The sequence below is a fragment of the Rissa tridactyla genome, chromosome 1 (assembly GCF_028500815.1).
Source record: "Rissa tridactyla isolate bRisTri1 chromosome 1, bRisTri1.patW.cur.20221130, whole genome shotgun sequence".
NCBI lineage: Eukaryota > Metazoa > Chordata > Aves > Charadriiformes > Laridae > Rissa > Rissa tridactyla.
Window position 1 is genome coordinate 26,387,326 of NC_071466.1, and position 144,179 is coordinate 26,531,504.

General features: G+C 46.7%; 1 protein-coding gene and 1 long non-coding RNA gene across 3 annotated transcripts; one reads left to right on the plus strand and one right to left on the minus strand.

The window, feature by feature from the left end:
* Window positions 1-18,650: 18,650 nt before the first annotated feature.
* On the minus strand, window positions 18,651-63,542 carry KATNAL1 (katanin catalytic subunit A1 like 1). The gene is made up of 12 exons (XM_054197701.1): window positions 63,485-63,542; window positions 55,291-55,374; window positions 54,184-54,359; window positions 45,168-45,328; window positions 42,756-42,924; window positions 34,989-35,113; window positions 34,388-34,493; window positions 29,409-29,567; window positions 28,429-28,555; window positions 27,332-27,466; window positions 23,904-24,030; window positions 18,651-22,394 (listed from the first exon to the last, which is right to left on the minus strand). The coding sequence occupies exons 3-12, from the start codon at window positions 54,343-54,345 to the stop codon at window positions 22,196-22,198; spliced, it is 1,470 nt and encodes a 489-aa protein (XP_054053676.1). The 5' UTR covers window positions 54,346-54,359; window positions 55,291-55,374; window positions 63,485-63,542; the 3' UTR covers window positions 18,651-22,195.
* Window positions 63,362-116,435, plus strand: LOC128908118 (uncharacterized). 2 transcript variants are annotated; one of them, XR_008465871.1, is made up of 4 exons: window positions 63,362-63,498; window positions 67,833-67,914; window positions 92,591-92,658; window positions 116,096-116,435. It is a non-coding gene; the product is annotated as an uncharacterized LOC128908118 (long non-coding RNA). The 2 variants fall into 2 exon arrangements; XR_008465870.1 differs by lacking the exon at window positions 116,096-116,435 and adding an exon at window positions 99,325-99,966.
* Window positions 116,436-144,179: the final 27,744 nt, after the last annotated feature.

Sequence of the window (144,179 nt, forward strand, 5' to 3'; positions counted from 1 at the left end):
GACACGATGACCAGGTTGCACATCCCATAACACAGGGGTGGCTGGGCACTGACTGGGCTTGGGGATCCCCATGGCCCTGAGCCACCCCTGCTGATCGCTGCTCCTCAAAGCTTCCAGCGCAAAGACTGGAAGAAGGGGCTGCGATTACCCCTGCCTCACTGGTAGGGAACGGTGGCTTGAGGGTGTGTGGCATGTCCCCAGTAAACCAGGACGCATCCCTGCTTCCTGTTGGTCACCACAGAGCCCAACCCCCAGCAGTGCATTGGCTTTCTCAGTGCTTGCCACCAGCCCACCAGCGCAGGGAGGGAGGTGACATGACTGTGCAAACCAAGTGCTGCCCATGGGAGCACCTTACCTCTGGTTTTGGTAGCAGCGGCCACAGCTATCGATGTCCTTCCTTTGCACCCTGTAGATACACTAAGGTAGGAATAGGCAAGCAGGTAACAAGAGAAAAGACATTGTGCTGGAGCTGCGGCTCCCAAAGCACTATTTTTGATGCCACTTTCTTCTGTGCAGCCCCGAATTTAGGTTGAAGAAGCAGATGTGGAGAGGATTGCAGCCTGGTATGGCCAGCAGTGAGTACAAGATGTTGGATGGGGTCTGCAGTCAAGGTCTTCCTCTGTCGCAGGTATGTGACCATTGCTGACAGACACCTGCAGCTCTGCTCCCTGCTCCACGACTGCCAACTGCAGCAGCCGAAGCTGCTGGGTTGCAGGAGCCACCACCAAGGAACCAACACCATGCCCAGTAAGGCCTGCTCGGGAAGTCATCAATGGCTCTGTGTCTGCGCACAGGATCTTCTCCCTGATAAAACCCAAATGCTTGTGACTTGCCATATGGGGCCAGTTCAATATCCAGCAGGGATGCTCCTCAGTCATGCTCCATGCCCTTGAAGCTACCAAGGCCAACATCAGCAGAGTTTGGCTGGAAAAGTTTTGATGCTAGAAATTTCACCTAAAGTGAAGGAAATGCCATATTTGCCAGGGTGGTTAACAATAAGGGTATCGAAGTGTTGTTCCTTGGAGACTTCACTTCCTCTCCTCTGACCCCTCAGCTCCCCCAGCTTTACAATGGGCAGTCGGATCATGAAACCACCACAACAGCATCTTTACACCATGGCCGTGTGAGCACGGCATGAAGGATCCACAAGTTCACAGGCTTTCAGGACATGTTCATCAATGCCCAAGATGCCAACCCCTAAATGACAGTCATCCCGGGGTACCAGCTGTAGTGGCCTGTGCAGCTGTTTGATGGGAGAAGGAAATGCTTCGGACACAAGATTCATCTGACGCTTGCGACTGGCTTGTGCTGCATGATAAAACTCCGGCGTTGCCATGGTTTTCTAGGTTTCAAGGGGTGTTTTTACTCCGTACTGTTAGTTTTTCACAATCTGCTTGTCTTAACTCTTTACACGGGTTGTTCAAAGCTAGTTAAAATGGGGGACACATTTGTAAAAATGCTCTAAAACTATTACCTGTGACACCCAGAGCGGTGGATGCTCTCAGGGAGACACCAGGAGCAGTAAAAAGCATGTGAATGGCATCCACAGGGTTGTGTCTTAATGTCACACTGAGTTATTCTGCACAATGGTTGTATCTTCAAGAATTAAATTGCAGCTTGGCTGCTCTCCCTGCCCGTGGAGCGAGGAGCCTGCCAGAGCCCGTTCCTGCTGCCTGCGTCTCTGTGAATTTATTAAACTTGCTCCAGTCCCTGGCCAGTCTGAGAGCTCTGCAGCGCCTTCGTAGGTCTCAGAGCTTTAAAAGCAACAGCAGACAGGCTTTCATTGTCTCGGGCGCTTTGCTAATAGGCAAAAAAATCATTGAAAAACAAAATTAGTATGTAGATATTTATTTTTTCCTGAAAGCGCAAGCAGCAGGGGGTTGAGCTGAGTGACAGAGCACATTTCAGCTCACAAAGCTGCCGACTCACTGCAAAAGCCCTCCCTCGCCATGGCTGGCCTGATCCCCTCACAGGTGTTGGGAATGGTGGTGCTGGCTGGAGCGAGGGGGACCGAGAGCCCTCGGTTCCCACAGGCTCTTTGTGAGATGGAACTCCATCAACAACCGCGGCTCCCCAGGGAATGCCGCTTCACACCGGTGTGGCTATCAGAAAGAAATGGAGTGCTGGATGGAAAATGCCATCCAGGAGCAACGTACCCACAAAGCCGGCAGCTCCGCTGGTCCTGCAGCTTGCTGGGTCACAGCAAAGCTCAGAGCCACCCTGCCGCCTTTCTTTCACGTCCATAGTGAACTCCTCTTGGCCAGCAATCTCTTCCCAGCCTCTCTGTTCCCTTGCTTCTCATCCCAGAGAAACACCTCCACTTCTCAGCAGCCTCCCCTTTGCCCAGCGGCTTTCACAAGAGCTTTGGGAGTTTCCCCTTTTTTTTTTTCCTTCAATCCCATTACTCCAGCTATCGGGTGATACTTAATCCAAATATCTTCATAGGTCGAGTCACTTCAGAGGCTGAGCTGCTGGAGATGAGAGAAGTAACAAGTTGTTGTTAAGTCTGTTCAGTTTCTATGGTAGCAAGAGGAGAGGTTTTTCATTAGGCTCCACTTTTGAGACACCGCCTCCAGAGCAGTTCCTGGGCTCTGGCAATCAATTGTCCCCATGTGACCTGTGGCTTCAGGACCTGCCAGACCCACGGACATGCCGCTGATGGAGTTAGCTGGCAGTTTGCTGTCTGGAGCATGATATATGCAGTTCTCCAGCCTCGCATCTCACTTAAGAGATTGGTATGGAGCAGAAGCCCCAGGGTTGAAGTGCTATTGAGTAGCAATTGAAGGGGGGCATGGGGTGGAATAGGAAATCTTGGTGAAGACAGCCTCGTAGCTGAACTAAATGAACTAACATCTGTCCCCCTTCAAGCAGTCTCATGGGTAGAGGACACTGGCTCCATCCCTATGACCTGAAAACAAACGACTGCCTTTTTACAAAGATATGAGAAACTGAACAAGAGATGAAATGCTGTCATTCTTCATGGAATTATGCAGGGCTGAAAGTGCATAATCATAAATTTAAAAACCAGGAAGAGCTTTGCAATGGTGGAACCATTTCTGTGTGTAACATTTCTTTTCACGTGCCCTGTGGACAAGCTCAAGTCTGCTTTTCCATCAATGCCATTTTACAACAAATTAAAGTGTGTTGGGTGTCAGGGTCACCATAGAATCATAGAATCATAGAATTGTTAGGGTTGGAAGGGACCTTAAAGATCATCTAGTTCCAACCCCCTGCCATGCGCAGGGACACCTCCCACTAGATCAGGTTGCTTAAAGCCCCATCCAGCCTAGCCTTAAAAACTTCCAGAGATGGGGCTTCCACCACCTCTCTGGGCAACCTGTTCCAGTGTCTCACCACCCTCATGGTGAAGAACTTCTTCCTCACGTCCAATCTGAATTGTCCCATCTTTAGTTTTAATCCATTCCCTCTAGTCCTACCATTACCCGACATCCTAAAAAGTCCCTCACCAGTTTTCTTGTAGGCCCCCTTAAGATACTGGTACGCTACTATAAGGTCTCCTCGGAGCCTTCTTTTCTCCAGACTGAACAACCCCAACTCTCTCAGTCTGTCCTCATAGGAGAGGTGCTCCAGCCCTCTCATCATCCTCGTGGCCCTTCTCTGGACACGTTCCAGCACGTCCAGCATTGCTGCTTTGCTAGGAGTACTGAGGGAGACAGAGCCTTCCCTGGAAACAGCCTGCTCCTGCACGGTGGTTTGTCTGTACACTTGCAGGTATCCTCCAAAGCTTTGTTTTGAAATTTCCACAGATAAAAAAACATATCTGTCAGGTTTGTGCTGACAGAGCACATCTTTTTTAGATGTAGCCCAATATTCTTGGCTTTTTTTCTCAGTCTTATTGCACTGATAGGCCAGACTAGTTGTTTTCTTGACCAAAACACAGTTTGCCTTCGAGAACGAAGTAGCGATATGCTCTTGTCTCTTCGAATAGTAGGGAGAGCCGTTCTGAAGTCTTGCGAGGCGGTCTCTGGAGTACGCAATGTGGTAGCTGTGCTTGGAGAGGAAGAAGGAACCTCTGCTAGCACAGCAGGTAGGGTCAGCAAACAAAATGATGAATACCATTTTGGAGAGATGTGAGGGCACTGGGGATGTGCCTGGAATCGGGGAATGGAAGAAGGAATGGGGGGAGAATGAGGAACACGGATTCCTTCAGTATCCTGGCCAGTGCAAATCAAGCCAAGGTGTTGCTTTTCCACGAAAGGCAACAGCTTTTTTCAGCAGGGAGCACAGCTCTTCAGCTCCCCAGTATGAAGAAAAGGATTCTGAAAGAGCAGAACTTCAGGATAGCGGCACGATACATCAGGAATGGGACTTCCCTCCTAGCTTTAGCCATCTAAAACTGATTCCCGATCAAATGAAGGCAAGACATTGGCTCAGCACTGAGCCTGGCACTCACAGGGACTTGGTCCCTCCCCAGCAATGTGAAGCCATGTGGCTTCATAAGATACACCTGTAATCAAACACCAAAATGCGTTCTTTCCACTGGCCAAGTCTAAGCTGGTTGCCCTTCTAATCTCACGATTAGAGTCCCAATAAAGACAGACAGTAAACTCCAAATACCATAAAGACAGACAGTAAACTCCAAATACCATAAAGACTATCAACTCTCCAACCTTAGAAACACTCCTTAGGATGAGCTGAATCACCCCAGGGGTGTACACGTCCTTCCAGTGATGACAGGGAGAGCCCAGTCAGCCAGCTGGGCTGGATGTCCTGCCTCCGAGAGCTGAAGTTAGGTGACATGACTCCCACCTCATATACCTTCTCACATCACCCCCATCTGCATCTGGGGCATTTCTGGACAAAGAGCCATCAACAGCACAGCCCCCTCTCCAGCTCCTTTGTGCATTGACCTCGTCCAAGGTGAGCACCTCTCCTATGAGGACAGGCTGAGACAGTTGGGGTTGTTCAGCCTGGAGAAGACAAGGCTCCAGAGAGACCTTATAGCAGCCTTCCAGTACCTGAAGGGGGACCTAAAGATGGGGAGGAACTCTTTATCAGGGAATGTAACGATAGGACAAGGGGTAACGGTTTTAAACTGAAAGAGGGGAGATTTAGATTAGGTGTTAGGAATAAATTCTTTACTGTGAGGGTGGTAAGGCACTGGAACAGGTTGCTCAGAGAAGCTGTGGATGCCCCATCCCTGGAAGTGTTCAAGGCCAGGTTGGATGGGGCTTTGGGCAGCCTGGTCTACTGGGAGGTGTCCCTGCCCATGGCAGGGGGTTGGAACTAGATGATCTTTAAGGTCCCTTCCAACCCGAACCATTATGACTCTATGATTCTATGAAATACTGCTTGCTGGGCTGAGATCACACTGCTTGTTTCAATAAAAGTGGTGCTGCAGGAGAATGGGTTTTTATCCTATTCCCATGCCACTAAGCCTGGATTTCAGCCATGATCTTCATAGCCTGGATTTCAAGTGATCATGGCTGTTGTCACCTTGCTGCCACTGTCCTACAGGTTACTTCAAATGTGTCAGAGAATGACAGAATCACTGAGGTTGGAAGTGACCTCTGGAGGTTATCAGGTCCTCGCCCAGCTCTAAGGAGGTCCAGTTACAGCAAGCTGATCAGGACCATGATGAGTTTGAACATCTCCAAGGACAGAGACACTACGACATCTCTGGGCAACCTGTGCCAGTGTTTGACCACTCTCGTGGTGCCGACCTGATGCCTTATATCTAAACAGAGTTTCCTGCGCTGACTCTCATGCTTTCACCTTGCACCTTCCAGAAAGGTCTGGCTTCAGATTCCCTATTACCTCCCATAGGCCAGTTATAGACAGAAATTAGATCTCTCCATTGCCTTCTCCTCCTGTGACTGAATAACCTCAGCTCTCTCATGATCTCCTGGTACTTCATGTGCTCTAGTCATCTTGGTGACCCTGCAGCAGGCTCTCTCCAGTCCATCAGTCCCCCAACACTTGTGTCTCTGTAGCAGTGCTCCCCTCCCTGGCTTCATTCCTCCCCTGAGGGAAGGGCAACCTTCCACGTGGGTCCCACAAGAAGCACACGCAGTAAGCACAGGACTGAGAGCACCACTGGTGTCCAGGTTCCTGCAGCGCCCAAGCACCAGGGGGTAAAACCCAGTATTTCAGGCTAGCAGGGAAGAAGGAGACACCTTGTCACCCTTGTTGTGAGAGCAGAAGCAGCGCAACAGGGTTTGCAATGCCACAAACTGCCACTTACGCGAGAAAACTTAGCATGGGATCTGAGTATCTAGGCAGTCCCCCAAACTGCTATGCCTATTTTACAGATATAGAAACAAAGAAGGAGGAGACTAAGAGCTGTCTCACAGAAAGCCTTCAAAGATCAGGAGACTTGACTGCTGGGCACGCAGCGTGCTGCCCTTGAGCTGCCTCGGGGAATCACGCGGAGATTTTAGAGCATTCCAGGTCAGGTCACTGTCTCTGATATAGGAAGATGAGGCTTATGCCGAGGACGTGTACTGAAAATGTATCCGCAAATGACACAGTGACTCTGCATTCAGGAAGTGTCACTAGGCACGGGAATTGGGGAATTTAGGAAAAGCCCCCCTGCCTGTGAAAGATTTGGCATGTGGAAGACAGAGAGCACAAAGGGCTGGGGGTGCCTTCGTGTACGCGGAGCCCTGATGGCACCACGCAGTTCGCAGGGCTGATCGAGCGGCACCCAGCTGGGGGCTGACCCCGGGAGAGATCAGGGGTTGCCTCACGCCTCCACAGAGCCTGGTGGCACCATTTAGCAAGGGTGCCCCAAGCGCAGCCGTGTGATACGGGAGTAACTCCTCATCCCCGCCACGCTCCCCCCGGCACACAGACACGCGTCCCCGTGCCCAGCCTGCCCACCACGCAGGAGCCATCGCAGCAGCCTGGGCTTGCAATAGGCTCCGAAGTGGAAGAAACTGTTTTCTCAGCATTTTATTTCAACTAATGTGCTCAGGCTAGTATCACACTGTGCTATTAACGCTGCCCCGGTTTGTAATTCTGCTTTCATGTTGGCTCCATTTTTCTCTTTTTAATACCCCTATCTAGCCTCCTGGTTCCTAAATGTGGGACCTATTTTTCTGTCTGCTGTAGCAGAAAGAGCTAATTTGGTCCTTCTGTGTATAAGCAACAGGACTGGGAAGTGGAATAGAAGGCGATTTTATCTCTGTGTACGTCCTTGGTCAGATTGACACTAGAATACTGCATCCTGCTGAGGTGCCATATTTTAAAGAGGACATCAAAAAATTGGAGCGGGTGAAGAAAAGAGCCATAAAAAATGGTTTGAGAGCTGAAGAAAACCACTTACAAGGAGAGACTTCTAGAGGTCAGCCTCTGTAACTTGTCAGAAAGAAAACCGAGAAGTGATTTGATGATGTGTATAAGTACATGTGTGGAGAGAAAATACGGGATGCTAAGGGGGTACTAAAAATTTAGTCTGAGAAAGGCACACAGATAGACAGTGATGGGCACCAGAGAACACGCTGAGCTGAATTAGAAATCAGGCGTACTTTTTAACCACAAGGATGTTAACCTTCAGAAGGAAATTGCAAAGTGAGTGATGGGTACTGCATTTCTCCAAGTGTTTGAGACACGTTTGGGCGCTAATTCTGCATGTCAGGATAGAAGCGGGGATCACTGGGGGATGGAAATCAAGGGGAGTTTGCCTGCATACAAACTGGGAGGTGACAGAATCCAGCTTCACAGAAACAGAATTCCACATTTCATTTCATATGCCTTTTTTCCTGGTTGCGCATCACGTTCTTGGACAAAATCCTCAGGGAAGCAACCCACTCCCCTAATGTATTTAATAAATTGTTAGTAAGGTAAGTGGTCACTTTTAAGGCCGGGGAGGGAGAACTGGGGCTCTCAGACACAGAGGGGAATGAGGATGGATGCTGTGAGACTGCTCCCATGTGAACACCATCAGGAGCGTGCAGCCAGGGGCAGAACGCCGGTGCCCCGGACAGACCCAGTATCTCCACTCAGCCACACTCCGGCCGGCATGGTCGTACCTAGGGATGCTCATCCCACCTGGTGAGAAAAATGTCATCAGGCTCCTGAAACTGAGCATTTCCCACTGTGTCTGCAGTGGGTTTCCCTCTGCCTTACCCACAGCAGACACCGAGAAAGATATACTGTCCCCCTCTTTACAAATTTTCAGGATACCTTCCTTTTCAGATTTTTATTTTTTTTTTATTTGAAAAATACATTTGAAAAAGTAGATTTTTTTTTTAAAAAATGACAGGTTAACCCCCCTTTAAATATTCTTCATTGAAATGTAGCGACCCTTATTCTGAGCACCCTCCTCCACAGACCATGTTTCTCTGTACCTCTTCTGCTTCTTGCTGCCTTTCTGTGGAGGCCCTGAGGTCCCTCGTGTTCTCTTAACCGCAGTGCCAGGACCGGGGACAGACGGCCAGGGGACGAGGACAAGAGGCCCCTTCTTCCAGCAGGAGAGCAGGACGCCGGTCCCTCACGCCCGGCTGGCGATCCCCTGAGACACCCAGACCCTGCGCTGCTGCTGCTCAAGTCGCTTCCCCATCCTGCACATGTACACTTCATAAATATATCCCCAATTACACAACTCCCCATTAGTAAACACGGACCTTTTAAACGGCTCCTACACGTCTGCATCAGAAAAATAACATGTCAGAAAGCCGCAAAAAGAAACTTCCAATTAAGCTCAGTTTGTAAATCATCTGCGGTTTCTAAACAAGCCTGGCGCGTACACATTCCTCCTGGGTTTTCTCCCGGTGGATATTTGCAGTCAGCGCGTTTGCACACAAACTTTTGCAGTTGCTTTAAAGTTAAAGCTGCTCAGAGCGAGCACCGCATGCCCTGAGCCCAGCCCCGAGGACGGGAACCGCATCCAGCCCCCAGCCAGAGCTGCTAGACGCACAAACCGAAAGCTGCTGGGCATGTAAAGCAACTATTAAGCTACTTCTAGCTCTTAAAACTTCCTCAAGGGCTTATGAATCTCGAAAGCAGTTCGAACCCTTTCTTTGCCCAATGATTTCTTGCTCTCTTAAGGACGTATTTCTGCAGATGGCCGCATTCGGGAGGTTTCTCTTGGCTCAAGGAGTCAAGTGGTCTTCAAGAATTCAGAGCTCAGCAGGACCTGGAATCCCTTCCAGCTGAGCTTTTGTGCTCTGCAGCCTCTGCGCAGCTTAAGAAATTTCAGTATTTACCAATCTGGTGCAAGCACCGCATCCCAAGGAACCCTAAATCGACGGGGTTATAAGCTCCATGTACGTGGTGTATAAAACCCCATTTGAGGGATTTGTGCTGGCTGAGCAAGCGGGTTCTGCGCACTCGATAGCTGCATATTCCTCTCTGTACAGGAAAATTACATGGAAAACTCTGAGGCTTAAATAAAAAACAAGGCTTAAATGTAAATTCATAATGGGTCTTGAGAGACTGGAGGAGATATTGAAACGTTTTGTAGTGTGCTAAACTCATTCTCAAGGAAAAAATGAAGTTCTCTCAAGGTAAAACTGCACGTGAAGAGCAGAGCTTCCCAGAGACACAAGTGGTCCAGCTTTGTGCCATGTAGCAATAGCAGCTGGAAAATCCTGGTGGGAGCAGAAATCCTTCAGGAAGCTTAGCCAGGAGATACATTTCCTGGCTCTTCGAGAGTGAATGGAAATGGTCCCCGCTTCATCTTCACAAAGAGCAGGTAAAGCCCTGCCCAGCTGCCTGCGCCCCACAGTGCCCCAGTTGGCCCCGGGAGCCGCCTGGCCAGGCAACACGCCATCCCATGGCAGTGCTCTGGACAGCTTCCTTCAGCAAAAGCTGTGTTTGATCTCAGCCTCTTGGAGAACACCATCCATAGGTCTGCTAACAGGCACTGGGGACAGCAACAAACCATCAGTACACCCTGTCCACGTCCATGGTGGATCTCCCATCATTGCCCTTGCCTCTTTGCCCATGTTGGCTTGTCTCACTGGTGTCCTGGGTTTCCCATTCAGGCTGGGGTGTCCACTCCCTGTGTGCCTGTCCCACACCACACATAACCAGGTCACTCATCTGCCATAGGTCTCTGAGGAGATGCTGTGAAGATCTTCTTAGCAACACCCCTGTAACAAGACCCTCTTCCCCCTCCTTGATAAGACTGAGGTTGGTGGGTTTGTGCCTTCTCCCACTGTGGGGCAAGACGGGTGGGAGCGGGCAGCCTGGCAAGAAGCATGTATTCCAGGAGGAGAGCCAGAAATATTTTTGATCCCCAGCAAGTGACATCTTTTCATCCTCCTCGATGCCTCCAACTGCCCGTTATCTGGCAGCAGCAGCGTTTCCTTTGTGTTCCCCTTTCTCCTCAAAGCATGTCCCATGTGGCAAGGAGCAGGCAAAACCCCAGTGCTGCACAGCAGGCCATGGACCCTTGGCTTCCTCTTCCATGGCATGGCTTTAAGAGACACAGCAAAGGCACTCCTCGTCAGGGACTCCCGCTGCAGCCCCCCACCATATGCAGCTAATTCCTCCCCCGGCTTCAGTCTTCCCTTGTATCCTGAGCTTTTGGCACAGGGATTGATCTTGTGGGTGACAGCCCTGGTGTTGAAGGTTTCGCAGTGAGTTAGAAGAGAGGGCCTGGGAAAATACAAATAATGAGCCTTAAGAAAAGAATCAGTCCATAGACCAAGCGGCATTATTTCATTCCCAGCAGCTCACTCGGCAGCTCTGATGTCCCTGCTGGTGGCCAGCTTTAATTTCCATCTTGGACTTGCTGAACACGGTTGGGAGGAAGCCAAAAGGCTGAAAGCCTTCATGCCTTGGGGGATCCCAGTAGGTTTGCTGCAGGACATTTTCCTCCAGTGTTAGCTCAGAAGAGATCCTCCAGTGTTACCCCACAGACACCTCGCTCTAGCACAGTACAGGGGCACCCACGCAGCCGGCTGAGCCAGTGGACTTTGGTGGGGGCTGTACGCAGGCTTTATCGGTATTCACTGGGCAGGACCAGAGGATCACTGGCACAGGAAAGGGAAGGGAAGATACCACATCTCCTTCAGAGATGGGTTTGCATTGCCAGGAGAAGATGGGTGGAAGCGGGCAGCCTGGCAATAAACACGTTTCCAGCACTCTTCTGAATCAACTTCAAGCCTCTTCTAAGAGACCAAAGTCCAGTGTGCTGCAAGGAGAGGCAAGGGGGCAACCAATGCTCTGCAGCAGCAAGGGGGTTTCTGGGGTGAATTACCTTGCCCCAGCTGCACAGCACGACCACCTAACCGAGCAGGAGAAGGTGAGGGCATCTGTGTCCTTCTGCAATCCAAATCTAGAGATTGGTTTTACCATGCGTTAGCAAAACTCACCAGCTGTGAGAAACCACAATTTAACCACCAAAGCCATATAAACTGTTGTCTCAGAGCGTAGACCACAATCAGAGCACACTCATCATCTCCCTTTTAGTGCATTTGGTGTAAGTAACAGCATTTCCAATCACCTTCTCTAGGAGCGCCCTCAGCCCTGTGCAGGGTAGATCTCCTTGAAAATGAGCTGGGTGACCTGGGAAGACCTGGCCATTTTCATGCAGCTCCTCAAGCACATCACTTGGCACCTCCTCTCCTGAACCCTCATCCCCTTTGCCAGGCTGAACGAGAAGACATGAGAACCCAAGTGATTTTTATGCTAGTTGGAGCACAAGTGCAGCCTGCCTATATCCTGACAAAATTCCACAGCTTGAGAGGAAGGAGCCAAAAGTTACGTATCAGAGGGAAAAAAGGCTTCCCAGCCTCACAGGCAACCAGAAGGAGCCATGCAGGACAGATTTATAAAATAAAGCAAAGAAACACCTCTTTCCAGCACCCCCTTGTCCCTTGTCCTCCCCTCCTGAGGCTCAGATTTGTTAGTTTTGTTTAAGGAAGGAGCAGACGTGGGCACTGCAGAGTAGTGTCAGGAAGCCGCTTGCTGACCCTGGCTGGACCACACTACCTGTGAAAGCCAGGCTGTCCCCCAGCCTTCCCACTGCCCAGCGTATCTGCACAGGAGATCCACTGGCAACTGTTGGGCAGGAGTGGTCCAAGGGAAGATGACTGTGTTTCGGTGTCTGAGGGATGCAGTGGTCTGAGGGAAAGATGCTGCAGAAATTATGAAAGGAAGCATCTGCACAACAGCCAGAGCTAGGGATGTTCAGCCTTCCTTGGGCCCTTGTTAACTCTCAAGTTTCCCATGCCAACCTCTCCCCTGCTAAAGGAAGTACCCCTCTGCTGCCTCCTGGCAGATCCTGCCTAATTAGTACCAATATCTATGGGTCCCCTGTGAAAAAAGTCTCTGTCACGTCTCATTTTCCCCCACTCATGTCGTTTGCCAGGAGGGGCTAGGATGAAGGTGCACAGCCTTGGTGTTTCCATGCTACCAACTGAGTCTCACTACTATGAGTGTGCTGGTCCCACTTGGCCAGGCTGGGCTAACCTTGGTTCGGGAAAAACTAAAACCTAGTTTTAGTTTGCAGGGAGTGATGAGGGGGTTTAACCATCCACAAAGGAGAACTGCATTGAGACAGGGCTTAGTATCGACTTAGATACCAGGGTGGTCAAGGGTGCGTGTGCTCTGTGTCTGCACCCAAGACACTGAGGGACCACGGGACATGTGAAGGTAGGTGACCACCAGGCTGCAATGCTGGTGGGACAGCAGCACTGTCAAGGGGCGAGGGGCACCGAAGAGATACAGACCAACACAGACAGGTTCTTCCCACCCAAAATCCATCATCTAAACTGCTTCGCCTTGACTCACTCTATGATAAATGGCACTCTGGAGGGCCCACTCATCTGATCCTGAAGAAGGCATCTTAGATGTATCAGATAACTCTCATCCTAAGCTTGCCTGTTTCACTCCACCAACTCTATGGGGAGGTGACCAGCTCAGACACAAATATCTGCAATTGGGCAAGAGGAGATACAAACTCAGCCCCGTAAAGCAGCCATGGATCCTAACTCAGGCAGTTGCACCACCACCCCAAGACTCACTCCAGCAGCAGGAACTCCTACCATCAGTCCTACACCATCCCATCCCACAGTCCTTCCCCAGTTGTGTTCAACGCGGTCTCAAGCAAGCGTGACTCCCCTTTGGGAAGCATGCGGTGGGCTCTGTCAAATGCGTCCAGACACAAGTTTGTTCCTGCCCATTACCAAATCCAGCCAACCATTTTTTTCTTAAGTGTGACACAATTTCTTCTTAAAACTGCTCTGTACTATCAGAGGAAAATTCTGGCCAGGCTGCCTGCACGTAACTCCTAGCAGAAGGTCTGAGAGCTGAAACAAGTTATAAAAGACCCCTAGCTGGAAGAAGTCTTTGAGAAGCAGAGTTGCTGGGTCTCTAATGAGAGGCAAAGCCTTCATGTTAGCATTGGAGTGAAGCTGTGGATGTCTACACGCAGCCGCTGAGGGCTGCTGGCACACCCACACACAGTCCCAGCAGAGCAACACGACTGAAAAACCACGAAACTATCTCTGTCACCAAGGAGCAGAAGCGCAATAGCTTTATTCCCACCTTGGCTGTAACATCCACCACCAGGTATGAAGGGAATCTGCTGAACAGACTCAGTCTAAATGGGTTCATTTTTCACACAATCGGGTTTCTGGTGCCAAAAGCTTAACAGGTCCCTTTGGGAGGCTGCAGTTTGGTTTTGTTTCTGGACACCTCAAGAGGAAGGAGCATGCCCTGAAGAACCATGTACCAGCAGGATCCTGCACAGAGCAGCAGGGTACTCATGGCACTGGGGACCTGAGTGTGAGCGCCAGGATAACTCAGGCCCAGCAGGACTCTGCATACACAGGAGAACGTCTGAGATAGGGAGACTGGCAGAGGGAGATGTGATCCATCCCTGCACTCCGTAGTCACACTCATCCCTAGTTGCTGGTGGCCATGCCAGCCCTGGAGCTTGTTAGCTGGTCCCAAGTCTCTCCTTCCCCTTTGTCTGGGCAGCATCCAAATATCCCGAGAAACGCTGTGGTCTCAAACCGTGTGGGTGCACCTAGCTGCATCCCCTGTGAACAGAATTCACAGATCTTTTCTCGTGCCATTCCCTGGATTGCTCCTGCATCTTCCCCCCTTCCCTGTGTATCCCACTGCCTACCATCGTCTCAGTTATCTAATGAGTCCTCGTTGCTGTGCAACAATACAGCTCAGCCTTCTGCCCTCCCAGAGGTTATACTACGAAATACTTGGTTTATTCGTTTGATTACAGCCACATACCATGATAGCAGTTTCTTTTTTTCCCTGCCTTACCGGGTAATTTGCCATATGCAGCTTACGGATCCATCGTGTACACTTCTGGTGATCTGTGTTAAAAAACCAATCAGGCTCAGGTGGAAAGAAAGGTTGCTGAAGAGGATCTGTCTCATAAAAGAGACCGAAGGAGCTTGTACAGTCTAACAAAGCGCAAGGTGTTGCTTTATATGATGACTCTATAAATACATTCCAGGATGTAGGATAAATGTCAGGGAGTAAGAACTATTCGTTAGAAGATGACATTAGCACAAGATCAGATGGATACAAATCAAGTGGGAACTTATTTAGATTGGAAACTAGCAGAAAGTTTCCAAATCATCTGTGAGAACACAAAACATCTGGATATGCCACAGAGCTGGAAAAGGCCTCCTGGGTCACTGGCTGTGGCAGGCTCCACTCCATCTTATAACGGATTAGTTTTTCATTTGTTCCTTTGTTTTAAAATAAGTTTTTTGCTCTTCTCCCATCCACGTCCGTATTGCATGCCTGGGGGAGTGCTTTTCCCTCTCCTCACCATCCATTTCCCTTGCTGGGACAGGGTGGGCACACCGGGATGCAGCCCGGCATGGTGTCCTACCCCACCGCTGCCTGACCTTCTCCTCAAGCATCTCCCCAGCCGAAGCGGTTTGCTCTCACACGATGGCTTGGGGCTGTGTCTTGCCAAAGCACAGCTGCCTTGGCGGGTGAGGGAGGTGAGTGCGGACGGGGCGCCAAGCATTTGCTTAAGCTGGGCAGGTTCCCAGCTTAAATAAATCTAAATTCCCAGGATCTAGAGCCGAGGGGACAGCTGCCTGCCCCGCTCCCCGCAGGCTGAGGCGTGTGGATCCATCATGCAGGGGAGGAGCACGCGAATCACAGCTCTCAGCTCCTCGCGAGGGGGGAAGGAGCCCGGTCCCCCAGCACCGTGGTAGAAATGTCTAATTAGATACAACAGAGGGATAGATATGCATACTCAGGGACCCTTCTACACAAGCATAAATTAAGGAAAGCCAAATATTTATTTTAAATGGCTGTGCCATATGCTGATGAAATGCTAATCTGCACAGAAAAAAAACACACTGTAAATAAACTCCCCAGAAGCACCTCTCATACACTGAGCTTCATCTTTCTGAGCAAACTAACAAGAAGAAAATAAAATCAACAGCATCCATTATAGACTCTCTTCCTTCAGAAATTCACGCAAGTTCAGGATGACATGGGCCAGTGCTTTTCAAACTATGATCCGCAGCCCCCAGGAGCACCACAGGCTATTTGTTAAGGGCCTGGAGAAAGTATTTAAGAAAAACAAACTTGCTGTGTGCGATTCACAACAGAGGGATCTTTGGCCTCAGTAGAAAACGTGCCAGGGGCTTGCAAATCAAAAGCAACTGAAAAACACTATTGTAGGCTTTAGGATCAGGAACTGGGAGTCAGAGGGACAGTTTTGTCTCCCCTACTGATCCCAGGACCTTGGGTGAGTGACTTTACCTCCACCTCTCTCCTCATCCTCCCACCACCTCAGCTCCCCAGAAGCATTTGCAGCATCTCTCCCTGTACACCCGAACGGTATCCAGCATAACAGAGCCCCAGGACCCCACAGAAACACATCACTATCGACATCCCCTTATTCCTCTAGCCCTCCAAAAACACGCTGGCCCCAGCATATCCCGAAGTTTGAAGACATTTCAAAATGGGAAGCAAATTACTAGGAAAACAAATGTGATTACCTAAAAGGCAGTTTTTGTAGAGGCCGTAACAAACGGGCCCTGGAGATTGGCATGTTTTTAAGCAGAAGGCTGGGTGGCAAAAGCCATCGGCAGCACCTGCCGTTGTCTTCCTTTGTTCACCGAGCCACTAACACCCTCTTGCAGACGTTCTCCTCACTGGCAAAGATGCAAAGACCACCATTTTTATCAACACACATATTGCAGTGTTGTCAGCAGCTCCTTAAGGTTATTCCCTTTTTCTTCTCGGTTATATTTATAAACCTGTGCAGAGTTGCTATGGTTTCTGTTACCGCCAGTCCAATTGCTATTCAGTGCAGTTCCCCTCACCTTCACCATTCCAGTGACCTTTACATCACAAGGAAGATCTCATGCCATCAGCCCGATCAATTAGATGTCACACAACATGCTGTGCAAGAATACCAACCGCTAAGCAAAAGAGGGCTCTGTGGAACCAATTCATCTGCAAAGGCTGTCTGAGAGACGGATAAACAATGGTAATTATTTCAAAACAAATTGGAACCAGAAAGCGCAACCCAGCAGTGTAACTGCTAGACAAAAAGGAAAGCCACAAAAAGAAGCAATTTTAGCTCTCAATGTCTTGGGTACTAGGTGTCTTCCTCTAGGCAAATATTTTGCTACCTTTCTTGCTCTCCAAAGTCAAGTTCAAAAAACTCTTACTTCCAAGACAGTTTCTTATACATAAATTGAACAGCTTACGCAAGGGACCGCTCACAAATGGGAGCAACACAGTTGTAATCCGGTAGTAAGAACTTCTCTCTTTTTTAGAGAATTTCTCTCTAATATTCTAAACGTTATATTTAAGTGACTTTGCACAGCCACAGTAAGCGACTTTACTGTAAAGCCAGGCAGTCAAGCGGGATGCACGACGCTGTCCTCCAAAAGCAAGCATGCCGGGAACGGGCTCAGCAACTTCATGGACCAACCAGATCATGGGATCCCCAAAACCCTCACCCGGACACTGAACAAAAATTGCATGGCTTCCCCCTGACTCAGAGAAAAACATTCCAACTACAACAAAGAAGTCACAAATACAGAAAAGCCATAAAACAGAGCTTGGACATGATATGACCCTAACTCTGGCCGTGTGGTAGGAGTAAGAACATCCCCACACTTTGCCTCTTCCTAACAAAAGCCAGAGCCTGCGGCCCTTCCTCGGCTGTTGAGGTAAGTGTTCTTGTGTTGGGCAACCAGGCTAGCCGAAACATCTCTTCCCAAATGCTTTTAATGCTAATTGGGGCCTTCTGAAGAAGGGGAAAATTGCCTGGATCTTTCCAAGACACCTAGGTGCAGACACATGTAGGAGCATGGCACTCTAGCTGATCAGAAGAGCGCTCTGTATCTCACAAAAGGAGCTCCTCTATTAGAGGTACCGAACAACCGCGTACGCGGTAAGTGGGTCAGAAGAACAGGTCACAACTGGCGTACAAAACCAGGCCGGCTTAGAAAGCAGAGAGGGTCAAAACACCCTGTGCTGTGGGAGGTGGGAACATCACCTGCTGCTGCAGCTCTGTTAGCTCGGGTTCGCGTGGAAGTCAGGCTCTGAAACACGAGTCACTGAGGCATCCGCAGCCACAGCCAAGTTTTCGCGCAGCGCTCTCATGAAACACTTAAGGTGAGCGGGGAAGAAGATCGTGTGCCACCTTCTCTGAATTGAAGCATCTCCCTGCCTTTGCTATGACCAGCTTGGGTGGCTTTATGCAGTCGGCTTTATTCCCTCAGAGGGCTACTGAGACTACTCCTGCCCAGCTCGGCTGCAGCCTGCACCTACAGCGTTGTCCGGCGGGCGGCTGGCACGGAGCGATCCCCGGCTGCCACCATGGTGCTGCCACCCACTTCTCACCAGCGTGCTGCTCCAGCACTCCCAGGCTCCCTGCTTGCTCCCCGGTAGCACTTTCACCTGCACCTTCGTCATGTTCTTGTCTGTCACTACGGATCAGAAAAAATTTCTCAGGCCACGAACCAATTCGGGGTGGTTTATTCCAAAAACAGACAAAAAAAATTTCACTATTTCCTCTGCTGCTTCCACCTCCTCGTGCCGGGATTGTACAGCTAAGTCTTTGCTCGCTTGATGGAGGGCTTCGTCACAGCACACAAGCTCTTTCATCTTTACCATGATCAGAAGAACAAGCCAGTGCACCTTTGCTATTTCACAGCCTCTTTTGAACTGGGGTGAGCCGAACTTCCTATGCAAAGATTTGACCTCTCCTGAAATCCCTTGATCAGCAATTTCTCTTGCTCGCTCTTTCACGTTGGAGGCATTATGAAACACTGGAAACTACACATTCTTTCATAGGGAAGTTAGTGAGAAAATTCAAATAATCAATTCAGTCCTAAGAGACTCGGGGGTCTCTTTCCAAGTTTGAAAGCTCTTTCTTAACTGAAGTTTTGCTCTTCAAAGTCTTCTGGTTAGCAGGCAGCTGATATAGCTTCTCTGGAGCCTGATTATACTTTCAGCCCAGCGGCAAGTAATAAAAAAGCCTGCCCGGCTCTGTGAGGTCTGAATCAGGTGCTAACACTGAACATCTGCTGGGGCCTCTGCTCTCCTCTCCCCCACCCTCCTTCCATGTGCTGGGCATTGGAGCATTCCCCATTTTATAGCTTGTGGCAACGACAGGCCGATTTAAGAGGGAAAGCATTGCTGACAGCGTTATCCAAAAAAAACAGGCTCTGCTTTAAATGCTCTCCGTCCAGGACTTTGGTGAGTCCAACACCAGCGTGACACGCTGAAAAGCTCTGCATTGTATGGCAGCCTTTGGAAACAGCAAAGCCCATCCCCAGTGAGACAAACAGACTCTACACGTACGTTTATTACTTCATACAACCAGATTGCTTATTGTACAAAAATTAACAGTGCCACCCAAGAGGGCCTTCACAGATGTTTATAAAGAGACGCATAAACACAGCTTTAAAACATGTTTTTTATGTAAGTTAGGTACAGACTACTGAAGCACCACACATTGTGTGCGTATATATACACATACACCCATGTGCGCGTGTGTCTCCATACACATACAGACACAGACTGAAGAAATTGTTGCAGCAGGCTGTGGGTTGCTCTCTGAGGAACCCAACATCCCTACACAAGGGTTTCCCCCAGCGGGACACAAATTGGACTTACGCTGAGCCGTAAGCTCATCCTTCCTTAGGGTCTTGAGATGCTGCTGCTGTTGGCCCAGCCTTCCTTCCCTGGTTGCCCCTTGCTGCACCCTGCTTCTGGCTCCCTTCTTGGGTTAATAACCCAGACTCCAAGCCCACCTAGGTGTCTGCACCAGAGTGACCTGGTGAAGATGTGAGGGTCAGCACACAGGGTCTGATCCCTGTCCTGAAAAGTCTCAGAAGGGAAGGGATGGTTTCTGTCTTGCAGGGTGCCTGACCTAGCGGAGCCCAGGTCACGGGTGCAATGCTCGGGCACAACCATTGTACACATAAACATCTACAGCCTGGAAACTGTCCCTTTTCTGTTCTGCAGCAGTAAAGGATGAATGGACCTCTAGGAAAAACATATTTGGGGTAGAAATCATGACCTTTAGAGAAAAAAAACACAGCATCTGAATAATTCCTACTAGGGGGAATGCCCAGTACAGGGAATTTTGCTTAATATCTAAGAGGGAAGTTTAATGCCTGAAGGTAGAAGGTTCATCAAAGAGCTAAGGAAGGACATTTTTGCTAAACGCTGTGCTTTCATCAGCAGGAAGGGCACTGCTGCTGGCAACATGAAACTAAGAAAACTGGTACTTAGACCTTTCTAAGCAGCAACTGCCGAATGCCAGCACTGCTCCTGGGCAGACAAACAGGGTAAGCTACTGGCATTCATGTTCATTCCCCTCTAGATCTTTCTTGTGTAGACTAAGCTCCTCGGGCAGCAACGGCCTCTCTAGTGAGAGACCCTGAAGTGCTAATCTGGCATGGGCCACACAAGATTCTGCAGTACAACAAACAAAACGAGTAATGGCTGCAGCCTACAGCTTTCCTAAGGAAGAAATGACAGACTGGAGCAATGTTTTCAAAGCTTTCTCTCTGTAAAGTCCAGTTATTCCCTGGGAGGAACAGACTAGCCCTAGTAGGAATTTATCTAAAAACTATGAAAAGTCAACACTGCCTCTGCTTGCTCACCTTTCAACGCAGAGAGAACTGTTCCTTTTAGTCTGACAGCCACAGGTACTGTGAATCCCAAGGGCTCTACTGTGCAGTTACTGCAAACTGGCCAGGAAAGAAGCATTTATTCTCCCTGTAGCTGAAGAGGGTAAAGGCTCGTGTTCTTTCTGCACTAACCTTCCCGTCCAGGAGTGTAACGGGGCCTGACAGTAGGCAGCAGAGATGCTCTGTCCTTGGAAAGATATGAACAACAGCTGGGTCTCAACCAGTCTGGAGGCCCCAGAAGGTATTTTTCTGGAGTGCCACACGGAAACATACTTCTAAAGCCCTGACTGAGTTTTATGGCAAATGCGAGACTGATAGAATCTCCCTGGTGTTTCTCCATGCAAATCGGGGCAGCCCTTTAAAATGAAAGGATCAATCCAAGACATGGTCTTCTCATACAAAGAAAGAAAAAGGAATACTGACAGACAAAGTAGCAATAGTAAAACAGCTTCAAAAGTCGCTCAGGTAATCAGATAGATGCTGCAGAGCTGTCATGCATATATTCTGACAGTCCTCGCTACTGAACAGTAGGCAGAGATGAGCAGCGTTTGCCTTAGTGGTTCACATGTCATGGCCCAAGAGACCAGTGTGCTGAATTACTGACATTACTGGGAACTCCCAAGAACTAGCAAAAGGGAGCAAATAAGGATATACTCCCATTCAAGAGGAGGTGTTATCTGTTTCTTACTCCAGTTTGCCACATCTGGCCATGCCACTAGGAGTCTCAGCAGGCAGCTGAAGGGCAGAATACCTAAAAACCGCACAGCAACGCATATCCACCAAGATCCTTTGGCCTAGCTCACGAAATCACCAAAAAATTGAGAGCTTGCATATTCCTCTGTAAATTTGACCTCCTTCCCATTCCTGCCACGGGAAACCTTCACGTGTCAGACTCGCAGCCCGAGTCTGCAAAAAGCTCATATACTCACCATGACAGTTAATAACTCGGGAGAGAGGATTTCTCATGCTAGAGCTTATAACCCAACCCTTCTCATCCCTGCAACTCGTATGTGGGAAGAAACAGGTAACGACATAAATGAGATTGCACAAATTATTTTCCCCTAAATCAATAACATACATACATTTTTAAGAAAACTTCATTAAAAAAATTTAGGAAGCATGAACAGTTCTGCAACATAAACAGGTGCAAATCCCATTGCCTAGTAAAGCTAGGAAAGAGTTCACGTCTGATCAGAAGAAGTGAAAATCCACAGCCGTGTGTTTTAAGGACAGCCTTGTGTTTTAAAGACAGCCTTGATATTAGTGTTTTTACTGTATTAAACTCTTAGCACTTTAATAATAATAACAATATCTAGATGTCACAGAAAAAGTATAGGATGACACATAAGCATAAAAGTGCAAGACGTAACTTAAGTCAAAGTGCCTACTAGTCAAACTTCAAAGTGTCTACTGGTCAAACTGGTACAAACTATGTTTAGAGATCAAGCATAAACCAGACTGAGATCAATCAAGGCCCTTTTCCTCTCATTTCCATCACAAGTTGTCACAGGTAACATCATTCCAGTCTGAAGTGACATCAATTCCAAATGGGTGTACACGAGAGGAGAGCTGAGCCCATGTCTTCACAGAAAACTGATCTTCATTTCCTCTGTGCAACGACAATCAGTCCACAGGCTTTGCTCTGAATATCCGAGCAGAGACAGAACAGTAACTTCAATGCCACGTTCAAGGGAGGCAGAGTCAGCAGCTCAACAGAAACGTAGCACTGAAGAGCAGGGGGTACAGCAAGCCCTTGTCAGCTCCTCTGGAGTCAAATCCCCCAGCTGATTTATTGATTCCAGCCATGAAAGATGACTATGAGGAGGTGAAGTACGACTGCTCTTCACTGGAAAAATAAAAAGATTATCCTCACAAGTATAATTTTTCCCTTCCTGTTTGTCTTATTTTACTATTTCAGAGATAAAATATCTTTTGCAATGTCACCTCATTATTGCGTTCATTCCCTTTAAAGGCAAATGGAGTTTAAAAGATCTTGCCACCAGAAGGAGGTGGGATGGGGCCAGAGGCAGACCTTCTATTAAACCTTTGAAAAGATTTCTAACTCATTTTGCAAGTGAAAACAACAAAAACCATAAAACCGTAGCAAAGGAGAGCTGTCACTGAGATTAAGCAGATCCAAACTCCGCCATCCATTTTTCATACTTCTCCAGGTCTGCAGCAGAAACAGATTTGGAGATTTTCTTTAGAGCCAGCTCAAAGTCCCCCTTGGTAACCGGCATCTGAAGCTCCTCTTTAGAAAGTGCACGAATCTCTTCTGGAGTTAAGCCGTTAATACGTCGTCTCATTGCCATTAAAGAGGCATCCCTGGAAATACAGGACAATGTATGGGAGCTAATTGGTAGCAGCATGTGCTGTAAGCCTATGAATTTTGATTGTATTCTCTTGCTAGAAACCACTGGCAGGAACACTTAAGAGAGCATTTATTTACCATAGAAGATGCAGTTCACGTCTTTGTTAACTTCCATGTTGCCCGATCACTACATTAATTCAACATAAAGAATGCATTGGTATCAAAATCCATTTAAGCATATGGTAAATGTGCAGAGATAATTAAAACTATAAAATTGAAAACCTTTTACAATGATTCATAGAGATGAAATTTTACAACTTCGGTGCACAAAAGGGCAAGATGGGAGAGGAACTGCACTCAAAGACTTTTTTTTTTTAAAAGTAGTCTGGATTTTGCACCTCCACCCCTTGGATTTCAATCTTCTCCCCACCGTGTAGCCCAAAATGACAGTCAGCAAGTGTTCGGAGCGCAGCCCGGCTCTGTTGCCTGCTCGCATGGAGCACTTGAACCTGTAAAGGGCAGAGCAGGAGGCATCAGACCCTTGTGGCCATTGGCCCTGCAGGGCTGAGGCCATCGGTGCCTGTGGCTCCTCATGCTCTACCTGCTCTGACTCCTCCCCAGCTTGGATGCTGCCAGTGTGGCCCACTGGCACGGAGAACACTGCTCATTTCTCACACCACGGCCCACATGCAGTCTGAAATTACATTTTCTCTTTCCCCAGCTTCTTCCCAGCAAGGGATAACACAGGCCTCAGGGAAAACAGGTAATTTAACTATTGCACCATGTGACACACACCAAGTTTTCAAAACCATGAAGTCATTTCACAATTTCACCAAAGCAGCAGGGGAAGAAAAAAAATCCCAAGCCACGTTCTTAAAGGATCTGTTTTTCTTGGCAGGGATCCTAACACTGTAAGGGAGGTAGGCTTCCTACTGGTAAGTTTTTTCAAATACCTGTCCTCCACCGGAAAAGCCTCATTTGTCAAAAAATGAAACAAATTGTGGGAACAGGATGGAAATAAATTCAATACTAATGCTATAAACTACCCGTGTCAGCTTTGCACCAAGAAGATTCAGGCAGAAACCAAGACCGTGCTGCACTGGGGGCTGTCCAAACATACAGCACGTAGAAGCCCCACAGAAGTATTCTGTGAAAGGTTCCTCTGCATCACAAAATGCTCTTAAACTCATGGTATTTAAAAAAATATATATATATAAAATCCAAAACTGTTTTGCGCTACTTTAAAAAATATTCAGTAAATGCAGGCAATGATAACACAGCATTTGCTCAGACATTTTTTTTTCTCTCAGAGCCAAGAAAACTTAACCAGATGTCATACAAAGGCTCCATGGTCTTTAGACTGCTCCACGTGACAGTAACGCATGGTTACAGTAAATAGATATGGCCTCAAGCATAGTCACTGTTAGCATGGCTTCAGCTGCAGTGGGTATTGCATTTTATCCCATAATGTAAATGACGACTTTCTGTGCAGTTTTGCTTGCAAATTAAGGGGGATGAGATACCTGCAAACATTAGTGATGTCGGCACCAGAATAGCCTTCAATCTTCTCTGCAATTTCTTCAAGGCTGATATCAGGATCCAGTTCTACTTCCCGAAGATTAATCTTAAGTAGTTCTGCTCTGCCTTTTGCTACAACATAAAAATACTTGTTTGAAGACTTGCAAGAGTAACATTAAAAAAAAGATATAAACACAACTTAGATTTTTCAGTGAAAAGTACAAACAAAAGGGCTTAATACAAGAAAAGAGACAGAACAAAACATGGAGCTGGGACTGTTTAGTTTGAGGAAGAGGAGGCTGGGGGGAGACCTCGTCACTCTCTACAACTACTTGAAAGGCGATTGTAGAGAGGTTGGTGCTGGTCTCTTCTCACAGGTAATTAGCGATAGAACAAGAGGGAATGGGTTCAAGCTGCAGCAGGGTAGGTTTAGGCTGGACATTAGGAAAAAATTCTTCACAGAAAGAGTGGTCAGACACTGGAATAGGCTGCCCAGGGAGGTGGTGGAGTCACCATCCCTGAATGTGTTTAAGAGTCGTTTAGATGTGCTGTTAAGAGATATGGTGTAAGGGAGAAGTTTGTAGCGTGGGGCTGATGGTTGGACTCGATGATCCCAAGGGTCTTTTCCAACCTAAATAATTCTACGATAGTAAAGCGTGCAATCAAACACAATAAAGTATATGGTTAAAAGTAGGATATTAAAACAGCATACTCTTGAGACTTTTCCAAAGTCATACATCATTAAAAATGTCTGCTGTGTCTCAGGTGACAAAGCATTTGGTCACATACTACCCAAGGGCAGAAAATCCTACAAATGTCTCCTCCTTCCCACATCCCTTTGGATTCACTCGGTGTTCAAGTGTTTGAGTGCACATTATTCACACAGTTTCATTAGAACCACAATGAGGATTCTATTAACAGAGCTTCAGACAGCACAAACCCCTTAACAATAGGCTGAACTTTAAGCATATATTTAAGCACTTCACCCAGTTGGGACCCAAGAAATCTGATGAAGCCTGATAGAAAACAGATACAATAATACAGTAAACATATTAATGTATTTACAATACAAATGTCCTGGTATCCCACTTTCAGACGTAGATGCCGCGTGCACACAGTGATAACCAGCTGTGTAAATGAGCACTTATGCAGACAATTAACCATTCTCTTGTAGAGGGCATGTGCATATGGGTACATACGCAGCCTAGGCTTGTAACTGGGAATTCCCATTTGACAGCTTAGGCTTTGGTGCTGCTCTGCACAAGAGTGGTGAAGAAGAGGACAAATGCTTTCCTGGCTTTTACTGTACAGAAAAAAACATACCAGCTGTCATGGTTTCAGCTGAGATAGAGCTGACTTTCTTACCCGCAGCTGGTATAGTGCTAAGTTTTAGACTTGGCATGAGCATGGTTTTGATTGTTGCTGAGCAGCCAAGGTTTTTTCTGCTCCTCACACTGCCCCACGGGTGAGTGGGCCAAGGTCTTTTCTGCTCCTCACACCGCCCCACTGGTGACTGGGCTGGGGGGGGACACAACAAGTTGGGAGGAGACACAGCCAGGACAGCTGACCCCAACTGACCAAAGGGATATCCCATGCCACAGATGTCCTGCTCAGTGTATAGAGCTGGGGGAAGAAGAAGAAAGGGGGGGACATGTTCGGAGTGATGGCGTTTGTCTTCTCAAGTAACCCTTTCACATGATGGAGCCCTGCTTTCCTGGGGATGGCTGAACACCTGCCTGCCCATGGGAAGTAGTGAATGCCCGTAGTGAGTTTTGCTTTGCTTGTGTGCGCAGCTTCCGCCTTACTTATTAAGCTTTCTTTATGTCAACCCATGAGTTTTCTCACTTTTACTCTTCTCATTCTCTCCCCCGTCTCACCGAGGGGAAGTGAGCGAGTGGCTGGGTGGTTCTTAGTTGCCAGCTGGAGTTAAACCATAACACCAGCTCAGCATCTTTATTTCCACAGTGACCAATTTTTATGACCTAGAAACAAGGACAACCACAACAGAAGTAGCAGCAGTAGGGAAGGCTAAAAATCTTAAGGAAATGACCACACTTAGGTTTTATTTATTGATGTCCCTAATTAAAAAAAGCGGGGAGAGGAAATACAAAATAAATCAGAAAGCTTGTCTAAAGCTGCTGGTTTTGTGTGTTTTGCACAACTGTCAAGAATACCGAGTTATCAATCATACACAACTGGCACTGGCTATAAGACGGCAATCTATTATTTACAGAGCACAATGCACATATGGCATACCTGCAGAGAGTGTCCTGTATCAGAGAACATTCTTCTAATCTTTGCTATGGGGATAAGCAAGTCCTTGCAGTATTTTGAAAATGAAGCACAGTAAAATGTACACGTGCATCAAATTCCACAATATACAGGTGTACATATGACATATATCATATCACTTTTTCAATTAAAATGCATGACCACATCAAATCACACAGCACAGTTATAAATGCATCATTTAGACTTGCCCAGAACAGCTCAACATTCTTATTTACACAAGATGTAACAGAACGTAAGATCGGATATAAAACTGGAGCACATCTTGTATATTGTCCAAGGCGTAATGCACTGTGTCAAAAAACAATCTGGTTTAATTAGAAACAGGAGCAAGAGCTGATAGGATTTTAAACTAATTGGTCATAAAGACAGGCATCCTGTTAGGAGCTGTTACCGCCTGTAAGCTGCAGAGACAAGCTGTAGAACTATTAGGTGTCCTTACACCTGCTAAACTCAATCACAACTGCTGTCACCACGAACACGCATCTTGTTATCTTGAGTGCTCATGCAGGGAGATGAGGCATCCACTGTACCAAGAAGAAACGAAGCTATGCAAACTTCAAGCGATAGGAATCTCAAAATTAATAGGACAGGTGACTGACAGCTAGGAAAGACAATACAAGCCGAGACGTCTTAGGGCAGGAAAGCAATCAGCCTGCTGCATTCTGAGTGACTCGAAGCACAGTCATAAAGGCGAGCAAGCAGTGATTTACAATGAACTAAGCCCGTAAGTGAAAATTCATGGATCCACTTCTTTGCATTTGTCTGCAAGGGCACGGAGTGCATTTGCTATATTTCTGAACATGTCCAAAGGCTGCCTTTGATGATCACTCAAGGACTGACTGTTAAACATTTAAAATAATTCCAGGCTCATTAAAGCTAACTCTCTTTCAAAATGTAAGAACCCATCAATGGGCTTGCAATGAAATGCCGCAGCTCTTTGTTTTGAAGCCCCCAAGCAAGTAGCATTTTTTTTCCCTTTCTCTCACTCTCTTTAAAAATAAAGTGACCCAGCCAAATGATTAACCCCCGAATTTCGCTGCTTATCACAAAAAAGATTCCTCCCAAATCCAACAGTCCTGCAGTAGTCCTAAGTTCATCTTACAAAGGCCATTTTAAAGGAAAATGCTTGTAGCAAACATACCTGTGGGCAAAGGTATATAAATCCTCTTCTCCAGCCTCCGTCGGAGAGCTTCATCGATATCCCAGGGAAAATTTGTAGCTGCTAAGACCATAACCATCTTGGAAGGGTCATCATTTTCCAGAGCACCACCTACCCCTGCAAGCACAGTTTAGCGCAATTTCACTCCACAGCTCTTATTGATTGAGATGCTTGCTAAGAAACGCTACGCAGACAAACATTGCGTAGCTTTGTCCAGGCTTTTGCAACAGCTCTATATAGTCCTACTGCCCTTTTCCAAACTTCCCATAGCTTAGGTGTGACAGGACCATCACTGTCCCAGAGAGAGGGACAGCTCTTTTGCTGAGTAAGGGGAGGGCTTTCTTTGACAGTGCTAATAACACAGTCACACCTGAGTGTGGCCCTGCTAGTCCCACCGAAAGCGCTATCTCTGTCAAATCTGGCCATAGAAGAAATAGAATCACTCCTTGGCCTCACAAATGAGGACTGCAAAAAAATTATCACTTTGGGGCAAAAATTCACCTACCCTGAGTTTACCACGATGAACCTGCACATCTGAGGACATTAGAAATAGTAGTTAAACAATAACTTCAATACAAATGTATTGCATACAGTACCACTATGCCGTACAGTATTCCTCTGATATCATCCTCGTTATGTGCACCTGCACACTAAATTTGACTAAAAGGGTAATACTAGCTGCCACCACAAAATACAGCAAAATCAGATCTCACAATGGGGTCCCTGAACTGGAGACTCTAGCAAAGGGGAGAAATTTGTTTAAATTGCATCAAAATTAAAGACCTGTATTAAACTGCACAAATCCCATTATCTGCTCTCCTAGAGTCTGTATCTCTTAAAATATGAATTTTCAACTTACCACCAAAATGGCAATTTTAGAAAAAATAAAGCAGACCACCCTTTTCAGTCACCCGCCTTCAAACAGTCCAAAAATACACTACTCTTAAGTTCTGCCTTATTAGGAAACCCTATAAAGGGGGACCTATAAAGCCAGGTTTTCCAAATTGCTCAAGTTTTTACGTTCCCACGGGTAAAGAAACAGCACCCCAGCCCCAAACTCAGATCTAAACACTTGTTACCGTCCATTTGCACAAGCAGCTCTGACTTGACTCTGCGACTCGCCTCGTGTTCGTCGGACGTGCCTCTGCGGCTGCAGATGGAATCTATCTCATCAATGAAGATTGTTGTTGGAGCGTAAAACCTTGCCTTTATTCAAAGGAAAACATTAAGGATGCAGCAGCAAGCACAGGCCCTCATCAGACCACGACCCAGTCCCACTAGACATACTACATGCATATCTTCCCTGCCTTTCGCAAGAAAGTACTTCAAGATCTTGATTTACAAACTGTCTGCCATATGCTGAAGTTTATACACTTTTAATTTTACTCCTTGTGTCAGGGGCCTTTCAGTGTCAGTTGGTTTTCCTCAGCAGCTGGTCTTGCAAAGGGGAAAAGGAATACAATCAAAATATAGGCAGTTTTCAGGTTTTTGTGCTGGTGGGGGGTAAGCATAGGGGACAGAAGGGAGCTCAGCCTACCTCAAGAGAGACAGGATTTACCTGAGAGTAAGGTAGAAGCGTAATAAGGATCCCAAAAGGTGAATGACTCTTCAGTAGAGGTCCACATGGGCACGTCCTTCACATAGCCCGTGTGATGGACTGCACCCACAACTTCACTGAGAGGCTTATGTCCATCATTCAAAACAGAATTAGAACTAAAACGTGTATTGCTTCTAGCATAACAGTTCCAAATCCCTTCCAATTTCAAATCTACTTCCACGGGCTTGTTATCCAAACTAAGAACTGTATTTCTGTCAAGGTTACAACTCTACACTTGTCTAGAAAACGCTATCCTAAACATGGGTGTTCAACCATTTTCTTCATCATCCTCAACAACATACCAGAAACAGATGGAAACACAGAGATTGTGCTTTTCTAACTGGTTGAGGGAGTGTCAGTTAAATGAACCCAGTGCTTCCAACATGCTACTGGAGGGGCAGGAAACCGAGAGATGTCCTTTCTCACCTTAATGATCCCCAGATCACGTCATTGAGGACATACCATTTCAAACAAGAGGCGGACCAGCTTCTCAGACTCGCCCCTGTATTTAGACGTCAGGGTAGAGGAAGACACATTGAAGAATGTTGTTCCACATTCCGTAGCAACAGCTTTCGCTAGCATTGTTTTGCCAGTGCCAGGAGGACCAACCATCAGCACGCCCTGAAAGGTGAAAACAAAGGTATTGAACAACAAATAATGAAACTCTGCAATCGGTATTCTGCGCTACAGCTCAATATGATCCAAGATCTGTGTTTTAATTATTGTCATTATTATTGTCATCAGTGGAAAACAAAAGACAAGAGTCCTGCTTTTGAGAACAGCCGGGAAGTGATCTGTGATTTCATCTTAGTACTCCAGTGGAGTCTGAACCACAAAAACCAGTAACTGTTGCTGCATCTACCACCTGGGAAGCGGACAAGAGATTTACAGCCTTGCTCCGACTCAGGCAGAGCCTGAACTTGAACTTAGGCTTTTCCCAACTCATGAGGGGCTGCAGAGGCAGTCGAAGACAGTGAATTCTTCGTTTTGGAACAAAGGCCCTTTCACAAACAAAGCTTCCCAGAAACCAAGATACTTTTGCAGAAAGTTGTACTCCCTCAGTAGAGCATTTTTCTGTAGAAAAATATTTTGCCAAAAAATCCTGACAATACGTATGTATGAATCTGGCTGATTTTTTACATTTAAGTACGCTGAAGAGCATTGACTGAATACTGTTTGTCATACTGTTTAATTTCTCCATCTCAGTACTTCTATGGCTGTGCTACTGCATCTTAGCAATTCCTGGATGAAACGCCATCCTCATCACACTGTAGGATGGCAGAAGAGCACTGCTATTTCCATTTTACAGATCAGCAACTGTGGCTCATGTGGACTACTGCTCAGTCCCATAAAAGCCTAATACAAACCTCAGTGATTATTCAGAAAGCTTCAAACTAGAAAACTGAATGACAATTGTTAAGTCCCAGGCTGGCATCCGCATTATCAGACTGTCTTTCCATCTGTGGTCTATCTGAAAGACAGAGTAAGGAGCACACATCTCTGCAGCTCAGCACATTTACCCATCCTTATGCAAGCGGGTTTTTAGCTAGACACACAGTGCTCTCAGGACCCATATTAAGATTGTAGCACTGAGGCTGGTTAATCACTCTTGATAATATTTCTAAATACAGTTATCTTTATGGATAGTCTTTCCAACCCTTTCAGCAGCAGTGCTGGAGAGGGACAACACACCTTCCATGCCGGCATAGCGCTAGAATTTTAGCACGGTGATTTTAAGCGTGGCACTATGAAAATGTAGTGCTCAAGCAGTTTGGGTTTTTTTTGCCCTCCCAACTGCAAGATCTTATTACATGCTAACAAGAGTTTCCTAAAGTAAAGTTGTTCTGTGTTGCAAGGGTAATCAAATTAGCTAGAATTAGAATTGCACATCACAATGTGCTTTGCAATTAATAACTTACATAAAATGCCACAGCAATAAAATATCTGTTAAATGCAAGCCACATAGAAAATTAGATTTCATCTGTTCCTCACAGAAATTTACTTCAAAAAGCACAAAGAATGACATGGAAGAGATCTATAAAAACAAATCAACCGGGAATGCAATTATTCAAAAATGTACTATTCCAAAGCAATAGCCTCTCTGTACTCCATTTTCCATTAACTCTTAATACCTTTATTGCCATTTAACACTGAGCTAATGCAAGCTCAACATACATTCATCAGTAAATTAAGTTAGAAACACTCACACTCCATCCACAGAGCTAACAGTCCAATGTCAATCCTCAGGCTGCCCCAGGTTTCCTCAGCTCCAGAGCGGCAAGCATAAAAAGTAAATAGACTCTTTTTCTTCCCGTGAACATTCAGTTATATACCGTGATTTGAACTGATGCCTAGCCATACTGATATTATAATAATATTGTGAGTACAACCCTGGAGCAACCGGGTGAAAATTATTCAGCCTGTGATATGCAGGTCAGAGATGACTTGCTGTTCTCTCTGAGTTACAAATGTGTTTATTTAATATTTTAGAACAAGCTTCACCTCAATTCAAATCACACTTGACCCCTGCGTTTGACAAACTGTGTTTACTGCAGGACCTGGTTATCCAAGGTCAGTTTTTGGATATTGCTTTAGTCCTCCATTACAGAAGGCCAAATTCCGGCTTCAGCTACACGTGCCGCTCACTGCCGAAATCAAAGCCCATCGCTTTACAGTTCCTGTGTAGCTAGTACAGTGAGCGCTACCTAGCACACGATGCTAGTGGCATTATATATGCACATAACACAGGTGCAAAGCAGCCACACCAGGTGTAAAGCCAGGGGAAAACCGAGCTCTCCAAGGATAAAGACCATAGAAATATAAAATTTAAAAAAAAAAAGAGAAGAAAAAAAAGAACTTGGGTTCTCAGCAAAACAAGATGTGCATGATTTCAAACAGAAACACATAGGATCTTTCTTTCAAAAAATTGCTCTTTCTCTCTGCAAACTAGGAAGCTGCCACTTACTCACTAGTTAAAATCCTTGACAAACACAAAGACTTCTTTATTCTTCCTCTAAGGCTCTGTTAATCCAAAGTATTCCAATAAGAAGCTGAAATGCACCACAGGGAGTAAGTGTTTTGATGAAATCACTGCAGGGTTACTTCTTGTTGTTGTAACAATCACTAGCACAGCAGTGGGAAGCACAGCGAGCAACCGGGCCTTCTTGGCACAAAACAATTCAGCAAAAAAGAAAGAGCAAGCCTGTGGACACCCAGAAACCCATGGCTGCAACGACACAGCACCTGTGTTGAATCAGGGAAGACATCTGGCTCCGTCATACAAGGCACTGTCCTCTGAACGCAGGCACAAACTGTGAGAGCTGTCTGGGGAATTGTTCTCAGGAGAGTCTGAACATCCAAAAACAGATTTGGCTGCTTTTTCCCTGAATTACTGTCCTGAATGCCTAGGCTCAACAAATGCCTGCTGCTACACTGATTACTGCAAGAAACAGTCTTCCCTTCAAAACTTCTCATCCTCGTAGCACAGTCAGAGGTCAACAGTAGGGAAAATACATGCTGTTCTGCGTGAAAAATAAATTCAGAAGAGTTACAGCTTCACGAGTCACCAGGGAAAAGGCTAACAATGAAGACTCTTCACGGACTCGTCAGAAATCAATTTGCATTTCAGACTGAAGAGAGGAAATAATCTTAGAATTTTTTTCCATGTCTGCAACAACCTAGTTTTCAGAGGCAATGCTGCTCAGTAGGAAAATATAATCTCACACAAAGAGATGGAGGCTGTAACTCTTTAAAAGACCAGGTTGTTGTTTCTTTATCCACTGCCACAAAACTTGGAGAGAGGGCCACTGGCACTCTTCACGGTCCCTGCAGTCTGCTGAGATACCTGCCTTACACACAGATGGCCACTACATTCTCTAGGCATGTTAATAGGTGAAAAAAAGCAGCATAGAAGCTCTTCACTCCCTTATAAGCTTTTAAGACTGGATAGACGGGGCCCCTATAGTCTATAATAAGGGTATGGATCAAATTCCTCTATGCCAAGAGGAAAAGAGAGAGATTCAGCTGGTCAAAATACACTAAAATCTCACCCTATGCTTGTAACGCATGGTACCTAGGCTCTGTCCAAGCTGATAGCTCGGTTAACCTTAAGGTTAACCTTGAGGTTAACCTCAGGCTCACTGGTACTGACTACAACCCCAAAGGCCACACAGCCTGGGGCTAGGTTTGGGCTGACTCTAGGTTTGGGCTGCCCCCCTGCAACTCACTAAAACTTCCATGAACATCCCTCAAGCAGCTCCTGCCATTAGCTCCCACTCTTTCCGACTTCCCCTCCTCACTGTCTGTACGCACAAGCCCCAAGAATGACAAGCCTTCCACCCATCAGTTCCCTTGGTGCTTTGTTTCACAAATAAGCAGAATAACAGGGATCTAGGACTGGCACATGCTGGAGGAGGACAGCTCTGAGGGTCAGACCTAAATAGAAGCCAAAGAAGTACAAGGACCAAGCAGGAAAAGACAGGGCAAGTGTTAGTAACACAACATCTGACGTATGCTGCTAAATCAGTGTGATAAACCACAGAAACTAATCACATACACAGCATTCCCTACACATGCCATTGCCTTGCAGACTCAGAATAACAGACAATTCCCATCAGTCTCTTTTCCCCAGTAATACTTCTCAGTAAGCAGAAAGCACTTGTGTTGTGACTAGTTATTCCCAAAACAAGTGCCAATCCATCCCACAACAAAAGCAACATAATTGTCAGAGATGCTCAGCAGATACACTCAGCAACCTCCTCCTTCCCTTTCCTTTTTTAGCTCTAAGCAAAGACCCAGATTGGGCTCGCCTCTGGTCCATCAGCCAGGCCAGCTCAGTCCTGTATCCTTCCTGTTCCCCCACTTGCAGCTCATTCTCCCACTTTGAATTTCTCCCACTCCAGCAGTAACTATGCCCAGCTGCGAGTGTAACTAGCTAAATCATCACAAAGCTGAATCAACACGCAGATTAGCCCCCTCTCTCCTTGCTTCCTTGCACCATCCAGCCTGCCATTTGCAGTCTGAGTGAAAGACACTTGGCACATACAGAATAAAAGTCCAAGAAGTGCTTTCCTCCGTGAAGTGTTGAAGAGAGGCCACCATAATCCTAAGCAGAGCTGTCTGTTAAGCATTTCTGCTTCTGTCAATATACCCTATGTGCTTGCCCACATGTACAGGCTGACATATAGAAAGTATTATAATGTCAACAAGCTCTGACTGAGTAAATACAAAAGAATTATTATTTACTGTAAAGCGCACTTATATGTCCAGCTGTTTCTTTAAATGCATTTTACGTGAATCATTACGAGAGGATTTCCTGAACAAATTCCTGATCTTTCCCATTTGCCTTTTTAGCCTTCTGCTACAAGCATCCACACACATTACAGCAGCGGACATCTGTAACTACAGTTTGCTGTTTACTGAAACACCAAATAAATTCCCACCTTCCAAGGTCTTCTGATCCCTTTGAAAAAATCAGGCATCCACATTGGAAGAACGACAGCTTCTCTTAATAATTTCTTGGCTTCTTCCAAATCCGCTATGTCATCCCTGTGCAAGATGAAGAAACTTGTTTAAGATTCCCGTACAACAATATTTCTTCTATTTTTATACAAGAAAGATAAAAAAGCTTTTCACTTAGTACCATCACTTTTAGCATGCCAGTATATGCCTCATGAGACCACTTCTATAATCCTGTGACCTAAAATTGAATCCACTTTTGGAAGGTAGGGAAAAAATTATTTTCAACTGAAGCTACACAGAGCTGTTTAATTAAAAATTGTTTTGGACAACGTGAACACCAAAGTGGTATCTTTAAAGTTCTCTGGAGTGTACTTTGATTTCAGCAGTACCTGTAATGGATGTACTGCACGTAATACCAGCGAGCAACAAAAGCTTAACTATAATCAGATTAATAAACTGTTAAAAACCTTGTTTTGCTTATCTGTAGAAGATTATGACGGCTCCCATTTTTAAGAGTTAGAAGGATAATTTCTCTCCTTCTCCACGCAAGCAAAAACAGTCAAACTGAGAAAATCCTCATACCAATGAATGCTTGGATTCCTTGACACAATGTCCCTTTCAAGAGCTTCGACCAAGTCTTTGTCGTAACCTGCTCCATCAAATTTTGGAATTTCCCCCTCACCAACTTCCTGGGGTATTTTCTTTCCCTAGAAGTGAAAGTCATACAGGCTTATAAGGACATTACTCTTTCAATATATCCTTTACTCGCAATATATAACAATATTGTTTGGTTTACCTCTGTAGAAGTCACAAGAAGGTATCAGGCTTTAACACAGCTATCTCGGCACCACAATGGCCAGCAAAACCAACGCGTTCACACCCTGCACTCCACGGAGTCCCCAGACACCCGTGGCTGCTTCCACCACACCAGCACCATGCTTCCTTCAGAGGTGCAGCTCGCAGTGACAAAACCCTATCACAGCTCATTACACAGCACAGTTGGTTCGCTGGTTTTGAAGAAGCAAACCAGACTCTCTTACCAGTGCTAAACCACTCTTTAGACCACTGACACACTTCCTGGCCAGCCGAAGGCATGAATGCAGAAACAGGCTCACAAAGCAGGCTGCCTCACGACTTAATGCCACGTTCACCCCTGGCTGAAGACCAGAGCATCCAAAGCATATTTTGGAGATGCTACACCTGCCACACTACCTGCCAGAGCTAAACAACTGGCACCCCAGCATCACTGAAAAGGAACACAAAAGCTGTTACACTCACTGTCTTTGATGGAGGCAAACCAAGAAGATTCTCTCGCCTTGATTAATTAGAGCCTTCCTGCCCAGCAATTTCTCCTTTCCTCAACTGCAAATGATCTATTTCCCTCCGCTCCTTCACAGGCGAGCTCCATAAATGGTTAAAATGCTTTTAGAAGGCCGTATTTATTTAAGGGCTGCACCAAAAGCCCTAAAGAAGCTCCCAAGGCTTCCTTGAACTACAATAATTTCTGCAGCATGCCAGTGTTCATTCAGTGACCAAGGCACACACCACCTCCGCCCTAAACGACCCAGAGTTTCTGGTTCATACTTCCATGGTGCCGTTAAGCTTATTGGGGGGGTTAAGTAACATTTTTCCCTTTGAAGGATGAGGGCTCATGCTCCTCCTCCTCTCCCGCTTCAGAAAGAAACCTCTTTCCCTCCCAGCTCCATGGCAGCATTCGGCCGTGCCTGAAAAGCAGCTGCGCTGTTTTAACGAAGGAAGCTGAGTCGGGAGCTACTTTAGGACACTTAACTCAGCTTCTAAACACTATCAGCAGCGAGTTAAAGAATCCCAGCTGGCTGGACAAAAGCAGCCCAGGCAAAGGCGGGCTGAGACGCAGCTGGAGACACACAAATAACTTCACAGTGGAAAAAGAAAAAGGTAGCGATTACACCCCTCCCAGTTGCCATTTGCCCACGAGGCCTGTGAGGGAGCAGTTTATCTTCCCACTATTTTTATTTCTTGCTTCCAAGTGAACTCTGTTGTTTAGTACTCCCAGATCAGTTTGTTGGGGGTTTTTTTGCAATGGAAATGAAGGTGAAAGTTGTGCTTAGACAAAATGATGGTGTCAAAAATGTAATGGCCTGGCATAAAAAGGAAACGGAGAAAAAAGCCCTGGAAGGTTTCAGGAGAGAGAAAGTGGAATTGAAACATAACTGTTGAAAGAAGGGGGGAAAAATGACAATGAAATGAAAGGTATTTTCTGTCTGTCTTACACATTTCTACCCCTCTGCAATGGGCTTGTTTTCCTAGTGGAAGAATTTTTCTGCACATCTCAAACTGGATGTTTGGTGGTTTTTTCAGAGTGACACAGAGTTCAGGCCGGCGTTCAGAGGCAGGGGACGTGCGGGAGGCTCAGGGCACGGCGGGGGAGTCTGCGGCTGCCGCCCAAACCCCGGACCCGAGCCCGGCCCGGCCGTGACGCAGCTCAAGGAAGCGGGAGGAAAAAGAAAAAAAGAAAAAAGAAAAAAAAAAAAAAAAGAAAGAGAGGGGGAAATAAAGGCGCAGCCACGGGGCGGCAGCACGGCGGGGCCCGGCCGGGCGGCAGCTCCGGCTCCTCCGCCGGGGGGCGGCGTGTCCCCGCGGCCGCCGGTTGGGACCAAGCCCCGACCCAGCTCCGGGTCCTGCGGTACCTACTTTTCCCGGGACAGTTGTTTTTCCTGCGGCATAGCTCGCCAACAGAGAGGGGAGGGCGGCCAGCTGGGAGGTGTGGGAGTGCTATGTCCAGCTCTGGAGCCCCCAGCACAAGAAGGACATGGACCTGTCGGAGCAGGTCCAGAGGAGGGCCACGGAGATGATCAGAGGGCTGGAGCACCTCTGCTGTGAGGACAGGCTGAGGGAGCTGGGGTTGTTCAGCCTGGAGAAGAGAAGGCTCGGGGGAGACCTTATAGCAGCCTTCCAGTACCTAAAAGGGGCCTACAGGAAAGGTGGGGAGGGACTCTTTATCAGGGAGGGTAGCAATAGGACGTGGGGTAACGGTTTTAAACTGAAAGAGAATAGATTTACGTTAGCTATTAGGAATAAATTCTTTCCTGTGAGGGTGGTGAGGCACTGGAACAGGTTGCCCAGAGAAGCTGTGGATGCCCCATCCCTGGAAGCGTTCAAGGCCAGGCTGGATGGGGCTCTGAGCAGCCTGGTCTAGTGGGAGGTGTCCCTGCCCATGGCAGGGAGGTTGGAACTGGACGATCTTTAAGGTCCCTTCCAACCCAAACTATTCCATGATTCTTTCTGCTTTCAGCATCACCTTGGCTATCATTTTAGTGACAGTTAATGTTCCGGTTTGTTTGTTTGTTTTTTTTTTTTTCCCAGTTCTGGAATTAAACCAAGATGTAAAGTATTTACAGTTTTCACATGTAATAAGATTATTGAAGTTGGTCCTAAATTGGTCCAACATACAATCCTTAGTCAGCAGGTGAGTGGAGACTAGGAAAAATAATGTTAAAATTGTCACCTGAATCCAGGCAGCAGGAGTAAGCATAATTTTTCCAGTCATATCCTCATTTCTTCTTATGGAATTACTTTCCCAAAACAGCTTCAAATAAAGGTGCTGCAATAGCTTGTCTCTAAGAACATACGCCAAGATACAGGACTGCAAGAGACTGCTCCCACCAAGTCGCCTTGGCAGTCCCATCATGTAACCTTCTCCTCAGCCAACCAAGTTCTGACTTAAACACATTTAGAAATTTTTTGGGCTTTCCATCAGGTAAAGCTGTCAGACCTGCATTAACCCACTGGAACAAAAACCTTATTTCCAAAGTGAATGTATTTCTACTCTTCTGCTAAGTCTGTGCACTAGTTTCAGCAGTTGTCTCATGGATGTGTCCACCACCCTGATGTACTGGCAGCATGTGTATGCTCTGCCTCCATTTACCAAACCAAGTAAGTGTCCTTTTGGAACACAAGCCGAACACATTACCTGTTCACTTTGGTGACATGCCCCCCCCCTTTTTTTTTTCTGCCTTCTAATATAAACACAACTTTCTTGAGCATGGTTGTACAAATGCACACAAAATACTCCAGCTGCTGTCTCAACAGGGCCTCTATAATGGCATATAATGGCATGGGTTTCTCTTCTCTCTGCTGGTAACACCTCCACAAACTGGGCCTAGCAGTTTGTTTACATTCATTTCCACGGCTGTATCATACTTCCACCTTACAGTCAACCTCAAACAGATCAATCATGTAGGATAACTCTGGTGGCTACAGTGACCAGAGCTGGGTCCTGAAGACATCTTGCTTTCCTGCAGGCTCTTCCCACTACACGTAAACACCAAACAAGAACTTCTAGAGGCACTCTCCAGCCCTTGCTGCCAAACCAAAGGTGGCACCTGGCTGCACCTCACTCCAACAGCCAGCCCTTCCCATCACCACCAGGAAAAGGTGATGTGACAAATGAAAGTTCAGCCCGATTCAATTTCTGCTGATACATCCAAATCTTTCTTCTCCTCCACTGCTGAGCTCCCAGCTTCTAGCAGAAATTCTTGTTGTAGTCTCCAAGTACACAGCCTGCTGCTCTGCACCGCTCAACATTATCCCATTTCCATGACTCCAGCGCAGGGTCATCCAATTCCTCCTGTACAACATTCTCATTCACCTCTTCTGGTGATGGTGCTTCCCAACTTGATGTCAGCAGCACATTTAATTAGCAAATGCCTCTTTTTCCTTTGTGCCAGGGCCATTAATTTAGATAGAAAACTAAAGTCAATCTCTACGCTTGAGGAAATCCATAAATGATTTGCCAGTTGACTGATACTTTTTCTTTCAGTACCACTTGTTTACATTCCCTTTGCTGCCTGATTCCTCCCCACCTTATAATTTTTCTACACTACACACTTGCTAGATGATTAACTAATTACTTCCCATGTGGTATCCAGGTAGGTTAATTTCTTTCTCTAAGAGTTTAACTAGATCTCTAAAGAAGGTGCTGGCAAAGGCAACACCTTTGCTTAAAAAAACATATTTTCCTTTATTCCTCTTCCCAGTTAGTCCCAAATCTTTCACTTTTCATCCATTCTAAATTTGGTTTAAAACTTTCTACACTGTTTAGGTAAAATTAGCAACTCCAGTTGCCTGGATCACTTTTCTTTCCCCCTTGTAAATACAGACACATCAACACAGCTCACCATTGACATGAGACAACAGCAAAACAAATAAATTTTACTGGAAATCTCTGCTCCCAACCTTGCAATATCATTTACTGGTTCCTTCAGCGTTCTGGGATGGAGATTATGCAGCCTTCCATTCCCGATGTGTGGAGGTCTACGCCTCCACCTAAATACCTCATCTCACATCCATATTCCTGTAATCTACTTTGTCTTTGCTTCTGATGACGCACATCAGAATAATCAAGCAAAAAAAATTAAAAAATTTAAGTCACACCTTTATCAATATTTGTTTCCCTGATACAGCAGCACAGCCCTTGGCCATTTCGTATCATTCATGATATATACCATCCTCGTCCACTGACAATCTAAAATAATGTGAAGAGTACTCCTAAAAAAGCGTTCTGGTGCTTAGATATGGTATTATGCAATTTCTGAAAGACATACAGGTAGCATTCATGCTGCCTCTACAAGCTGAACTATGGAAGAGAAGCTAAAATTCTTGGCAATGATCCAGCAGAAGGTACCTTGAGAACAAGCCTAATAATTTCCAGTGGAACTAAGAAGGAAGAAGCACTTGAAAGCAGTAATTTAGAAACAGGAGCACGTAAATATAAGGGTTTAGTGGATAAACACCATCCGGTGGGTTGCAGTTCAAAATTATCTTATATAGCACTACAAAAGGTCATTTTACAGGCACAGTCAGTTAAAACTTATCCCAAGAAGGTTACGGTCACAATGAAAGGATTATGTGGTCTGGAGAGAAGAAATGGTGTAAAGTGAGACAAAATGTTTGTAAAACATACATACTGTAGCTATATTTATCTTGAAAAATATTACAAATAAATATGCATATTGCACTGTGATATTATAACCAGGACAGTGCACGACCTACTACACTGCAACCAATATATTAGGAAATGGATATGGCCTAAAAATCCATTACGTGTTCTAAGTAGTCATGGCCAGTCACCCAAACCCAAGAACTACAGAGCTGAAACATTTACTATGAGGAAAGAGATACCTGGTTACCTAGTTTGAACCTTCAGTTTTGCTCTGTTATTTTTAACTAAACATGAAGAGTTATGGAACCTGTTTGATTCAACATACTAGGCTACGGAGGTAAGCTCCTTGTAGCTTTAGTTCAGAAACTGAAGAACATAAACACTTACAAACTAAGAAAGGAAAAAATTGAAAGGGAAGTTAAACCCATTTTCATGCCTGCGTGTAAAATATGGAAAGTTGCATTAACATCTCTCACTTCCCACACCTGGCTACTTCCTCTTTCATGCAAAATTTTCTTCAAAAGAAAATCATGGATCCCATACCAAAATCGGCAGACGACACATGAGAAATTGTAACCTGGTGTGATTTTTGCATATATACTCCAGACAAAGAAAGTAAAATAACCACCAAGGAACTACACAAAGGCAAAAACAAGAGCACGTGTGTTGGTATTTTTGAAGAGTAGATATATTTTCCTTCTGCCACCTAGTGACCAATTTATTCCAATAAGAATAGTGTTTAAAACGCACCATATTAAATGGAACACCTTCATGACTTTTCCTCTGCCTGACAGCAGTAGCATTGCTAATCGCATTATTCCCAGAGACCAGTATCGTACAAGCCATGTCGTTGTGGGCTCTTTATAGTAAAGCCCTGTAATGCTCATCACCAGAAATCTTTGAGAGCAGAGTTCACCCTCATTAGAGCTAAGACTTTGAAGGCTGCCTTACACAAGCACATCTGGTGAACCTGTCACACACCACGACGCCAATTCCCCGTATAGCTGGCGGAACTGTAAATAATTTCACAGATCTTCACAAGCTTTTTATAGCTTGCAGGATGCACACTTTTTATTTTAGATCGTCCTGATCCAGGCTAGAGAGATTTCTAAAATGATTAAATTTGATCTGTGCAGATACTCAGTGGCACTCCTGAAAACGTGCCTGGCCCTACCTACTGATGGTAATAAGGGCTGTGATTACTTAATACTTTTCCTGTGTTTCAGCAAAGCAATTCATGATGGAAAAAGCGTATCTTTGAGTCCTTGCTGTGCTGTGAAGAAGCAACCTGTAATAGAAAGGCCACGAAGGGACTAACCAAATTCATTTGGAAGAAAACTGGCATAAATATTTTCTTACTCATCTATCAAGATCTGTACAATACCATGTGCCCCCATAGGAAGGGGCTTCTCATATCTCTGTCTGTCAGGAAAGTAAAGCCCTTTCAGTACACTCTCTATTTATATCATTGATCCCACAGATTCCTTGCCACTGACTCCACAGTTAAAAATGCAAGTGTCTCAGAAACAGCAATTTGCACAGACATTTTTTTCAGCCACAAACCAGTCCCGCTTTTGACATCACTACCTGATAGTGAAGCACCGTTTGTCCTTTTCTTTCATTTCAGCGCTGCTTCTTTTTCATGGGTCTTCAGACAAATCTCCAACTTACTCTAATTTATTTCATTGTTTTTATTTTTCAAATAAAGCCTTTCCAAGAAGCATCTTCCTAAACACTATAATAAATATAAACCCTTTTCCTAAACTCAAGAAAATGAAAGCTGCTAAGAGTTTGCTTTTACTACATCTCCCTCACATCTTTTTCATTATATATAACTTCAAATAATTTGGCACAGATGTACCTAGCATCAATGCATTTACAGAACTGTCCTGGACTTCTAGGCACACCTACATTTTACTCTGGTATGGCAGAGGCAATGGTACTGTGGAATTCCATTCATAATGTGTAAAGGAGGGCACTGGCCTCACTTTTGCAGTTTTTACATGGAAATCTTTACGAAAGATTGGGATTCCTTTTTTTTTTTTTTAAGGAAAAAAAAAAGATAGGGTGGGGGAGAAGGAGGAGAAGGGACTTTACGCCTGATTAGAGTCAAGCCCATGGTCTCACTGAGATGATAAGAAACCCCCAGCAACAGGCCACCGTGCTTCCTCCCTATCAAAAAATCTTCTCAAATCAAGACAGGGCAAACATGACAGAACTTTCCTTAATTTGGTGTCATTATTTTACTAAATATCCCCATGGTACGTGCTTTGTCCATGAGGCGAGAGGAAAGCACCAAGTTTTCTTGCACGGGATTATTGTGGCTTTTTATTTTTATCTGTATTAGACAGGAAAAGCTAAGAATGATACCCTTTGCCACCTGCTGCATCGGAACTCCCCCCGCCACGTTTTTTCCCACTTCTTACCTTGTCATCTCTTCCTCTAGCTCTAGATTCCCTTTCGCGGCTGCCGGCTGACTTCTCGCCCTTGGATACCGCGTGTGCTCTGCCCGCCAGCCCGCGGGGCTGCAGCCCTGGTGATTCCTTCCTCAAAGGTTTTACTTCTCGGTTGGGACGTTTTATCTGAGGTGGAGCCCTAACAATGAGCAAGCACAACAAGAACGTGCTAAGAACAGTGAAAAAAGAGCAACATTAAGAAGGAAGGATTCTAATATGCCATTAATTCCCTTAGTGCATTATTACTAAAGGTGACAAGCCCCTAAGTCAAGGGGACAAGAGGAAATGGCCTCAAGTTGCGCCAGGGGACGTTTAGATTGGATATTAGGAAAAATTTCTTCACTGAAAGCATTATCAAACATTGGAACAGGCTTGCCAGGGAAGTGGTTGAGTCACCACCCCTGGAGATATTATTTAAAAGATGTGTAGATATAGTGCTGAGGGACATGGTTTAGTGGTAACTTGGCAGTGCCAGGTTAACAGTTGGACCTGATGATCTTAAGGGTCTCTTCCAACCACAACGATTCTATGATTCTAAGTCTTATCCCCCTATATCTGCAAATCTAGCAACATATTTCTGGTTCTGTCTGACACTCAAAGTAAGGAAAAAATGCAAAAGGAAAAAAAAGTCTTAACAGTGCAAAAAAAAAAAGAAAATTAACAGTACTATTAGATCAGTACTCCTAACCAGTCTTACAACAAACCAACATGCCTGTAACAGAAGAAGACGCAATTTAGTAAAAGCCATCTAACTGTAGTTTCCTCTGACTCCAAACCAGGAGATTATATTAGGCTACCTTCATATGCACAAGTTCTACACAACCAGATGACATTCCTGGTAAAAATAAAAATAAAAATAAAAATAAATAAAAATAAAAATAAAAATAAAAATAAAAATAAAAATAAAAATAAGCTGGCTAATAGCTTTGACAGGCCCCAAAACAAAGGAGGGAGAATTTTAAAACAATCTTCCTACCTCTGTCTTCATTCCCCTGTGTGAAAATGTCAAAACATAAAAATTGCCTAGAAAGCAAAAGCAAACAGAGCCGAACTGCAAGCTCCTATCCTTGTGTGCGTCACCCACAATGTCAAAGAGAATGCAGCAGTGGCACGAGGAGAAAGAATTTGGTTTTAAGATGAGGCAGCACAGTCATTTTGCTCTAGGGATTCAACTTGAAATACAGAAGTTAAATAAAGGGCCAGGAACGTCACCCAACTTTAATTAGTGTCCCCCATTGAATCTTCTCCTGATTCTTGAGTATCTCAAAATTTGCTAGCTCCAAAAACAGTTTCCTGAAATATGACTTAAAAAGAGTACATACTTAAATGCAGCGCTGGATACAACTGCTACATTTTGCTTTGTATACATTTTCAAACTTAACAGCATAGAAGAGTGGCTAATTTCAGCTTAAAAAAGTGGATGAACTATTGGGCTTTTACTTCTAAGAAAGATACAAGAATAAATACATCTTGCACTTCATGTAACATTACCACAAAAATTCACATAATCATTTTTACCACTCACAAAAGTAATCTGCATTAATATTATTTTACACTTATATTCTTAGGGTTTTTTGAAAAGTGAAGATTCATTTGTTTATCATAAAGCACATAAATCTACAAATAAATGGCATTTCTTTCTGTTAACCAAGATCTCTCATTTTACATTGTTCCTTTCCTTATGGGAGTATACACACATTAAAATTCTTTGCTATTACAGTGTTAGAAAAATGTTGGCACAAATGTTATTCTTGTTTTTTAAATTGGATTTGTTGTTTCCAACAACCTGTGTCAAGCTCTATTAGCATGAAAATAGGGATTTCAGAAAATGCACAAGCTGAGGTAACTGAAGTTACCTTAAAGGTGGTTACAGAAGAGAAACACCACGTATAACAGAACACGTTTAGCAATAAAACTAACCAATGGATTAAACACGCGTCATATGATGTGTAGCTAGGGAGAGATTTCTAACCACCATGTCCTTCAAGATCCTTCAGTTCCAGCTCCTTACTGACTCCTCAGCCATCAATGATTTCAACTGCTTAAATAAACTTAAATGGAAAAGTTTTCTCCCTGCACACGTGAAAGGCAACTGTCACCAACAGCCCACTTACCTCTCCGGGCTCTAGTTCCAGGCACTTTGCTACTCACTCCTACCAGAATAAAGGAGTGACTTTCTTTAGAACTTCAGCAATAAATTTGACTGTAGTTTAATTACTTGTTTTCCCCAATAATTGTATTTATTCTTTGTTACAAATGACTAAGAGGTAAATTAAATGCGATTTTCACGTTACAAGTGCATTCAAAAAAGATAAATTCAAAAAACATAAAATCATGGCACCGCAACTTTATTGCACCCGTTCTGCTTGAGCCTCTCATTACCTGTGTTCAGCTGGAACAGGAGGGGGCCAAACAGTAGGATCTCTAAAAGGCTCATCTTGACAGGATACAGGGATATCTGCAGGTCTGTCCATTTTAAAACTCTCTAAAGTGTTGACAATGCTCTTAACTTGTTCATATTCTTCAACTAATTCTTGTCGGACCTTAAGAAATACATACATTATTTATAAAGTTACAATTAAATTTTATTTTTTTTTAAAACCATAGAAAGTACCTCAAAAGATACGCTACCCTCGAAAGCAGAGACTCCCAAGCCTTTCCATTCGCAAACCCCAGACCTATCAGGCTGACAGCAGATCTTTAACAACAGCATACACATCTGAATCTCTGTTGAGTTCATCTTCCTGCTTGTCAATGTCACGACCAGACGTGATTGCCTAACGCAGGGATCACTCTTCCGTAACATGTGCCGATGCTTAGATTTCTGTGTGCATGTTGACATGCATGCACACATACACATACTTTTATACTAGTAAGGGTGCTGTTGGCAGATCTTTAACATATTTGCTCCTATTTTGGCATAAAAGAACTTCTCTGATGACAGTATCCAAGGTCCTAGTTATAAAACTGGCTAAATCGTTAAAATATAATATTACAAAATTAACATTGTGAGGGGCACAACATCACTATACAGTCAAAGCACAAGCCAATTCTTTGGTGGATTGCAAAGATTAGAACAGAAAATGGGAACTTAAACACCCTATAGCATAAGTTTAAATGATAAGTAAAGTAAGTGAAATAAAAATAAGAGGAAATCGTGTCTCGGGAAGAAATCAGGTTGCAGAACTATGCAGCTGAATTTTATACTCGAAGCTTCTATTGCTACTAGTCAGGGAATTAGAACAACTGCAATAATTTCAAGATTATTTACTCAATATTTGTTCACTTCAATTTTCTTCCACGAAGCCTATGAAAAATAAAATCTGTGTAGAAATTTGCAAAGTTGTAAGTGATATGGCTAGTTACAAGGTCAAGTTTTGTATGCTAAGGTCACTGGTTCTTAGTACACACCAGCAGCCAAAAGCTGCATTGTACATTCTTGCTCAGAAGCAGAAGCTTTCAGTGCATTAGCTTAAGATGTGCCAGGATTCACCTGAGTGCACTTGTACTGCCTCTTGCCAGTCTTCCACCTATCTCTCAATGATGCTTTCCATCCTGTGGGATCAGCCTCCCTGCTTACTTTGGTTTTTACCTGCTCGAGGGTCATAACGCCCAGATGTCACCTCTTCACTGAGGTGTTGGTGCACAGCTAAAACTAATTCATGCGTTGCTGTGCATGCCTGGAAATCAGTGTTGGCACACTACAGCGAGGATTACCTTAGGCCAATGTGGATCTTGCCTGTTCAGGCTCACAGCTGGAGCTACAGAGACACCCTGAACCTTTCCATCCACTGGAGAGGCGCATAGCCTCTAAAAGCTCTTGTGAAGAAACACTACGGCGAGGATATTTGCAGGCTGCCACCAGGCACACAACTGAGTGAGGCTACAATTAGTACACAAGGCAAGGCTGGATCAAAAGCCAGGAATCCGAAGTCAGCTTACAAGAAAGCCAAGGAAAGACACCAGGCACCCAGCTGTGCTCATGTCATGCGTCCACGTGAAAAAGAGCTGGGAAAAATACTGCCGGGGAATGCTGCAACCAGGTTTCACTTTGTGGCAAACAGAGGGAGGCAACCGAGGACAGCATCAACAGACGTCTAACGATGTTGCCTGAAATCCAGACTGTCTTTGCTGTGCATATCCTGAGCAGATTCCGGGATAATCGAGAGGATCAGGAGAATGGAGGTCTGCAAATCCAGCCTGTCTGCTGAGGTTATAAATACAACAGCAGCAAATCAGGGAACTAATATTAAACAGCATCACAGCTTGTGACTGTTCTTCCTAATGGGGCTTACTGGTGAAAAGATGTGGCCACCAGCCTGAGATCTTCCTGTCTCCCTGTGTGCTTAGAAGGGCACCACGTTGGACACATGCAGGGTTCTGTGTCTTGTCAGCTTACTTTTAGAAGCATGCCTCTCCCAGCCTGATTTTTACTTGCTAATCCCATTTCTGTCACATTCTTATTTGCCCTCTCAGAATGGCGTCTTTCCTCACCCGCCCCACTCTACATATTCAAAACAGCAGCAGCAGCCCCCCGCTTTTGGTGGGGCAGCTTCAAGACGGAAAGCACTATCTGACCTAACTGTTTGGTGGGTAAGGTCTATAAAAGAATGAATGATTAAATCAACAGCACTCAGGAACAAATACACATTGCCTCTTTCTGGAAGCTACAGTTTTCCTAAAACACTACCAGGTACATCCCACAGCAATGTATTGTTCCACTCTGTAATATTTTCCAGGAATTTTCCCACTACAAGGACAAATTAAGAGATTTCAGCAGCACAATTAAACTCTTCTCTGGTTTAAACCCCTGCGTAAGAAGAAGAATATATGTGTCTGTCATCGGCAAGATACCAGGAAGAACAGAGGCAAAGTGAATGGTAAATCCCCAAGGCCCTGCACAGTTCTTGCAACACTGCGTTTACTTCACCAGGAGCTCTATGTGCATCTGTACAAAAGAAGCCTTAGGTATGGGAAGACCTTGATCGTTTCACAGAGAAAAGCAGCCTTCTTGCTCATTCCAGATGGGGTAGCTCTCTCTTTCCAAAGACTCAGGACATCCAGCTCAGGCAGGATTGCTCCTGCCCTGCATTGCTCTTCTTTGCTTTCTCATCACACAACCAGCAGACACATTTCCCCAGTGCAAGAACTTCCAGCTGAGTTACAAATGTGATTGATTACTAACTTGGTTCCTCCAAACTGTCATAACACGCATCCCTCCGGTCCAAAAATAAATCCAGCCAAACAGCTGCTGTGAGGTACAAAGGAATGATACAGCATAAATCCTCCAGGGCATCGCTCCACGAGAGACAGCCGCTTCCTACTCCAGTGCTCTGGGAATACACGCAGGATTTCTCCTATCACCCTTCCAACACATGTGGAAAATTTGGTGGAAAACAACTTGCCAGCACCAAGGGCTGGAGTGTTGTCATTTAACTCTCTTGGCACAGCAAGGAGGATATGATCGGAAAATTGAGAGAAAGTGAACCTTTGATGCCTTGGAAGCTGAAAACAGACTAACAACTGCTGGCCATCTCTTATCCAGACCTGAGCTGACCAAAGTCTTAAATACAAACCTTGCTCGGTACCTGGCAAACCAGCCAACACAAAACTTTTGATGTACTCAAACAATAGGACCACGACGGAAAACCAGCTAATAATTCCTAGAGGCCTTAAAGAAACCAAGTCAGATGAAACAGGTGCAGAAAGAGTTTCTTGCAGCTGAGAAACAAATAACCCAGAAGTGAGCCAAGAAGGGCTGTGCAGTAATTACGGAGGTGACTGAGCACCGCTTTTGAATGATCGGTGCTGCTCTGAAGCAACCTCAGAAAGTTGCAGGCAGGAAAATCACCGGTCTGGACTCACCCAGTCTCTTTGCCCCCCGTGACACCCTTTCCTGGGGTGCCAGAGCCCTCAGGGGGCTCCGGCTCTGGTTCTAGTGAACCTGAAGAAAGCTTTTAGGTTATTCATGTTTAAGCAGTTTCAGAAGATAGCGTGGACCAAGGTAACAGCTCATCGCCGCCAGATAGAAAGATCTCACTCCTCCTCGCTCTTTCTCCCCAACCACACTCTGCCACTGCACTTCTGGATTCAATTCTGGCATCTCAATACAGTAACCCAGCTTGGTAAAATGGCAGAAAATTAGCTTAGGAGGATAAAAAGGAAATAAAGGACACTTTTGCTGGGTTAGCAAGCTGCACTGGCTCGCCACCCTGTGACCAGGAGAATCCCAGGACAAAGAATGGCGGGGTACAGAGGAGGGAGAGAAGCTGGTGCAGCTGGAGGGAAGACTACTGGGGAAGAGCTTGGCCCCTCTGGGCATGGCAAGATGTGAACTGGCTTCTGCTACCGTGTGAAACTGCCTGCTCCCCAGAGCCACGTTCTGGTACACCAGCCACCCCTGCCAGCCACATCACCTCCTCCACAGAGCAGCATCGTGAGCACTGGGTGATGTCGGAGAGCCTTACAAACAGCCTTCCAGGCCAGGGGGTGGCCTCACAGCTTTGCTTTGACATTCCAGCCCTAAGGATTTACAGTAATTGAGCAGGAAATGGATCCTAAAATATGGGTATATAACACAGTGACCAAGAGTTGAGTGGACTCATACTGGTAGTTCCAAAAACCATTTCAGGGACTTCCTCTGTATTGCAGAGTCTGGCAACTGTTGTACCTTTGGCATCAACAGCTTTTATTTCCTGTGCTAGAGCTTGTTCTTCTACACAACTTCCCATAGCAATAAGCATGGCTATTTGTACCTTGGTAAACACAAATAATGCGGGGGATGGAGTGGGGGGTGGTGTTTAAATTATCTCATGCTGGAACAAAACCAATCAAGTTTCTATAAAGTGTTTTCCAAACCTGAAATTACTGCTGGCAATTAGCGTTAGTTACTCAACAAGCTCCATTTTTAAAAAAGTGAAAATAACAATTCTCTAAACCATACCCAAAACAGATGCCCTGTAACTTAGTCTGATCCCATGGAGTCAAAGTGTAGCTCCCGTAATCACAGTTGTTCATGAGTTACCTGCAGAATATTCCTTAATTACTCATGAAGTAGCCCACAAAGCGTTAATAAAACAGGCATGAAGCAAAAATGACATACGCAGAGACTGACTGAAACGTGTTTAGAATAATAAAAAAAAAATAAAAAAAAATCGTCCTTTATTCTTTAAGCAAGAAGACAGTGCACCTAATCACCTGCGCCAGTGACCATGGTCAGTAAGGGTGCTTTGCTGGCTGCTCCATGCGCTCGGAGAATCGTTGAACTCCTGCCTCAGCTCCGGCTGAGGCTCCTGTGCTCTCAGATACTGTGCAACACAGAGCACACGGTTATAACATGCAGCGGGTTTTGCTCGACAGCCGCTGGCCTTGTCGTAAGCCAGTACTGTCTCCCGGGGGCACGCTCTGCTGTCATCCTGCAGCTGCTGAACTGTCACAGAAGCAGCTCTTTCCTACAAGCCAGCTGTCTAGTAAAAGGACTGCAACAGCCAAGAAACTCTCTTAGAATAAACAGGGGAAATGTCAACACTGCTAAAGTTCACAGTAGTGGTCATGAGAGTAAACCTACCTTTTATTGTTAAGTAGAAAAAGAGATGAGTTCCTTCTGATTTTGAATGTTTCCAGTCCCAGCCTGCATTTATATGGATGAGTATGCCTACATGTCAGCCAAACCTCAAAGTACAACAAAGAAGTAACTTTTTCTTTTTCAAATGAGCCCAGAGGCCTAGGGGTGAGGATAAGAATGGAGCTACACTCAGCCACCCAAGAGCAAGCTGGGGACTCCTTGGATGCAAAACAAATAAGGGTCTCAAGAGCAGGTCACCCTTGATATGCCCAAGCCAAGCTAGTTATCAGACAATCAATGACAATGAATTTTCCAAAGGGGCAGAGAAATTCTTATGTTGTCACACCGCTGCTTTGATGGACCCTCGAGGATGCATCTTTTGCCCTTTTGAAGTTCTGCAGATCAGGCCAGACTAGTAAGACAACTCCTCTCCCCCATTTTGAAGTCCCAGAAGCAGTATTGCAACAAGTGGAACGGAGCCAGTCAGTTATTCCCAGGGGAGCAGATGATACATGTTCACATTCAATCCTCCTCATAACTATCAGCACCAAGCACACAAGGAACCCTTGAAATCAGGATGCCCAGCTGCAAAGCTGAAGCTGTCTGACTGTGCAACATGAAATACAAGCCACCAAATGCTTGCACAGAATATCACTCTGTCCAGACCAACCTGTAGAAATTTGGAAACAATGACACCTAAGCAAAGAGCAGTAGATGAGGAGTGTTTGGGAGTCTGACCCAAAATCCCAACTACTTCTGGTTCACTTCTGCTCTACACTGCTCAATAAACCACTGGAAAAATCCCGTGTAGTACACAAGCAACAAACCAGATCCACCTAGCATGACGTGCCTATTCAGGATGGAGCATCCCCTGTAAAGAAGTGACCAAATAGGGAGAACAATGGTTCATGTAACAGGTGTGAGTTGATCAGCTGCAGAGCGACTATTCTTTGAGATGATACTCATATGAATGTTTCTATTTTATGAGGGAATATGTAGGCAAACACCTGAAACTGAGTTCACTGCCTCAGAAGTACTAGTAGGACAAATGCCCTGTTTATGCTCTGCGCGCAAACGTACAGAAAGGAAGGGCATGCTTCATACTGCCAGATCCCCTCAGCATCGGTGTGCCAGGAATCCTTCGGGAAGTTCAAGATGGTGAATGTGCATGCAGACAGTACATCTCCAAGAAGAACTGTTTTAAGTAACAATCTTCTCCTTCGAGCACTTATCTACATGGCCATTCACACCGTGGACTGCTCCCAACAGTAAAAGCTCTACTTACCCAGTGTCTGATAGATTGCTAAACTACATCTCCAGAAGGTACCAGTGGTGTTATCCTCCTCAGATTCCTCACAGGATGGAAAAACTGAAGAACCTAAAGAGCAGGCTTGTTCCATATGCCAAAGGAGACAGAATTTCAGGTAAAAATCAATTGCATTCATCCCCTTAACCATGACCTAAGGGTTGCTTTGCTTCTCATGCCACTTGCAAGACGCACACAGGTATGGGAATCTTTTGCTTCTGCACCTTACTGGTATTAAGTGGGTTAGACCTGAATCTTACTAAACTTATATAATGTATATGGAGTAAATTTTTCATGAGACTGATCTAAAAAGAATATCTAAATACTATTTTAATATTGTGAATGAGTGTTTCTTGTGATCCAACTTTTGGGTTAATTTTTTTCAGAACAGGCTGTCAGACAGCTACTGAATGTGACTGACAGTTTGGATGGAGCTGCTGTTGGAGCTGGAAAGCAGTGCTAGCATCCAGATCATCAGACTCCCTCTTAGTCCGTCTCAAGGAGTGAGAAGGCACAACAGTTATTTATCAAGAGTGGGTAAGAAAGCAAGTCTACCTCTACAGGTCTCACCAAACCATTCAGGTGCAGGTATGGAAAAGCGAGGGGTTCCAGGACTGCATCCACCGTTTGCTGTCAGGGCTACATCATTTTGTTCCCAGTGCTACGGGTAGTCCCATAAATGAAAGAGAAAGCAAACAGCCTGGGGATGGAGCACCACTTTTTTTTTTTTTAATCACGCTTCTTACTTTTTGGTGCTTGTCCCTGAGCCAAGACTGGCACCAGTAATGGCAAAGCAATATTCTGACAAAGCTCATCTGCCACCGCTGTGTTGGAAAGTTTCAGAATTAACATGAGCACACAGCGTGGCAGCCGCTACCCCACCTGCTGCTGATCTTTCTGGGGACAGTTCTCTAAAGCATTTATGGGACACTGTCAGGGGCCATTCTGATTTTAGCTAAAAGGGATAATTTTTGAGAAGGTGCCAACTTCAGATCCTCTGTGAAGGATCCAGCTGCCTTCCCCAGGGAATAATCCTGGAAAGTGTGTTAATGGTCCTTTTTTACTTGAGGCTTGTCTCCACTGTACAGCACACGCTCCAGGGTGCACAGGCTTCTCTGAAGCAGTTCAAACAACACACAACATCATGAGACTTGAAGTAATCTTCACAAGGCAAGAGCTGTTAAATGTTTAATGGAAGAATCCATGTTATCAGAGGAAACACTAAATACTAGAAGTGAAGGCAAGGCAGGAATGCAGCTGCAGAACAAGGAAAGCCTCATGATCTACCTTCACGCCAGCTACAAGTTCGGCAGGAATTAAGGACATACATGGGACATGAAGACCTGGTATCAGCACGCCCTGGGATGGGGAAGAGCTTGAATGCAAGTACTTGAACGTGAATATCTCCTGTAGGGTGGGGAAGAGCTTGAATGCAAGTACTTGAACGTGAATATCTCCTGTACAACATTCAGCTTATGACATCACCAGGAAGGCTAGGCACTATCACTGCTGCTTGTACACACGCATGCTTTGCACACAAGCTCTTAATAAGCAGACAGACTTCTATCGTTCTATGATAAACACCTATGAACAGTACCGTCATGACAAAATGATAGCTAACAGTGTTGTAGCTATCAGTACATAAAACTTTACATTAGTGTCAGATGTTTCACGCGCAAAGCTATAACCAAAGCACCTGCTGCAATAAAAAGGAGAAGTCTGCTGCTGTTTTTAAGTGACATCATTTAAACATAAGATATTTAGAAAAACTCTTCTAGAAATCACCTCTTTAGCTACTTACTGGAAAATTATATCTTCTATAGGAGATATGCTCTTCTTTCAAAACATAACATTTATGCAACATGAATTCTTTATTCTGGCATACCCCTTTACATGTTTATCCTCCAGCTTATTTTTTTGGATGGAACACATTTTGTACAATGAAAAATGGGACTGCAAAATATAAGAAAGACTTAAATACTGAAAGTGCTAAATGAGGATTCTTATATTTCACCTGCAGATTACTTCCTTGGCTTCAACAGTACTCTGCTTAGCAGGGAGATGTGTTTGTGCAAGGCTCCAGCTAAGAGTATTACTTGGAGTCAGAAACCTGATCCAAATTTGTACACTGTAGCATTATAGTTAACTGCTACTCAGACAACCGTTCTAGTGATGCTAACCCATCCACTCACATCTTAGTTTACGGGACATTAGATGGTCAAAAGATAAAACAGCAAAAGGAAGTCCTCGGCAAAACAGTTTTTTCCAAAGTATGCAATCACTCACAAAGAGACGAGTGATTAGCCAGATATCCTAAGTGAAAACAACAAAAAATTTTATTCAAATAGAACAAAAGCATTCCTTTTGAACACACCACAAAAATAATTTTCTCATAAACAAAATATTGCAAAAGAAAGGTTGTAAACTTAACTGAAATATACATCCTCTATACCTTTAAAGCTTTGGGAAGTACAGTGTGTTTTTCAAATATCAATTAATAGAATAAAGGCAACCTTATTTCATCCTACCTGTTGCCATTTGCCCTTAATTGCTGGATCTCTGACCGACTGGCAATGTCTCTGGATTTGCTGGATGACACCCTGGTAATATACGATAGAAGAGTCATAATTCCCAAGGAGCGCATATTCTCTTCCTTTTTTGGCATTATCGCAAATCTCTGCTAAATTCATCTTCACTTAGAAATCTAAAAGAGAACATAATAATCAGAAAAATGAATTTTATATGCTGTAGGATAATTCAGACCATGACACTTTAGTTTTTTCTCATAGCTAAATTGTGTCTTTCCACCCACTGTTCCCATCCAGTCCCCCTCTTTTTCAACCATTTAGCTCTGGAGTATCTCATTACTAGCCTAAGGTTTGAGATCGTGAATCATAACTCTTCTGTAGTGATAAGAAACACAACTTCTTTGCTGCCTTTGGCCCCAGTCCTGTTAAATTCATGCAAGAAAATTAAATGCCCTGCCCACACTGAACCTAACAACCCAAACTTTAATTTGTAGATCACCACAATATATTAGCAGCCATCAACCCGTGAATCACAAATCACACGAGGCATTAAATTAATTTTATACTGTGGTATTACATACGTGCCTAAATGTGCCAAGCAGCATCAGGGAAGTCTGCACTTAGCACTTTCAAGAGCCCTCACCCTAATGAGATTATGATACAGTTGAATGACAGCTCTACTATAGACAAAGTTGAGAGCCTCATTCTGTTTAAATATTCTTTCAAAGTACTCCAACATCCACATGCTGACTTGGATTTTTTTCATTAAATTTAACATGTCACTTTGGCATTTATGGCAGAGTTAGCAATCCAAATTTAAGATTTCTTAAAACAGCGATTCCCAAAGTACAACCTTACCCTAGTCCCCAAAACAATTTCAGATTTACAGATTTTACTAACTTTTTTATACAAGTAGTAAATCGCAGCATGACTTTAAGGCAAACCCATAGTCAAACTTTTCACAGAAACCATTCAAGAAAGCAATATTAAACCACACATTCAAAAGTAAGCTATGTTGTAAAGCTAGGTTTATATTTAAGGTTCAGGATTGAAGCCGTGCCTGCCCCCTTATCTGAATCCCACATGACCCAAAGTCTACGTCCTTACCACACAAAAAGAGTATCCGTTCCTTTCCCGTGTTCTCCAGCTCAGGACAGGTGGGGTCCCTGACGTTCACCCAGATGTAAACCTCTGGAAATCAAAAATAAAAAACAAATTAGGATTCATAGCTATGCAATGAAGAGAGTTGCGCTGACCAAGAGAGGGGAGGCCGGCTCGGGAGGGTTGTCCACTAGCTGCATCAAGGGTTTGGCAAGAGCAAGGTGGTGGAGAAGAAACAGGGAAGGAGGGATACAGCCAGACAGGGGGAGCGCAGGGTTACAGGGCCTGGCGCAGCACACGGTTCAGGCTGCACAGCTGAAGACACCCTGTGATCCGAGAGGGCGTGCGGTAGGAGCAGGTGGTGGCAGAGAGAAGCCAGAACAAGGAGAAACAACCTTTTACATCCTAGTGGGTTATAAAAATGTTAGTAGCTTTTATAGAACAGGCGAGACAAGATCAAGATGGCATTAAGGAGAATTTATCATGTCTTTGTATTCCCTTGTGCTTAGCAAAATTCAAAGCTCTGACAATAAGTTAAACATATATCCACATGACCTTCATTCTGCCCTCCCTGACTAGCAAACACACACTCTGCCTTTCCGATGGTCCTTACTGCTGCCTGCAGCTGCACACCAGGTCTCCTCCACCACCTCTTCACTCCTGCTCCCTGCAACCAAGCCGTGGAAACCAGCTACCCCGTGCTGCACATCTCACCTCGCAGATCAGTCCCACAGGCTGTTAGAAACTTCTGGGCAGGAGCAGAACTAAGGTGGAAAGGGCAACACTAATTTCATTTTGTCTTGGTGATGAGGAAGGGCGCAATACATCGTTGGAGAGCTCTATCTCTCTGACAATTAAGACCATTTAATTTCAAAATACAGAAGATGATAACTGATAGGAAAAAGTTATGTCACTTGCATTGCACTGGAAACAGATAAAAAGATAGGAACTGAATATAGGTTACAACCCATTCAGATCTGATGAGTCAACGTATAAATGAACAAACCACAACCTGGGGCAGAATCCATTGCCCCATCTTCAAACACATCCAGGTTAGGATCTGCTACACAACCACCTTGTTCCCCTATGGAAAATGGTCTTCAAATCTCTGGAGGTTTTCCCCACGCGTATCAAAAAAGAGAGAGTAAATAAACAGTACAGGGTCTTAAAACTGCAGGGGGAAACCAAATGAGAGCCTCCCATTTCCCCACCTGGAGTACTGCGTGCAGTTCTGGACCATTCTATGATTTCCTCCAAAAGTTCAAGGGCTTCAGGCCTCATGCTGGTCACACTGAAGTTTAAGCAAGAGATCGATGCCCAGTGTGTCATGCTGGAAAGCTTCTAAACATCAACAGGCACTGAAACCTGGAGCATTCAGGGAGGCTGGCGGATGTACGCATATCATAGAATCATAGAATGGTTTGGGTTGGAAGGGACCTTAACGCTCATCTAGTCCCAACCCCCTGCCATGGGCAGGGACACCTCCCACTAGACCAGGTTGCTCAAAGCCCCATCCAGCCTGGCCTTGAACACTTCCAGGGATGGGGCATCCACAGCTTCCCTGGGCAACCTGTTCCAGTGCCTCACCACCCTCACAGGAAAGAATTTCTTCCTAACAACTAATCTAAATCTCCCTCTTTCAGTTTAAAACCATTAATCCTCATTGTATCACTGCACTCCCTGATAGAGTCCCTCCCCATCCTACTGAACGGTTGATGCCTCTGAGCTAGACTGACAAAAGCCTCTGGATCTTTCTCTTGGATTCAGGCACTTCAATTTTTATTTATCACCTACCCTAGACACCAAAGCAGGTAATATAGCTTGAGAAGGTGAATATAACGTCACCCATATACCTGAGGCATGTTTGAAACAGCAACTGGAAAGCTCAGCCCTAAAGCAGTGCTCCCCCTAACCCCCAGGCAGTTCTTTGAAGTCCTATTGCAAAAAGACTGGCTATTTTAAACTAACAGCTAAAAAACGATTTAAACAAACTACAAACCTTTTGCGCACCTCAGCGTTGGTAACACTAGTTCAGAATAGCCAAAGCAAGTCAAAACAAAGATGGCCAAAATTAAGGAAAAAATATCTTTAGGAAGGAATTCCTTCCTGGATTGTTTTCTGGACAACCCCACTCTTCAGTACCAGGGGTGGGGAGGAAGAGGTAGCTGGAATGAGGTGGGGGCTTATTCACATACGTGCTTATTTTTTATTATCTGTTCTACATTATATTATAGAGTTCATATAACATTGCAAACATCCAAGGAACCAGAAATACAGAAGTCATAAATAGTGCTTTTGTTGTTTGTTTTTTGTTGTTAGGGGTTTTGTTTAAATATTTGTTTTTCCTACCATATCACAGCCACATCTTTTAAGTAAATACACAGCCAGGGACAACTGTTGTCAGATACATTTAGAGCAACTTACACATTACTTGTGACACCGGCTTTTCATCCTATCATTGCGTGGTTCTTTCCTGCACTAGACCATAACAGCTCCACGGCACATCAAGATATCCTTGGAGATTCCTTAGTTCACGGATCATTGACAAGAAGAGACATTACAGACATTCATGCCAGCGTAGCTGCCACATATGGGGTCTCAAACCCACTTGTTAAAAACCCTGCAGCAGCTGGGCTAAAAGGTCACAGGGGATATTAATCTCTACTCTTTGGAGCATAAGCTGAGCTGATCCCTATCTGGGGTGAGAAAAGAATTTTTCTCCCAGAACTAGAGCAACGCACAATTGAGCAAGATCCAAAAGACAGTCTCTATTTTAACATTAAAGCATTCTACATACACAGATATATCTGTAGGCAGATACGGTCACTGTGTGAATGGTGGGCAAAGGGGGACAGCTTGTTTAGCACACTATTCAAAACATGCGCGACACCAGTGGGAATGCAGGAATGCGCTACCAGAGGCAATAAACGCCCTCCCTCGTAGATGGGGTCTGTAGCAGGGGTTTTCCTATTGCTTGATATTGGATGTTCAACCTTGCAAATGCCAAAACAAAAGGCACCTTTGACATATTTACATGTCTCTTTTATGCCTATGTGTGACACAGGTGTCACACATGGGGTGTCCCATTTTCTCCATGGGCACAGAACTCTTGCACAGGATGGATGACACTTATTAAATGAGCAATTATTCTTTTTTGCTTTACTCTCATCATCTCAATAGTCACATCAAGCCTCATTTACTGCCTACTAATCAGACTTTTCTCCAAATCAGTTGTTAATTCCTCACTGATAGGGCTATAATATACCTGTTTTTTTCGGGACACGTGTCTTTCTCTGACCGGAATTTTACCCAGGCAGACCAAAAATTTTCCACAGCTCCCTGAGATCGCTGGACATATGGTCTCACGTCATAGCAGCTGTGCAGTATTGCTGACTGGGCAGCTCAACATCTGGAAAGGCCTGGACATACACAGATGAAGCCTGGTTGCTAACTCTGGTTCTCATTTTCTGTAAATAAGACATGCAGCACAACGTCGGGCAGCCCAAAATGCAATGCAAGAGACCCAACTAACGTCACAAGGTGGAGAGCCCGGCTGTTAGGCACCATCTTCTGAAACACAGTGCCAAGGTATGACTATACATTTTCCTCTTCTACAAAATAGAGCCAGGACGGCCCTCTGCTGCTGCACAACCCCAGAATAGGTCGATTGCCACTCAGAGCAAAGCAATGCAGAGAACTCCAGTGTTAAGAGGCTTTGATTTTTTGATTCATCCATTTTCATGTGCACCCATTTCTATGGCCAGAGTCTAAGCAATGAACCGAAGTTGTTTCTTTCTACAATTCTTCTTACTGCTTGGATGCTTTTCCTTACAATTCATCTAAACCCGCTCTTCTTAGTTTAAGACCATATTGTTTTTGTAAGCCGGCTTTGACCAGTTTCAGACAGCTTCTTCTCTCTCGATTTATGTTTTCACTTAAAATAGTAAAGCGATCCTATTTTCCATTTTCCCTTCAAAGTTAAAACTTGTTAAAATAGTTTTATTTTTTTCTCGATTTATGTTTTCACTTAAAATAGTACAACGATCCTAATTTCCATTTTCCCTTCAAAGTTAAAATTTGTTAAAATAGAGGCATCTAGCACTATGACAATACCTTACCTGGAAAAGCATAAACTGCAACAGTAACTGGAACTTTATCAGAAGAAGAAAAAAGCATTTTTCCCTATATGATATGTGATTCCTGCTAGAAGCCTACAGAAGTCTACTTCTGACTGAAATACAGACTGTATTTCTTCTTCACGTGCTTGATGTATTTTATTTGATTTTTAAGAATAAGCTATTCAAAAATGCAATTATTCAAAAAAATCTAAGTAAGTCTTGCCTGCTTTATTAGAAAGATTATCTCTTTTATTTTGGAGTTGGGTGCTGAACAACTGGTCTTCATTTCTAATAATTAACTGTCCCTGTTCAGAAGCAATCACTGATGCTGCAGACAATTACCAGGCATTACGTTCACATGACAAAAACAACATTTTAACTGATCATTGTCAGATAAAATACAAACAAACAAAAGGCTTGCCAAGTTCCACAGCCAAATCTCTCTTTCCCTGTTAACTTGGCTTTGTTTAAACTTGCAGCTGTGGTCCCATGGACTGGAGTGGAAGCCAATGATCATTACCTCACAGGATCACAACTCCTGTTAAAATATACATATATAAAAATAAGAATGCGGCACAGTTCCAGCAGATTTGGATTTAAATTACATTGAAATGGCTCCTTGAATCAAAGACGAGACGTGTGCTACGCCAGTGCTCTTTTTCTTTTTTTTTTTTTTCCCTTTTGCTGTGCGCATCAGCCGCGACAAGAACCGCTACAACCACTGCAGCAGCACCGGGGGCTGCAGCAGGTAATGTCACTGGAGTGTTCACTCCCCTCGACATGTCACTTCAAAGCAGCACACACACCAGAGAAAGCGCACACACCCCCATCGTGATCCAGGAAACCCAGCACCAAGGGATTTTTCAATTAAGTTAACTGCTTTCTGTTAACTGGGTTTTTGGCTTCTTTGCTCTGAAACTCTGTTTTGAAATAGCAGACGTGGAGTTAATGGGGAAACGCGTATGGAAGTGTGAAGGAGAAGAAGCATGCACACAGCCCTCAAACTATTTCTGTGTGGAATCTTCTGAGAGCTAACTTGGAACAGAGAGTTGAACGTTACTTTACATGCAAGTGAAAAAAAATAATTCTTCAAATGAAGCAGACATTCACCACAAGTTAACAGTAAACACAAATACATAAGAAACCACTAAACAGTTGGTCAGTGTTTTAATTAGAGATACTATACGATTGCACCGAACAGTAGCATCCTGGAGAATGAAACATCCATTTGCAAAGCCTTTGAACTACAATTTTCTGCAGAACAAGACAGGAGAATCGGAGATGGCTCTGCCATTCCTAAAACTGACTGCACAATGTACCCTTCTCCAGAGCACCTGGGGTACCAGCTTCAGGCATATCCATACGGTCACATCACCATTATTCAGGGTAACGAGGTGTTCATCAGCTAGGCTGGGTAAGAGAAAGGAAAACAGCTAACAAACACCATGGGACACTTGAGGGAGTGTAGCTCCATACACACACAGCTTGGGCAGCAAGAGGCTTGCTTGCTTCTTCTACATCTTAGCCCGGCTGGGCCCAGGCTGGCTCCACACACCTCTCTCTCCTCTCCAGCACAGTTTCCAGGGCTTCTGGCATTAGCACCGCACCAAACCCAAGCCAGTGTTCAGGTGGCACCAGCCTTGAGGTGACCAATCCCTCCTCTGAAAGGATGCAGGGCTCAGATACCTGAAGGACTCCACAAAGCGGAACTCATCCCATATCAATAATCCCCTCTCGCCCTTTTTGGAGCCACTTGCTTCCCTGCACATCACGTGTGTAAGCACTTCTGGTGGAGCAAACGTGCCACCAAAGTCTCCCAAGGTGGGTCTGTGCAGAGCCAGCACGGGTGCAAAGCATTTATTAGGTCAGGCTCTGTGCCAGGACAGGCAGTTAAACTCTTGCGCCTGGCCCCGCATACAGCATGTCCCCGTCCCCACAGCGCCGCAGCTCGCGAGCCCTGCCAGACCAGAGCCAGCTCCACAAAGGGTCCGTTCTGCTGCTGCTACATTCCTCGCGCAGCCAATCTGCAACCCAGATAAACTCACTGTGAATAATTGCAGGTTTAATGGAGTCACACATGTGTTTATAACCCTGACTCATAAGGTCAGAATTCAGGCCTGGATGCTTTTCCACCTCTTGAATTCCCCTCTGAATTTCAAAGAATTGGCTCTTTAGGACTGTGAATGTGTATTTTTTTTAATTGGAAGTTTGCTTTTTAAAATTGTTCTAAAGAATAGTATATATGCTTTAAAATATACATTTATATGCATATTGCTGTTAGTACTACAGACATCAAGTCTTCAGATTTCTCAGCTTGTCCACAGAAGAAGCAGCTTTTTTTTTCGCAATTATTTACACAGCAAACCAGATAAAGGCCTACTGTTGTTTCCTTGTCTTCCATTTACTTTTTTAACTATCTTGAGACACTGATCCACTCAGGGCAGGATCCATTCCTCTCCGTTACCTGCTCAAAAGCCCAAGCTTCCAAGAGCAAAGCACCCTGGAAGCATGCTGCAGCAGCGATGTTCGTTTCTGCTGTCTGTTAAGTACCAGGAGCTGCACGAAGCCTAAGCCTGCCTAGGATATGTCTGATGTGGCAGGGTAAAACAAAGAAAAGGAAAAAAAAAAAGCCATCTTCAGCTGCAATAAAAATCAAACACCCATTGGAAAGAAACCCATCTCTGTGACATTCAAAACTGTATTAGGAATAGATATTTAATGTGCACATACAAGGGAATACTACTGTAATGATGCTTGTCAGATACAGATTTTCAGGAAGAAAAAATAACTCCCTCTAATATACTAACCATAAATATGTATATTTTATATATGATCTGGAGCAGGTACTGCAGTTTTACTCCCCGCCTATGCCTACTGCAGAATATAAGATAAAGGTTAACACTGGAACTGTCATCAGAGGAAATGGACAGGGAAAAGAGACAAATGCCAATGCTGCCATCGTGAAAGAAATGTGGGCAAAACAGAAATGAAGCAGAATTATTTCTAAAAAGTAACACTGTGTCTGTTTATGTAAAGATCACCTAGCGCAACCAGCTCAACAGAGCCTAAGCGTGGCAGGACACATGAAAACTGCAAACTATAAAGTAAACCGGTTGGGGGAAACTCTCCGGGGCCGCTGGCTCCTGGTTCTCTTTGACCGCTGCCTCCTCCGCATCCATTTACCCAGCCTCCAAGCTACTCTGCCTCCTCCATAGCCCTCCCCTTCCATCTGCTCAGCCCCTCCTCCTCCAGCAGATCTGTCCCCCTCCATCCATCTGCCTGCGTTCCCATGTGCCCCTTTTCCTCGCATTCATTCTTTCCTCAGCCTCCGGCGGAGTCCTCCATTGCATCCCCAAGCCACCCGATGCATCACCCCCCCGTGACCCACCTCCTAGCTGCATCCCCCCCGTCCGGGTTTCTCCCCTGCATTCCCTCATCCTGCACCAGGCCTCCCCTCCTGCAGCCATCTACCCCCCCCCTCCCCGGGCCCTGCCTGCCGCATACCCCTCCCTGGCTGCCACTGCCCTCTCCTCGCATCGCACCCCGCCCCTGCTCCGCCATACTCCTCCTCCCGCGCCCCCCCGCTCCCCTTCCACGCAGCCCCTCCCTCCAGCGGTGAAGGAGCACCCGTGACCCCCGTCCACGGCGCTCCGGCCCCACCATCCCCTCAGAGGCGGCACCAGAGAGACGAGTCGCCTCAACACCCTCACTCAGAGCGAGCCTCCCCCTCCTCACAACGGTCTCCTCTGCGGGGACACAGCCGCAGCACCCATCTCCTTCCCACCCCACCCCAGCCGAGCGCGCTGGGGTTTGTAGTTTCCCCCCCGCCGCCTCTCCCCTCAGCGCCCGGCGACGGCGGGGGCCTCGGGACTACACTTCCCAGCAGCCTCGGCGGCGGAGGGGGGCGCTGCCCTCCGCCAGCCTCTCCCGCCGCTACCCCCCCCCCCTCCAACCCACCCCCCCGCCACCTCCCTCAGCGCGGCGGGACGGGCAGCGGCGCCGCGGCGGGAGGGCCGAGGTCCGAGCCGCCCGCCCCGGGCAGCGCCGTGAGGGGCCGCCCCGTAGCCGTGCCCTGCCGTTACCTGGGAGAGACGGGGTGCGTGTCCGCGGACGGGAGCGGCGCGGGGAGGGGAGGGGGCGGGGGGGGGGGGGGGGGCGCAGCCCTTCTGCTCTGTCAGATCGGGAGGAGGGGGGGGGTGCGCGCGCGCGGCGGCGACGGGCGGTTGCCATGGCGGCGGCGGCGGCGGCGGGGAGGGGACGTCGCGGCATCCCGCTACCCCGCCCCCAGGCCGCCGGGGCCCCGGGCGGTGCCGGGCCCGCTGCGGGGCGGGCGGGCTCCGGCCTCTCTCTGCAGCGTCCTGACGGGAATGGGGCGGGGGGGGGAAAGGGTGGGGTTTTCCCGACGAGCTCCACACAAAAGGAAAAGCCCACTACACCGCCGCCGTGGCTGCCCGCCCCGCCGCGGCCGGGGCTGCGTTTTGGCAGCCCCTGGAAGGTGTGCGTGTTGAGGCATCCTGGCGGGAGGCAGGCGGGGGAGGGCCTCTCCCTGTCGGCCCGCTGCGGCGGGAACTGCAATGGCGCGGTCCCTGGCGAGGGAGGAGGGTGTCGGTACGGGAGCAAAACGCCGCGGCGTCCCGGCTGGCGGCTGGGCCACCGCCGTGCGCTCTGCGCTCGCTCTGTCGTCGGGTTTTGGGGGACGAGCACGCTTAGAATACAAACCTCGACTGCTTCCACTTCACCGGGGAAAGGGAAAATGCGCGTTTGTCCTCTATAGGCATGCAGAAGGGGACTCGGCACCATCTTTGCTAGCGGGTTTCGTTGCTTTCATGTAACAGTAAAGGAACGGATTTGGGGATTTTGCCTCTTCCTTGGACCAAAGTGATGCCTGGTGATCACGGGCAGCCTCACAGGATGGCACCACCCAGTTTGTATCCTCTGCTGAGGGTGGATGTTACCTAGCATTTCTGAAACGTGACTCTTAATATAAACACCCTGGTCCCTGCGAGGGGAGCGATGCGGTTATAAACCTTTCCAAAGATGTCATTTCACAGTTAATGCAAGGCAGCCTATGTCTGTATTGACACCAAAAGGGGCAGTCCTGCCTCTCTCTCTGATCACGACTGTGCTTTTCTGTTTGTTCTTTACATGGCAATAACGCTTATGTTGCCATCTGGCAAGGCAAGCCTGGTATCTGATCCGGTGGAAAGCCAGTTATGCCCCTCCAAAAAAATTACCAGAGTTCAGCTGGATCAAGTTCCTGAACTAGGTGACCCATGCTAGAGGAAGGAGAGGAGACACGGAGGCTGGAGCAGCCCATTGACATCCCATCAGATCTGAGCTGCGTTTCTGCGTGCAGCTGCACCACTGCAGCGAGTCCTTACTGCTGGAGCTGCCTCGTGACGGCTCTGAGAGTGTCCCACTGATGATGTGATGGAGTGATCTTGTGTTCACTCCCAATAATGACACGGGGTTTCTCTGGAAAATGTCAATTGTAGTCACCGTAAGGTAGCAGCATGAGGTTGTATCTCACAATAAGGCCCTCAGAAATGTTAACTGACACAACTGAAAAAGCGGGGATTGAAACTAAAAGCTCAGTATGCCTCTTAAACAATACAGCATGTGTGACTGTGTCACTCGTATATCTACAGATCTTGCTTCCCTCAAAATCATGTGGAGATTCTTATGCCTTTGTGAGTATTTTAGAACTGGGGCCAAAACCGTGATGAATTCATAACAGCTGCAACTCTGGCTTCCCCTTTTTCCAGATTTCTTCGAACTTGCCTGCCCATTACATCAATTCCTGCTGGTTTTTCACATACCCAAAAGCATAGATGCTGTGCAGACCCTACAGAGCTCAATGCTTCTTGGGCAGAGCAGATCATAAGCAGCCTCCTCCCAGCACTGCCATAATATCCCTTCCTACAAGACTATATACCTCTTATCACATTAGGCAACACATTAACTGCTTTGTCTGGGTATCATATCCCCCAGGTAGGAAATTGTGACACGGAGAAGGTCTGTTATTTAGTCATAATCTCCATTTGTTTGGTTTGGTATTTTTTTCCCTATCCTTTTTTTTTTAGTAATGCTTGAGTTGAGTGTGGCTGCTTCCTAGTGGCAGAGTCCTGGTTTGAGCGACACAGGATTAATTTCTCTTTCAGTAATTTTACTTTTCAGTAATGTCTCTTCTAATGCTTGGGAAAGCTGCACTTTTAAATGATTCTAATGTCTGAACTTGTGAAAATACTTACTTTATAGCCAGCTATGGTATGCGGGTTTTGAGGTCTCAGTGTTTTCAAGCTCTCCAGGTGCAGGGACGAGTAGGGGCGAGAGCCGGGCGCTTGACCCAGGGTGGCCAACAGGGTTATTTCATACCATGAACATCACATTCAATATAAATTAGAAACTTTACTGAGGAGTTCTCTCTTCCTTGATGGCTGCGATCCTGAGAACTTCTTGCCCCGGTGCTGGAACCCTGAGCCCTTCCCTTGCTCCTGAAGCCATGGCCAAAGCACTCGCAGTGTCCAACATTTGCTGTCCACTGCCAGGAGTGCACAGCTTCTTCCTGATAGAATTGGCTGAGTATAATCCTTGTATATTTTATATTGGTATTGGGATCAATATTGGTTCTTTAGTATTATTAATGTTAATTATCTAGTGTTATTCTATTAAATCTGTTTATATTTCAACCTTCAGGTTTCCTTGTTTTTCCCTGATTCCCCTTCTTAGGTGGGGAGGGGTCATCAGGTGATAGAATAATTGTCTAAACGACAATAAATTGTTGTGGGTTCCTCAAACCATAACAGGTACCCAATACTACTGCTGACCTCCCTTTGAAAAGTAGTTGCTCAACAGTACCAGTAGCAATACCAGTGTCACCCTAGTTGGACCCCTCAGAGGGAAAGTTTGGTAAGCATTGGTCTACACAGTGTGCCGAGATCCGCTAAGTGCCTGGGTCGGCAGGAAGAGAACCACATCTCCAGGTTCCTAGCACTGAACACTGCGTACATGTAAGGATCGTAGGATAATTCAAGTTGGAAGGAACCTCAGGAGGTCATCTAGTCCAGCGAGACAACCAGAAGTTCATAAACTTGTTAACAAGGCAAGAGAATGGTAGCTGTGAGTGTGAAGTTTCATAGCCTTTCCTATGCCACAGTCAGACAAACTCCAGCAGATCTGGCTGGTGTGATGCAAAAAAATACTGCTTCCCCGACCATTCATTCTGTCTCCTTACCGAAGGTTCCTGCCTCCACAGCAGTCACTGGATTGGAAAACACTAATCCATTTTAATACAAAATACAACATTAAAGTCATCTTTATCAGCAGTTTAAGCTAATTTGCTGGACCTTGTATTGAAGCAGCTGGGACTAATGCATGTGTTTCATTCCGCCAACTGCTGTGAGGCAGTATTCTCAGGCAAAAAGAAGGTAAGAAATTGCTGGGAGGAGGTGTGACGCTTTAGGCCACCGAAACTTGTTGCTAATATGAGTATATATATTTTCACGGCTTACATCTTTTTATTTTCTGATAGAAGCTATAAAGCTAGCAGTTGTGGATAAGACATGATGTTGGTGGGTGTCAGCAGCTGTGGTTAGGCGGGCTCCAGCTGTGTTGGTGGAGGAGAGCACTACTCACAGCCAGACCCCAGAGACTTATGCCCCTTTCCAGCGATCTGCAAATCTGCCAGCAGAGCTGATTGTGTGCCCTCTCTCTCTGATTTATTCTAGTGAGTTCAATCAGAAGCTGATATAAATTAATGTAACTCTTTTGCCGTGAATATTTGATTTGGTTCAAAAGTGTCTCTTCAGCTAGAGTAATTGCAGACGCTATCAGATAAGTTTAAAGCTATCCCCTTTTAGGGTCTGTGTCAGATTAACAAAACTGGTTTCTGAATTGATTTGGTTATCATTACATAAATTCCATAGACTGTGTCTAACTCAGATGGCTAGCACAGCCTTTTAGCAAAAAGTAGCAGCGAGCTTCATTTGTAACCTCCTCCCACATACAAAGTTCTGCAGGAGAAGGTTGAAAACACACGAGTTGCCTATGAATTATGAACTGCCCTTTGCTTTTGTCTTCGCTTCCCCTCTCAATTATATTTAACTAGACTACAGGAATTATTGTGCCTTCATAATAATCTTTAATGCTCACATGCAAACATAACTCTTTACTGAAGGTCTTAACAGGCTACATTCAAAAATGCTGTAATAATGGAAGGTGAAAAACAATAGGGAAGCAATAGGGAAAAGAAGGTGCATGTTGCATATTCATGGGCATTAACCTTCCAAGGGAAGTTATGCACAACTCAATAAAGGCATCAGTAGACACACTCTGTTAGTTTTCATACACACATAGTAATTGTTCTTCTGCTTAGGTATTTTTATGGTATGGTATTTACCAGTATGACACATCCACCAAATTTTCTCCTAGGAAAGAACCTCGGAATCTGAACCTTGAGAAATTGTGATGGAGTGGCAACACAGAAGGATTTAGTCAACATCTTTCACACAAGGTACATCTCAAAATGCTGTGAAATGTTAACAGAGAACAGTTTAAGGGAATGTAGTTGATTTTCAAGTGAGATTTCGGTTAAGACAGAAAGTGAACGTAGGAATGGACATGGGAGTTTGTATTTATCTGGTCAAATGTAGACATCTGTCTTGTAGATATTTGCCTCTGAGTTAGCTTTCCTCTAATTTTTTTCATGGTAGAGAGAGAGAGAGGTACTTCAGGAATACAATTCTCACTTTGACCAAGGTGAACTGCGCCCTGAGGATTTTTAATTTTTTCCAGTTTTATCAGCATAAATATAAGCATTTGCACTGTAGATGCCCAAAGGTAAGCAACAGGAGTCCCACCTATTGTGTTTGTTGCATCGTTAGAGCAGTAGAAAGAGAAAGCTGTTATGGCAGTTATGACTAGATGGATTAAAATGATGAAGAACAAGCCAATGCCAGATTAACGGAAAATACAGGTAGAAAAGAAGACAGACCTTTGAGATAGGTTGAAGCAAGCCCACAGTAGGTTGAAGAAACCAGTTCTTCTGCTTTGTGTCTTTAGACAGAAATTAGAAGAATTAACAGGAACTAGGATATTGTGTTTCTTTTCTGTGTATACTTAACATGCAGAAGCATTTTGCCTGTGTTGGAGCATTACTCTGGAGAACGAATAAGAAAGTAGCTTACAGTAGTCAAAACAGAGAGAGAGGAAGACTTGGACAGAAACCGCAGAGAAAGCAGAGTCAGGCCCAGGGAGCTGCGTGTCAGCAACTGTTAAGTGAAAGCTGGGACAGGGGAAGGAAAGTTTATTCATATCATCCTATTCCTGCAGCAGACCACCAGACAGTATCAAGTGACTAAGTTCCCTTAATCTGTCAGCTAGGCTTGACAACTAACAAGAAATCTCCTGCGATGCACAATTAAAAAAGAAACGTTTGGCAGTATAACTCTTTCATGGTAGGGCGTGAATTTTAGGTTGGCTTGCTAAAGGTGCAACGCTTCTGGAGTTGCACCCTGTCCCACTGCAGTAAGTTTGAACCTCATTGCCCAATTTCAACGACATTTGCAAAAGGTTGGAGGTCTTAGTGGTAACTTGAGTTCCGTTTAGTTTCGTTGTAAGTAGCATGGTAGAAGGGATGGGCTCAGCTGGTGCCCCCACTGAGCACAAGGTAAGCAGAACTTTGCTGTTAAAGATGTCATCTGGCAACAAGATGCCCAGTCTGCATGCATAAAATGACCGACAGCTCCACGTTTAGTGCTACTTGCAGCACCTACTTCTGTGCACAGTTGCAATACCATGTATGACCCACAGGCAGCTGTTTTATTGAAGTGATGAGGGATAAGTGGAGATGGACACAAAAACATGGGACCCTAGGCTTTGATAGTTTGAACCAAACAGTTACATCACTTGAGCCTGTTAACTCAGGCAGAGCCATTCATTTTAAGTCCTGATGGTATATATATTATTCTCCTTCCCCTGTAGATGTTTCTCTGACTTGAAAGTGGCAGTTTCAAATAAGGGAGATGTTGGGCAGCTTTTAGCACACAGTGTTTGGATGCCCAAACCACCAGAATAAACAAAGCACAGTCTAATACATATTAATGGTTTGCCCAGCATTTTTGATTTCTTAGGCATGTTAGTTCCAGTTCTGCAGTGTGAGATATTAGAAGGTGAAATCCAGTCCTGTAAACACATTCATCCGGAAGAGAAGGTAGCTACATTTAAAGAGCGTTCTTTAAGGTATCAGTAATCCTTTCTAGGACTGTCTCAAATAGTCCTTTGAATAGTGTTGTGATCAATGGCAGTGAAGGTGGTTGTGTTGGAGAAGGATGCACTGAAAATTGGTGTTCTGGTGTCTGCCTAAGTGTAGAGATTCTGTGGGGCAGGAGGTAAGCACACCAGAGGCCATGTATCTGCATCGGAAGAACAACTTGTGTAATTTATTGGTAACTTCTTAAACTCCCATCACTGAATGTGTAAAATGTTCTGAGTAGGTAGGAGCAATGTAGTAAATGGCAAGATGTAATTACCGATTAAAGTTTAGCCAAGGTTCCTAACTGAAAACTTTAAAAGAAGTGTTTAAGGAAAGCAAGAAAGTTAAATAAGATATACTGATCATTGTGAAGAATCTCTTTTCCCTTTCTGCTCCTCTTAATCTGATTACCATAAGGAACATGCAGTGGTTTCCATGTGAACAACTTAATCTGGTTCATATTTTGAGACTAAAATTGGGAATCTTTTTTTAACTTCAAAATTTGGACTGTATTTGGATGATGTGTGTTTTGTTAATGTTCATTTATCTAATAAATGAGAAACATGATTGTTGGTAGAGGGTCAGTGGCACAAAGACCAGTATCTCATAAAAGAACAGACATTGGTATCACAGCTTTGGTTAAAAATATTTTAAATTACTATAACATCCCATTCACATTCTCGGGGGGAATATTCACTGCCTACGTTTAAACATCTAACTTACATGCCTAAATTAGGAGGCTTGTCTCCCTAGATGCCTTACATAGTTGAAGGAGTGAGAGAGGCTCCTCCAGAGAGCAGTTCAGACTATGTTAGTTAGGCTTCTGCTCTGAATTATCATCTGGAGGAGCCTCTTCAACTTTGAATGCTGTTCTGTGCTATTCTTTGCATCTTTTCCTTGGCAACAAAACTGACTTAATTGGTCTCCACCCCCCAACACTTGTTCTTGCCCTCTGCTTTTGCGTACCACTCTGTCGCTTGAGCTGGTACAGCTGTTGGTGTGGCGGCACTGTCAACTAGGTTGGTGAAATCATCTGGGTTAAAAGGGACCCTGAGAAAGAAGGTGTTACTGTTAACCTAAGTCATGTCTCTGACCTGGTGTGTTGCATGACCTTGAAAACAGTTAAACCTGCATAGCTGAGGAAGTGTTGAGCTTTAGCAAGAGACAGAAATGAGTTGTTGAACTCAAGGACCTGTTTGCTAAGTGTGCCACCAAGAAAGATACGTCAAATTTGGGATGTAAGTTAAGGAGACTGAGTCCTGTATCTAAGCATTGTTCTGTTGCAAGTACATGATTTTTATACCATTACAGTTTCACAAATATCACTGAAGTTTTTTATGGTTTGCGTCACTGTAAGAAAGAGATAATCTAGCCTTATATCTCTATTAGCCATGTAAAAATGGTCATAATTTAAACAAAATAACTTACAGGATTTACAAACATACCATGTAAACATATGCTACACTTTATAAATAAACCAAAAAGCAATGGCAATCAAGTTTGATTAGCTCAAGAAGTTCCCTACCAAGAGCTGCAGAGCCTGCGGGAATAGTGTTGAAAGACTAACATGGGTTTGAAGGAGCCAAATAGAATGGGTTTGGACTTACTGCTGTTTGGGGGGAATCCCGAGAGTGAACTACCCGAGATCGATGCCTAAACAGGTCCCCAGGAGAGAGCTAACAAGCACAGGGGACAGCTGGGTGCTCAGGCTTGTTCCTTTGACCTCAGCATAGGACAGAGTGTAGACGTGTCTTAAGTGCCCAGTTGTAGTCCTGTGGTGGAATGAGTACAACAGAAACACACAGGTTCATACAGATTGTTTGAGTACTTACATTAATTGTATACAGGCTTTGAAAACGGAAGTGGTTAATACCATATATCAGAAGCACTTTAGTGTTCCATACGTACTGCTAAAATAAAGCCGCTTACATTCCTAGTTAGTAGCTCTACCTGCAACTCAGCAGAGCTTTGGCTGGCTCTTAGATCTAAAAATAAAATTCTCCTTCCTGAGATACCATACACTTCAGTGATATTCTCGGTAGGAATGGCATGCAAAAGTGGAATAGATGATATTAATTGTTGTGTAGAAGCTTTCCATCCATTGCATAGGAGACTCTCATTACATTCTTCATTGCACCATATGGCATCTAAATATAATGTGATAAAATTACTAATACAGGGCAATAAATAACATTATGATTATGTGTTATAGGTGCCACATCATACGTGCACAAGTAATTATAGTTGGAATGAATAATGGAGATTTGAGTGTTATATATTAGAAGAATATATTAGAAAGGACACAGTTTGTCATTAAGGATGGGAATTGTCTCATCTGACTTCACGAATTCAATAAGTAGATGTCCACACCAAGCCAGTCATCTGTGACTGTATCTGTGATCAGTGGAGAGGAAGAGGCACTTCAGAAGATAAATGGCACCCCCCCGGTCTTAGACAAATATTTTCAGAGGAATGCATCTCAAAATCTCAAACAAACAAAATCTTCAGCAACATCTTACAGGGGAAAAAAAGAGAATACATCCAGAAAAACCTGGTCACGTACTATAACCTTTCTCAGATGAATTTCCAAGTTTATTCTCTGCTTCAGTGGGCGATCACCAGTAGTGAAACTTTTGATTATGTTTATTTAAGCCATTTTTGACACATTCCAGTGATGAAAGTTTCACCATTTCTCTAGGCAGTCTATACCAATGCTTAATTTTCCTTAATCCTGGACAGTTGTCTAGTGGTTTAATGTAAATCTCCTTTGCTGCAATTTATCCCCATTGCTTGTTCTGATAGACACAAACAACAGTTTATTTTATCCTTCTGTGCAACTACTTTATACATATTTAAAGATACCCCCCCACCGCCAAGTTTTCTCTGTTCTTGACATCATTATATCTTGACACTGAACTGAAGTGCTAGTAAAGTGATACTAGTAGGATTTATGTACAGTTAAACCTTTTGGACAAAGCGTTAAGTGGTAAGTGGAGTGTGTCACTCCTGGCTAACTTGGAGTTCTGTCCTTCCTGATTCAGTCAGGGGGAGGAGGGGGTTGAGTGTTTGGTTGTTTCTGTCCCTCTTTTAGGGACACTAAATGGTTCACAGCTTTCAAAGGCATGATGCCTACACTAAGTTGTGAAAATGTGGGGACTTGTTAAGCAGTGTTTACAACTGTAACGTAGTTTTTGACTCATGTCTGCCTTTTTTCTTTTCACTTGCTGTTTTCACGGGGCTTCCATGCTTTCTAATTTCTTTACAGTGATACCTTCGTAATTTCCACAAAGCATTACACAGAAATCCAGCCATTTTGTTTGTGTGCACGGAAATATGCTTAAGGATCTTGTGAGTTACCCTTACCACAGAACATTTCACAGAACTATACATTATACCACAAAATTATTCTTAACATTTTAATTTAAAACATATTTTTCTTTAGATTAGTTCATAAAGAGAGAGGAAGGAAGATATTTAGCTCCAGACAGCACAGCAATAGAAATCAGTTATTTCTGTCCAGTATCTTCCCTTTGAAATATCACTAAATGATTTCCAGAGAGAGGAAGAATGTAATTTAATGATCCCTTGCACAGCTCGAACACCTTTCATCAGAGCATCTCAAAGCATTTCAGACAAGCCTGAAAGCTTGTCTGTTTTTCCCCAACTGTATCAGTTGGCCTAATAAAAGATATTATGTCTTCTTACACACCTTGTATTGTTTAGCACTCAAAGCGTTATCATACTTGTTTTACAGATAACTAAAAAGGGCAGAAAGAATCCACGTAGTTTTATTTCAAACAATGAATCTAAGATGAACTCTGTGGGGTCCCGTTTTCACTGAGTCTCCAAGACTCGCAGAATCCATGTTCTCAGATTACAGGCAGACGTGTGGAGCAAAGTCGTCGTCCCACTGACATCAGTGGCAAAATTCGCATTGATCTGAATGAGGCTGAAATTGCGTCCTAGCTTTCCTAACTGCTGCCTGCCAAAATCGACTTCAGACCTGCGCATCCTTCCTGCCTTATGCATCACCATCGTAAATGAAGGTTCTGCGGTCCACGCCGCGTCTGCCGTTACGTTCTCAAGAAGTAATTGAGATAAATCTAAATGAGGAATGAGAGACCCCGGCAGCAGGAGGGGCCTCTGCACAGTGAGTGTAGGGTGTGTGGCTAACAGTCTCCTTGCAGTTACTGCAGATGGATCCATCTGCCTGTTATGTACACACTCTGTGCTGACGAAAGGAGCCGTACGAAGAGCTGCTTAAATCGGCTCGCCCTGACGTGGATGTGTGCTGTCCTTACCCACGAGTGTCCCAGGTTGCAGGTGTGCTTCCAACACCACCGCAAGGACTGTGTCAGGTCTCTGCTATCATGTCTGACCTTTTCTAATTAAAGGAGAGTCCAACCGTTCTGAGAAAATCTAGAGATCTCTTCCAGCTCCATTTTTGCCTAATTAGGACTGTGGATTTGGGCACACAGCACCCAATACACCCAAAGCAAGCGTTGTCTTAAGGAACTAAGAGTCTTAAAAAATGATCAATAAGTCTTTCTACTACAACGTCCGTGGAGTATACGCTATCATCAGAATCCATATTTTACAACAGAAATATAAGCATTTTAAAATACAGATTAAAAAAAGGAACATGAAGGCAGAAAATGCTTTCGTATGCAGTGTACGGATGTCATCTTCTGCTATTAAGGATACCTGAATATAGTCCTGGTGAGAAAAAGAGGATTTGTACTGTCTCACTCCCTATATTGTCTATTTGTCTCTTGCTACAGGGGTCTTCTCGAGCTTGATGGAGGTGTGGCCACCCAGTCTTAGTATATTCTTGATGATTTTCTAGCAAAATGCTCACTGAATCCTCTGGCTGTTGTGCTAGACTGAGAACAGAGAGCTCTGGCTCATCTGGCATTTGTTATCTACAGCTGCCTTTCCTCTTTCATAGGTATTTCAGGTTATGGATAAGCTAGAGGAAAAAAGAGAGGTTTTCATACTGCCAGTTTCCATTTGAAGGTAAAGAAAACCAAAGAGCTGAGGTCAGAGAGTAACTCCTAGGCTCACAGAAACGTTTTCATGTCTTTTTGGCTGAATGAAATGTTGGTCTTTCTATTACATGTTGTATTATGAGCTGCTTGCAAATCTTTATATCTGATCATTCTCTCATAGTGTTGGAAAACAATATGTGGGAGTTTCTTTCCATACTAGATCCTTGTGGGTTACTTGCTAGTAAACTAATTTTACATGACTCAGATTTAAATAATAAAAAGGCTTAACTCCAGTCTGAGAAGAGTTTATTGTCCACAACTGTAGCCTAGAGACAAACTCCAGCACCTTTGGGACTCAGCTGAGGCAGCAATTAGGCAGCATTTTATTGTGATGCAGTGAGTGCGCAAAAGATGAAGCTGGACTACTCTCAAGAGCTTAGAAACAAAATTGGCTTCCTGGAGAGAGAACATAAGAAATCTGGCAACCTAAAAATATTTAAAGAGCTTAGGGCTCCCAGGGGAGAATTTCAAACTATTGAAGTAGAAAAGACTGAGCATTTGCTAAGATTGAAAAAAAAAAAGGGGGAGGGGGTTACATGAAAAACGACAACGTGTACAGATTCTTTTTTTTACTGTAGCATGTTTCAAAAGGGAAAATATAATAAACCTGAAATCAATCAGTAGCACAGACTTCAATGCAGCGTTCCAAATCAAACAGCCCTGGCTTGAAAACAGGAGTCAAAAGAGATCTTTTTTTTTCATTTCAGAATTATAAGGGATTGAGGCCAAGAAACCATTAAATGAGGTGAAAGGTCTAGGCTAGAGGGCATCTTGAGCAAGTCTAATGAAGTCACGGTTGCTTCAGCGGCCACGTTCCCAAAGGGTTTTGCTGTCTGTCACTGCGTCTCTCTGTTCCCCCTCTGAATCTGGCTCCCTGGCCTCTGCGGTTACGTGCCAGAGCGTGCCCCACCAGGCGCCCTACGAAGCCCTGCTCCTAGCAGCCCCATAGCCTGTAGCATCCCTCTTTCAAAACAAAGCCCCACAAAATGTGATTTATCTCGCCTGTCATTTGACATGTGTCGTACAGACGTTTACCTGTGAGCTAGCTGTGCCTGACTCCCTGTATTGTCAGCGGGGAGCAGCAGGAGTTTACAAGGCACAATTTAGCTCAACTGAGTGTAAATTTCTATCGTATGCCGAAAGTGCCTGTTTCTGTCTTGACTTAAAACGGCATCCTAAGGTGAGGAACTCACAAACGGACACCTACAGTTTAAACATCTACATTTGCTCAATGAACTCTACCCACACAACCAGCATTACGCCGGTTCAGACTATGTATTAGAGGTTTCTCTGCTGCACTTAGGCTGTGCCTTCACGCACCCTGTCTCTAGGACTAAGACGAATTAGGTGAAACAGTTTAACTTACTTCCCAACAGTAACAAGAGGGTGCAGAGTATTTACCTTATTGTAGCCTCTTCCCTTTCTTGCCACCGTTCTTCTGCATTATGCTGACAGCCCTGTCCACGTAGAATGGTTTAGGTTGGGAGGGACCTTAAAGATCATCTAGTTCCAACCCCCCTGCCAGGGGCAGGGACACTTGATAGGTTGTACATCACTGCTCCAGCCAAGTTTGGGGGATGAGGGCCAGCTGTCTGTAAGGAGGGAGGGATGGGGAACACCACAGAATGGGAGCGGAGGAGGCTGGTGGGGGGAAGGAAGCATGCAGAGGGAGGGAGGGCCAGGATGCTTTATGTGCTGTGGTAAGTAATGTATCAGGCATCCTCAGGGCAGTGGAGTTTGCAGTCCTGGGCTCTGCGTGTGTAATGCAGCTGAGGGACCAATCCCCCGGGCTCTCCACCTGCGTCCTGGAGCAAGAGCAGCCGGGGCTGTGCTGCGGGTAGGGAACACACCGCATGGTATGGCTCTGGCATGAAATAAACCCTGCCACACACATCCTAACTGTGCCTGGTATTAACACCCTGCTTCCATTGCACAGCTCCAGAATCACAGAGGCCAGTCCATCAAATGACAAAAGAAACCCTGAAAGATCTCTGAAGGATTTCTGCACCAAGGGGCAGAGCCAGGTGACAGACTGAATTAGAGAGTCTTGCTTTGCTCTTCTGTACCTGAGTAAACTTAATCTGCACAAATTTTTGATGTCTCTGTTGACTTTGACAGAGCTACGCTAGTAGGCGAAACTAGTCAATGGTTTTTAAATAGTCCCCTGAGGAGTACCCATTCTGTGCTGAACGTATTCAATTCCTTCTCATAGTCCCAAGGCTTCCCTTTCATGTATTCAATGCCATAGGCTTCCCATTCGGTTGCTCTGTTGCTAGTTTGGAGGTTTCTATGCTCTCTGACTGTGATTTTCAGGGCAGAGAACGTTTGTCGCAGTTATCTTTGATGCAGCAGCGTAAGGTCCCAGTGTCAGCCAGCTGCCCAGCATTGCAGGCCTTTTGTTGAGCCCTACATGCAGTGCCGTACATATTGTAAAGCCGTCCCGCTCATCCTGCTCTTGATTATTGCTAAATTGCCCAGAATCCATCTCTTTTGTTTGTCAGAAATTAGGCACCTCTGGTAAACAATAAACAGCAGGGGAAAAGACGGCATTATCCTCTCTGGAGCCTACCAGCGTAGCAGCCAGTTTCTGGATACTCCATTCATAGCCCAGAAAGCAAAGCGCTGGCTGGTGCGCAAATGTAACAGCAAACACAGCGTTCCCCGGGGAAGCTGAGCTGTGATGTGCGCAGACGACGTGGAGCGGTTCTGGATGAGCAGAGGACATGCGTATGTCGGGGTGCTGCAGACAACCATGGCTCCGGTATTGTGCGCTGCAAGGCCAGATGTATATTTAAGGCATTTCCTGCTTCAGCAGTGTCTGCTAGGAATATGATACACATTTTCTATACGGCCAAAAGACCTAGTGTAAATGCAGTCACGTCTGCGGGAGAGGGGGAATCAGGCCCTATGGCCAGGACTGGCGTGGAAGTGCTGCCCAGCCACTGCCACGTCAGTGATAAGGAACAACACACGCTGCGTGGCACGCCGTGGAGCTGGAGAGGGGACAGTGCTGAGGACCTGCTCAAATACACCCATCCTGGACTTCACCAGCCAACCTGCTTTGTGCTGGAGATCCTGATGCTTTGCTGAAGTGATGCAGAAGAGAAAGCACTGTGGAGGGCAGGTTCAGCAGTACGTGGGAAGGCACAGCCTGGGCTGTGAAGGGAGGTGGATATACCTGAAACAAGTTTTGGTGCTGACAGCGGCGATCTGCAGCTTCAGAGTCAGGGCCTAACGGTAGGAATCCAGAGCCACGTGCCCTTTTACAGTACACCCTTTGTTGCTGGAAGAGCATCCACAGACAAAGCACATTTTTGCAGCAAGACTTGAAAGAAGCAGGTATGATCCTTTGTCATATTGCTCAGTGACAAGAAAATAAATGTTTTTATGCATACCAAGATGTGACTAGCTTGTCAGTTATGTAACCCGCTTGTTCATGCTATTCTTATGATCTATGAGTAGTTTTTCTGACAACAGACCTTACACAGCTTCTTGGCCTTCAGAAGCACTAAGGATCTGGGGTATGTTGCACTGAACACGATGGGTACCTATAGAAAGGTCGGAGAGTCTGACATGCTCTCTGCTTGTGGCCACACATTTGGTGTTCTCAGATTAGCCCAACTCTGTGATATGCAGCGATTTAAAAACAAGCAGACTCATTCGGAAGTCTTTTTTCTTTTTAATTTTAAAGTTGCATGTTTAATAAATAGTTCACCCAAAACACAGCTTATTTTATAGTAGAGACCTGATAGGAGACCACACATGCAAAGTGTTGGGTCAGAAAGGGTTAGTTTAGGACACGCATCAGACACTTTAGAAACACCAGCAGTGCTTTGTGCTTTTGTTGAGATGTGCTTTGACCATCTGAAAGTGTTCTACAAACTGAAGTAGCAGTCATGCCTCTACCATAAGAGGTGTCAACATTACTCCCATTAGAGATAGGAAAAGGAAAAACACAAGGGGCAGGGATTCGTCTGTTGTTGGTGGCAGAGCTGGGATTGGATTCAATTTTTGCTCTGAGCACCAGTGTTCTTTTTCTGAGGTGTTATCTCAGCCAACCCTTAGCTGATGAGTAGTGGGGCAGGAAGCAAAGTAAAGCCTAATGAAGCCAACATTCCTCTGAAAGTAGATCAATACGAATGGAACTTGAGTAGCTGCTTTGAAATTACTACAGGTTGACACCTCAATAAAAGTCAGGAAGATCAAGACCTGTGTTTTTTGGGGAGGAAAGAGGTCCTATGGGCAAAACTCACACAGACTAAAACCAGACTGTAGCTGGAGGATTAACTTCTGATTATGGGATCTGTTTATCTGCTCTTCATAGAATCATAGAATGCCCAGGTTGGAAGGGACCTTTCAGATCATCTAGTCCAACCATCAACCTAACTCTGACAAAAAACATCACTAAACCAGATCTCTAAGCACTATGTCCACCCGTCTTTTAAATACCTCCAGGGATGGTGACTCAACCACTTCCCTGGGCAGCCTGTTCCAATGCTTCATAACCCTTTCAGTGTAAAAATTTTTCCTAATATCCAATCTAAACCTCCCCTGGTGCAACTTGAGGCCATTTCCTCTTGTCCTATTGCCTGTTACTTGGGAGAAGAGACCGACCCCCACCTCTCCACACCCTCCTTTCAGGTAGTTGTAGAGAGCGATAAGGTCTCCCCTCAGCCTCCTTTTCTCCAGGCTGAACAACCCCAGCTCCCTCAGCCGCTCCTCATAAGACTTGTTCTCCAGACCCCTCACCAGCTGAGTTTGATAAATGGTGTTACTTTCCTTGTTTTATAGTGATTTTATTTTGTACCTGGAAATTCCAGCTGAAATGAACCTGTTGTTCACTAGATGCTCGGAAAATGAATGTCTGAGGTCCCCATGACATTCCTGAGCAGCAGATAGAATAAACCTAGTCAGGGAGATGGCAGAGGCAAGGGGACTTGCCTCAAGACACTGAAATGGGATGGCACCGCATGAAACACAGCCCAGGTCTCTTGAATCCGGGACACCATCTGGCTCTCTGTAGACATCCACATGGACAGACTCACTTTCACAATTACAGGTTCTAGGGCATGGAACAGAGGGAGAAGAAATCAAACAAAGGTCCCTTCCCTGGGCGGAGAGGATCCCAGATGAAGTCCTTTGAGTGCCATTCTGGTACAGAATGCTTTTTTAGCTTCTGTCATGTGATCCTGTTGCAGGAGCAACTTCGTCAGAGCATCCTCCTTGGCTTCCTCTCTGCCCGTCTCCTCGTCCTCTGTTCGCCCCACTCCTGGGCAGAGACTGATGCTGTCTGGACATTCCTTGGGGAAATGAGCTTCTCTCTGGGACGGCATGCCCCCTTTGGAGAAAGAGAGGGCTGTGATTATTGCTCCCAGAAGAACTAGAATAGTTCCTTACCCACAGCAAGAAAATGTTATTTTGGGGCAAAAGGGAGCTGTAATGTTTTCCTGTTACAGTAGTTGGCAGCATTTCTCTATAGCCCAAACAGTTCTTTCTTAATGGGATCTTTACTCATTGCTGTCTGTTTACTAGAGGGAGAGAAGTATATGAACAATTTTGGAATTAGAAACAAAAAATACTGTCAGTAAGATAGGCTTAAACCCTGGGAGCCCAATAGTGACCGAGCGAAAGAACAGCAGAGCGTGACCCAGAACCAGGAGCCTGGGCTGAGGGGAAGCCGGTGGCTAGGTCCAGAGAAGGGTTGTACGGATGGTGATTTTCAAAGGATAGGCTATTTGGAATAGATACAGTAAGCACATCACTTGCAGCTTTTTCTGGGTTCATCCAGATGTTTCAACTTAATAAATTTGAGTGATGGCATGGAGAAATGGGAACCAAATGAGTTAGCTGAGACAACTGCGCTTGGAGGCCGAGGTAGCCGAGTGAGCTGATTGAAGACATGGAGCTGCATTTCAGGGAAATGCATAAGTTAGGCAGCAGCCTGCCTCTCCTGCAGAACTGATTATAAGCCATCCGATCACCCTGATTTTCCTCCTATTAACATCTTGTCTCTAATCCCCCTTTGCTTCAAGGGAAGGGTACTGGAGAGGCTGCTGTGGGTTAACCCTGGCAGGACTTGTCGTACTCTGTAGCTTCATCTTACAGTGGCCTCACAAACCTGGCACACAAGGGAGGAACGAGCTCTTGCTTCAGGGAATGCCGGAAGGGCCGCTTGTTCAGCTCGTTGCCAGTGCTTGCCTCTATTTTCCCTTATCGGTGTGAGCTCTAGGTCTTCTCCACAGCTCCCCATGCAGCTGCAGCCCTGGCACTTCACCAGACGCCCTCCTCCAAGCCAGGCACCTACCACAAATACACTGTCTCATCAGGAACAGACATCAGCCCTCAACTACAAGGGAAGCCGCTTGATTTTGGGCATCATTTTGTTCCTCGGAGAGAGTGTTGCCCGTGTTGTGGCACCGGTGGCTGACACAGCCAGGGTATAAGCTGCTCTTGTAGCTGTAACCATGGTGTAGGAGGTGTTAAATGTAGTGCATGTGTTGCACTGAACACGTTTGAAGGTTGGGTGCATAGCTGGATGGTAAAACGGTAAACACCTTAGGCCTAAATACCACAGGAAAACCCCTCACTTACATGTATATCAGATGTGTTTTCCTCATGGCACCATTCTTTAACAGATGGCTGTTAAACCCCTTTTCTCTATGTTCAAAGGAGCAGAGGAATGTTTGCATCCCATCCCAAGGCAGCTGCCTGACCTGACCCCCCACAGCATTTGGGGAGGTTTGCAGGGTACCGCAGAAGCCCACAGCCCATTGACGCCTGCCAGCTGAGTCCTCATGGCCATCAGAAAGCCCAGTCTTACGCTTTCCATCTCAGCACATCCTTCACTGTCTCCTAGGGCCAGCACCAGCATCCACCCAGCCGCTCGGACGGCCGGTTCAGCAAACTGAGCCGACTGAAAATTAACCCTACCAAAAGAGAAAGAAAAAAAAAAAAAAGAGGGGAGGATTGTACCGAGACCAATCAGCCCCCGGCGCCGCCGCTGACCCTGCAGCCAAAGGAGCACAAGTGTCAGGAGAGGGGAGAGAGCTGCCTTTTGGCTGGAGCCCAGCTGTAGGTCAGCTCAGGCCAGTTGTGAAACCGCACGCTCGCTCAGCCCCCGAGCTCGCCGCCAGCCGCCCGCCCAAGCCCTCCCAACCTCGCCGTGGCAAGCTTCGCTGTTGGTGTGTGTGCGCTAGGGACCATCCTTCAGGGATCCAGGTACTTCTGCAGTTCACGCCTGAGACCTCGGAGGGGTTAATGCCCGTTTTCCCAAGCAAGAGAGGAGCAGATTCTTAGCGCGTGTGCACTGCGAGCGTGATTTAATGTTGTCCCATGAGAGTAAGTGCCTCGGGGCAGAGCTGGGTCTTGTTCTCCTCCAAAGCGGGAGGCATAAATAGTTAATAGAAGAACAAAAGAGGACAGCTATGCCCGGGTTTACACCAGGGAAAGTGAGAACACAAATTAACCTTATGGCTTGCCTTTGAAGAACGATACAAAGTTTTGGATGTTTTTTCAGCAGCGGTGGTGTTGGGCTATAAGCAAGGCAGAATTTATAGGAAGAGATAAGGTCTTTTACTAGACCAGCTGACCGTGTTGTAGAAAGCAGACACCCTTGCAGACACATAAGCCCTTTCTCAGGTCTGTTTCAGATTTGAAGAAGAACTTGTGTCTCTGAAAGCATGTTTTGCCTAGGAGATAGGTTGGTCTAATAAATCTCTTTTCCACAAGTCTTGCCCCACTGCTGACTTAAGGGTATTCTTCAGGCAGAAGTTTCAGCTTTTTAAAAATGAAGCTGTTTTCATCTGGGCATCCTATCCCTGGTCCTGGAAATTCAGTTCTCACCCTTGAAACACTTAACTCGTAGACCCACATTGCTAAAGGCACGTCAGAGGCAGGAGTGCAGCGCAGGCAGTTACACACTGAATTAATTCTTCTCCCTTCTCCCCCCCTGCCAGGCACGGCCACGCGCCATCTAGTGAAGTAACAAAAATCGCTGCCTGACGTAGCATGCACATGTAGGTTACATTTATTAAGCCATGAAATGATGCCTACTGAAGAGCAAGTTATTTTTTTCAAATGCAAATTATTTGTTTTAAGGTAGCTATCCTAAAGAAAGGGCCTGTGCAAGCCTTTGCTGTTATGTGAACTGGGGTATCTGTCGACCACTACCGTGATGGGATAGATACAAGCAAAAGACAAGATTTACAGAAAAACTGCTTAATACATGTTCAGTAACCTTGAAGGGGCCTGTAAGGTAGATGTTGCCTAAAATACTTATCTTAGTAAAGGTAGTTACTGTTTTAAAAGTAACTTTATTACCCTGTAACTGCGACATAGAGGTGAACTGGACTCCTTGCTCCTGAAATCTGGATTCCTCCCACGGGTAAGGCTGCAGCCTGCGCCGAGGAGCTGAAGAATCCCTCCGAGTCCTTCCTGCTTCGGGCTGTCGCACCGGAGCTGCAGCCCGTGCTACAGGAAGCAATGCTGAGCACACACCCTCCCTTTGTGCTTTATGAACCTTACCGAGGCAGCAAACACTTGTCTTTTGTCAGCGAATAAAGGCAGAGAGCGTAAGACACAGAAGATTTATAGGTGGAACGTCCCAGCGCTGCGCGCTTGGATTTACCCTCACTCAAATCCCATTTACTTTAATAGGAATGTTGCTGCTAAAACCCTGCATGATGCGTAGAATATTTACCCCATAGAGAGCAGATAATCTGGGAAGTAACCAAGGTGCCATTTCCTACTGAATGTGTTCTCTGACTATAACCACATGTTAATGGTACAATTTAGGGCCATGCTAGACCAAGGCGTCTATTCACCACTTACCAGCACAGTTAAGCTGTGCCGCCACGTGAACTGGGAAGGTTCTGTTTGCTGTCATGCTGGTATTTGTCAGATAGGAAGAAAAAAAAAGAAAAGAAAATTAAGATACCAAAGCCAGAACATCAGGCTTCCTTGTGTGGCTTTCTTTTCTTAGTTTTGTTTTGGTTTTTTTTTTAATCCTCAGAACAAAACAATTTGTTTATTAGTTTGTTAGATTTCTGTGAGCGCTGCAATGGTGCTCCTCACAGGTGGCCAACACAAATGGCGTGGTGGCTCTAGAGACCACGTTAAGCATGGCAGCAGGATGCTGTGTGTCAGAAATTCTGTCTTCCCTTCCGAGACCAGCAAAATGCTGCCTAGACCTTCATTTTACCAGGATTTTTCCCATTCCGGCATGGACATCAGCAGATTTTATTCTGTCCTTTGCAACGTAAAGCAAAGACAGGAACTGAGTTCTCCCACCATGTCACCCACCTTGCTCAGCTCTGTACGAGGACACCTCAGCACAGCTTAAAAGAAGCTCCGAAGAAGCCATAACGCCCAGTGGTCCCCGTGAAACCCATCTCTTACTGCAGCTCCTCTCTTCCCCCAGCTAAGGCTGTACTTGACTGACTCTCCTTGTCCGCGGACAAGGAGACGCGGTTTTGGATGTGTTAATGAGTGCGTTGGGAGGGATTAGCCGCAGTCCCTCACCTTGAAATGGCTTCAGCTATGATTTCTTATGGAAATGAGGGTCTGTGATCGCATGGGCAGCTGTATACATGTCTCAGTCTCTGCTTTTCTGCGTATCTGCCCTTCCCCCACTAACTTCTGAATTCACTGACCAATTTCAGCAATCTGTAACAGAGGAGTAGCAGTCTTAAAGATAATTAAGTTGCTAAATGTTCATTAAAGTCCGCAGTGAACTACAGGAGAAAGAATTTATTGTCTTTTAAAATAACAATGTGGCTCAACACTTACTTGCCCCAGAGAATCCCCGCCGGGGAGGATATTATGCAAACCCCTTTTTCCTCCCCACACGCGTGTTTTAGCAGAGCGGGATCCAGCCCTGAAAACTGCAGTTTCTTCCTAGATTGTTTCGGAGGTGGGGATCCCAGATATGTTATTCCATAGATAATTAACGACCAAGCACTAATGAATTCCTTCAGATGCGGTGCAAGGCTCAGCAGAGAGAGTGCCATAGCATCCTGCCAGAGGAAGCAGCTCATTCAAAACTCTAATGGGATCGCTAGCAGTGTTACCGAAACGGCCAGAAATCATCTAGCGGGATTAGAAGAGTTCGTTCTGATGTGGTGTACGTGGTAGCATCCAAACCCTTTTCATCAGGTCTTCGCGTCAAGCCTAGGGTACGCGTTGTGGTTCACCCATTTTGTACTCTAACCCCATCCATTTTGTGCGGATGGCTCCTCTGTCTCGGGCGGCAGAGGAGCCGCTGCCATACCCAGTTGCCGGTTTGCAGGGGGGAATCCTCTCACTTTTGCAGCCCTGCCCCACAAACGCAAGTCCCAACGCACAGCTCGAACAAGTGGGTGACATTGCTTCTTCGGGAGCCCAAAACCCCTCGTGTCGTGACACAGAGACGGGGTGGGGGCGACAGGCATTCCCTGCTCATCCCTGAGCCGAGAGCTACCACTTAAAACAGATGTCTGCGTAAAAAAGGCCCCACACCTGCCAAACCACCAGCCTCAAGCTTCCTTCCTCGTTTCTTCAGGCCTCAGAATAACAAGAGCATTTGTGCAATGTGCAGTGCGCCCTGTGGTTTTTTTCTCTTCACCCTGAAGATATGCTATCTCATCTCCCCGGAGCAAAAGATCAGCCAGCCAGCCTTACGAGATGGGAGAAAAGAGGTTAACAGTGAAGCAACGTGTGCTTTGCTCAGCTGGCTGCGCTTTTCAACACACACACACACACACACACAAAAAAAAAAAAAAATAAAGGAGGAAAAGCGTGGGTCAGTGTTGCAGACCTCGCCGGAGAGGCATTTGAATCTGATAAAAACTACAAATGCCTCATTTGCACGTATGCTGCGGCACGGCCCCCTGAGCACTAAACTAGAAAAAAATCCGTTAACTGAAAAGTCATCTTGAATCGGAAACTCTCAAGGGTTCAATTTTAAACTACGGCGAGAATTTAGTGTTTTAGTGCTGCTTTGCTTTTGGTTCCTGTTTTTGCTAGCGTTGAGAAACAAGGTGCCTTAGGAAGCCGCGTGGTGTGTAACACGCAGTATCAGCCTGTATACAGAGGAAGGAAGATGATGTGGCAGAACATTGTTGAGGAAAGATCCTGTTTGTACAGGGAGCTGGAGAACAGTAAACCAGAAGAACAGAGCAGGGATGCAGAAAGACCAGAAACGAAAGGAAATCAACCCAAAAATGCGCGTGAATCCTGTTTGTGTGCGAGAGCCCGCTAGAGCTGCTGAAACAATTTAAAAATCTGGTTTATTTGTCTTTTCTTGTGTTTCCTATCCTGTAGTGGAGGGGAGGAGAGAGGAGAAGAGAGGGGAGAGGCACTTGGTCGCGTTCCCCTGCCCGTGTCGGTGCTGCAGCAGTTGGGCATGTGTCTCCAGCAGCAGTTGGGTTTGCATCAAAACTGCCAGAGCCCACCAAAAGTTTCTTAACAGTAATCCCTAGCTACGGTTTATCCCAGGAGTGCTTGGTTTCAGGAACAACTTCGGAAAAGGTCCCTAGACGGGATTTTTGGAGATGCATAAAAAGCCTTCTCTTAGTTTATTCTGTGAAATAATTAAGTGACTCGATGAGCTTCAGTTCCTGATAAACATTTGCCTGTTCTGCAGATGCTGCGTGTGTAACAGAGGGAAACTACTTCCCTGCGATATACACCCATTTCAGATTACGTACTCTTTTGTTCGCCTTTCTAAAGCACAGCCACTTAAGGTCATTACACTCTCTAAATAAGTCTCTAATACGATTTTTGATAAACCCCTATCAAAGTCATATCAAACATCTCGATAACGGAGCATCTTGTCTCTGCAACAGGAGCATCAGCCCGTGAGTAATCTGGGTGGTGCTGTAGCAAGTCGTTGTGTTTTTTTTTTCTGAATTGATTCAACAAACGGTTTATGGTCAAATTTAGAGACCAATACGTGCACAACGGCAAAACCCTGCATCCAAATACAAGCATGTGTAGTTCCTTTTTGCTTGTATATAACCTTCCTGCGTTGCTGTGAGCAACTTTGATCTTTGATACAGTGACCAGCTTCCTGCAGTAGGCGGAAGAGACATTCTTAACTGTGTCTGCAGCCTGCGTCGAGAATTTATCGAAGTTGCTGACTCCTCAAATTCAGGCGAGCAACGCCACAGCGCACATTATAAATGACCCTTTTCTCCTGGCCCGCTGGCTGTAAACAAGCTTAATGCAAATTTAGGCAAGGAAAGCACCATGCCAAGGTGTTTATTGATTTCTTTGTGCTGTGACTTGGGTTGTTTGGGTGGACCCCGTTACAGCCCTCTATAAAAAGGCAATGCATGAAAATGCCTCCCTCGTGAAATTAGCAATAATTTTAATTGTAACAAGACAGAGACGTTCCAATGCACATCAGAACCTTCCTGGACCCGAGCAAAGCATAACATGATTCTTATCCCAAGGCACCCGAAATGCGGTCAGCCAGTGCTGAGTGGGGAGGGAATCACAGGCCCGGGAGAAAAGAAAGCGGTCAGGGATGTTCTTCTAAGCGTTGAGACAAGCCTGTTTCCTCAGGTGATTTCCACAGGGAACTTGCCTGTTTTGAGTTTTTCTGTGGCTCATGAGTGACATCACTGGATAATTGTGGTCACTCTACTGGCAGGTGCAATATGGGATGGGCAAGGGGAAAGCAAAGGGGGTTAAAAACCCTCCCTTGTTTTAGATACCTCATCTCCTGCTCTTCCGCGATGTGGCTGGCACCACTCACTCTCTGTGCTGATGGGGTGAGAGGAGGTACTGGAGACAAATAAAGCTTTTGTGCACAGCTGCAGCACGGTGCCATGGGCTCCACCGGCTCTCTGCCAGGTACGATTGGATCCCCTACGGCTAGGAGGTCCCCAGCCACAGTTAGGTGTCATATGGCTAGGAGGTCTCAGGACTGTGAGGCTTGTGGGCAGGTCTGGACTCCAGGCAGCAAGTTCTGCCTTCCCACGTGGCTCACGTATGAAGCGGGAGTAGACCTGTTCATATCAGGTCTGTGTGAGACCTCCTAGAGATCTCATCTCATGCTGGGGACATATGCCACCCCAGCACGCATGCAGTCCCTTTCACCATTAGCAGTAAATGACCCAACAGTCTACAAGGCAGCAGCGGTGCTGCAAATTTTAAATGAAAAAAATGCCCCAGCATGCTTCCCAGCCCCAAAGGGCTGATATCTGAGTATGCCGGGTGGCATCCCAGGAGGGATGGGAGCTGTGGACACAGACTTCAGGTAGCCATCGGCACCAAGGTTCGTATCCGCAGGATGTGGGTACAGGCACCTGAGAGGACATCAGGGAAGGCTTGACCAGCTCTACCTCTGCTGCTTCAGTGTTGACTAGGCACATTAGAAGCTTCATTGTGGTAAGGAAAGTCCTCTCTTCTTACCGTGTTGGTAAATTTGTGTGGCCTCTCTGGGTCTGTATGATGCGCGTCTGAAAAGGAAACGGGAAGGAGCTGCAAATGGAAATTTCAAGCCGTCAGCAGTAGAGCAAACCCCAACCAACTTCCCATAGCACGAGTGGAAAACCCAGGCCGTGCACTTCAGCTTCAAGTGATAGGAGATGCTGTACAGGGAGTCTTCTGAAATCAGGAGATACTGCGGAAGAAGTGACTTTCTCCTGGCTGTATCTGCCCCAGGAGAGGGGACGGGCTCAAGTCTGGGTTCGAGCATCCCCTGTCACAGCTCTGCCCTCTGCCTCAGCCCTCCCTGAGACACTGTTGCTCCGGGCTGGCCAGCCGTTTTTGATTTGGGGGTGGCTGTGGGAGGGGAGCTTCCCATATGTAAGAGCTCTGCTGTGCCACTTGCTGATGGGCGAGAGAACCCCCCCTGCTCTGTTTTTTTCATAACATAAATCACAGTGTCCAATTTTTCTTTAGCTTCACTAGAGATGTACCAGAGAGAGTGTTGGCCCGTAATGGTATTACGCATGTCCAGATGCCACAAAAACACACGTGAATAGAGCAGGGAAAAAGCTTAACATCTGTATTGTCTAATTTTTCTGTACACCCATCACCCCAGTTGAGAAATGGTCAGTGTGAGCAGATAGTGCGCAGAGGAGTATTGTTACAGAATGTACGCTCATCTCCAGTTAATTAGTTTCTCACCCAAGGACTGCTGAGTGTGTTATCTTGTCCCAGGGAAGAGCCACTCCCACCAGCAATATAATTTAACAAAAACTACGAACCAAATGAGTTGTCAGCCTCCAAAACCCTCTTACCAATGGGATTCTCATTCCCTGTGAGGTGTGGTTTTCAGGTGGGCACTTTGGGACTCTCGGATTACTTTGCTAGGCTGAAGGAGCTTATGCAATACCTGTGTATCTGTAAGTCGATATAAACCCCTCTGAGATTTGCCAGAATAAACATTTTAGCATTGAAAGTGTGCAAGTTTTGCGGACTTGCAGTGTCCCACCCAGGAGGCTGTGGTGCTGGACTGCATTAATACAGGTAAAGGCCTCCTGCTGTGCACGTGCGAAGAAGGGCGAAAATGTGATTACCTCACACGGCTGCGGGTTTGTAAATATAATTTTCTAAAGCTGTGAACTCCCAACGCTAGACTTGGTGTAAGGGAAGCAGAGGGGATAATTTCCCTTGGAAAGGCTGGATAGCTGAGTAGGTGTTCTCTTGAACATGCTGAAAGTAAGAGAGCAAGGGATGCTGCTGATCAGAGTGCTTCGCGGTCAGGAAAAAGGGAGCGGGCATTTTCAGTCCACGGGGAGATGGATGGAGAGAGGACCATACCGGAGTACGGGAAGGTAGGAGCTCCATACAGCCTTGCTACCGGGCTTGTTTTCTGTGCTAGCGGCCCGGGGAAGTGGTAAAACTGTGAGTGGGACAGTAAAGGCTGTAATCCCGATTCATCATTTGTAGCCTGCTCGTGTCCAGGCGGACACATCTCTGCCAGCCTTCTCAGATACAGCGAACTGCTGCATTTCACAATCATGGGAAGGGCTCGCCAGCTGCACGATCCAAACATTTTGAAGTGCAACATGGTGCATTATATTAACTTGGTTCAGACAATCAGCTTTAAACATCTGAATCTCATTTCTTGATGCTAATTCCTCTTGCTCAATCTTTATTTCAGCTGTGTGGAATTCTCAGACCTTTCTGACCTCGACTTATCGTTTCCTGATGTTTTATTGCTAAGTCATTGAGGTTTCAGGGAGGCTGATGTTTCTAAAATGTGCACACCTTTGATGGTACGCATGGCCGGCGTGTCAGACTGAACTTTTCGTATGCTTTGTATATATCACTGTCTCCACTGCTGCGTCCTCTGCAGTTTCACCGACGGGCGTGCTTATCTGCATGCCCCATGGATGCAGTCCTCCTTAAAATGTGGTTATTATTTAAGGCTTTTCAAAAGCTCAGCCTCTGCTCACTACAAAACTCGATCCGAGCCTACGTCCGCTCTTGTCACTCATGTACAGGTTCCATCTGTTCCCCTTTTCCTCTCCCGTTACTGCTTGCCACATCCAGACCACATGCTGCTTATACATTGTACAATAGACATTTCTGCACACACACTTTTGAAAATGTGGCTCTTAGTGCTTTATTGTTCACATGTGTCTTGTTGCTTAAGGCAAGTTTTATCAGTAATGATTTTGTTGTTTACTGACACGTAGAAGAAAATAGGGTACTGTTCAAATGTGACTGGAGGAGAGGAGAAGGGCCTTTGATACACCAATTACACAATTTCTGCCAGCTTTCTGATCATTCCCCCCTGCCACCACTTCCCCAAATTCTGTAGTTGCCCGAGGATAAAGCAAGATCCTAACATCACTTACAGCAATGTAAGGGCTGCTCCGCTCTGCATGAGGCTGCTCCATGTTGGTAAGGATTCACCAGCACCTCCTGCGCTCCCGTGTCTGGTGAGGAGAGGGGATGGGACCTTCTAGCACTCCTTGCCAGCAAGGCAGCCCTAGCTTCTGCTTTAGATCTCCTTTATAGGTCCCCAGTAGCACCTTTGCATTATAGCTATATTCTTCCATTTGTGAAAAAAAAAAAAAATCCCTACAGAAACTTCTTCTGGAAGTGAAATCAGTGCTAGGAAGGTCTGTGAAGATGCTCCTCTTGCAGGAGCTGAGCTGACCTCTAGCAGCTACCCCAGCGCGCGGACTGGAGCAGACCCAGAGGTATGCAATGACTAGGGAATTAACGCAGGCAGATATCCTGGGAGCCGTCTCAGATCTTTCCCGTCACACCTTGCTCCATACCTGTGGTGAGACCAGAGTATCTGCAAACAGATCACACTGGGTGCAAATCCCAGTAATGTTCCTGGGTGTCTGTAGCGGGGATGGCACAGAGCCCATTGCACTGGATTATTGTCACGCGGGGATTTCCCGCACCAGGAAAATCCCCAGCTGCCCAAACCCTCTGGTTTCCCACCTGAAGAAGCCCAGGACCTGCCTATGGTGCTAATAATTTCTGGTACTGGGGAAAGCAAAGGCTGCAGAAACCCACATATGGTAGGAATAGACCCAGTTTCTGTCAGAGACTTGTCCTGATTAAAGCTTTCCCTACCGAAGATGGTGTCTGTTTCTGACACGGAGACAGTCTGCTGCTCCCTTCCCAAGAAGAGAGGCGAGGAGCCACACCGCTCAGCTTGCATCCCCCACGTGCAACCAGGCGCTGCGTGCCTGGCACTCCGTCTCCTGGGCACGGCAGAGGGCACACTCTGAAGTGCTGCAGAGCTGAAGGCAGCAGCCTCTTTGGGGAGGGCTGCTGAAAAGAAGACGTGAGCCCAGGAACATAAAGACCCTTCCACTTCTGTCTATGGACTATAGCCATGGCTCACAGGGTCTCTCATGTCTCCCGTTCCACCCTGTGGCTCCCATCCCAACCAGTCCCCTCTACAGGTCAGCAAAAGTGGCACGGAGCCCCAGGGTCTCTTTCCCCTGAGCAGACATGGGCAGGAAGAGCCAGCTTTTGTTTGCACCAAAATACTCATCGTTTTCAGATACAATACGCTGAATATTTTGTGTACTGCCCTGTACCAAAGTTTGAGGCCATTCATCGGCCAGAGGGGAGGCGCAAAGGATACGAAAGCAGAGAACAGAGCAGAGCTCCTGGCAAGCTGTTGTAGATTAGAAGGGTGGCAGGTAGGAACAGAGATGAAGCAAGCTCTTAAAAGAGGTATTCAGGAGAAACAAGGGCTTTAAGTGACATTTGAGTATGGGAAAGAAATCATCATCCGTGGTTTCCATTGGTGTTCGGAGTGCTAAAAGCAGAAGTGGTTGCTGGAGTCTGAACAGGAATCTGAGGCTGAGCTCTCAGCTTCCTCCCAAATTGGATGAGAAACTATTCACTTGATTTACAGGCTCACTGGCAGAAGAGGTCTTATTTTATAGAATTTTTCTTTTTTTTTTTTTTTTTGGAAACAAATTGCTTTGTGAGCGGTGGAACTAATGGCACTTGGTTTCCTGTGGATCTGTGACCCTTGCTTCATAGTCGCCTCCCTTCTCCCCCCTCCTCCTATAATAAAATAGCTGCAACAAGCCCAACTCTTCCCCTCCCTATGTGCTCTAAGACTCCTTGTTGGGCAGCAGTCAGGTCCGTATGTATTGGTTGACCAGCTAATACACATGCAGTCAGCCAGCGTGCACACACTCACTAGCCAGTTGGCTGCTGGCCACATTTCTCTAATTAAGGTCTCTATCCCTCACCCAGCCATCAATTTGCACAAATTTTAGAAAGGAAATCGATACCTTTTGAAACTTCTACCTTTCTGTCCTATGTGAAATCAAGGTAAAAATTATTGATGGAGCCGGACAGACAGATTGAATCTGAACTAAAAAGGTTCTGTTGCATTGGCTTTGGATGTACGTGTAGGATGTCAGTCCAGGTTCTGGAATTCATTTTTCTCTCTCTCTCTTTTTCAGCTATTTTTACCCTGGATGTGTTCTGCGATTTGTTTCCCACACAGCATTGAAACTGGCACAGCTGAGGGGTGAGTGAGTGGTGGGAGAGGGGAAGGGGAAATCAGGGGATGCTTATGTTGGCGCTGAAAGAAGGGCTCATCAAACGATAGCCTCTCAGATCTGTGTAACGTGGAGTTCCCACACCGCCCCACAGAAAAGTTGTGAAGATAAATATATTCACAATCTTAAAATGCTCACATATAGCGCAAAAAGAGCTAGAGAAATCAAGGCATCCTGTAAAAAAACCCACCAGAAGCAGTGGCCAGTTTTGAAATAACAGAACGTTTTCTGTCATAGTTCAACATCCCAACACTGCCCACATTCCTGTGTGTACCTCTCAAGACATCCCTCTGCGTAGAGTCTCCTAAGAAAAATCCTTTTTGTGGCAGCCCAGTCACTGTGCAGAGTGCACATCGACTCACAGGATCCATTCTAGAAACCCTGATGAGTTACCATCCATACAAACCTAGGGCTTGGAAGAACAGAGGTTTTATCTGGAAAATACATAGGAAAAAGCTTCTTCTTGACCATTAATTTAGAAAATTAGACCTCTAATTGCAAAGCATTTCTTTTCTTCAGTTAACTATAGATGATTATAATGTGTGAGATCTGCCTTTTCCCCCTGTGTTCTGTTTAACGCTGTTTGTTAGACATGAAAGGAAAAGAGGATTAAAAGGGAGAGATGGTATCATAAACAGCCCTTCAGGGTAGGTGGGAAAACAACAGTAACTCTCTCAAACAGAACACAGGGATGCCCTTAGGAAAAGGTTTTGAAAGTGTCCTGCATTTGAAAGTTAATGAGTAAATAGATCTCAAACATTACTTTAAAGACTGACAATGCCAGCTTTAACATCTCAAGCATGCACCACAACTGAGAAGAGACAAAGGGAATTTTTAATGGGCAATAAATGGACTAATATTTTTGGATGCAAAGCGAAAAGTGGGTTAGTTCTGATGGGATGTGGGTTTGTTCTGTACTTCCTGACACAGTGGCTTTACTGTACTTGGTTTGTTTGCCTTGCACTATCTTTTGACGAGGCACCACTTTTTCCTTTAAATAGGAAAAAAAAAGGTGGTCTTAGTAAATAATCCTCCTTTGAGCTACGGTAAATCCATTGGATTTAGAGTTTGCTGGGTTTTGGGGGTTGTGTAAGTATGTGCCAGTCCCTCTCACCGCTATCCTGTGATGCCTTACTTCTCATCTAGCTCAGGTTCCTTGGTCATCTCTGCCCCTGCAGTGCTGCAAGATCACCTTGCACAGACATCCCCATGCTGGTGAGAGGCTGGTGCGCGGGCAGCAACACCCCCTTCCACCAGCACTATTAGTCCTGCTGCAGGCATGCTCCCCTCGAGTCCAGTGGATCTCAGACGAGGTCCCAGACTTGACATCTCGCTTTGGAGCAGTCCCATACTGTCCCATACTGTTGCACTTCAAATGAAGAAACTCTCCGTTACTATGTTCCTGGATGTCAGGCATTTTGGAGGAAAGCTGGTCTTATCTAGAGCTTTTGTACAACTTCTGTCATGGCCTCCTGACCCTCAGGGTCCTCTGCACATGGCTGTCATGAGCATTCAGTAGCTACAGTGGCTTCCAGAAGGATGACTCTGCCTTTGTGTCCACAGGAGGAGCCCCAGCAGGAACTCACAAAAGCAGGTCTCCCTTTCCTTCACCCAGAGCTGGCTCAAGGCATAGACAAAGTCACCTCCTGAGATGTCAGAATTCCTATTTTGCTTATGCCCGGAGAGACAAAAATGGATGTTCCTGGTGTAAACAGCTGATCTGTGCCTATTGCCCTCAGCTGAAGGGAAGATGCCCAACCCCTTGTCTATTCCCAGAAGTCCATGGAGGGCAGAAAGAGCCACTACGTGGGGAGGAGGAAAGGGAAAAGGAGTGATCGTGCTGGGGAAAAGGGATGTGAAGGATGTGTAGGTTGGAACAGAAATGTTGTGTTAAGGGAACTGGCATCAAGCAAGGGTTGGGAAAGGCAGGGAAGGAGAGAAAGGAGAGAAAGGAGAAGGAGAGACAATCCTTATTTCCAGCCAAATGCCAAGGCTATCAAAATCCCTGTACATCTGGGTATGCCTTTACCTGCCTAGAATCATTCAAAACCCCACTGATGTTCTCCAGACCCTTTACCCACCCAGGCTCCCCAAAATCATATCTCCTATTCCCAGATGACTCTCGCTTATCCTCACACCTCAGAAATGCATGGGCAGCTTCACAAACCTTCTTCCTACCCCCCATGTCTCCCAAAACTCTTCTGCCATTACCACAACATGGAGACAGGCCTGCCTACACCAGTGTAAGATGCCAGCCTAAAACAAGAAGAGAGAATCATCTCCCTAAGCTTTAGACACCCAGACATGAAGGGAGCACATGCCAGGCCTTGACAGAGCACATTAATAATACCTCCACCCCCTTATCACAGCTGCTTTCTGGCTCACTTACCCTATTCCTAAGGGTCAGCCACCACCTTCCAGTGCTTTCTCCGTTGATAAAAAACATGTAGTTTAACTTTTCTGCTCAGTCATTATGTTCTACCTCTTCCAGAGCAACTAAAATCACAGTCTGCTCACACCTTCATGCCAGACCCAGCCTCCCAGGGCTACAGGCTGTAGTCCTCTTTGGGAACCTCCCACCCCTCTCCCTGTGCTCAGCCTCTCACCGGGCAACGTCCCAACCTGGTGCAGCATCTGCCCTCTCTGCAAGAGAGGTGCCTGCACTCCTGAGTAGCTCACTTGATTCCCTGTCCCTGCAAGCTTCAATACTTCAACACTTGGACAGACAGGCTTGGCTCCTCTGTGTCCTCTTCCTTCCTTCTCAGCGTATTCTTCAGTCCATTCCCAGTCTCCTCCTCATTAGCTTCTGGGTTAGTCTTCCTTGAGCTTATCCCTATCTAAGTGACAGGCTGCCAAACAGGCACATATCCTTTCAGTTGACTTCCACCAGGGAATGCAGCTTTGAGCTGATAAGGGTATGACTGAGACCAGTTCTGCCCCATCAGCGGTAACACCATGCGGGTTCAACTCTGCTGTGTCTTCTCTTTACCCTGTGGAAGTTACCACCAGCAAAAGCAAGAACTGTGTTTAGCCCACAGATACATACCTACCTATGTACATATACAGACACATATATTTTGGCTCTACTGAATCCAGTCCAATTTCTGGCATCCTTCTGAGCAACTGGAGCATGAAAGTGCAGAAGGAAGAGGATACTGAGCTGCTCTATGTGTTTACAAGTGAGAGAAACTGCTTGCACCCAGCCCCAGGCACTCAGAGGACACCGCCAACTGGCACGAGGTTCTAGCCAAGCTTGTTGTGACCCTCTTTGGAAAAACTCAAGAGTTCAGCTTTCTTCTGGGTGATAAAGTCAGTATTGTGAAGAAACCAGAAATACTAGTCCTGCTCAAGAGCTGTGCTGCGCCCCAGGCGAGAATAAGAACGAACACAGGCTTCTCCCTCCAAATAAAAGTGAAACAATGAGGTATTCTCAGTGCAGCCCCAGATGGAAGGCCCTGCTCGATGGGGGTACATGCAGTGTGTGGCTCCAAGGGTGACGGTGGGAGGCTGGGGACAGGTGGAGCAAGGGAACGTAAACCCATCCAGATAAAGGGTTTGCTCATGGTGCAGAACCAGAGGTGCTTCAGCACTCTGCCTTCCCGAGGTCAAAGTTAGGTCATCTCGATGCCTGGCTGGATTTGACTCGCCGAGAACAGCATCGTATTCAGCACAAGGTGAAACACCGGGGAGAGGAACAGCATGGGCAGGTGTATGCAGACAAGCAGATGGAAAAGGTGAATGCTCCAATACTGTTATGGTAAGCATTGAGGAAAGAGGGAGAGTCTGAAGAGGGCTAGAAAAAAACTCAAAATTCTCTTACCATGCATGACATCAAATATAAAGCAAGGGTAGGTCTGGGACTTTTCTGTGGGAGGAGGAAGCCCCTCAAGCTAAAAACTGTGCTCCCGTTTCCCGTCCTTATCCACTGCCCAAAGGCTTATGGCAAGCAGCAATACCAAGCGTGAAACACCAACCTTAGTGGATATCAAGTTTAGCAATCCCCAAATTCAAGCAAAAGCCAAATCCCATCACAGCTCAGGGGATGGCCAGTTTCCCAGCTTGTTTCCTGCTCCTTCTGTGCCTCGCCTCATGCTAAACATGGATTTATTCTTCAGAAAAAGACATTTGGACTAAACAAAACAGTCCTGTTACCACCCCTAAAAAAACACGCTCCAATATCCCTTCCCTTCAGTCCCCTCACTGCAGTGCGGCGCGGGGCAAAGTCATCTGTCCACGTGCAGGTGTCAAACTCAGATAAAAAGCTCCCAGGACTCCAGTAACTGTACCGACTGGGTTTCCACTGACTGTAATGGCCAAGCTGCGCTCCAGGACTCACTGACACCTCCCAAAACCCCTGTGGATGCACAGTCAGAGACCAAAAGCCAGACCTATAACGTGCTACAGAAAAATAACAGGCGTTGCGAGTGTCTCACACCCTGCCATAGCGGGGACTGTTTGGCAGGTATTTTAGAGTGAACACATCTAGACCCCTAACTCTATTCCTGTCCAAAACTGGTGTGCGTTTTTCCTTGGACACCACCCAATCTGCACAGTTAGTGTTTTCCACACAAAAATGCCTGGTTGGTAAACTTCCAAGAAGTTCTATTTTTGATTCAATGAAGAATAGTAGCTTTCCATGGAACTTACTTTTTCTTTCCTTCTTTCCTCCTTTCTTTTCCCTCCCCTCCCCACCCCCCCCCCAAAAAAAAAGTTTGCTCAAAAAACTGTACATTTTCATTTGGAAACGCTACCTGGGCGCCCCATGGATGTCAGAGTTCAATTGTCCTGTTCTGCAGGAGACTGAATGGTTTCCCTAGCAGTCCTTTTTTACCTTGAAAAAAAACAGAGGGGGGTTCCCTATCTTCACCTTTTCATGGAACTGTTTTTCCCTCCTCTTGAAGAGAGTGCAGCAAAGACTCTGCTGTAGACTTCTGAAAACTCACACTTTTTAACACTGTGCTGCTTCTCCAGAGACCATACGGTCACTCGTGACCATGAAGGATGAGGAGTAGAGTCACAGCTGTGGACATGTCACTGGAATCCAGCACTCCATGTTTGGAATAAAGATCTGCTGATGTGTGATCGTCTCAGGGCAGGAGATACGCTCAGATCTTGCAGGAAGCCTCTTATCCTCCCTCACCCAGGTTCACCTACTTCTGCATACGGGTTGTCCCACAGCCTGCAAATCATGTCCTTAATAGCTGCAATTTGCAGGAGCAGGCCATCTCCTTACCGGCTCCCATGTTCTGATACATTTCTGTACTTTTTTTGTCCCATTCTGTGTCTCCAGAGTCCTCAGTGAGCAAGAACTGAGGTTCTTCCAAGTCGTAATGATCCTCACTTGTTCACTCTCTCACAACAGAATCGCTTTGGCCAGCAGCCAGGGCTGCAATAAGGGCCAGGCACATACACGGGCAGCTGAAAAGCACCTCAGCTTTGGGAAATCCTGCTGGGCTGTAAAAGCTGCCCACAAACCCAAATCATATCAAGCGCGGCCTGTCTTGATAATTCTTTGGCACAATCCCCAAACTCGCTGAACTGCTTTTCCATACAAAGTATTTCCAGGTGGGTTATTAGGTCCTGTATCCCTTCCATCCTGTATCCTCTTGCGGTTGAAAAAGGCATTCCTTAGAACAAGCTATTTTTAAAAGGAAAACAAATATTCTCCTTTACATTTCTGGTTCCTCTGAACCAGAAGGACGCTTTGCGAGACACAAACAAACCGTTCCTGCCGAGTAGCGCGGGGGTCTTATCTCCCCACAGCGCCCCTGCCCGTACAGGACTTTCAGCTGGGGAGATAATTTATATTTTCGCAAGGAGATTGATGCTGTTACGACTACCGGTGTGAACAGTTACGCTAGTACGAAGGTGCCATACTCCGTTAAATCTAGTTTCCCTTCCTGTGTTTTTATAGCAGCATCACTGCAGCCACAGTTGAGTCTGTGCTGCTGTAATGGTACCGGAGGAGTTAAAAGCAAAGAGCTGAGCCAAACGGGACCCACAGCCGGCTGCTGGCCGGGCTGTGTGGGTCGGGGTGTGAGACAGCAGGAGCCTTGTGCAGGCTACATTGCCGGCACAATGCTGTTTTACGTGCGTGCATACAAGATTCATCAGCAAAGCTTAGCTTTGCCAGGAAAAGCTGCATCCCCATGAGGACCTCACGGTGTCAGGCAGCAAAGCTTTGCTTGCTTTCTGCCTGGGAAGGCTGGTTTCCCTGCAATCAAAGAGGCAGCTAGTCCGTTGGCTGACCTACTGTTATTTTTACCCACGACGACAATCTAACGGGAACAGGATTATTGAAAATGGACCCCCAGTGTAAGACCTGCAGATCTATAATTAGATATTGCATGACAGAAGTGGGTAAAGAAAAGATAGGGGTTTTCATTTGATAATTGTCAAAACAACTAAGTGGTTGGTTTGTTGATTTGAGTCTTTGGGGTTTCTGCCACCACAGAAAATGAAGAGAGGTGGAGACAGAACTGTACAAAACCCAGAGGTTTCTGTGAGTTAAAACAAAATGTTTTGCTTTGAGACGCTTTCAGACGAGATGATTTTGACACATGTCTTTGGAAAAAAAAAAACAACTGTGACCAGTAAAATCTGACCAGGCGGTGCGTGATCTGGTTTTGACGCAGACCTGCTGGTGAGACCTCCCTCTCCAGGGCAGCCTGCCTCACTGCTGGCTGCAGGATGCACGCACTGGCCCGGATTTCTTTCGTACCACCACTGGGAAGAGGACGGTGTTGATGGGAGCCCTGTCAGCCACCTCAGCAAGACGATGCTCCAGCTGCGGCGAGGTTCAAGGGGCTGCACCATTGCACGGGCGCGATGCGTCGGCGTGACTCAGGCTCCCCGTGGCACAGCCTTCCTCCCAGCATCCCTCCCCGGGCCACCTCCCACTCCTCGTGCCTTCATCTTTTTCCCGCAGACAGCCCTGCCAAGCACCGCTGGCGGCCGCTCAGAGTAGTGCCAGGCGCTGAGCCAAAGCTCCTGCCCTCAGCCCACTCCAGCTCAGCACTGGCAATGAGACCCAGCGGGGCAGTATCAAAGCCAGTCTGGGCTGCAGAACAACCTGGGGTCTGTGAGGTCCTGGAAAAACTCCGGGCAGAGCCCCGTGCTCTTGAGGCAGAGCAAAAACAAGGCAGGAGCTGTTGCAAAGACGTTATTTTTCCTCCCAGTAGAGCAGCAGAAAGCCCCACCCCAGTTTCACTCCTCACTCCTACTTTATATTAAAAAACAAACAAGCCCCCCAAAAAATAATAAAAATCAACATTTGCTACTGTGTGTTGCCCTTGCCACCATGTGACCCGGGCATGTGATTAAGTTGTTGATACTTGTTTTTTTATAGGATCAAATTCATAGCTGCTGTAGAAGCCTGCGTAACGTGTCAGAGCAATTCTCTACCCTGGCAAGTTACACAAGCTGGGGAGCTTCTCCCTGCCCCAGGGTATCCTGCCTATCTCTGCCTTCTCCCTTCACCATGGCTCCTCCTCGCCGTCCTTTTGCAAGGGCATCGGCTGTACTCATTTTTTTAGGAAAACAGGCAGAATTCCTCTTAGCTGCACCGTGGAGCTTGGTGAGAGGCCCCCGCAACGAGGCAGTGATTTCTTCCAGCTTTTCTTCCCGTTGGAAGTGTTGCTTAAATAAAAGGGGAGGATGATCCTCCACTCAAAAAAAAAGGGAAAAACGAAAAAAAAAAAAAAAAGAAAAAGAAAATAAAGACTGGGCTTGCCAACCTGCAGCCTGCTCCGTGTTTGGTTTCCGCTCGCAGTCTGCAGGGCTCTGCCTGTGCGGATCTGTTTAGTCATGTTGCGTGGCTGGACTGGATGGGGCTGTTTGCTCCAGGACCAGTGTTTGTTCCCAGCTCTCCTGAATGATCTAATGTTACCCGCGCCGGGGAGCCACTGTGTTGTAACCAGGCCCCTTCCCTCCTTGGCAGGCAGGAGCTCCAGAGGATGAGGGGGGCCATGCAGAGCCTTTGTAGGAAAGCAGGTAGGAAAGGGACACACCTTTTACTGAAGAGGTAGAAATAACCTTGTCCCTGCTTGTGTCTTTCTGTGTGGGCCAAGTTCCAGCTGCTTCTCAGGTCTCAGTAGTTCCTGGGAATAACGGGGCTGGCCCCTGCTTCAGTGACTGCCTTTGCTACAAGAAGAACGGGCAAGCCTTTGAGATACCTTCACAATCCTCTGCTGCTAGAGTTGGCCTGGGACCAGGCCAGCACCTGATCTCAGATGAAGTATTTACGATCCTGGAGCCCAGCCACAGGTCCGTGGCTCCACAGAGGCATGAATGGGAACCAGTGCTGCACTGTTTGCCCTCCGCACTCCGGTGAGGAAGCACAAGAGGTGTGAGATGCCATTGTTTACCTCAGTGGTAATTATCAATTGCCACCTCACTGGTTTTTTTTGAGGCAGAAGGTGAAAGATACAGTGTCAACGCTACTGATCTCCTCAGGTTGCCCTAAATCTACGCGTGCTTCCAAGAGATGCAGCACACACCCTTCCTGGGATTTGACTGTAATTACAAACGAACTTTTTGTTCACCATAGTAGGTGCCAACCTTTCTTACGGGCTTTAACTGCTCATGCAGTTGTTCCTAGCAGCCTGGGGTGGCCCCTCCACTCCTCCAGGGCTCACTGCTGTTAGCTTGCTGGCAGTGCTTGTGCCTGCAGATGTCACCGTGCTATGGAGACACGGTTTCTGAAGTAGGGATTGGGTGCAACAGTGGTACAATGATTGCGATCTATGTCACCCCCGTACAGAAAATGTCTCTCTGCCCATCCAAGGCCACTCTGCAGAAGGCAAATGCTCACCTTGCCATATGACAAGGGTACAAACTGCTGTTGTTTTACTCTCCCACTGCCCTGTGGTTTTAACTGGTATGTTAAGCCCTGTATTTCCCACTGGAAATAAACATGCTATTTTCCTATAGGCAGATTGTTTTATTTCTGTGAGACATAAAGCCTGGAGGCAACAGTGGACAAAGTGCTTGCTTTTCCTTTTCCCCTGTGTTTCCCCTCTTCTGTACTTTGTCACTCTGTCTTCCCTCTTCTTAGAAAGGTCTGTCTTTGATCATAAAAATTTATCATCGCCTCTTTTCATACTGCCTGGATTTGAGTAAGAAAGCCATAGACTCCAAAACTCATTGCAAACTCCTTGAGTTGCCCCATTCTTTGTAAAAACATAAAGTGGTGTTAGTGCTTTTCTGTTTAAAAAAAAAAAAAATTTAAAAAAAATCAGAGATTATATTTGGAAAAAGCCACATTGCTTTTAATAGTAGTTGAAACTGTCAGGACCAGCAAATTTCAGGCTTTTTGTTTCGTGCTTAAGTAGGAAATCAGAACATCATAGAATTCTTTGGGTTGGAAGAAGCCTTCAAAGAGCATGTGGTCCACCCCCTCCGCTGTGGGCAGGGATGTCTTTCACTGGATCATCCAACCTGACTTTGAACACTTCCAGGGATGGGGCATCCACAACTTCTCTGGGCAGCCTGTCCCACTGTTGGGGTGCCAGTCAGCATACATCACACACCCAAAATACATCTATTTATCTATTTCTAGTTCACTTAGTTTTGCTGTATGCTGGTCCTTTTCCTCGTGGCCTGTGTGAGGACCCAGTTGCTTCTCTGGGCTCTAGAGCTCTCTCCTAAGGCATGTTTGTCTGAAATTCCTTCTTCTCTCCCAAGGATCTCAGGCAGCTCACGTCTGGTTTGCATCGGAGCTTTTGTGTCTCTGACACAGGTAAGGGTCTCTGTGCCCTGTTCTTTTTGCTGAAAAAAAGCCTGTGATATGTTTTGTTAAATCTTACTCCCATCGTTGGAGAAGGTTCTGTTTTGCCAGATCACCAAACCATCAGCATGGCAATGCCAATTATCCACATGTCCCTAAGTAATTAACTGGATAGGGTTTGGGGTGTGTGGTATTACGAGCAGTCAGTATCATTCTTTGGTTTTCTCGGATCAGTATAGCTTGTTGTTGCTTGTTGAAAATTACTTTCTGCTCTTAACAACCATCTCGCTTCTCAAAAGTCTTCTTTTTCCTTAGCGATACCAGCAGGAAACACATTTGTGATGGCAGAGATAGATATATATGAATAATAGACCTTCAGTTTTCCAAATTTCAACTTAAATGTTGTCTGCTTTTTACATTTAGACAAAAAATTATCTAAAATATTTTGAGAAGGTCTGTCATTTTCTGAGAAACTCTGTTAAAAAATAATTTTCCTTTCCTCCCTTTTCTCTCTGCCAGTATTCTCTGCCAGGGGGACACATACGTGTCTGTTTTCTCCTTAGCCTGCAAGGCCTATGGGCCAGGGATTGCCCTTATACTTGTACAGCTACTGAGGGCAGAAGGCTGAACCTCTTCACAAAAGCCAGTTCAGCTGATTTCATTCTCCCAAAGCAACATCCACTCACAAAAAGAGAAAGGGGTGTTTTTGCCGCTCTCGGATCTCTCCTGTTTCCCCATGAAAAGTCACGCAGACTTCTAAGCGAGCGAAGGCAGAAGGATCGAAGATGCTCCTCGGTTGCCGTCACGATTAACCTGAGGCTGTTGGCCAGGGCTGCATTTCACGAGCCCAAAGCTTTGCCGTGCAGGAGGCTTTAGCTGCAGTGAAGGGTGCTGCTTTAGAGACGAGCTTCCAGACTCTAAACAGCAAGTCTGTTGCAATAACTCTGTTGATCAAATAAAATTTCTGTTCACAGCGCAGAGCCAAAAACAGTTTTTGATTGCAGCCTTGAGGGGTATTTCTTGGCTCATGGTCGACGTTTTAAGCAATGTGTAGCTCTACAAGTCATTACCAATGTTTGAAATCTCTTCCTTCTTATTATTATCCTCGGAGATGTGGAATGAAGACTATTTACCTTCCCCTCATAGTTCATTATGATTATTAAGCCATAGAAATGAGGACATGTGCATAAGAGTTGGATATAGCAGGCCTGTTCTGGCTGTGTCAACATTATTTCCCAAAGAAGAGAGTATATTCAGAAATATGGCCAAGTTTTCCTTTTTTCTTCTCCTAACTGTATTTGTGTACAAAGATTTCAAGATTTCACAATGCCACCTTAAATATGCACGGTTTGTTGAAGTGGTAATACAAGGTGTCTCATTGCCAAGACAGTGCCAAGACAGTACCAAGACACTTAAAGAAGTCTCTTTATTAATAAACTGTTGCTTTGTACCTACAGATTCCAGTGTCTGGTCTCACCTCTGCTTGCTGTCTCAGCTACCTTCCCCTCCTCACTGGATTTAGAGCTATTTTAGCTTTTTCACCTGCCTCCCGTGGGCCCTACTGGCTCCTTTAAAATGGATCCTCGGGCCATCTCTGTGAAATAAGGAGCCACCGAGGCCACAGCGTAGATGGGCTGGTGTAAGCGCTCGTTGATGTGTCCACGTTGTACCCACAGCGGCCGTTTCCCAGTGGGCATGGCCACGAGCTGGTATCTCCACGTGCTGTTGTGTGGTGCCATGGAAAGGTGGTGATGAGGGTAGGTGGGAAGGGGAGTAGATTTGCACTGACACCGGGTTATGTGGCAGCGAAAAAGCAAAACTTGTTCAGCCGACCTGGCTACACTGATCCTGGCCCTGGGAGCAGCTCAGGCTCTGCAGGCCACCTTCACTTCGTGCGGTATAGGTACATCCTGAAGTCCTCCGTGGCTTTCTAGCTACATGGTTGTGCCCCGTTTTCAAAACGCTCATTTACTTGAGACTTCCACACACTTACAGTGACATTCAGGCTCCTCTGTGCCTAAATCTCTTTGGAAAATGCGAATCACCAGAAGGAGTGGCGAGTTTCTTGTCACATCTAGGATCTGCAAGCATTAGTTTTTTTAGCCCCACTTTCAGAGGATGGGGAGATGGCGGTGGCAAAACTGCTGCTGTCGATGGCAGTGGGAACAGCGAGCTCAAGCTGGAATGGGTATGGAGCCTGAACTGTCCTCTCCTTCCCACAGCCTTTTAGATTTAAGCTTGGCAGGTCACTGGAGGAGCATCACCACCTGATACGTTTGTTCTCTAGATGGAGAGGGCTGAAATTTCTTAGGCTATTTATCTGTCTCATTTCAGAAGTACTACATCCACCTTTAAATATAAACGAGATGTCTGCATAGCCCATGTGCACTTTCACGCTGTGCAGTTTTTCTCCTGAAAAGCAAGATTTTGCCTGCTCTGAAGAAAGTGCTTTTTCGCTCGACACATCAATTTGCACCTTCTCCCCATTGTACATATCCTTTATCCTCTGCTTCCAGGTCACTGTGACACTACACTGGGCTCTGCAGGAGCAGGGACTGTCTCATGACTTGTTCATGTAGCACCTACAAAAATGAGGTTTTAATCTTACGCACGCATCCCTAGTATATAATATGCAATAAATTGGCATAGTGAAAATGGATAAACTGGGAACGCAGCTCATTGTGGAATTAGTACCTAATATGGGAATAATTCCTGACGCCTCAGGGTTCCAGTGCTCCTTTCTGCTTTGCTCTGAGCATTCAAAAGCATGCTCACCGCAAGATGGTTTTTGTTAGGAATGATGACATTTGCTTAATTAAATTTCAAAAATATCTAAGTGGCAGCCCTACTGGGCCAGAGTCAAGAACTTTTCTTGTTTTCTGGTGCTTAGACAATGTTGTTGGGTGGTGGCTAGTGAGTTTTCAGTTCATACATTTAACATCACCTTGCTGACGGCAAATACAATTTAACTCTTCACTCTAGAAGCCTTATCAATATGAATCTACCATTATATCCTAGTTACACTATGTGAGCAAAAGAGAAAGCAACATTAATGACTAATTCTTTAGAAATATGGATGGCTTTTATTAATAATATAACCAGGGATTTTGTCACAGGGATTCTACTAACTTGTTTAATATTGAAGTATTATTGTCACTGCCACGGTCCCCAAAAGCCAATACTCATAACCAGGATCATGCTTCATTGAACTCTGAACAAGGAACAAAACACACATGCTCCAAAGGAGTTCATTGTAAGAAGTAATGGACCAATATGAGCAGGACAGTGGCACCTGGAGCAGGTAGAGCCAAATGTAACATCTGCACATTCACTTGGGCTTTCTCCCAGTAGCATTTGCATTCTGACCTATCCACTACTTTAGAAAACTATACCCAAGATCTTCTCCATAGATAGGTCAGGACTGAGTTGTCTTTTAAGTAGTAGCGGATGTTCAGTTATCAGTAAGACCATGTAAAGCTGTGTGTACGTGTGAAATGTTGTCATTTCCCAGCAGTTGGTACTCCTCCAGCTCCAGAGCATGCACACAACCCGGTACGTGTAGCAGCTTCCCCCAGCCTTCGTTCTGGTGGTACATGCAGGTGGGCTTTCTAATTGCAGCACATTCCAGCGATGTGCTGTATTTGGTGCTACTGCAGCAAATTTAGTGCTAGTGCAGTTCCCCTGAGGGAATTGTAGTTGCTCCATGTCATCTTTCAGTGATGCCATCTTTGCCATCCCTTTTGTCTCCATTCAGTCTGTTTTAATTCACAGAATCACAGAATGGTTTGGGTTGGAAGGGACCTTAAAGATCATCTAGTTCCAACCCCCTGCCATGGGCAGGGACACCTCCCACTAGACCAGGTTGCTCAAAGCCCCATCCAGCCTGGCTTTGAACACTTCCAGGGATGGGGCATCCACAGCTTCCCTGGGCAACCTGTTCCAGTGTCTCACCACCCTCACAGTAAAGAATTTCTTCCTAATATCCAATCTAAATCTCCCCTCTTTCAGTTTGAAGCCGTTACCCCATGTCCTATCACTACACTCCCTGATAAAGAGTCTCTCCCCATCCTTCCTGCAGGCCCCCTTCAGATACTGGAGGCTGCTATAAGGTCTCCCTGGAGCCTTCTCTTCTCCAGGCTGAACAGCCCCAACTCTCTCAGCCTGTCCTCATAGGAGAGGTGCTCCGGCCCTCTCATCATCTTCGTGGCCCTCCTTTGGACCCGCTCCAACAGGTCCATGTCCTTCTTCTGCTGGGGTCTCCAGAGCTGCACGCAGTAGGATCATCATAGCTACTACAATACACTGCTGCAAAGAGCTCCCCAGGATGACTGGCCCTGGGATGGTGGGCAGAGGTTGTGGGGCTGCTGTCTGCCAGGTGAGGAGGAAACATGCAGCTGCCAGGAGCAAGTCATCGTGAGCTGAATACAGTTTGGGGTGAGAAGGCTCGCACAGGCACCCAGTCTGCCGGCATGCTCTTGGGTGGAGGGAAGCCCTGAGGCAGCACTTTTGTGCCGTGTCTTCACTTTGAGGTTTGGATGTGGCCTTGGGGCATCTCAGAGCCCCGGAGGACATCAAGGGCGCTACTGGTGTGAATTCAATGTATGTGCTGTCAATTCAATATGTAATTCTGAAGGCAAAAGTAAAGCTTTTGGTCAAGGAAACAGCAATTAGTGGGGAAGTGCTTAAAACTGGAGAGAACGGACAGACAGAACAAGTAACCCAGATGCATCCAACTGGACAAAACAAGTTGTGCATAAACAGTCTCTAAAACAGTTTATGAAGTCCAAAAGAAAGAGAAAATGCAAAAGATTTTTTTTTCTGCCTGAAAGCAGAGGACACAGACACTAGTTCTTTGTCCCTTCCACCAGCGTTGGGCAGCTTGCTGCTGGTGGTGACATGGTTTGTGCCTGGGGTGCTTTGGAGTGTGGGGCTCCCCGTATTCTACAAGCACTTCCATTAGTCATCTCGCCATTTCTGCGGTCTCTGCCAGCTGCATCAGCAGAAGCATAACCAAACACAGGCACCCACTCATTTGACTTCTTTCTCTTCTGCTCTTTTCCCTGTATCAAGAGCATCAAATCCTCCACTGCCCTGAAGCAATCAGTCATTAACAACAACCCTGCTACTGCCAGGGTGCTTCTCAAGCCATTGCAGTCAAGGATACTTCTGGGAAAGGCAGAAAACAAATTTGATTTTCAGTTGCTGCAAAAAGGGATGAATAACCATTTAAAACCCCTGTTTTTATTTTTACCCACTGCCCACCCAGGGCAGCACTGTAGCACCGCAGCGCTGCAGAGGGATGGCTTGTCAGAAGCTCTAGCCACTGCTGTCATGAGGAGTTTACTCTGCAAATAGGCTTGCTTTTCTCCAGAGGGGGGAACGTGGCAGGGGACATCCAGAGGATGCAAGGGGCTGGCAAACATTACAAAGATTGGAGCGTGGAGTTGCTAATCTCTGGCTAGAGAGGGCAATTGCTTCAAACAGCCAGAGGATGCCTCGTGGTTCTTCTGTTAGCAGAAAAGGAGCCTGCTCAAGTGCCTGTGGAGTGGTGTGCATGGATATGCCATGGTGGAAGCAGTAATTAAGTCCCTGTAGCCAGGAACCTCAAGCTGCTGCAAGAAGACATGGTCTGGGTTGGTTGAGGACAAGCAGCAATCCCTGCAGCAATTGCCTCCTGCCCTGGCGTATCTCTTCTTCTACCGTTTACCGCTGAGTAAAGCAACTGGACTGTCAGCGCTCATGGCTACACCCTGTTCACAGGACCACAAGCCACGTTTTCCAGGCGGAGGGTGGGCTGATGAGAGCACAACACGCTGCTGCTGGATGGGGCGGGGGGGGGAGGCAACGTGGAGGAGGGGCTTGGATTTCTTAACCTTTTTGGAAGCTGCCGGATTACTAAACCAGCAAAGGAAACCTTGCCTGCTTTTTTACCCCGCTATGTATGGATAACGGCACCTATTTTAAACTACCCTCCTTAGAAAGGTAGGGGAGTATGCCAAGAAAAGAACACGTGGTGGAAGCGCAGGAGGCGAAGCACTCAGCAGAGCTGCTTTGCCTTTCCTCGCTGCCCCAGATTCACTAGAACCAGCCTCAGCTTTGGTTTCCCAGATTTCAAAGGCAGCTTTTCTGAGCTCCCCAGTTTCCCAAGGCAGGTGTAGAGCCATCAGCCTTCTTCATTCTTCTCAGTTGTGTCCCAGTGTCGTCCTCAGCGTGGAGCTCAGAGATGCTATTTTGGGGATCCCATGACACAGCTTGCAAGGAGTCCATAATGAGGATGGGGTGGATGGTTGCCCCCAACCTCTGGTAGCACATTTCTTCCTACAGGAGGAACAGAAGATGTTGGAGAATCTTTGTGGCATAGAACAATATAGTGATACAATTGTGAGAGGTCCTTTGCTTGACTTGGTGCTGCTTTTCACCCAGCTCGTACACTTCAGCTTCTGTTACAGTCTAGTCCTCGCAGAGCTGGTCATACAGTCAGTTCTCTCCTTGAGGTTAAGAGGTGTTCTTACTCTAAGCAGATGCACGAGACTTCAGCTTGTGCACGTGCACATCTCCTGTGTGACTATGTTTGTCTTCCTGGAGCCCAGACTGACCTGGTGGAGTTCAAAATTGTGGTCATCGTGGCCCCACACAAGGTGTGGGATCGCTCTGAGAACTGATACTGACCCAAACGGGAGGGACTGTGCAGTCCTGGGTGACTGAGAGCTTGCATCTCCCAAGGACATGGGCTTCCCATGTCCCATCTCCCAAGGACATGGGTTCACAGCCAAGAAAAATCTTGTGCTTGCATTTAGTTTTTTGTGAAGCCAGATATTTGAGCCAATTTCTGTTTCTAGAGCTTTCTGTCATAGACCACAGCTGAATGCGTGAGCAGAAGAAAGAAGGTTTCCAAACCAATTTTCTGAAATGTTTTCTCAACGCTGTTTCAGGACTTTCAGGCTGCAGTACCAGATCCTTAGCTAGCATAAAAAGACACGGATCCACGGAGCTGAACAGCCTTCGGCTCCTTCACTAGGAAAAGCACAGAAACACAGAAATGTTGGTTGGGAGGAGCTTCTGAAGGCTTGTGTAAGCTCCCGCCTAACACAGTACTATTGCACTAAGTCAGGTCAGCCTTGGCGTTGTCTAGCCAAGTCTTGAAAGCCTCCAAGGATGGAGAGTCCCCCTGTCTGGGAGATGTTTTCCCTAATGTCCATTCGCATCTTCCAGGCTCCAGCCTGGGCTTGTTGCCCCTCATTTTTTCATCTGCTGCTTGCAGGAGGTGTTGGACTCCATCGCTCATGTAACTTGCATCGAGGGAGGCGTCATTTCCAATAGGCTCCTGTTAGATCACCCCTCCGCCTCCTCGTCTCCTCAACCTCTGCTCATAGCATGTGTGCTCTGCCCTGACCATCTCAATATCCCTCTTGCTGGGCCTGCCTTCACCCAGGGGTCCAAAGCGACATGGTATGTCACTGGCAGCCTCCAGGGAATAACAGCTTCCTTTGCCCTGCCAGCTACATGCCTCCTCCTGCAGCCCACCAGGCGCTTTGTCCCGTTGACGATGCCAGCACACGCTGGGCTCAAACAAGGTGTGACCTGTAATTTGTAGAAACGTGAATAGGAGCAGAGGTTTCATGCACTGCACTGGAGATAGTACAGTGAGCAAGCAGTTTCAAAATCCAATTTCATAGACACAGAGATTACATTAATCTCTTTTAATAGCTAAACAATTCAGTTTTCAAGATAGGACAAAGCATCGGATATTCTTGACAAAACTGGTGCTTCAAAGCTGCCTACATCAGATTTAAAATCCTAACTCCTAAGCTCCTAACGATAGAACCGATTGTATCTTTTCAGACAGTAGCGCTGCAAAACTTGTGTTTAATCTTCTCTTTTTATAACATGCTGTAGCTGCCTGGGCTTGCCTGTTGGGAAGCAAATGCAGATTGACTTTGCCTTCAAATACCGTATGAGGAAACTCACTCAGCCCTCACCAACTGATCTCGGGGGCCTGTGGAATGATAAAAGCTCGAGTTATCAAAGTATCTGTAAACTGCCTTCTGATTTCTAGCTGGAGCACCTCCCTGAATCTGGACCCTTTGATTTAAGGTGGCTGCTTTCTTTCACCATGTCTCAACAGGCAGAAAAGGGCATAGCTTTAATTCCTGTTGGCTCAGTTGCATTAGCTCAACATGACTGAAGAGCCCTCTTCACCTCCAGAAACACAGAACTGAATGCAGATCTGCATTAGAAACTTCTGCCCGTGTAGTAAGGGCCTTGTAATATACAGGTACGTTTCCATACCACCAAAAATATCGGTGTAAAAGTGCTTTTCTTATTGACGCTGTTTTGCTTGGAGAACCAAAATTAGCTCTGCTGGGGAAAGCACTATTTATTGGTCTAGACTGCATGTTTTCAGAGAATTTGCAGGTTTTGTGGTCTAGGCGTATCCATTTTGGGCTGATTTTTAGTGTTTGTGTTGTGATTTAGGGCTCTGACAAATGAGCTCTAGCAAATGACGGTGAGGTGACTGAAGAGGTGACCCACCCAGCTGTTTATTACTGCTCCCCTGGCAAAGATTACTGTCCCTGCAGCAGAGTTGGCAGAAGGCAACATATGTCCAGGGCAGAGCTGCTCCAAATGGCATTTCAGTTGAAATCTCCAAGGAGGTGCGATTAGACTAGACAGAAGACTGTCAACTAGAGATACTGAGATGTTGTCTATAATGGTTTATGCCCGTCGAGACTAGCACTGTTTCCATGCCTGATGTCCTTAACGGCTTCTGCCCCATGTTTCTGTCCCCTCTTTGTACCAGAACTGGCAGTCATCTGATCCCAATAGGAGATAATTCAGGGACTTCAACCAGCCAAATGATCTCCTCATTCACCTAGGAGGAGTGTGGGGGACTAAAACACCGCCAGCTTCTATCGGCTTAATCATAGAATCACAGAATGGTTTGGTTTGGAAAGGACCTTAAAGATATCACCTAGTTCCAACCCCCCTGCCATGGGCAGGGACACCTCCCACTAGACCAGGCTGCTCAAAGCCCCATCCAGCCTGGCCTTGAACACTTCCAGGGATGGGGCATCCACAACTTCTCTGGGCAACCTGTTCCAGTGCCTCACCACCCTCATAGTGAAAATTTTTTTCCTGATATCTAATCTAAATATCCCCACTTTCAGTTTAAAAATGTTACCCCTCGTGATATCACTACAGCCCCTGATAAAGAGTCCCACCCCACCTTTCCTGTAGGCCCCCTTTAGGTACTGGAAGGCTGCTATAAGGTCTCCCCAGAGCCTTCTCTTCTCCATGATACCTCTTTTGGACAATCATACAAGTGTCCTGGTGTCTCAGCTCCACTCTAGCCGTTGGTGGTGGGGTGGTATGAAGCAACAGCAGGTGATAATGTCCTCATCTGCTCATCTGTTTTCCAATCAAATGGTAATCTGAGGCCAGAGGCTCCCCCGATGCTCCTGTATGGCCAACTAGGAAGGCATGTGCTGCCACGGAAGTTGCCCCTTACCCTTCAGCTGTAATCTCCGTTCTGCTCTAGGAGTAACCGCTGCAGTAGGTGGCACTGCTGTCAGAAACGGAGCTGCCGTTAGTGGTTGTCTCCTTCCTCTCCCGACTCGAAGCCGGGGCTAACCAGAGTCTGCCCTTGCACCCTGGTGCCACAGCAAGCAGGAACCACTGCAGGAGCGAGTGTGGGCTGACTCTGATCTGAGCAATATTGCCAGGCTACAACGCACGAGAGTTTTCTTCTCCTTGGCCCGTTAGTAACGCAGAAAAAATCAGTGGGAAAAAGTCTGGGCCTTAAATGTACAGTGAACCTTTCCCCACCCATTACCACCTAACCGATAAGCTACTCCAGGGTGTCTTGTTTATGTTTATGAGTGTTTAATACCTCTTAGCATTTGCGTTTGCCTTGAAGCTACAGGCAGCTATATGCTGTAGTGTGATAAATACTTGTTCCATAAGCACAAACAGATGTTTGAAGATCTGCTTTGAAGCAAATCTTTACCCTCTAGATTGTCTCCCAAGACTCCTCAGGAAGGGTATACGTCGCTATATTCAGAGCAAAGCCTTGAAGGTCAGGGAGAGAGGAGATACATAGGAATATTCAGCAGGAACACATACTCACATCTCTATGGCATGAGTCTTCCACAGCAGCAGTTTGGGCACCAGAGTTTTTATAAACAATTCCTTTGCAGGGTCTCATTCCTATAAAGCCATCCCTGCTGCCTGCAGGTCTTTTAGGCTTGTTTTGACTCACTAGCCAGATTCTTGTCACCCTCAAGAGCTATTGCCTGCACCTATATAATCTCACTAATATCAAAAATCTCAGAATGAGCAGAGATGGTAAAACTGAGTGGTGTGCGTGGATGGCTCTTCCTCACACGTATTGCTTCTCTTGGGTGCTCATAGGGATGGAAAGGCTTCACAAGACAGACACAAGTGGCATTAAATAATTTGATTCTCAGAGTCAAAAACTCAAATCAGAGTCAAAACGTGCAAGATACCCCATGATACTGCGTGCCACATGCAAAGTAATGGGGAAAGTTAAACAGCCTCTGCCTCAGGCAGCTCCCAATTTATGTCAAGATGCAACAGAAAACCTGAGAAGGGAAAGGTAAGGTGGTAGTGGTGAAACCAGCCAGGATTGTGCAGTGATTGCCGTGTGGGAGGTTGCAGCCAGGACTCTCAAATGACTTAAACCACTGTGGTATGGCTTTGGTTTTGTTTCTTCTTTTCTCACGTTTTGGGGGAGAAGAGGGTGTGTCTGGAAGTTCAGGTGCTGGCTTGGGACTCAGATGATCTGCATCCAGGTTTCTGCCTTGCCACCGACGCCCTGGGGTAAGCTGCTCCCATCCTCTCTGCCTTTTGCCCCTCATTCTCCAAGGAAGAGCAGCACTTCCACACCCCCGAGGTGCATGAGATTAATACTTCAAAGCCTGTGAGGCACTCAGGTGTGGTATGGGAGAGAACCATACCAGGCCCTGGAGAGATTCCCTCTGCGTTACCGTTAGACTGTACCCTTGGACAGCAAAGGGAATCCCTCAGAGCACTCGGCGTGTCTGACTTCCAAACGCAAAGTAACATTCAACCTGAGCTACGCAGGGAACTGATGTTCCGCTGTAGATCCCTCTAATTCACTCTGCAGAACACTTTCCCTTCACTCTGCTTCATTTCACCCCTCGCATTTCTTGCTTAAAACATTAAAACTATTCATATGTGGTTTTATATAATTCATTTTCTTTTCCTAGTAAACACTCTTTTGTCTTGCCTAGTTCCACTTCATCTGAAACTGTCCTTCTTCCTCCTCTTCATCCGTGAGCTCGGGTGGGAGCCACTCTAGGGCTCCTACTAGGGATACCTACTAGGATGGTGCAGGCAGGTAAATCCCAGGATTTACAGACCCTTTGGAGCATGGAGCGGCTGGCTGGGGCTGGTCGCAGGGTATACGGCAAGAGCAGGGATTGCGTCCTGGCTCCTGCATCCCACTCGGTGCCCAGCTGAGGCTGAGGTGAGTGGTTATTCCTCCATTCTGTGCCGTGCTCACCGTGTGCAGGGGAGCCTGGCGTGTGCTGAGCAAGGAGCCGGGCAGCAGCATGGCTGTTCGACGGGCTGGACTTCTGAGGAGTGCTGTGGTGAGAAACAGGAGCCTGCTGGGGGACAGCTGTGGAGAGCAAGGGAGAGAGCATGGTGCTGTGGATTCAAGCTTTTAAAGGTGCTGTCTGTGCCCTCTCACTTTTTTTCTTTTGCCTTTGTCCTGGTTTGAGCAACACAGGACTAATTTCTCCTCTAATGCTTGGGAAAAAAGCACTTTTAGAAGACTCCAGTGTCTGAACTTGTGAAAATACTTACTTTATAGCCAGCTATGGTATGTGGGTTTTGAGATCTCAGTGTTTTCGAGCTCACCAGGTGTGGGGATGAGGAGGAGCGAGACCCGGGCACTTGACCCGGGCTGGCCAACAGGGTTATTTCATACTATGAGCATCGCATTTAATAGAAATTAGAAAGTTTGCTGAGGAGTTTTCTCTCTTTTTTGATGGCTGCGATCTTGAGAACTCCTCACCCTGGTGCCGGAGCCCTGAGCCCTTCCCTTCCTCCCGGAGCCGCAGCGCTGGCAGTGTCCCACATTTGCTGTCCCCTGCCGGGAGTGCACAGCTTCCTGCTGATGGAACGGGCTGAGGATAATCCTTGTGTATTTTATACTGGTATTGGGATCAATATTGGTTCTTTAGTATTATTAATGTTAATTATCTAGTCTTATTCCATTAAACCTGTTCATATTCCAACCCTCAGGTTTCCTTGTTTTTCCCCAATTCTCCTTCCTGGGTGGGGAGGGGTCATCGGGTGATAGAATAATTGCCTGAGCAACAATAAATTGTTGTGGGTTCCTCAAACCATAACACCCTTCCTGCAAGAAAGGAGGTCAAGCAGCTACAATACTAGCATGGGACTCAGGAGACTGACTTGGTTTACAGAATCATAGAATCATTTAGGTTGGAAAAGACCCTTGGGATCATCGAGTCCAACCATCAACTCCACTCTACAAAGTTCTCCTTTACACCATATCCCTTAACACCACATCTAAACGAGTCTTAAACACATCCAGGGATGGTGACTCCACCACCTCCCTGGGCAGCCTATTCCAGTGTCTGACCACTCTTTCTGTGAAGAATTTTTTCCTAATGTCCAGCCTAAACCTACCCTGCTGCAGCTTGAACCCATTCCCTCTTGTTCTATTGCTAATTACCTGTGAGAAGAGACCAGCACCAACCTCTCTACAATCGCCTGTCAAGTAGTTGTAGAGAGTGATAAGGTCTCCCCCCAGCCTCCTCTTCCTCAAACTAAACAGTCCCAGCTCCTTCAATCGCTCCTCATAAGATTTATTCTCCAGGCCCTTCACCAGCTTCGTTGCCCTCCTCTGCGCTCGCTGCAGCACCTCGATATCTCTCTCATATTGAGGTGCCCAGAACTGGACACAATACTCAAGGTGTGGCCTCACCAGCGCTGAGTACAGGGGTACAGTCACCTCCCTCCTTCTGCTGGTCACAGAGTTAGTTTTCTTTGGTTTAGATCCCTGAAATGGTGTCCTCAGGGTGGGAGTCAGCAAAGTGCAAAGCACAGGAGTGGGAGCATGGGATCAGAACCAGAGAGGAGCCCATCCACATCTACAGCAAGAAGCTGTTACGAGCTGTAACGTGGAACTGCATCTGCCAGCTGGTGGGGTCATCCTGTGCTCCTGTGCCCTCTTGTTGAGAACAGGACTTTCTTCCCTTGTAGGGATGAAGTTTGGGACAATGAAAGAGTCTAGTAAGGACTATAGCCAGGATCACAAAAATGCCTGGCTAGGAGCCTTGCAGGTGCTTGCTGTACCCTTCTTTACTCAACACCCCCAAAGTGGCCCGAGTGGGAGAAAAAATGCCGTTTTGGGGGACAGCTGACTCCTATGCCTTCCCATGAGGGTTATGCTGCGGATGTCAGTGCTGTAGGTAACAAATCTTGTCAGAGATGGTGGACCCTGCAAGTCATTTACAGCAGATTTTCTTGAGGTAGTGATGGAATCCACGGTGTTTTGTTTTCCCCAGCAGAAAGAAAACAGTGCAACTCTTGCCTTGCATTTGGAGATGAAGCATTATCAAGGACAGAAAAGAAGATGCATCTCTTTTTTTTTTAATCTTCTGCAGGTACAAGCAGAGTTTTTCTGGTGTAAATGGAGAGGCACAGGGCTCTGTGGGAGTGATGCGCTTCTAGGAATTTATTTCACCTGGCTGTGAGTGGCTCAGCAAAATAAGATGGGAAGAAAGAAACAGGCCCAAACCTTCAAATAACTGTGGAAGACTGAAAGAACCCAGTGAATGAGTCCTCACAGGAGAATGGAAACCTTTCCGAGGGAGCTGATATACCTACCGCCAGTGCTAAGCATTTTGTGTTTTGTTTTTTAAAGAAAAGCCAAGTTACACTAGGACGTATCACCTGCCCAATTTTAAGTTGAAGCAAATAAATAGTCTCGGGTTTTGCCTTCAATTTCCTGTCCAGTGCCAGTTTTTCTGGGCCCAACGTGGGTCTTTTGTGAAATGCTCTGACAATTTTGGGGCCGGGAAGGCAGCTCCCCGGCCCTGTTGCCTCTACGGCGGCTGATGAAACACAGAAGAGCTCCCGGCAGCCATCGAGCCCGCATCCCGACAGATTGCCTCTCCTTTTTTGCCCTTGCCGGCTGCTCTCAGCGCAGGGTTGCCTGCAAGGATACTTGTTCAGTGTCGCCTTTCAGGGAGGGAGTGTGTCCAGTTCCCTTTTAGAAAAGGCAATTTTTCAAATTGTCCTTGTTTGAAAGAAAATACTGTGTTCGGCAGCAGTGAAAACAGAGGGCTAAGCGCTTTCTGGCGCGTGCTGCGCTGATGTGATGAGGCTGGGCCTTGAGCCCACCAAGTTTTGCTCATTTCTGTACCACGTAGCGGTAATTCAGCATGTACGGTATTTTTACTTTACCCTAGAGCTTCCTCACAGGACCCTGCCAGTAATTTGATCCTGCTTTGATAAATCATCACGGAGACACAACATGGAACTGTAGCCCTAATGACCTGTGTTAATTAAAAATCAAATGACACTTTCTCAGGAGAAAGTTATTTAGTTCCAGTGTTTTCCTAAGATAATTATACCAAGCCAGCCTGTTACCCTCCCCTGTAGCTTCATTTATTGTTCACTATGTCTAAACTCCCGCATGCTGTTGCACGGCCTTATTTTGTCATCTTCCACCCCATCATTTCAAAATAAGTTTCCTATCTGTTTATAAGTACAGCAAAAGCTTTAAAGTCTTGAGGAGAGAGATGCCGTATCTTTGCTGTGACGCTGTACGGTCTGCCGGTTCAGTTTCAGTGCCTCGTAGCACCAAGTTGAGAAACTCTTTGCCTGTTCATCTCCCCTGGCTTCTAAAATAGCAAGAGATAAACAGGAAAAAGGGGAGACACCTTCTGTTTGATATTGTTTGCCTCTCAAGTCAGTTCAGGCTCTGATATTAATAACTTCCTGTTTTGTTGTAAGTCTTCTGACAAGTGAAGAGCCTCCAGGTGCGGTGGCATTTCAGCCTGAACTTGGGCAACTACACAACTAGTGTGTTCCCAGGCTCTGGGCTACAAATTCCGGTTTTCTGCTTACCTTCAGGCTAAAATTTCAGAATTGGAAGTCAAATCGCTGAAAGTCAGGTGCCTAAACCCACAGTTAGTTGCCAAAATAAGAATGACCTGACTGTCACAACAGTTGAACACCTGCAGCCCCTGTAGGTATCTTGGGACTTGAGAGGGTAGAATCTATACAAATCAGACTAAATTTGTGTAGGAGCTGAAATAAGGATCCTACTTTGAAACTCCGGAGTGCTGTTCATTGCTAAGGATGTCCTCGGAAGCTAGAAACAGGAAAGAGGATCTGCAGAAATGTGGAGAAAGGTGCATTTGTGTAATATCACTTGTGCAAGATGCTTATGAAACGCGGTGCGTGTTGCATTGCATCGTTTCTCACATACGCTTCAATTAGTAAGGCTCTTTCTTTTCCAGCTACCCAGACAACTTTCCCTGTGAACTGAACTAATTCCTCTGGATAATATGCTGTTTTGCTGCCTGCTGGAGAGGTGGAGCCCACCCAGTCGCCTCACGCCGGTGTACTGCCCGTGGCTGCTGCTCTGCGCAACCGGGAACCGTCTCCCGATCCTGCTGCGCAACAGGACAGCTCGGACTTAGCAGTTCTAGGAGATTTAAAAAATCAAACCAGCTAATCAAGATTTAAAGCAGCGCTGGGTTGAAAAGACTAGCAAGCGGTCCAGCTGTGAGTTAATTCATTAGTTGCAGTAAATATCGCTAGAAGAGCTTGTCAAAAGGAAATGTAAAGCAGATGAAAAGAAACGTCCTTAAAGTGAGTGTCAAAGGCTTTTGCAGCAGTCATCCAGGGGACTGGGAGACTCCGGGCTTTGGAGAGAAAAGCAGGGTGAAAGAAATAAAAATTTCAGTACGGAGGATAAAGTACCAATTCCCACTGAGCGATTATAAAGGACACAATCTTACCACTGCAGGGACCTAATTAGAGAGTGAATCTCAAAACAGTCCAATATCTCCTCCAGGACACTGAGAGACCCAAACGAGCTAAAGCAGTCCGTTCAGACCAGCAGCATTAGGAGGCTCTGCTGCTTCAGGGGCACGCTGAAATGCCAGGTTTATCTAGCCGTAGTAATTTCCAGTGTTCTTGAATCCTGTAGTCTCTTCAGCACTCACTTAGGACCAGCTTCATTTTCTTGCCTGGCCAGCACAGCGTCAGCCTGGTCCTACAGAAGGCAGCAGCGGGCTCCCACTGCGGTGGGAGGAAAGGCACCAGCGCCCATTTCCCCAGGCAAACATAAAGTTAATTGTCAACATTAACAAGAGAGAATTTCACATTTCTATGACTGATCTGCTAATTCACTGCTTTCCCTGGTCTCCAAAACATCTCGTGCAGACCAGGTGGGAGTCCCCAGGCCTTCCTGGAGACTGCTGCCAGGCAGCGGGTGTGTGCATTCGTTCGCTTAAGCCTTGGGGCAGGGCTCATCTCTCTTGCTATTGTCCGTCTGAGACACTGTCACCCTTCTCTCCCTCCTTTTGGAAATGTGGAAGCACTGGCCATAGCTTGAGGCTAACCTTTGGCAGCAATGCCCATCCCTGCTCCAGCTGCAGTGCGTCACCTCCTCATCGGTGTGCCAAGCAGGGAACTCCCCAAGAGGTTTTTTGATTTTTTTTGGTGTTTTTTCTAAGCAGCAAGGCATTTTTGCTGGATTTTATTTAAGACTAGTCAGTTCGGGGCCCTGGTCCTCAGCACTCCCCTCCTGGTGCTGGAAGGGCTGCGTCAGCAGGAGCCATGCTCTGGGGTGAGTGAGCAGCGGGGTCAGCAGGAAGGAATTATTTTAGCTGGTGTTGCCTTTAAAGGCACTTTGTATGTAACCCTGTCCCTGCAGAGTGATTCTGTGCAGGGTGGGCTTCAGGGGAGCACAGGGATCTCTTCCAGTGTCGCTACTACCAGCAGACACGTTTTTCCGTAGCAGGATTTTCCAGGCATAGGGAGGGCTGTGCCTTCTGAGACCGCTCGGGGAGCTCAGCGCTCCTGGGAAGAGCAGGGATGACTGCTCGGGATGGGTAGATGCATCTTGTACTTGGAGGGGGGCGGGTGGTGGTTTATGAATCTCCTCTGTAGCGGGGAGGAGGTAAGTGACCTGCCCAGAGAGAGCTCAGCACTGCTAACATCCGACAAGGACATTTTCGTAACCGAGATAAATAAACAGATGCCTTTTTTGCTCCAGGGAGATAATTTCTTCTGTGCTACTAGCCTGAGACCGTTTGCTTGGCTTAACCTGTGTTTTTACCGTATGCAACAAGCCTTAACCACTTCATTTGGGGCTGTTTTTCATTTGGGGCCAATATGAAACATTTCTGGCATTTCTTTTCTATTTTTCTGGCCCTTACACGTTTCTAATGTCTCCACTTCTGTATATATGTTTTCTTCTCTAACATTTCAGTTCTCCTCTCTTGTAATATTTTAAATCCTTAATTGCCTGATGCTGCAGATGGAGAGTGTTAGTTACTTTCCGTCACCACTCTGGCCACGATGACTTCTTTTGCTTGACAAGTTGATCACCTTGTCAAGGTGAATGTTAAGTCTGTCTGGAGTATCTCCGTGCGTTTTGTGCCAGATTGCAATTGCAAGCTGGCTTCTTATCAGACATGCTGTTTCTCCAGACACAGAATACCGGGAGTAAAACTGGGATTTTGAGGGGCTTTTTTTCCCCTACTTCGCTAATGAGATTGACGTTGCTCCAGTTTATACCAGTAGGATTTAGATGGGTGTATCTCTAAATGTGACAAAGTAATGCATGGCAAGCAAACCCAACTGATAAAGATAAAACAAATCGATTGGTAACGAAAATTCCCATCCTGGCAACCACCTAGGAAAGCCCGCAAGTAGTGGTTCGGAGTTAATAACAAGTGCACCAAGCCTGCCAAAGCTGCTGGAGATGTGACTAACAGGCATCTCCATGGAGCCAAAGAATTGCGGCGGGGCCTGTTCCCTGCTGCATCAGCACGTCCAAAAGGGCATCGTCCTGGTGAGCGGTGGGGCTGACAGGCTCCCCCGAAGTGCCAGTTACAGGCAGTGGGGACCAGAAAAAGGAGCCTTTGTGAAGGCATTGCAAAAATGGCTTAACGCTAGGTAGGCTCATCGAGGTGCGAAAGAAACTTCCTCTCCATTGCACAGCAGGGTGTCGCTGGGGTTGGTGTCTCAGATCTTGCCACCAGCACGTGAGCCCATAGCTCCCCTTCACAGACCCAGTGCACAGTGCGGGACCCAGTTATGTCTCCACTTGCCACAGTGGCTGTACACAGCACCAAACCTTGCCTTCTTTTGCCATGCACATGCTGCCCGGGCCTCCAGAGACCTTCAAATGGTCACATTCTGCATGACCCCTAAAAGAGGGTAGACAGCAGTTGCAGCGCAGAAGCTGTAGCATCAACGGTGCTTTCAGATTGCCCGGCAGACATAATTGAGGCAAAACAGCAAAACCCAAGTAAATGAAATGCATTTCATAGCAGTTCCTGAAGAACAGGTCACGTTGTTTGTGACCTGCCAGCCAGGTCAAGAGGGCTGGATCTTCCACAGAGAAATTGCTGACATTGGCCCCAAAATGTCATTGTTAAGGTAAGAAAAACATCCAAATCTCTCTTTTCCTAGTTGATACATTATAAGGAAGTGGCATCCAGACCACTATAGGTATTAAGAACTTGGGAAACAACACTAAGCAACACAAAGAACAAAAATCAGTGGGTGTTTTCTGAGAAGATAAGGAAACGGAGTCCGATGCCACTGAATGCTTCAGGAGAATAAGTCCTAATAGCTGCAGTAGCCAAACGTCACCTGGGACCAGAGTGTGAACAACTTTTTTGTGATATTACATAGCAAATGTCTCAACTTCTTGAGCTCATTGCAGAACATAAAAGTAAAGGTTGGCCAGCATTATTATCTGGTGGTACAGGAACACTCATTTCTCTAACCATGTGTGGTGGTATCTGACTATCTTGGATATCTGAGCAGGCAGGTCAAAGGAAAGCAGTGTGTAGACTTGGTTCTCCAAGACACCTATTTCCAGTAAGCATGAACTTCATTTTCTCCTAGGAATTCATTTTTCCTGTCGTAATCTAACAGAAGTAATAAAAAAAACAAAGCATGGTGCACTTGTAAGATGAACCTCAGGACCATGCCTCTACAGCCAAACCAGCTCTGGATGCAGTGTGAGCACTGAGGGCAGATGTTGGGCCACCCTTCTCCCTGGCAGATGTGGTCCTGGGGTTCTTCTCCTCACAGGATCCCATAGTGAGACCTTCGTGAAGAGCAGAGACAAAGCTTTTCTTGTGTCATACTCTACATGATGAGGCAAAGATGTGTTGGGGTGTTCTATGTATTGACCTACCTCAGATCAGCTTCATGCAACAATGGAAGAGCAACATGCAACCACCTCCTTTTTTTTTTTTTATTTTTTTCCACCCAGTGTTTGTGGCAAGGACTAAAAGACCCTTTTACTGTCTGAGTTTATGACATTCCTGCTCCCCCTGGGTAGAAAGGAATCATAGGGACCTCTTCTCTCTCTCCGCCTATGAGGCAAGCACTGACTATTGGTGTGTGTGATGGGCAAGAAGCTCTCTCTGGACAGACCTTGTTCTCCCCAGGGACCTGCACCCCACCACTCCCTGCTCTGGGGTGGTGTGTTGGGACTCCCTGGCCTGTCCCTTCCTGGGCTACCCCTCTCCTGTGGCTCCGAGCCCTGCCACTTTCTGTGTTTGGAAAGGCAGAGGTGGGGGGGCAATCTCCCAGGGGTTCCAGAGGAGTGGAGTGTCTCCGTCAGGGGTATCTCCTTACAGGAGATGAAGAAGGTGTTTCCGCTGTGGGGGCTGGAGGCAGGAGCAGTCACGCGCTTCCCGCTGCAGACGGCAGCACTCTGCTTTTTCCCATCATTTATTACCTGACAACTGTTTTGGTGTGTTTCCTTCCAGGCCAGGAGGGCTGGCACATGGGACACCTCCTCCTGGTGCACTGCCAAGGACGGCAGCAGTGTCCTCCTACCAAGGGTGGTGGCCCCTGGCCCCGGGCATGCAGCATCCATCCCCACCGCTCGCCCGACCCTCCCCTCGAGACCTACTTTTGCTGGGAGAGGCAAGGTAACCTCGCCACTGAAAATAGCTGGGACGGCAGCCAACGGAGATTAATGGCATCATTAACGTCCCCAGTTTATTTATAGGCTTAAAAATGCCTTGGACCTGCAAACTGAGCAGAGTCGCTGTGTGTAACGCAGGGACTCCCAGGTCTCCTGCTTCTGCCTTTCCCCTTCCTGCTATTTCATCCTGATCGCTGGGACTGTAAACCTATTTTGTAAAACTTCCTAACCAGGGGCATACACACGGATATTTTTTTTCCCCATGAATGCTGTATTTGTCTTGTCTCCTTCCTCCACCCAACTCTTTCTGTGCTCACTGTGTCCTGTGGCCCCTCTTTGGGAAAATTCTCTTTTTGATGAATTACTTGAGGCACAGGCTGAGCAGTCATCACAGGAATTAGTGATTTTCCGCCTTGGGTTTTAAACTGTGAGCTCTGTGGGAGGAGGAGGACTGGGAATCTAATAGCTGTGGAGAGCACCTAGGACATGTGGGGCCCCAGCGAGACATGCAGATGTTGTTAATGACCATGGAGGCCTTCCTACGGGAGCCAGCAGAGCCGGCCCAGCTCCCAGGTCCTCCAGGAACCTCGTGGGACCGTCAAGAAAAGAAAAAAACCACCCCGAGTGTGTTGGCCCCAGAAGAGGAGTTTTCGGCATGTGACCTGCGGCCGCGCTGCCTGGCCCGTTTCCCAGCGCTCGGTGAAAGGTAAGTGAGAAAGGAAGCTTGTTGTCAGCAGGCACAAGTCCAAGGGATCGGCTGTGTGACCTGGAGATGGCTCCACGGGTGGGAGAAAAAAAGTGAAAATGCCAATCGGGACCCCTCCCACCCAGGAACAGGGATAACCAGGGCGGCACCTCATGGAGGTGAGGTTGCTTCAGAGGGCGACCACCCTTCACTTTGCTGTTGGTTTTTTGTTGTATCAGGCTGAGCTAAACTCCCGTGTCGATCTCTCCTTGGCCGTCTGTCTTCTAGGGGTTGAAATAAAGGACTGTCAGAGAACCGCTCAAACGGCTGTTGTCTTCTTTTCTCTGGGCAGCGAGACTACTTTAGGGCAGTGTAAAGAGCCCAAAGTGCTAGAAGGAGTATTTCTCTGCCATGGCCACCCCAGGTGAAAGCACACCCCTGGGATCCCCTAACCCCCTGCAGCGTCTGGTGGGTTCAAGGCATCTCAGTGCCTTGCTTTCCCCTTCCCCTCTTTCCCACTTGGGTTCTGGGCTCCGTGTCCCCTCCATCCCCTCCTGGCCAGGACCCAGCTCTCCGCTGCAATGGGGGGGACAGTGCCTGCTCAGCACCCCGCTTCCCATGTCTGTTAAATGGGACCACGACACTTAGCCGGATTTATATAGTCCAAAATATGGGACCAAATATAGGACCAAAGCATAAGTGCTATTACATTACTCAGTCATCTGAAGATCGTTACTGGGAGAGTATTTATTTCCATGTCTGATATACGTCAGATCCTGTACAATTTAAAAGGCTTCAAGGAAAAGGCAGGTCATATGCAGCATCTGAGATAAAGGGGGGAAAAGGTAATGTTTAACTGTACTCTCCTTATCCTAGGAAAGAAAGCCCTCTTATGTAGTTGTTTCTCATCTAAATTCCTGAACATCTAACCAGAAAAGCCAGCACAACTTTTTCTCTAGACTGATGTCAGACTAGAGGAGTGAGATGTGACAAAAAAACCGGCCATTTACATCTCAAACGGATTACCTGCTTTGAAAAGTGAATATAAAAGGTGGAAGGTTTTTTTTAACAAGCTGGGTAAGCCACGTTTTGGCTGCAGGACACTCATCTCCTGGACCTCGGTGCTGTACAGCTTCTGTGGAATTACTCACCCCAGATTCAGAAAGCAAGAGCAGGGATTTTTTTTCCTGTTTCATGAGGCTACACCCAGTTGCAAACATATTTAACCTTCCTTTTTCTAGCTGCCAACACTGGGTGGCACTAAGTAACTCCTTCTGACATTTTACAAAATTGACTCTAAAAATTTGAATTGAACTGACTTGGCTCCACTCTGTCCTGACAGAAAATGGGGTTTTTTTGAGAAACTTTTGATCATTTGGTTGTTGCAGTAGAAACATCTGACTTGCATGGCATGTTTTGTGCTTTCTTCGTTTGTTAGGTTGTTAAAGCTTTTCTGAAACTCTGGCCTCCCAAGTTTGGTAAAGGTTCAATGTGCTGTTGGGCTCGAAAGCCAAATTTCCTGTACTGAGGTGAGAATTAATGGAATACTTGAAAATAACTGTGCTTTATGCTGGAGATTTAAACAAATCTCATAGAAACACAACATGGCTGAGGTTGGAAGGGACCTCTGGAGATCACCTAGGCCAAGTCCCCTGCTTGAGCAGGGTCAGCCAAAGCAAGTTGACCAGGACCGTGTCTAGTCAGGTTTTGAGTATCTCTGAGGATGGAGACTTCATAACCTCTCTGGGCAACCTCTTCTGTTGTTCAACCACCTTCACAGTAAAAAAGTGTTTCAGTTTGTGCTCATTGCCTCTTGTCATGTCACTGGGCACCACTGAGGAGAGCCTGGCTCCATCTTCTTTATTGTCTCCCAACATCAGGTATTTTAAACATGCTGATAAGATCCTCCCTGAGCCTTCTTTTCTCCAGGATCAACAATCCCAGCTCTCTGAGCCTTTCCTCATATGTCAATTACCTCAATCACTTAATCATCTTTGAGGGACTCAGTCTAGTACATCCGTGTCTCGCTTGTACTGGGGACCCCAGAACTGGACACACTACCCCAGATGCATCTTACAAGTGTGGAGCGAATGGGAAGGGTCTTCTCCCTTGACCTGCTAGTGACACTTTTCCTAATGCAGTCAATGCTCTTGGCCTGCTTTACCACAAGGGCATACTGCTGGCTTACAGTCAGCTTGTCCACCAGGAGCCCCAGGTCCTCCCTGCAAAATTGCTTGTCAGCCGAGTCAGCTCCCAGGGTGTACTGGTGCATGTGGTTATTCCTTCCAAGGGGCACTACTTTTCCATTCATTGAACTCAATGATATCACTGTCATCCCATTTCTCCGGCCAGCTGAGGTCCCCCTGAATGGTGGCACAGGCAACCGGTGTATTAATCCCTCCTTCCCTCCTCCTCTGCAAACTTGCTGAAGGTGCAGTCTGTCCCATCATCCAGGTTATTAATGAAGATGTCAAACAGTATTGGACCCATTATTGGCCCCGGGGTACTCCACTAGTGCCTGGCCTCCAGGCTGGACTTTGTGCCACTGATCACCACCCTTTGAGCCTGGCAGTTCAGCCAGTTTTCTGTCCACCTCACTGTCCACATATCTAGCCCACAGTTCATCATTTTGCTTATGTAGATGTCATGGGAGATAGTGTCAAAAGCCTTGCTAAAGTTGAGATAAACAACATCTAGTGCTATTCCCTCATCCAGCAAGCCGGTCATCTTGTCAGAGAAGGCTATCGAGTTGGTTAAGCATGGATTCCCTTTCAGAAAAACATAATGAGTTCTCCCAATCTCCTTCTTGTCCTCACTATCTAAGCCTGCTCCATGTCCCGTATGACCAAGTCAACTTTTCCCCATCCAGCAGCAGGCCCACATTTTCTAGCTGTGGAAGTCCTTCATGTTGCTCTTCATGTCCCTCACCAGATTCATCTCCAGGTGAGCTTTGGCTTTCCTAACCCCATCCCTACACACTCCAACAGCGTCTTTTTATTATTCCTAGGGTTACTTGACTCTGCTTCCACCCTTGCATACTTTTTGTGTTTGAGTTTTGTGAGGACATCCCAGTTATCTATGCAGGCCTTTGTTTGATGTCCTGAATCTAGGCATAGACCATTCTTGAGCTGGCAAGGAGGTGATCCCTGAAAATCAACCAGCTCCCCTAGACCTTTCTTCTTGCCAGGACTGTATCCCATGGGATTCTTCCAAGCAGCAATGGAAAGAGATTAAGGTCTGCTCTCCTGAAATCCAGGGCTGTGGTCCTCATTTTTGCCATGCTCCCTCCTCTCAGGATGCAAAACTCCACAATCTCATGATCATTGCAGCCAAGGACATCTCAGTTTTCACATCCCTGACTATTTCTTCCTTGTTTGTGACTCTAAGGTCCAGCAGATCATCTCCCCTTGTTGTCTCTTCAATCACCTGCATCAAAAAGTTATCATCAGAGCTTGTGCCTTGGTGTGTCACCCTTCCAGCAGATATTGGGGTGGTTGAAGTCTCCCATGTCCTCATCGGCCTACAAACATGAGGCTTCCTCCAGTTGCCTCAAGGAGGCCTCAACTACTCCTCCTCCTGATCAGGTGGTCTACAGCAGACATCCACAACAATGTCACCCATGTTTGTCTGCCCACTTATCCTGAGCCATAAGCTCTCAGCTGGCTCCTCATCCATCCAGTGCAGAGCTCCATGGGTTCCCTTCCCCAAATCAAGAAAATTCCCACCTTTGCCTTCCCAGCCTATCCTTCATGTAAAGCCTGTATCCATTCCTGGCAGCATCCATAGCAGTGAGCTACACCACCACGACTCATGATCCCAATGAGATCGTAGACCCATAATGGCACACAGACTTCTAACATCTCCTGTTTGTTCCCCATGCCTTGTGCATTCCTGTACAGGCACTTCAGAGAGGCACCCAGTCGTGCTGATTTCCCAGAAGAGGTATGAGAGCTCCCACCATAAAGTTCTCCCATAGGCACTTCCTCATCTATGTGCATACTCTCGATGCCACTGGCACTGCAGGAGCTGGCCAGGCACCACTGAAGGCTCCAGCATCCTCAACCACAGCAGCACCCAGGTGGTCCTCAAAGGGCTCCAGGAGTCCCCTGCCAGCCCCAGAGACTTCTCGAAGATCTCAAAACGGAACGTGGACATTGCCATGTCTGCTGGCTACTGCTGCCAGCTGCGCATGGTGAAATTCCTGTTAAAATAAATCAGCTTTAAAAGGAGCACAACCTTGAATGCATGGCTTTCACCCCCTACAGGCAGTGCTTGCCCTACAAGTGCCAAGGCTGACATTTTAAGGGCCTGTAATGGCTCTGCTGGGCTTTGTGGGACTCTGCTTGATGCTGGTGTGTACGGTGATGGAGACGGCAAAATATTAGGGCCAAGTAGTGTGTCTTCAGAGGACGTGTGGCCATTCTCAGCTAAGTCCCCCCATGGAGATCCATTGCTATGTCCTGATAACAAAAATTAGCATTGCTGTGTTTGAACCTGTCCCTAAGAAGGTGCTTAAAATATAACAGACAATAGATGGTATAATCTGATGGGATCATAAAGATTTGTGTCCTGAAAGCAAGGACATAGAAACACTGATGGTAGTAGCTAAAAATCCTCAATAGGGAAATTAAGTTTGGTGGCCAAATCCTAACATGGGCATTTTGATGGCAATGGGAAAGATGCAGCTGAGGAAGAAGCTGCCCACAGAGAGAGATGGAGACTACCAAAGATCCTTGGTGTCTCCAAGCAGAAGAGCTGGCAGAAGGTGAGACCAGCTGGTGGCTACATTGGAGCCAGAGCAGAGCAGATCCGTACACTGAGCATTACCTACAACATCCGTGCTCTCTGCTGTGGCAGTGGGAACGGGGGCCCAAGCAGAGCCAATGATTTCTGAAGAACAGTTCATTCACTGAAAAGTGCTGTTTCTGTTTGACCAAAGCTATCTGGCAATTGATGTGCAATCCATTCAACAGATTTAACCCATAAAATTAGAAATGTCAAAATGGCTTGCTTTGATATTTCTGAAAAGAAGTGTTTTGACTGTTTTTGAAGCTGATCTCACCAAAAAGCCCAGACAAATCACATTGGGAAGAGAGGTTTGAACACCCTCTCTACCTCAGACAGAGCAAGGATTTAACTGCCATGTGCCACATCCTAAGACTGTGGCCAAATCACAGGCTGTGGGACAGCCTTGAAACAGTCTCTCCTTATCCTCTTGCTCGGGGTATAATGTTGTATAAATTATTTACGCTGTTTATTGGCCTGGGAGCCAGGAGGTCATGGTTGAGGGTGGTTGTGTCCACACTGCTCAGGGCCAGCCCACGTAAAGTAGGTTGGCCTTGGCTGCATGACATGGCACTTGACTCCAGCTCAGCTTGGCGCTGTGTGTTTTGCTTATGGATCTAAGCCTGAACTAGTATTTTTGTAGGGTGCTTTTTTTTAAATCCCAGCTCAAAATGCCCGAGATAATGAAGACAATGCTGTAGCTCATCAGCGTTGGGTTTCCATAGTGTAAAAGAGTCAGGGTATGTTGCATGCCCTGGGCTGAGGCATGGGAATGTTCAGAGGAACCGGAGGACAGGCTGGCAGGACCATGCTGGAGGACCATCATGAGGGAAGGGAGATAGAGCTTGTCCATGCCACTCTTGAAAGCTGTCCCAGGAGTAGCTATGCCCAGAGCAGTGCTGCTTGATGGTTGGAGGGAGCTGCTTGTCCAAGGCCAGAGCAGGGCATAGGCGTGTGCTAACCATCATGATGGGGACAATCAAGGATGAGGACCCACGAGTCAGCTGGTGAGTTGCTTCTGACAGCATAAGCACATCTGACAGGCATGTCTACATTGCTGGCAAAGAGGGGATGGACTCCAGCCCTCTACTTCTGCTCATTCCCTGCTGAACTCGTAACTCTGCGGCTCGGGTTTGGATCACTCCAGCTACTTGCTGTTTCCAAGACACATTTTCTCCTCAGGGAGCAGGCTCCAGGCACAGTGCCTGTGAGCCCAGCAGTGCCACTCTGCCCTGGCCTGCTTTTATTGAGCGGCGTAGACATGGCCAAGCTAAGCCAGCCTCCTGCCTTGCTGTGCTCCAGCCCCAACATGCCTCCGGCCCTGCCTGGCACACCAGGTGTGATACTGCTTCTAGGAAACCTTTTTTTAAACCTTTTTTCTCTATGAGAAACAGAAGGGGTTTGAGCATATTATGTACTTCCAGCCTATGTCGTAGGCAGTGGATTATAGCAGACAATAGCTTTTCTTCATAAGCCTTGCGTCTGAAGGTAAGGTCTCCTTGGGAATCCACCCTTCCAGTTATAGAATCATAGAATCACAGAATCTTCATGGTTGGAAAGGACCTTTGAGATCACTGAGACCAACCAAACAACCTACAATCTCTGCCACTAGAGCATGCCCTGAAGTGCCACATCTAGACGTTTCTTAAACACCTCTAGGGATGGTGACTGAACCACCTCCCTGGGCAGGCCGTTCCAGTGCCTGACCATTCTTTCAGTAAAGTAATTCCTCCTAATATCTAACCTAAACCTCCCCTGCCACAACTTCAGACCATTTCCTCTGGTCCTGTCATTATTCACCTGGCAGAAGAGGCCAACACCCACCTCTCTCCAACCTCCTTTCAGGCAGTTGTAGAGGGCAATGAGGTCTCCCCTCAGCCTCCTCTTCTCCAAGCTAAACATGCCCAGCTCCCTCAGCCTCTCCTCATATGACCTGGTCTCCAGACCCCTCACCAGCCTGGTAGCTCTCCTCTGGACCCACTCCAGCACTTCAATGTCCCTCTTGTACAGAGGGGCCCAGAACTGAACACAGGACTCGAGGTGAAGCCTCACCAGTGCCGAGTACAGAGGCACGGTCACTTCCCTATTCCTGTGAGGGTTTTGGGGCTGACGTATATCATTTCTGTTGAGCTTTTAGTTAGACTACTGAACAGAAAAATCAGCTATTGCTAATTCCTTGTTGAATAGACAAGGACCCAGAAGAGGCAGAAGCTCTCTGGAGAGAGGCCCTGGCTTTGCAGGGATCACGGGGCTTTGGGCAGAATTCAGGCAGAGGATAAACCCCGCTATCCAAGAGGATAACTTGGGGAAGGGGAGCTGCATGGGATTTTCCCGTTGCTGTAGGAACCTTTACTGTAATTCAGCTCATGTTGATTAACCCTGAATGCTAGATTCTTTAAAAGTGATTAGTGAGATCATACTGGAAAGAGAAACAGATGTACCATCTGTTATGCAGTGTATGGGGTTTAGAGGGAGGTTTTGCTGAAACACAGTTGTTCCCAACGCTGACATGAGACTTCACTGCTGTCACCTGCCCAGAAGCTGAGCTCCCCTTTGAACACAGACAGTGAACCGGTGGGATTCGCTGCCAGCGGGCAAGTGGTGTAGTTCTGGCCAGTGACTGGGTTGAGAGCTGAGCTATGGTGGCACCTCAGCCTTCGGGGTAAGCCGTGGTATAGGACTTTGCTTCAGAGATGCTTTACAAAAGCCTGAAATCCCAGAGCGGGGAAATCTGGACTTCGGTCTGAACTTGTGCCTGTGCCTCAGAGCGTGTTTTTCTTCAGTGAAATGTAACCACCCAAAGGTTAGAGGTGGGGTTTTTTTCAACGCTTCTGCAGAGTTGTTCATACACTGTATCCCTGCCCCCAAATTCTCTCCATTTGTACTGTAGTCACTCGCTGCAGGTCTCAAGGATTATCAGAAGCACTAAGCAGCTCTCAGACAGCAATTGCAATTACGCTTCTACAGCTGTGATTGTCCACAGCCGTGCTGTCTGTCTTCCTCCAGAGCAGCAGAGGATTTGAAGGAACAGCGCAAGGCCGGAGAAGGCAACGCATCCATATGCGCTTCCCTAAATCTAATCTGGCATCCTTCTGGCTTTCAGAGCATCCGAAGAGCAAAGTGCACATTTGTGCTGTTCGTGGCGTTGCTGCCTGATAACTAATATCTCGTCTAACAGGCAAAGCGTCGCAGCACCTGGGGGGAACGGGAGCGGGTTCCCTTTGATCCTCGGGGCACCTTTTTCAGCGCAGCTGCACAGCCCGGTCGAAAGCTGTCAGGGTTCTTGTTTTTCTCCTTCCTTTTTCGGAGTAAATCTCACGTCTCGTGCTCAAAGTCTCTGGCAGGCCTCCATTTACAAATATAACTACTATTTATTATTTATACAGAAACAGAGAAGGGCCATTGCTTTATGACCGTGTAATAAAACGGGTCACTGCTCCCCGTGTGCTTTGAAGTCCAGGACTCAATCCAGCGGAGGTGGAAAATGGGATTCCAGCCGCAGGAAGGGGATTGCTACAGTAGATCCCTTTGCAATGACTAGACTTAAATACACAACACACCTACAAAGCGCAGGCACAGGTTCCCCCCTATAAAAGCGGGGAAAGGAGCCAAGCAGCATCTGCCCTCCCTCAAACAGCGGCGTTACGGGGGAGGCTGAGCCCTGTGCTCCAGCAGCACCCTTGGGGATCTTCTGGATATGGGACCTGCTGGCATTGCACTGGTTTTACCTGGGTAAAGCCACCTGCCTCTTAAAATATATTACTTATCTGCCCCCCTACATTGCTCCTCTTGCCCCGCCACTACCCCCCATTAGCTGTGCTTGTCCCTGGGGACTCCACTGGGACCAATGCGGGGGTGGGCAGAAGGTATTGTGCCATGAGGAGGAGGGTGACCAGATGGATTCAGCACATGGTTGTGCTTTAAGTTTTCAGTATGCCATCTCAACCTCCACTGACACCCCCGGCTCCAGCCCTTCGTGGCCATCCCCGCAGCTTGCTCCCTAGAGTGCTGGGAAGAACTTGGTTTGGGACAACAAGGAGGATGGCCTGGAGGAGGCCACCTGGTAACTCACCTCCTGGAGGTCAATGCATGTCCAGGGGCAGGTATAATCTGCTCCAGCTGAGCCACTGTCTCCTCCCAACTCCACCTGTGTGGCGAGGGACCTCGCTGCACCCCACCACCTCCATCCACTCCAAAAATGCCCTCTGTAGAGGACACCCATGACCATGACATTGAATGGATCAAAGAGGGTGTACCAAAGACTGAGGAGCAGGACGTTAAATTGGCTATATTTTCCATATGATTACCTGTTTCTCTTGCTTTCTGCCATCACCCTGGGGCATGCCACCGCCATCACCCTGCTGGGCGCTGCATCAGGGCAGCGCTGCCTCCCCTGCCAGTGCCTCCTGCCGCCCGGCTGGCTCTGGGTCCTGCTGTCAGCCACTGCCCCTCACGCCGCGGTTTGGGAGATGCAAACTGGTATAAGGAGAGGAGTTTCTGCCTTTGCTTCTTGCCTTTTTGCCCAAGGTTTTCTTTGAGGTTAGGGATCTGGGGACCTAAGCACATACGGTGAGCGAGGGGGGCTCAGTTTTGCTCCTTGGTTTCCTGTAGATATATTTCAACGCCTTGCAGAGGGATAAGGGGACAGAGCAGAGGGAAAGCGAGGTGCCGGTGAAGCCCATGGAACTGCTGGCAGCCCCATCACTGACATCTCATTTCCCTGGCAGCGGCGGCCCTCCATCCCCCATCCCACACAGAACTGCCCCCAGCGAGGCCAGCTCTCCTGCAAGGACGACACGGCTCTCCCTATCTCTCACGTCTTCACGCAGGGCTGATTCAAAAAAGATGTTGGCAGAAGATGTTACGGAGCTTTCAAAATCTCTCTTCATACTCCGGCACTTCCTTCTCTCCATCCTCGGGCAGGAACCGCACAGGTCGGGACCGCATCCCCCGGCCCCAGAGCCCCAGAAAGCCAGTGCCTGGCAGCAAGTCCTCCCAATTACTTTTAAAAACACTTTCACCAAATAGTTGATTAATCCTACAAAGTGCTCTCCCCAAGCGCCGTGTGCTGTGCACAAGGACTGTGCACCCACCAAGAGGACAGGGTCTGGGCTCCCCAGGCAAGCCCGAACAGCAGAGGGGAAAAGGGATGTTCTCGGGAAGGGTACGTGGAATAGTTACCCCGGGGGAAAAAGTCACATAATACAAGTTTTCTTCCCTCCCGATTCCTCAAATGCAAGCCACGGAAACAAAAAGACATCCTTACTGTCTTTTTCCAGGGAATTTTCAACAGAAAAATGGAAAGCACGTGAAAAAATACAAATGAAAAAAAAGGAAGGCTGTGAAGAGTCTTGCCGAAGTTGTCTGAAATCTCTGAGCGTGTTTGCCCAGCCATATTGGCGCTGCCGGGCTGCCTGGCCTTGTCCCCCATGAACCCCATGTCCTGGAGCTCAGCGATGCTCAGAGGCCGAGGCGGCTGCTCCCTGGGGGGTTTTCCTCCAGTTGGTGCTCGCACGGCTCGAGCAAGGACACAGGAGAAAGTGCTGGTGGTCCTTTGCCTGAGCAGCTGAAAGGAGAGATGTTTTCTCCCACAGTTTATTGGGAAGAGCATCGGAGCGGTGCAGCTGCCAACACAAGTCCCCGCTCGGTGACAAAGGTCTGCACCCAAAGGCACGGCGGGGCATGCTCTGTCGTGACTTCTGTCCCTCCTCGGGGACAGAAACCACTTGATGTTGGACCCACAACAACCCGTGACAGCCCTGGCTCTAGGGCCTCCCTCCCCAAGCGGAGAGGAGCCCAAATAATTCAGTAATAATTTCCCCCCCCACGCACCCGAGTATAACCACGTATTTTTCACAAGTGTTTAGCAAATGTAACCCCTGTGTTTTATACCTTTCAGCCATTGATCAAGCTGATGTGTTCCTCCTTTGGACAAATAGTCATTACATCTGAAAGTTTACGGCTGGGCTTTGAAGTTAATGTTCTCTGAGATGAAGGAGAAAGTTCACACTTCTTCTATTGCTTCCAGCCCCTCCGGCTGCAGAGCAGATAAGACAGCGATGCCTTCAATTTACAAGTGATGACTATTTTTGCAGGCAGAAAAGCCAAAGAACTTCTTAAAATAATAATGGCTTGAATCCTGTAGCGCTCAGCAAAATGGTTGGGAAAGGAGGGAAATGAATCCAGGAAACCTATGGATGTCTCAGAACTGTTATTTCTCTGTTTACCGTCTCAGCTTCATCCGAGGCTGCATCTCCCTTCCTCCACTTTTGCTGCTGTTACGGCCGCGTTTCCTTAGGTTCCTCACAAGCTGCTATTTTCTACCAGCTCCTCCGGGCTTTGCTGGGAGGAGGCTTTTAGCATCTCTGCCTGAGGGGATTGCAACGGGCATCCCATATGTGGAGCACTGGGATGCTCAGAGCCAGATTGTTGCTGCCTGCAAGCTCCAGGCGGAGTAACCGAGGCTGAAAGGGCTTAGGAGGCAGATGAGATTTTCCAGGGCCTCATCCAGCCAACTTTGGGAACTCTCCAAAGACAGTGGATCCACCACCTGGGCAGCGATGCCTGCGCTCGCCCGCATCCTGCTCCCCTGCCCGCCGCATCCCTCTGGGCCTCTTCAGTCAGAAGTGGCTTTTCCATTTCACCCCATGGGACCGGACAAAAAAAGAGATGCCAGGAGGATCCATGTGTACCCCCTGGCTGGGCTTACCTGAAACTGTGCTAGGGAAATATGAAATTTCATCATGTCAGTAACTCCTGCAGAGCATGCACAAGTGCCATCAGCATTTTGATACACCTAATGAGTGGATGCTCCTATAAATAAAATTGATTTACAAAATGGCAAGATTTCCAACATACGCCGCCTAATTTACAACTGAATTCCATTCCTGTTGTAGTACGTTAAAGGCAGGATCAGTGTGCTGTGGCTCACAGCCGGGCAGCACGTCAGCTGAACCTGCTTCTCCCGTTCAATCAACTACCTTCCATTTGTTTCTCCTAAATATTGAGCTGAAATTCAGCTGAAAGCATCAGCCAAGCTCGGACCAGGAAGGCGTTATTGGCATTCCTTGTAAAGTGAAATTTGGTACCCGACTGGAGGGAGGATGCCCCAGGGATGCTGCAGCACCAGGTGTCAGGGTCCCCTCCAGCAAACCCCCATTCCCTCCCTACCGCAGGGCACAAGTTCTGTTGGGGGACCAAGAGCTGAGCAGCACAGGGCTATCGAGCCGCCCTGGCATGACTGCAAGGACCAGTTGGAAAATCCCTGCCGAGAGGTGATGGCAAACCCCAAGGTGCCACCAGCATCCCCCATACCAGCCGTGGGAGTCCCTCCACCACCACAGACCTGCAGCATCCTTTGCCAAAAGCAGCCGTTACCTTTCATTCTCACCCACGCTGTTAATTTGCCTCCATTTCCACGACCAAGTGGCTGGATGGGCCCCGGGGGATTCCCATTGATTCTCGTCCACCTCTTGGCAATGGGATCTGCTTCGCTGAACACTCAAAAAACTCCCCCCCTCCTTTATTTTACTCCATTTAATCCTTTGCCTCAATGCTAAATAAAATCTGCTTATTATTAGCCCCCTCTCCCAACAGTACTGGTTGTGTTTGATGCTGGTTTATCTTCCAAGTAATTTAAATAAACAACTGAGCTACCAAGATGATGAGGGGACTGGAACCCCTCTCTTATGAAGAAAAGCTGAGGGATTTGGGTCTCTTCAGTCTGGAAAAAGACGGCTGAGGGGGGATCTTATCAACACTTATAAATACTTAAAGGGTGGGTGTCAGGAGGATGGGGCCAGGCTCTTTTCAGTGGTGCTCGGGGACAGGACAAGAGGTAACGGGCACAAACTTGAGTATAGGAAGTTCCACCTAAACATGAGGAGGAACTTCTTTACTTTGAGGGTGTCAGAGCACTGGCACAGGCTGCCCAGAGAGGTGGTGGAGTCTCCGTCTCTGGAGACATTCAAAACCCGCCTGGACACGTTCCTGTGCAACCTGCTCTAGGTGACCCTGCTCTGGCAGGGGGGTTGGACTAGATGATCTCCAGAGGTCCCTTCCAACCCTATGATTCTATGATTCTATGATCCTCTTCCACTGAACATCAGGATGCGCTAGGCCATTAATATTTCTTTATCACTGGAAACTTCGAGGCCTAAAATCCGCTCCTCAGTTTGTCAAATGGCCTAATTCATAAATGTTTTCAGTCATCCAACTAATTAGCACTAAATCCTGCATTGTGGTGAACACAACATTGTGTGGTGCTTCTTGCAGTATCTTCTTTGGAAGTTTGGACCCCTAATTTGTCATGGCCCTCGTAGCAGGGAGGCATTTCTTCTTCTAGGGTGGCATCACACATTTTTGCCCTGGCTTTAAAAGGCAGCCAATATCCCTTCCAGCTTCCCCAGGCAAACAGCAGCCAGAAAATCAGTGTTGAGCTTGGGAACATCAATGTCAGGAGGCACAAAGGTGGTTGTCCCACCGTAGGTGTCAGGGGTACCTTTTGGGGACAAGCCCCACTGTAGCACCCCTCTATTTTGGAAAATGCTTGGTCTTTCCTTCTTGAGCACCTACAAGCTCTTGGAGGTGCAGTAGCACACTGGGGACATGGAGGATGCATCTTCTGTCCAGGCACCCGGGGGTTGGAAGCTGGTTTAGGGGCTTTGGTGCTTTTCCCGCTGTTCCCCTGTGGAAGGCAGGGCGGGCGTGAGGGATTCCTGGGTACCGGCGGCACCAGGGCATCCATCGCTGCATCTTCTGCTCCTCTTTTCACGTGCTGCCTGCTCTTTTTGGAGGATGGCAAAGTGAAGCTCTGTACCCCTGGGAGAAGACATTCTGGAAACCACCAGCCTGTTCCCCAACTCCGTTGCGCAGTAATTGCGTTTCACCACGAAACGATCTTTCTGCCCGATGCGGAGCAGGTCTGGAGCAGCCCCCGAGAGGCGCGGGGCTCTGCATCCCATTAGGGCTCCCCGGAGGAAGCCGGACAGAGTTTTTATTAAATCAAGCTCAGAGTCAATGCTTAAAGAAGGGCTTTTTTGAACTAGGAGCTGAACCTCATGTTTGGTGCCCTGCCAAGCTCAGGATAGTGCGAGGAGGAAAAGGAGATGTATTTTTGGACTGCATGTCTGCGAACAGGCTGTTAGATAAAATTAAAGAGGCTGTTTATAAAGAATCCTCTGGTGGTGAAGCAGATGTGGAGGCCTGAGTTTATGACAAGATATATTTCTGGTGTTTGCATGAACAATCATTTTCATTCAGGACTTTCCTCGTGCTGTAATAATTTGTTGGTTTGGCGTTGGGTTTTTTTGATTTTATTTTTTTTTTAATTATTATTATTATAACCGAAACTGGCACAATGCCCTCATAGCTTGTGATAAACTTGTTTGTTTACTTATGTCCTGGTAACCGGAGAGCTGGACTCTGGCTCTGCTTCCTTGGATGCTGGTTGTTTCCTACCAGAGTACTCAGGGCCATTTGACACAGGTAGCGAAGCAGAAAAAAAGCGTTTCATTATTTTCTTGCCATGTTCCTCATGGATGATGAACACTTCAGCTTCTGCAGTCCCCTGAGCAGGTGCCCATGAGACCTTCTGGCACTCAAACCCCACGGCACAAGGACCCCCTGCCCTGATGCACAGGCAAAATGACTTTCCACGAGGCAATGGAGTTTCTTCACAGAATCATGGCATGGTTTGGGTTGGAAGGGACGTTTAAAGGTCATCTAGTCCAACCTCCTCAAAATGAGCAGGGACATCTTCAGCTAGATGAGGTTGTTCAGAGCTCCGTCCAACCTGGCCTTGAACATTTCCAGGGATGGGGCCTCTCCCACCTCTCTGGGCAGATTCCCCAGAGCAAACTTCGGGTTCGCTCTGGTACAAAACAGAAGCCGAATTTTCTTCTGAACTGATGTTTTTCTTTACTGAGCTATGTTTAGCATTCAAGAAAATGCTTTGGTTTATGCTTAATGTTATACAAATACATGGAATGTGTTTAATAGACACTCCTGCAGCTCTAAATGTGTTTTAAAAATACGCTGCTTTTCTGAGCCTTGTAGGCAGCAAAGGCTTCTCTCTGCTTTTACAAGAAAAATCAAGCGCGCAAGCGCACGTTCGTAACTGAAGACACATTAGCATTAATTATACATGGTCTGGGTTTGTGCTGACTTGCCGTTCCTCCTTGGATCCTGCACCGAGTCCTGCCTTTCTCATGGCGCAGATAATAACTTAAAAGAAAGAAGCCCAACACAATGGCCGTGATCTGTGTCTACAGCAGGGCATTGCATATGGAAGACATAATATTCGATGGTAAATTTTTGCTTTGACATTATAGGAGAAGTTAAGCGAAAAGGTGTCAGCCTTGGCCTAGAGTTTCACGAGTGCCACAGGCGGAACACGCTTCTTCGGGTTCTTTTAAACCTTCTTCTGCTCTTCCAAAAGGAGAAACTCGCAATCTGGACTCAATTGAACCTTAAAACCATAAAATTCCAGGTTCCAATAAATCTTCGTTTTATAAAAACACATCCAGCATATATCAAAACAGAGACTGTAAAAGAAATTAAACATGTGTGGGTCACATACTCTGCTGGATGCTCCTTAACAACATTGCAAAATGACTGGAATAACGAGGTGCAGTTTTGCTATGAAGTTTTGGTACCTCCTTGGAGCTGCCTGGGGCGCCCACCCAGAACACGAGCGAAATACACAGGGAAAGAGCTGGCGGCTCCGATCCCACGTCCCCTCCATCCTTTCCGTTCTCCAGCCAGCATCCCCACGGCCCCAGCGCCTGCACTCCGCCGGGGGTTTCAGGATGCAGCGGCCGCGGGATGCGCCCCACGAGCATCCCACCCAGCTTCCCTCCAGGAGGGGCCCGGCAAAGCGGGGACGCGCTCCTCCAGCCCCAGACAGTGCCGGAGCCGTGGCGAGCAAAAGCGCTGTAAATCAAAGGGAGAGAAAAGTAAAGCGATATCTGGGGGGAGGATTTGCCTGCCTGTTCCCGTAAAGTTGAAACGCGAAGGAAAAACGAAAGCAGCTGGGATCACGCTGCAGAGAAACGGGCTTTAACAAGCTCTTTTTCAGGGCTTTAAAAAAAATTCTGCCCGTGATGTAATCTTGACATTTCCTGGCTCACTGGCGATTTCCTCCGATCAAACACCCGGAATGCCGGGGAGCCGTCACCACGCGCAGCTCGTGTTACTCACGGCATCCCAGCAGACGCCGGAGGAGGGAGATGCAGGAACGGGGGGCAGCTGGGATGGGGGCAGCGACCCATGTCCCTCTCCACGCGCTCCTCCTCGTCCCGGCTGAGTGAGACACCGAGCACACACCTTCCCTTCTAGAAATTCCCCTTTATTTTAAGGGGTGAGGTTTAAGGCTCCTGGCGGGGGGGGGTCCTGCATCCAGCAGCCTCGGCAGAGAGACTAAAGCCTGTGAGAGATCCAGCAGGGACAGGACTTCAAACTTTATAACAAGATATAATCTATTTTTTTTAAGCATATTGTGTTATGGCGATTATATGAACTTCCAGGTGACTTGCTGGAGCAGTCACAACCAACTCCAAAAGCAGGCAAAGTCCTATAGACTTTGGGAATCTTCTTATCATGAAGAGCCATTGAGTTTCTGCTAGCAATGTGCTGAAACTAGAAAGCTGGGGGGGGAAGGGGGGAAAAAACCCATCACACTTTATTAGCATTTTACAGAAGTATTTCAGTTATATTCAGAACTCATTTAACATCTCCAGATTCTCCTGAATTCAAGCAGCCCCAGGGAAAATGCCTGTAAGAGGGCTGGGATGTCTGTCCAGGAGGTCCAAACCCATGGGACCCAGCAGCATTTCCCAGCTGTGGGATGCGACAAGTCTGCCACAAAATGGGAACACTGGAATGAGCAGCGGGCAGGCAGCGCATCCTGGGTTTCCAAAAGGAGCCCCATGGATGCCAAGAGTCCCGTCCCCACCTGCCATCCATGGGGACATGGGGACAATGGGGCTGGCAGGGATGTGAGGGGCTAAGACCCAGGGGCCAGGTCGCCTCTCGTGGATGTCTCTTTGCCATTCCCTCGGTATCCAGCACCACGAACATCCCTGCAGTTTCCATCAACCCCTGGAGGGGGAATATGTTAAATCTGGCAGCTCGGTTACAGCGATGAAATGTAAAACCAAGGGGCTTCCATCACGCCTGTAGTGCAAAAGCTCCACACAGTCCTACTGATGCCACACTCCAACCCCCCCCCCCAGCAGTGCCACTGGTTTGGGTAACGTTTTGTTGCTCCTGGCCCCAGAGCAGCCGCTTCCAGTCGGCTCCATCGCAACCCCGGCTCCACCCAAACACAGCAATTCACCGGCACGTGACGAAAATAATTTTTCTGGGCTGTACGTCTTCTTGTAGGAACAGAGGCTTTTGATTTTTATAGAGATGAACTATTCAGTCACTCTAAGTATTGAACCGCCTCGAGGAACTGCAGCTTTTGGGAAAAACATACTTTCAACAGCCCTGCGTCGAGAGAATGCCAGCCAGTGCCGCACAGCTCCTGTGAACCTCACGGGGACATCAGCATCTGCATCCTCATGGGAGAATGCTGGGACAGGACCAGTATCCCGGGCTCAGCCAGAGAGGGGACCCAGAAGGACACAGTGGTGAACCCCCATTCTGACTTGAGATCCTCCAACATCTGCTGTAGTGGGTGGAAGGAGAAAGAAACCCAGCCTCTTCCCAAATTCTATGTCTTCTTTGACGTTATAACTGGTTGACTGGTTGAGGGCAGAGCAGCAGATGTCATCTACCTTGACTTCAGCAAGGCTTTTGACACTGTCTCTCATAACATCCTCCTTAGGAAACTGAGGAAGTGTGGACTGGACGAGGGGACAGTGAGGTGGATTGAGAGCTGGCTGTGTGACAGGACTCAGAGGGTTGTGATTAATGGAGCAGGGTCAAGTTGGAGGCCTGTAACCAGTGGAGTCCCCCAGGGGTCAATACTTGGACCAGTATTGTTTAACGTATTCATCAACGACCTGGATGAGGGGACAGAGTGTATCCTCAGCACGTTCACTGATGACACCAAGCTGGGTGGGGTGGCTGAGACCCCAGAGGGCCATGCTGCCATCCAGCATGACCTAGACAGGCTGGAGAGCTGGGCAGAGAAGAACCTAATGAGGTTCAACAAAAGCAAGTGCAAGGTCCTGCACCTGGGGAGGAAGAATGTCAGGCACCAGTATAGCTGGGAAGTAGTTCTGAGGAGAAGGATCTGGGGGTCTTGGTAGACAGTAAATTATCCATGAGCCAACAATGTGCCCTTGTTGCCAAGAAGGCCAATGGCATCCCGGGCTGCATAGGGAAGAGTGTGGCCAGCAGGTCAAGGGAGGTCATTCTCCCCCTCTGCTCTGCACTGGTGAGGCCACAACTGGAATACTGCATCCAGTTCTGGGCTCCCCAGTTCAAGAGAGACAGGGAACTGCTGGAGCGGGTCCAGCAAAGGGCAACTAAGATGATTGAGGGACTGGAGCATCTCCCTTATGAGGAAAGGCTGAGAGAGCTGGGACTCTTTAGCCTGGAGAAGAGAAGGCTGAGGGGAGACCTTATTATGGCATACAAGTATCTAAAGGGTGGGTTTAAGGAGGATGGAGCCAGACTCTTCTCAGTGGTTGCCAGTAACAGGACGAGGGGTAACGGGCACAAGCTGGAACATAGGAAGTTCCCATCAAATATGAGAAAAAACTTCTTTACGGTGAGGGTGACAGAGCCCTGGAACAGGCTGCCCAGGGAGGTTGTGGAGTCCCCTTCTCTGGAGACTTTCAAGACCCAGCTGGATGCAGTCCTGAGTACTGTGCTCTAGGCAATCCTGCTCTAGCAGGGGAGTTGGACTAGATGATCTCTAGAGGTCCCTTCCTACTCTGAAATTCCGTGATTCCATGAAATTCTGTTATCTGGATCTCCAAAGGGTGTCCAAATTTGGGTTGCTCAGGAGCTCTCTACTGCTAATTACCCTAAAAAATTAAAATCAAAGGTAAGCAGTAAAGGACCCATCTGGGAAGCACTCATGCCATGACCAGGAACCCCAGCCAGCTCTTCCCCACCTCTTCTTCTTCATCACTGGGGAATCACCAGCAAATGGAGCTTCTGGAGATGGGTCACCTGGAGGCTGGGAGCACCAGGGGCTCGGGGCAGTGGGATCCGCGGGGGTCACCTTTCTCCTCCCAGCCGAGGACACCCAGCTGGCACGGGCTGGCGTTGCCTTTGCCGTGTTTGAACACGGGAGCTGCAGCGGAGAGGTTAATGTGTCACCTTCTTTCCCCTCTTAAAAAGTATTTAGAAAAGGTCATTTAAAAGGATATCACCAATTAATTTAGTGCAGCACCAGCATGGCATTAGAAGTAGTATTAAAAAAAATATACCTTCTAATATTAAAAATAATATTGTTTTTTTGTAATGATTTCCATGCAAACAGTGTAAATAATCGAGGGAGGTTGTTGCAACCCTGCAGAGCAGAAAGAGAAAGCGAAACGAGTCCAGCCGTGCAAGCTGTGGAAAGCCCTGGGCGGGCAAGGAGAAGGCAAGGCCAGGAGAAGGCAAGGCCAGGAGAAGGCTCCAGCAGGGCTCCAGCAGGGCTCCAGCAGCGCAGCCGCCCACCGGAGCACGGCTGTTTCGGGGGCCCGGGGCCCGGCAAAGGCTCAGTAACGGGGGTTACAACAGGGATGAGTTAAGCGGCACCGCAGCTTTGGCTATTTAGACTTTATTCATATAATCCTCCAAGTCTTGGATTAACACACATTGGTTGGGGTTGGTTTTTACCTTAATTATATCACTTTTTATATCCACTTACAGGCGTATCGTGGTGTTTTCAGGCTTATTTTATTATTGCAGGTGGCCCAAATAAATTTCCATTAACTTTTTCATGCATGTTTTCTAAAGAAAACTGTAAAAGGAACAGTTTAGGGTTTTGAGGTTTTGAATAAGGATCGGGAGCAACTTCCCCATCGGTTTTACAGTGATGTTCTCCACTTCGCCTCACTCCTTGCATCCAAAGGCTGGAAAAATCGTTCATACTTACGTGGCAGGCGCAGATATTCAGATACACAAAGCAACTTTTTATTAAAGACATTTCAGGCAATGAGAATTGTGTTACACACCCTGTTTTCACGTTTCTTTCCTGCATTTTGCTTCACTAAAGACCTTCACGCCTCACACAAACAGCCTGCTTGGAACCGTGGCTTCTCCCGAGGTTAATTTATTACCAATTAATTTGAGGTGCTCAACATTTTGCAAAGGCTGGTGCGAATACTCTGAATCTACAGCTGGAAATCAAATATGGGTAAATGTCTAATTAAAAAGAATTAAAATAAATAAGGACCATGATTAGTAATCTGTCGGTTCTTGGATACCAAACCCAAAAGCAAGAGAAAAAGGGCATGAGCTTAATGCCCACAACCCCTTTTGAGAGCAAAATTACACACCGAGCGGTGCAGTAGGGTCTCTCTTTTAAAAGGTCTTCTGTGGAACGGTGGAGTTGTCCTGAACTTTCATTGTTTTAAAATTAGCGCAGAAAAATGTGGAAAAAAAAATGGAGTTTCCTCTGCAAAAGTCGTGGGTCGATGATTAAGCACTGGGGATATCAACTCAAACTCGAGTTTTGAGAGCGCTGAACGGGCAGAGAAAAGCCCGTGTAAAATTCACGTTTTGCATGTTTGCCTTTGGAAAACCGCCTGTCGAGTCTCCTCCGCCTTTTGCCCGTTCTCGTTAAAGCCAAGGCGTCTCGGTGCCGTGAGGTTTCTGTACGCCCTGGACACAAGCCATCTCTGGGACTTGCAGGCTCCGTGTTTCTATTTCAGCGCTACGCATGATTAATCCTCCATTGCATTCATTGTCTTCTTACTTCTCTGCTACTGGGAACAGTAAATAAGAGGGAAGTTGTAACAAGAGACTCCCTTTTATTCGGAGACCTTCTGTTTCCTGCAGGCTGGCGGCTTCGAAAAAAATCACAGCTCCATTGTGCTCCCGAGCCGTGCTAAATGATTCCGATGGAAAGAAAAAGCCACGGCAGCAGGAACAGGGGACTCAAAGAGGAGCATCGGGGACGGTGGACCAGGGACAC

Bases quoted from the DNA above. Each gene is read 5' to 3' on its own strand.
- KATNAL1 (XM_054197701.1), bottom strand. From the start codon at position 54,345: ATGAATTTAGCAGAGATTTGCGATAATGCCAAAAAAGGAAGAGAATAT. The intron at 27,467-28,428 runs GTAACAAGTGTT...CTGTGCTTGCAG, and splicing joins GCTGCTTGTGCAAATGGACG to GGGTAGGTGGTGCTCTGGAA. The intron at 22,395-23,903 runs GTATCTCATCCC...CTGTATTTCCAG, and splicing joins GACATCACTAATGTTTGCAG to GGATGCCTCTTTAATGGCAA.